Source organism: Nipponia nippon, unplaced genomic scaffold, assembly GCF_047370975.1.
Source record: "Nipponia nippon isolate SJK-2023a ecotype South Korea unplaced genomic scaffold, ASM4737097v1 scaffold_5, whole genome shotgun sequence".
NCBI lineage: Eukaryota > Metazoa > Chordata > Aves > Pelecaniformes > Threskiornithidae > Nipponia > Nipponia nippon.
The window spans coordinates 71,364,334-71,508,512 of NW_028262369.1; the positions used below are offsets into that span (position 1 = coordinate 71,364,334).

Sequence of the window (144,179 nt, forward strand, 5' to 3'; positions counted from 1 at the left end):
ACCAAAAGAATATATTGCAGTTCTCTTGTGAGACTGTTGGATTGAACATTATAATAAGAAATAGAATTGAAACGAGATTTGTTAAGTCACAGGAAATCTGCAGCATTTTCTTAATGTTTTGGCTCTTAAAGCGAACTCAGGAACTGGATTTCCACTGAACAAAGATGGAGTAAGCAGTGCAACTGGACTGCTGTTGTTACTAATATCCAACCTTTAAATTAAATCCAAAATTAGAAAAGTTTTAAATTCTGATTATCAGATGCAGCAATGGAATTTTCAGGTCGCTTCGCTTACATAAACTGAATTTCCTAAGTTTTAAGTCAAGATGAAAAGGAAGAGCCAGACTGTACAGCCCCCTACTTTAAGGGAGGCCCGAACTAGACCTCTGCAGGCCGTTCTCAAGCCAGACGCACCCAGGCCAGCCTGGTTCCCAGGGGAACGGTACTGCTGCCCAGCGCTCCTCTGCAAAAATCCGTCGTTGTAGACAAGGTGTATCTAAAAGTCATTGCAACACAAAACCCCCTGAAATTACAGGGGATTTTGCACACTTTGTGATGGTAACTAGCTATCAGTAGCCAAGGGTCAAAGTATTAATTTTGCATTATACGTTGAAGAGTGAGACCAATCAAAGAGATACAGGGAGCGAGTCAGAAATGTCAGTCACCTTTGCCAGCCGGTTTGGGTGGGTGGGCAGAAGGCAAGAGAAGGATCGCTCGTTCCAAGCTTTTAACCTTTTGTGAGTATTTTAAGGCTTATTTAAGTTTTTATTTCACAGGATCTAGACAGGAAATAAGTAGCTATAGTTTAAAAAAAAAAAAAAAAAAAAGCTTGGCACTTCTGTGATTAGTTTGAGTTATGGAAAATCTGTATAACAGCCAAAAAAAAAGTAATCCAGACTTATAGTCAATACATAGATATGCATTTATACATTTTAATTGTTTTTGGTTTCAAGCATACAAACTTCAGATCACATCTGTTCGGCGTCGGAACTCCCTGCATCTGCATGCTATTATCTGCCTTTTTTGAGCAAGCCCAGAACATCCGCTGTACAACATGCTACAGGAAAAAAGGGGAGCAAAAAAAACCCAAAACCAAACCCAACATCAAAAATAGATTTACATAAAGAATAGAACCATTTTATATGGAAATCCTTTTCTCTCATATATATATATATTTATATATAATCTGTGAAAATGATACATCAAAATCTTATTTCCATATTTACACTTTTTCCTTCTTGGAAGAATTACATCCGTCACTCGATAGCTTCCACACCCAACAGACTCCTGGCCCAGGAGACCAAAAGAAGGTGGACAGCGAGCTCACAGAGCAGGGAACTCTGAAGCCGAGCGGCAGAACACCCTGCATGGCTGGAACAGCTATCGGAGCCTGGCATCAGCTTCCCCGTGGTTTGTATCAATTGGGCTGCAGATTCTGCTTGGGGTGATCTTGCTAGCTTGGTTGGTTGTACGTGAGCCATGCAGGTTACCCTTTCAAAATTAGCTCCTCATGCCACTGGAGTTGGATAAGAAAAAGGAAGTCATGCGAACTCAAGTGAAGTTAGAGTGCCAGCAGGCTGGGAAAAAAATCTTCTGCTGTTTCGTTGTTTTGGAACAGTTCTCTTATTGCACTTGGTCTGTGTGTCTCCTCCTTTGTTTGAGGAAAGAAAAAAACCACCTGATTTTGAAACAGTTTGCTTGTAACACTTGTCAGTTAATTTTAACAAGAGAAAGGTGAACGGAGGAAGTATTTCGAACTTATCTCCAAAAAGGACAGTCTTCTACCACCTCAAATCCTAACATCCCAACATTGTCTTTATAGTTACTATTTCTCATGTTCTTCCTGACTGGTTTAGTTCCTGTGCAGCTACAGCAAAGACATCGTACCCCAAATCCAGTAGTGCAAGAAGAAGCTTTTTGAACTGCATTTCTTCAGATAGGGCCTTGTTGACTTGGATCGAACCTTCGTTTTTTGACATTTCTTCCAGGTTGCATCAAAAGGAGATGAAAAGAGAAAAATGCAAGACATTAGTTAGATATAACAGGAACAAAGCCCTTGCCAAGGTCATAGTGAAGTAAAAGGCTCACACTGAGACAGTTTAACAAGTAACTTTTCCAAGGGGTAACAATTTAAGGAATTTGGTTGCACGCTTCCTGTAGCATAGTATCAAGTGTTGCTTTCCTTATGCAGCTTAAAGATCATGCTGGCATACAGAATTCAATTATTTCTGTAGTACTTCAAGTGGTGCTCTAAATTTGTAGCAGCTTTCAGCCCACAGTAACCCTGTGTCCACTAGGCCAAGAAAGCATGCGTATACCTAAAGGCAATGAGTCAGAAGTGCCAGTACTGGAAATACGGAAGCACGCGGAGACTTGAGTTCTCGGAGCAAGTGCCCATCTCTGGCTGTACCAGCACACCAGAACTCGGTTTACGTATTCCAGTGTGACAAAAAAGTGAGTGCCTCTGTGAGCTCTTACCACACTAGTGACCACACGACTGCTGTGAATCTTAGTAAGGTGCAAGATATAGCAAAGACATTGCAATCGAAGGAGAGTGGACAGTTTTGTAAATTGTGTGATTAGAATTTAACGTTAAGAGCGGATAGCAAGCTGGTCAGTGGTATCCAGTCTCCTGCGATACTGATGTCCTATGTCAAACAGCAAGACATTAGGAAGCGACAACAGAAGTTGGGTGCAACCTCCCCAGTATCTGGCTTTATGTGGGGCATCAAGCAAGGGGCTCATGCATTTAGTTTTAACATTGGGCATATGCACCACTACCGCCACCAAACTGACATGCAAAAATACAGAACAGGAATTCATAAATTCCCTAAAGCTACATACCAGCCCCGGGATTTTCTGTTTTCTGCAGCCCTGCTAACTACTACCACTGATACAATATTTATAAATATACTATACACGAGGTTTGCCTGGTGGTTTAAGAGACTAATGGATATATGCAAAGGCAACTTCTTTTTGAACAGACTTCCAAAGACTGGTAATTCTTGGGCATCCTTGGTTTTGGTTTGTTTGTTTGGTTGGTTGGTTTTGGTTTTGGTTTTTTTTCCCTTGGGTACCAGTGCCTACGTTTTTGCAAGGTGAATGCTTGAGAACTGCTGGTTTCTGAATGATCGCTATATTCATCTTTCAATCATTTCCCCTCTAGGAGTACTGTGCTTCTGAATTAGGCTGGCATGACTTCAATCTCTCACTCCATCCTCCGCTGTACTACAGGTAAATTTGAGATGAGCAAATCATTTTTTCAGGCCAACTTGCAGAACTGCATGATAGGAAGTATGACTATAATATAACTGGGTTAAACGTGAGGTAAAATCTGCTTTGCGTCTGCTTGTCCTGCCAGTTTCAATGGGGAAAGGACTTGTCTGCTTCTCTTCCTCCTCTGCCCCCCCGCTTTAAATACGGTCTAGCATACTTGAATCCAAACACCTAATTAGTCAGTCCCCCTAAACCAAGTCATCAATGCATGTAAAAAATCCAGATGATGTAATTTGTCCCCCTACTCTAGGGAAAGTACCATACTCCAGTTTGCTTGAAGAGGACAAGTCATTAAAACACACACTGAATTACACTCTGCTACCTGAGCTTATTTTAATTAAAGAAATGGACTTTGTAAGTCTTAGAACAAGGTACAGAGGACAGATGCTACGCTAGCTTCCTAGCGCGGCTCTTGTAACAAAACTCTTTTGACTTTTATCCTATCAAATCTTTTCTAACCTGATCTCCACCAGTGGAGTATTCCAGTAAGGACCATTCGGTTGTACGACAGCTCAGCCAGCACCTGTGCCGCGGGGCAACAGGCAAAGTCGGCTGTGCCCTCGCCATGCATTCTGTGATCTGTCCAAACCACATATTTCCTCATTTCCTAGTTTTATCCAGCAGAAATACACACTGCAAGGAATAAGGTACTAACCAAACCACCGCCTTTCTTCGCTTAGGATATTCTGCTAACAGTGTTGCAGGAGAAGGAAACGTGAAGAACTAAAAGAACATTTAACATAAGAGCCTCTGAGTAGTCTCTGCAACACGGAACATCAGGTACAGTGTCAATAAGGGAACATAGTGCACACGTGCAAAGCGTTGACAAGAGCCTGCCGCCTCGCTCTGCTGCCATCGTAGCACGTCACAGAGGTGGGCAGGCAGGCAGGCAGGCGTTACCCTGCAGGAATCGGAATTCTATTCTGATTCCCCAACCTGCTTTAACAACTTCATCCCAAATTACCGACCATTTTGATACTAAAATGAAGACAGTAGTCTTACTTAAATCAGCAAATAGAACAAATCTCTCTCTTCCCCAAGAAAATTACAATAAAAAGAAAGGAAACGAGAGGAGTGTCACGTCCTGGGTATCTGCACCTCTTTATAGCTATGTATTATAGCAGTCCAAGGTTCCTCTCGGTATGCTTCAGTAAAATGACAGGGTGAGGGGCAGAGGAGTCCTCTAAGGAAGGACACATAGGAGAATGACGCTGTTTCCTAGGTCTGTGTTGTTTTGTGTGGAAGATCTTAGAGCACCAGCTTCTTTTTGCATTTAATGTTTTAATGCCTCTTTAAATAACGAGGGTCAGCCTTTCAGTCTGTAATCCAACCAGAAAGAGTGTCTCTAACAAAAACAAAATTATAGGTGATTCTGAATCAAAAAAGCGCACCACGCTAGAGCACATCACTGCCTCTGTAACACGGTCATTTTTACAAATGAAAAATACTTCAGAAAAGAAAACCTGGTTTCAGAAAAGGCTGGATGAATACAACAAATACCTTGCTGCAATCCTCTGCATTTTTTTTTTTTCAACTAATTAGGAATGCGGTTACACAGTGTATTTCTTGCAAATCTGTGCCTTTGTCTGTGAGCACATAAATACAAAGCTTTACTTAAGTATTTAAAGTTTTATCCAAAACTGGTATTTTAACCACTTCAAATAGCTGATGTTTTCATAAGCATTCCTAAAGCATGGTTCAAATGCTGAAGAACAGATTAAATAAATGATCTTTTGCTACAAAACTGATTCAAATTAACAAAATGAAGGACTAAAATTAGCAGCTTAAAATAAGACACTGACCTGCCACTTATTCTAGTAGAAAATCTCTCACGTTTGATTCTAATGCTGATGTCTGTGGGGCGATGACTGTATTTAGGGCCACAATCCATGCTCTACAGAAATGCTGGTAGGGGACTGAAACCTCCTTCCTCACAACGTCGCTGTCAGCATTCCACTGCCTTATCTTGCAGAAACTTTTGGGGTCTAAATGCATCTGCACAGACCAGTTAAAAACTTGGCATCTGTAAGGACCGGGTAAGTCTTTGCTCCACCCATTAATCTTCCATTAAAGGGACAGAAAGCCCTGCAGCTCTTCAGCTAAGAAACAATTGCTGGAAATAGAACTGTGCCTACAATCAACTCTTCTCCGTCAGCCACTTCTGCATTCTGATACAACGAGAAGCAGCTTTTCATATGCATTTCCACATCACTTTTGCTAGCACTGCCTCTTAGCACTGCTGCTTTATAACCAAAAAATTGCTTTAATGCTGCTAAAGTCAGCAACAAAAGCATTTAATTGGCCTATGTTACTGCAGTAGCTTTGCAAAAGTAAGTGAATACATGCTAGGAAAAAAAGCAAGCATAGGCCCCTGAGACTGCGATTGCAGCCGATGCGCAGCAGAACTACTCTAATAGTAAAGATGCCCGTCCTACCACGGTCCTGTATTCAGCACTGTATATCGAAATCTTGTGCAGACCTGCTACATCAAAATGAACTTCACATTTCATGAATGCCGTACCTCTCAACGTTACCCAGCGGAGTTCAGGTAGAAATATGTAGGGCTCCTTTACTGCAGTCTAAACACCAACTGCTTTAAAAGTACTACGCAAGGCTCAACTGAAGTAAAATCTGCTTCTTAACACGGTTTCCACCCACAGCCTCTACCTCTAAGCCACCTGAAATGTGTAATGAGGCTCTATACCCCCTAAAATTGTCAGTCAACTTTTTTCTTTCCTAGTCTATCCACACATTAACTTGATTAGAAAAATTAACCTTGGATTCATTCTTGAAACTGGAAGTTTTGGGTTGGTTTTTTTTTTTCCTTTGTTTCTCCAAACTTGCATCAAGCCTTCTTTTACACTCCCCCTCCAACCCCCACCCCCTCATTTCATGAACAAAGTTTGCTTAGTTGCAGCTTACGTTTGATATGGACTTGACACCACAGTACCGTATGTTCATATGAACATCTGATAACCTGTGAAACAGAAATCACATCTCCCAGTTTGTAAAGCATTAGCTACCTTCTCTCATATTTGCAGAGACTAAACATATCACTTGCTTAAAAAGGAAAAGTTAAAATCCTCTTTATTATCCTCATCTGTCCCTCCAGATACATCTGAAGCAAAGTATCAGAGGGTCTACGCGTGCTAGCCCTCTTCTGTATACAAAAGCTGAAAAGCCTTTTCAGTTCCCCTCTGACCCCCAGAAGAAACATGCACTTCAAGCTGTGAGCTAGGCCAGGCCAGTGTATTTGAGGTTCTGCTACAGAATAAACACTCGTATCTTGCTCTTTTGGGAGTAAGAGCTCCAAGAGACTTCTCCAATACAGATCCTCTATGGGGATAGCAAGCTTCTACGTTTGGGCAAACAAACGACACCAGGATGCAAAGCTGAACGCTTGGGAGATGTGGAACACAAAGAAGAAATAAACAATCAGTTCAATGCTGGATTGTTTCAGACAGGGAGGGATTCTTCTAAAGATCTGTGGTCATGCAAGCTCCCGAGCGTGGGCATCCCCAGCGGGCAGCCAGACCGCTCGCGCAGCTGCTAGCGGGTGCTGCAGCGCTGGCGTAAAGGAGCCACGGTGGTTATGGCACAAGACAGCTTAAAACGATTCCGAGGAAGGAACTGCCTGAAGTTTTTGTATTTTAATGACTCGTACTGTGTTTTCAACAAGTTACCTTCTGCAATACAAATGTAATATTTAGGGATGAGTGCTCTGTGTCTGGAAAGTACATGAGTTGCTACGTACCAGACGTGTGTCTCTGATAGCAGAAAACTGGTCCAAAAGTATAACCTGACATTTATTTTTTCCAACAAAATCTAGCTTGGTTAATTCCCATAGGAACTTACAATATCAGTGTTTCTAATATTATCGCTTTAAATGTGCATGCATTGTTGTTCTCAATAAATAAATAATTTTAACAGAAATGTTAACGCAAGCCTTGCAGAAAATTTGGCTGTATTTATTTAAAAAAGCTAATTGCAGTGAAGTGCAGGGGAAAAAACCCTCAGTTCTGCAACTAACTGAAACCTTCGTGTATTGTTTATATGCTTTGTTTAGGTTAAAAGACAGCGCTCTCCTATAATTCTGCATCTAGTAGGATATGGTAGAAAAAACGTAAATGTACTTCTATTACTTAATGCTACAGAATATCTCCAAGATTACAGAGAGTCTGTAAAAAAGCATTATTCCCAGAGCAGGCCTTTACACAGAAGAAATCTTTCAATCTATCAAATGAAAAGAATCCCAGTTCCTTCTTGTGTTAACACCAGATGCAAAGCCACGTCTGTCACTTCATATTCTAACATACGCGCCTCATTTGAATTTCTGCCTTTGAACGTAGATTCGATGAAACAACATAACAAATCAAAAATGCATAAATACTGAATTGTTTTACTGTTTATAAATATGGAAAATACAAGTCTCAGCCATATGAGAGACAATGCAAAAGACAGACAGAGGACTGAATTAAAACTACGTTGTTTAGAGCTGCCCTGTAGTAACTTAGAAATACTGGAGGCTGACTTAGGGGTATTTATTGTACAAATAAGTGGAGTGGATTTAATTTATTTAACTGAGAAGAAGCTGTAATAAAAAAAAAATACAGCAGCTCAAGGCAAGTCCATCAGCAGGAATTAGAACGGCTTATGAAGATCATACACCTGTGCTTAAAGACGGACGTTTTGACACATTTTGTACGTAATCTTTTCTTACCAAAGCCCCTGAGGAGCCCTGACTCCCACAGCTGATGCAGGCAGCTCTGCAGCTCCTGCCAGTGTCAGGGGGAAGCGCAGGGAGCGTTACTTCCCTCAGAACAAGCATTTAGAGAAAAATGAATGCGGCAGGTGCTGGCTCTTTCTGAAAACACCGACAGTGGCAGGCAGTGCAAGAGGAGGTAATCATTGCCTTGTCCAGAAGAAAGGGCAAAGTCTGTTTTCTCTTTTCAGCCCGGCTGAAAGAGACTTAGAAATATTTTGCTTCTATATGCATGTGTAATTAAGGCCACTGGACACTATGAAAATACAACAGTCTAAACCAGAAGTAAACAAACATGTTTAGGTGCCCTTTGAAAGTGAATTAACAGATAAACATGGCCTGATCACTACATTCTACTTTGATAGTCTTCTTTATCAATTAGGGAAAATTTTTTTTTCTTCTCAACTCAGACATGGAACATGAATATAGGCCATATAAAATATTCTTCGAATTGTTATAAAAACCTGATTGAGGAATTACGGCTTATTGTTGTATCATGGCTTAATCTTGATTCATGTCGTTGAAAAGAAATCACAACTTGAATACCGTGAAAAATTACTTTGTTCTTTTGCTTAAGACTTCCATGATTTGTAAGGTTATAAACACTGATTCTAAATTTAGATCCTTTTTATGACTTAGACTTGACACTACAAAAAAAGGCAAGAATTAATTACCTTTGTACAAGACTCCCTCTTTGCTTTAACGGTCACAGGCAGAATAACTAGTATTTTACTCTTCGTACTTATAAACCACAGTGAACTAGAATTGGGTGAGAAACGTTTTCATCTTTCAGGAGACAGTTCGAGATTTCAAAATGTTCTCTCTAAACCTGAATTTTTTTTAAAAAATTGTGAATTGATAATAAAAAAAAAAAAAATCAGTAACCACAAACAAAAGTTAGCTCTGGTACTTTGGACTCAACTGTGTCAACGCATTTGTTACTGAAAACTACTCGGCTACTGGCCACCACTTACCATGTACACATGAAGTCTTTAATTATAAAAACGCTTATCAGTTTGAAAGGACTACTGCATCCAAAATAAACACTCCTCAAGACACGTATCTTTTGAGGTTTTCAACCGCTGTAGTCAGCTTCTGAGAACAACGCCACTACTCGGAGGTGAAAAAAAGACCTTGTTCCCTAAGCGTTAGGGTGAACTCATGACAGTTAAATTCTTTCTTTTATTGTTCTTCAACTTTGCACCCTGATGACATCTGCTAGTTTCAAATCCACTTCCTCCTCTTGTTCAGTGCAGACGTAATTCTTTCTTTTTAAAGCAGTTTGTTATAGTTTGGGGGGGAGTTACCTTAGAAGTCTTGTAGCAGGAACTCAAAATTTAGTGATGTAAGCAAGAAATAGAAATGCCATAGCCACTGAAGAGAAGACATGCGGCATTGCTTACTTAAAGCCCCATCCTGTCCCCCCAAGGACAATAGCTGCTACCAGGATGGCACCAGCGATGGAGCCTATTATAAGATTGGTGGCACTAGGACCTGTGATAAAGGATTATGGTAAGACAGACATACGAACCAACCACTTTATTCACATTAAGTGAAGCAACTGAAGGGTAGTCAAACAATTCAAGGAATACAGACAGCACACACGGTGATGTCTCTAGACAGTTTCAGCAAGCCCAACTTACTTTGCTTTAACAGTAAGAATGAACAAAGCTGTTGCTCTCTGCATTGTGCTATGTTGACTTCTACCACAGACAAAAATCCAGTGTTAGACAGTAAATTCCATTGTGACTTACTCCATTACCTAGTGAATGAACTGGCAGCTGAGGACACTAAGATATTTGTGAATAATTCCTTAACTTAAAGGAAAAAGTATGAACATTGTATGACTATGGAAAACGAGAAGAAAAAAAAACCAACATGGAAAAGCCTAACTTTTTTCATGGAGGTCCTGAAAGGTGGCAGATATTTTAATTTGAGCTGCGAGCATCTAGCACCACTTGCTAATCAGAGTCAGACTCCCTACAGTTACGTCAATGCTAAATTTACAAACAATTGTTTGACAAAAGCAAAGGATTATATAATAAGGAACAAAAGTTGAAATAAAAGCTGTGTTCCCATTAAGCTTTCCAAACATCAAAGCATCTCTTCCACGTTCTCAAGAAGCTACTTAACAACAAAGTGGGGAAGGGTGGAGCAGGAAAAAAGAGCAACAGAAAGAAGCAGCACAAAATATATTTGTGCAATTTTCTGAAGAGGGCAAGAGAACACCTAAATAAGATACCCATAATTGACCCGTAAGTGTTCTGTGTACACCGGGTGGAGGAAAACTGACAACAGGCTTGAGTAACATTTTAATTGCTCTGTACAAAAACTTCCTATTGAGCAGTCTTTGATGTAAAGCTAATTGCATCTGAGCTCAAGGCAAAATGAAACCAACCCAACAGTTCTTTTGCAGCATATTGCACTTTTTGTTTAAACGTTTACATATCCAGCAATAGCCTTCAAAACCAGTTCTTATCTCCTATCCCAGTCTCCCCAACAAACCAAGCAATGGAAATTTTCCTATTTTAAATGTTCTGAAACTGAGTTTGGAAAACTGTCGGACAGCTAACATAAGGAAGAAAAAGGAGCAGCCAGAGATCAGCAAAGGAAAGAGCAAGGGCAGCTGCAACAACTGAAAGTTTTAAGCTGTTAGGTGGGTATCACAAAACCTTCTGCCCAGTCCCAGACACGACAGTAAGTACGGGCCCTCAGTTTTAAAATTCACTGCAGTGACCTAACTTCATTGCATCCATTACGCGTTTCCCAGATCAGTGCTTCTGGATCAGATTAGCTAAAAGTAAAGCAAGGTTTAAAGATTGCTTCCTGCAATTCCTACACAAAGAGTATTCAGGAATGTGAATAAAAGACTTGGACTGAAAAGAAATATAGTGAGCTTTACAGATACGAGCAGTGCACAAATTTGACAACCATAATTAATAGGTAATTTTTCACCATTTGGAAGAACGTATCTTACTTGGACTTACCTTTAAAGTCACACCTGGCTCAGATCAACAGGAGTGAGCATGGTGGAGCGTAAACAAATGCCATTCCACAGGCATTCTATCCCCAGCTGAGGCCTGCTTTCAACAGCAGCCTAATGAGCTGCTGTATCCGACTCAGATCTATGGCTCACTCTGGATTTTATCAAATGACTGCACACAACAAAAGACTGAAAACACAGCAGCTAATTTATCTGTAATAAATTTTAGAAGCCTTGAAAAATTCTGAAGCCGATTTCTTTCTAGCCATAGAATGCTATCTTCCCACAAAAGAGGTACAAAGATTAACTGAGTAACACAGTCGTAACTTAGATAAGGAAGTACCAAATGGCCACTTTTTTACATCCCTCTTCTTACTATGTTCCCTGGTTGTTAAATGTTCAGGGGCGGGGGGCAGAATCTATTTCATAGTGCACATCCATTCAACAAACAACAGTTTGTTCTTTCAATACAGAAAATCAGTATTGGTCTTATTTACTATAAATATGGAAGAGTTCAATCAAAATTTAAACAGACAAGGATAATATACAAAACAATCAGGTTCAGTTAATAGACAAGTTACTAAAGCATGTTAAATAATAAATGGGTCCTGACAAAAACACTTTTCGGATCTGACCCAATTTTATAAAGCGTCAGTGACTAAAGAAGTGATGTTCATTTTTAACACAAAAGAAACCCTGAAAATCCAATGCCTGTGAGAATTAGCCTTATCTGCTAGAGAGAGCTAAGAGCAGAGTAAATAGATGGCTGTGGATAAAGGCATGGCCGTTGCTCTGGAAAAACTTTAAAACTGTCTCACAGCATGCTGGGAGTGGCAGTTCCTATGAAGCCAGAAAACCAGCTATTTTTCCTAGTAAAGAACCCGAAAAGGCTACATTCAAAGTAAAATTTCACTGATAATCAACAAGTCTATCATCTCATTTCTGACTTGAAGTATAAAAACAAAGCAGGTGGAATACTTATGATTACTAAACAGCAACCACTTGTTTACCAGAAGAGAGTCCTCCAGTTAATAAATTCTAGTTTCAAAATAGAGAGATTTAAGAGGATTATTGGTAAGCCGTTTTAAGACCATAACAGACTGTGCACATAAAAGTACTTACAATAGAACTACCTGTACCTGTTATACCTTTACCTTAAGGATGTATGCCTTATGTTTTATTAAGCATTATCATGGAAATTGTGTTATTAATAAACGAGAATTTTGCTACCGGTATGAAGCCTACTTTGCATCAGGTCGTTGTAGTTAGTGACATTTATGAAGAAAAGTATAAATCAATATGTTTCAGCGAAAGAAGCCTCTCTAGTCACTGGACTCAGATACCTGACACGCAAACCAAAAGTAAGGGGCAGGTTTTCACAACCACCATACTGTGGGGTCATTTTCCATCCGGACTACCACAAGACGCAACACTTGGGGTGTACTTGTTCTTTCCGCCATACTGCTGCTATAACCCGCAGGCAGAGATTTATCAGGAGGAAGCTCCTGCAACCAACTGCACGGAAACCACCTGGCACACCACCCCTTCCTGCAAGGCGCGAGCTGCTTTGGCGTGGCTATTGCAGCATCTCTAGACATCTTTTAGGACGCTGATATAAATTCAACTGAAGGTGTTAAAACACCTGTAATTTCAGTGGACTTCAGACTGTTCCCTAAATCTTCATCACCATCAGATAGACTCCACAAGAATTAATATCCACTGCTTTGAAACCGTTGCTAGTTGTAGAAGAGGCAAGTTTACCGCAGATTGTCCTGCAGGTAACACCACACTGTGGCAGTTTGATGTTTTCTTTTCTTGCCTGTCGCTTTGCTAGCCAAATCCTCTGGTTTAAGTTATCAAAGTTAAGTATTCATTTTAGGATGAAATCTGGAAAAAAACTACTCTGCCATTTTGTCCCCCATGATTACTAAAATAAATTCGTAAAGCATTAAGAAACTAAAGTTATTTCAGCACTTTGAAGAAAAGTTTGCAATTTGCAAGTGAAGCGCCAAGGAAGGAGAAAGAAGGGCAGGACCTGGCATCAGGCTGTGATGAACACAACCTCCCCTGCAGCCACTGACCGTAACAGCCACCAGGGCCTGAAGGGCGTTAGGGACAGAGAGGGTATGTGTGTTCCCCACGTGCTTTCTTTAAACCAAGCAACAAGAAGTAACAGCGGCTTGCCTTGAATGTACATTTGTATCTGCAGGAACCAGAGGACAGAGAAAAGACTGCTGGGATCCAGGAAAGAAGAACGGATAGAAACAAAAAGAAGAATGAGTCAGGTAGCGAGTGACAGAGGAGAGGAAAGATGAAGAAAAGCTGAATTAGAGCAGAAGGATACAGGAGCAAGAACAAATGGTCAGGGTTGTTGGTCAGAGCTGAGTGGATTGAGACAGCAGGTAAGGGAAGATAAAAACGGAAGGGTACAAGGCAGAATGTAAGCAAAAGGCAAATGGTCCTCAACCTGAAGGTTAATTAATATTCTGCTCCAGAATCTGGGCCCCAAACCTCTACAATCTTCACAGTCTTCAGTTTTCAGCAAACAGCTGTAAAAGCCACCAGCAGAACAGACATGTGATCCTTCTCAAGCAGATGACCTATTACCTTCTTCCTTCTATTTGTTTTTCTATTAGTTGTCCTCTCTGAGTGCAAAGGTCTCTTCTGACAATCTAAGATGAGTTTCACGTAACAGTCCAGTTCAGCAAAAGCTAAAAAGGTTGTATCCAGGGCTGCAAACTCAGACATGCAAAACGCTGCCTACCAGAAGACTGCCTGTGCAGCCGTGATTAGACCTGTCCATCACTGCTTTGTCACACAGCCTGATTAGAAATCACAAACTGTCTTGTTATGATTCCCCCTTCGGAGAGATGGCGCTGTTGGAAATCTGGGAAGAGCAGAAGCACAGCAATTTATTCTGTAGTTGCACAGTGAATGCAGAATGAAGAGGGTTCTTACATGGGCATTTTTATATGTGTATACATACACATACACAGACACACGTCTACAATTCATAGCCACTGTTAAAATTGAGGTAGTGGCCTAACACTTAAGATTACAGTTTCCTGAAACTATGAAAAGACAATAAAAATTGCACATACATATTCTTTATATATGAATTCTATACTTCAGCATTCTGCTGCCTTGAGGTAACAGAGTCCTAGCAACGGAACATTCAGAAGCTTTACTGTAAAATTAGCTGTCTATACTATTATCATCAGCTTTCATCTTCCTAGCTAGATCGTGTGACCTATTATTAGACTGGAAGCCCCATAGACTGTAATAAACAATTTCTGCATTTTACGAAATAGTCCACGTTACTCAGCTATGTTGCAAAATAATCACAAACTTCCATTTTTTCCCCATTATTTTTATAATTTGGTGTAATGGAAACATTTAGACATTTAATTTTACCGTGACAATGTAAAAATTCACAAACTTATTGTTTTATGCCCCACATTATCCCAGACAGGAGAAGGTTCAACACTGCATGAGCAAACCACATGACACAGACACAGTCAAATCACATGACAAATACGGTCACCACATGACAAAGCTAATGGGGGAATACACAGAGGGCTCGGGTGCGTACGGTTACCTCACACACTAGGCACCAAACATAAAACTCAGACTAAGAAAAATGCTTACTCTATTCCCCACCCTGTGCCTCCAAAAATCACCCCCAAGGCCAGAATGGTCCCTGCCACTGCACCTATTAGCCTGTTAGTGGCCATGCTCACTGTGTGGAGGGAAAAGGGAAGATTTTTTAAGGAAATGATCACATGTATGTCTGAAATGAAAACATGAAATAATTCCTCAAAGGAATATTTTATGCTATAATCCATCGTCGGATAAACAATTCAAACCTCCTAACAAACCATTATTTACCAAATACTGTAGCTTTAAAAATTCTGAAATGAGCTAGATTTTGTTTTCTTTGAATGCGTGCAAATATTTCAATGAGAAGTTTTCCTGTAAATGTTTTCCTATTCCTTTTAGCTTGTGATTCTATTATTTAGTTAAAAAGGGAACATCCTCAACCTACTGCTTATGTAGCCAAATGTAAATAAATCACCAATAAGAAAACTTTCTTTTGATCACCAGAAACTTACTGTATCCATAATATAACTAAGCAAGTGAAACTGTTTGTTTAGAAACAGTTCCATCGCAGGAAAAGAAAAAAAAAAACAACTTTTAACTTCATTCCTTTACTAGTTAGTAATATTTTCCTTTGTTATTGCATTTATCAACAGGACTCTCTATTTATCTATATGACCTAAAGACAGATAACACCTTTTAAAGGGAAAAACCTACCCTAGAAATGTGCTTCAGGTAACACCCTGGAAGTGTCAATATGTTCATATAGTAGTCTCTCTTAAGACATTGAGGCCTTATTTTTCATTTTAAAGGGAAGTCTTTGGAGAAAAAACATCTATACATTTCCTGTGTTAAAGAGTAAAAGCTTGACAGATTCATTGAGTCATAACAGACCACAAAGAAGCAGCTGAATTCCCTGTCTAATGGGAATTTTTCCAAGGGACAAAAACCTTATAGTCTTCTCGCTGAATAAAGTCTGTTTTGAAATGGTTTCATAATTTTTTCCTGTTTCGCAAATATACACAAACACGCACACGAGACACAAGTTTTATATTAAAAAACCCAAACGCACACTATTCCACTAGTCAAACAAAGGCCTCATTCTGCAAATGAAATTGCAAAGGAAAAATCCTGTGTGCATATGGAGTCCTACTGATTTCAAAACTACTAGCCAACACTACTTAAAAGTTTCTGCAGTAGCCAGAAATTAACAGCAAGAACTCTTGGTCTTCCCCAAACTGCTAGCATGCTGTGTAGGTCTGCTAGTACAGGATACAGTAGGTTGCTGAGTTTAGAGTAATTCAAGACTCGTGTATTAATACCAACATAAAGACCACTAATTTTTTAAATCCCGAAATACAGTATGGAGCCAAAAGCAACTGATGGATGATGGAAAGATCTGAAAAATGCAGCAGGAGTAGCAGTCAGTTGACAATTATCGTAACAATATATAAATAAATAGCAATACTTCCTGGCTATACATGCTCTAATTGTAGTAAGAAAAATTCTTGGATTTATGGTATGAAAAATCTTAAATCTATTACGTGAATTTTCACATCATAGCGTTCTGTTTCTGACATGTAACAAAACTCAAATTTAGGGCAAAGGAAAAACACGTATTTTGATTTCTGTCTCAGACTTGTAAATTGGCATACGACATAGGAAGTACCGCTAGTAAGGGGAAAAAACTTAATGGAAACTCCTTTAGTACATTGGATCTTTACAATACAGCAAACCACCTGTATTCTTCTGACATCTTCTCACAAAGGAATTCCTCTATTAGCACACCAAAAGAGATTACGGTAGCTGTCAGTTTTCAGGCTCCTAAATTCATTTCTAGGTGCTTCAATATCAATAAATTACTATAACAACATAAGTAAAAATAATCCATCTTTTGAAATCATTGAGCCACCTTGTACAAAAAAATACTCTGCCTTTTTGCAGAGGACTCCATTGAAAAATGCAGGCTAAACTTTATGTCTGTACCTACTGGCAGAAATCCATGCAGATACTACTCATTTAAGACTTTTTCCCAGATATTTCAGCATTGATGTATTAATTTTCACAAAGGTATTTCCATTCTGAATTCGATGAGTTAATTTTAATTACAAAAATCTAACCAAGCTAAGCGTACCTTCTGTGTTGCCTTTCCTATAGACTTTTAGACAGAGGAGGGAATTATTTCTTACCTACAGGATTTGGAAGTAAGCAGTATAAAATCCATGCACTCTCAGTGTCACAACTGTAAACGCTGCTCCCCTCACCCACACACAAAGAGAAGGAACCAGCTCTATAGTGCTGTTCTCCCTATATTTTTTTAAGACTCCGTAAGCAGCGTTCCACAGTTAGGAAGGCTTTTACGGGAAATGGAACGACAAGCAGCTTTATAAGACAGGGTACAAACCAGGCAGCTCTACACTGAACAGCGGTGGGGTCAGGAGTCCAGGAAGCACCTGCACAGATTCCCTAATACAAATCTGGACTGTTCTAGAGAGCCTCCTTCACAGTGGTAACTTGTTTTAAGACGACCTCTTCAACAGTTCTTGGTAAAGGTCTACCAGAACCATTCTGCTAAGGGGCAAAAGAATAAGGCACACAAGACAGAAGTAGAGCCATTCTGGAGGGACGTACCAAAATCCTGTCCTGCCTTGAAACCTTGGATATTTTAAGGAGTTTAGAGTCTGAGCTCTAAGGACTACATTTTTAAACAAGTCTGTCTTCTTTCCATCAGCCTTGTATAAGGGACAGAAGAACCTGGAACTACTACACAGCAGAAAAATTTTGTTTGGGTTTCCCAGTTTATTGGGAACTTTATCTGTAAATGCATAACACTGGATAAATATAGTCTGATGTTGGACAATGTCCTGACAACAGGAAAGAAATTAAAAAATTGGACAGCACAATCCAAAGACATTCTTTGGCAGAGAAGTCAGAGAGAATCTCAAGTGCTTTTCTTCCTCTTTGAAAAACTTTTTTGATGCATTATTTCCTCACTAGCTCTTCTCAATAGCTCCTCTTTGTATTTATATTTCATATTCAGTTGAAATACCTACTAAATACATAAGAGTAAGCAATAATAGTCTTTAGAATAATGTAAGTCCTTAAAAATCTTAATTTATTTCTTTTTACTCCCATTGAAATCTGATGTCAAAGAATCAAAGCTTTTTCCCCAGGGACATTCCACTTTTCCCTTTTTTATGCCACAGCTCTCTGAATTAGATGAGAACAGCTAAGGGAACTGTAAATCTTTAGTAAAACAAAAATACTCAATTATCATACAAATAATAAGAGCTACACTTTGTCAGATTTCAATCACAAAGAAAATGATCATAAAAAATAGAGAACAAGGGACGAAGGGAAAAACAGAAAGTATGTATCATTACCTATTGAAATTTTCCCCAAATTTAGGTTAGAAAAATAAAAGTTTCATCAATTCTCAAAGCAGAAAGACCTACTTCATCTACACAAAGCAGAATTTTACTGTCTGGGTGTAAGCAGGACAGCACAATATTATTCTCTTTCTATATGCTACTTCCACTACCAGGTATCAACAGAAAAACATCATAAATACTTGAAAGAACATCAAAACTGAAATCACACAAACCCTTGGGTCCTTCATCCTTCTTGCCACCAGTATCCCTGATAGGATCATCAATACTGCAGTCTGTCCCAGCCCAGGAGAAATTACAAATGCAAGTAGCTTCATTACTACAAACCTGGAAAAGAAAATAAGTGACAGCAGTTGGTTTTTAACTACGTTTTAGTAAGTTTATTTAACATGTAATTAGGTATTTAATTCATAGTATGAAACTTATCCATTTATATATTGTAACAATACACTAAGTGTTCAGAATGAGTATAATACATCAATAACCTGAAAGTTTGCTTTAACCCTCTAAATACACTCAGAGGCTAGGAAAAGCAGAAGTGTTCCCTGTGGTTCCATCATCACTTGTACTACACACCTGCACAGGATGTAAAAAATAACAGAAACTCTCACCAAAAAAACCCCTATCTACACTAGTCAGATCTTCACTAACCAACTATTAGACTTTGAGCCTGGATGTCCAGAAAGAATACAAGCATTTGTGTTTAAAAGGTTCAAGGCATGGTCATGCTTTACGACCGCTCATTTACAGCTTGCTCCCATGTAGAAAATATAGTAAGATTTTCACTGGATTTGTCGTAATTTTTTTCTAAGCAGCAATGAGGAGGGCTTCCTTATCTTCTATAAAGAGAGGAAATCGTTCTTCCTAAGTCTACATTTAGTCAAATGGCCTCTAAAAAAGGACTTAGGACTCACTAAAATTGGCAGTACGTTTATCAGATACAGGAAAACCTATCCAACTGACAATACCTAAAATATCAGATCAATAGTGAGAGTTACTAGCTATAAACTTTCCATACGAAAAAGAACGGAACACATGGAATGTGTTGCCAGAAGAGGTTACTAACGAAAGAGCACGACATGAGAAATAGACACAAAACAAAGAATGAAGTTTTGGTTATGGGACTAGAAGTGAAGTCAACGTCTTTTGGACACTGGAACATAATGTCAAAAAAACCCCCAGAAAATAATCTACATGCTAATGATTACAGGTAAGTAGTACATGTGATTTTTTTTTAATTTAACTTTTATCTCACTCTGCTTCTTAAAAGTATTCACTGAAGAATCTTATCCATGAAGCTGAATATAAATACATCTTATGGCAGGTTTGATCAACCGAAGTATTCTTTTAAAATTATGAATCGGAATCATCCAAAGCAAAACAAAAAAGGTAACATAGTTCTCTCACCACTCATGCCACTCTCCAAAAGTACCAAGACAATTTCTAGATCTCCTAGATCCTTTACTTTCCAATTTTAAAATTTTTCTTCTTGATTTTGAACCTAATGCTCTTCTTTGAAGCACTCAAATTCATCTTCAATTACACATAACAAGAAAAAAAAATAAATACTTCTTGTATAAAGTCTAGCCCCTTAGGCAAGTGTCTGTCCACTGAATCCCACAGTGGAAAGGTTTTATCAATACGTTATCAGTATCAGTTAAGACATGTGTGGCAGGTGCACCCACCTTGATAAAGACTGGGGCTTTCCGACCGTTAAAACATAGCAAGCACCGCGCGCCTTTAATTTTCATGCCCTTACTGCCCTACTGTGGCTGTTGTCACATACACAGTCACCGGTAGATAGAGCCCGTGGCCAACAGGAACGGACATGACCATATACGACCACAGGTCAGATTCGACTAGGGTATAAACGGAGTCCCTCCGGAGGGCAAACTGAATAGGTCCTCCTTGGAGCAGCAGGTCTGCAGCTGGGGACTCTCCCCTTGGGTCGGGATGCCGCCAAGGTAACTCCTTGAGGTTGAGAGCCCTCGCCTTATTAGGTGAGTGATTGTGTATTTTTAGTCATCATTCTGAAGCTTAAGAATTCTTAAGTCAGCTGTGTAGTATTAATTCCCGTTGGCATCCTGAACCTGTGGTTTACTAATGTTCGTCAGAGTACCAAACACTTCTGATTAGAATAAATATTATTTTGGGTTACATCACCTGCCTAATTTGACTTTGTGCACCTCCGCAACAGCATGGAACAGTGAATCTGTTCATCAAAACATACCTAATGTCTTAGACAAGTGGACTTAGGGGTAGAATAACAGAATATAATGTGCCTGAATGTAAAATGATACACTTTGCATCTGTTCAAGAAGAATGTATCATCTCTGTTGAGGTCCAAAGTTTAGAATTTTAATTAAGTCATGAGGTATAAATCCATGAACACAGGACCAACTTTATAAAGGTGTTAGTATGCAGGAAAAAGTTTAACTGATGATGGCAAGTAGCTTGAAATATGGGTAGGACATTACAGAAGTCTTTACAATAACTTATGTCAAAGCTCATTCTTGCTAGTAATGAAAACAACACTTCAGATATAATTGCAGAATTAGTTTGACAACTTTGCTTCTAAAATTTTGTCTATGCTTCACAGAATGGCAGTCTTCCCCTGAATCTAACATTTGTGTTTTCAGATCAACGGGTCTTAGGAACGCTTTCAGGTAGAGAACTCCACAGGGTACATTAAGAGCAGATATCCCAGAGGTAGCTGGAGAAGCTTAGCTGCTGACTCCCAGTACAGACTCACCCCATGACCGGAACAGACTTTTCCATTAGAACCAATGGGACAGCTGCTTATGTTCAAGGACTGAATTGGCAGGCACTTTTTGTCCAGACACATCATGTGAGGTCCACATGGAGCTCCATCCTCCACATAACCTAAATCTGTATCATCATCTAAAAGAACATGAGCACCACTAGGAGAAATAAGTTTTAAGACACTATTAGTATCATGACTGGATTCTTTTGAAAATATTAAACATGTTAGTGTAGATACTGAAAGCCTCATATCTTTCTCTCATTCAAGCGTACAGACACATTGAACAAAATTATAAAGTTTTTCTGTCTGTCCACAGCATTGACAAGGTGTTCCAGTTGTCAGACTAAACAGAAGTCTACATAATGACTTCAATACTCAAAAAGAGCACCTTAGGCTTTGGGGTTTTTTAACAGTCTTTGATGGGCCATGCTTTTTTTTTTTTTTCTTTTTTTTTGTTCCAAAGGCTGTGAAATATTATTGCTAGAAAAATGTTAAAAAACTAACTTCCCACATGATGACATTTAAATAAAAATACTAGTGGAATAATAGAAGAGTTAAGAATCATTGTTCACTCAGGACCTAACTATGTAAGAGAACATTCTTAGCATGACAGCTGTGTTCCCAACATCTTTAAAATACAAATCCAGTATTGTGCACGGTAGACTAAAACCCATTTACCTGCCCTTTAACTGAACTGTAGCTTAACATCTTATCCTGCCACAACTCTTCAGTTTCCTCTCTGCCTTCACTTCCCTACAGCTATTTCTCTGAGGATATAACACTCAAAAACATTATGTTTAATACACGGGTCTTTGGCAATTACAGACTTCCCCCCACCACCACCAAAAAAAAATATAGCGCTGTGCATTAAACTCGGACTGTGAAGTTCTGCTACTGGAGAGACCAGATAGAGTAATCAGGAGGATAACCCACATTTTACCCTCTTTAAATGTGGAGTATTAGCCTTTTTTTTTTTTTTTTTTTTTAAATCAAAAGAAATACCACTCCACCAATTTTGCTGCAAGATGTTAATTACCTAAAAATCATACAATTTTACATTTGTTTATCTTAATTCAATTCGGTTTGATAAAGCAAAATAATGTTGGAACACTGCATTATCTTTTACCTGCAGTCCACTATTCGTCCTTGATGATAAAAAGAATTTGGGATAATTTCTCCCTGAACTTGACCAACTCGTGGAACTCTAGTAAGGTTAGTGCAGAGCAAAAAGCCACAGAAAACATCACTGTAAAATGAAAACATAAATCAAAAAGTTACTGGAATAATATGAAGGAAACTTACAAAAAAGACTGACAATGTTGCTGCTGATCACATTAAGTAATATATTACCATAAGCCACACGATAGACTTCCAGAGTACAAGTCTGGAAATAAAATATTATTTGATATAAATGACAAGAGGCAGAAACAAGTAATTGCTCATTCTAATGCACCAGTGAATGTTCACATCAACAAAAAATTTGTCTGTGCTCTAAGTACAATACAGTACAATTAAGAGGAGCCAAATTGTACAAAGCTTTGTCGTATCAGGCTAAATTACATTTCCCTCTCTCTAGCAGCTTGGATGCTGTACGTTAATATGAAGTTTGAATTTTTAATTGTATTTTATTTCTCTTGCAGGACAACAGAACCATAATAACAATCGTTAGCATGCAGTGTGTGCACCTGAATTTTGGTACAGAATCTACTTTGTTTGATGTTACATGTGCAATCTTCAACAGAAGGATATCAGCTTAAAACTTCCATCTCTTACTCTAATTGTCCTAAGTCATAAAAGCAGCTGGATGAATGCTGGAAATGGTATTTGTTGAAATTGCAAAAAATTCAGCTAGACCATTTTTCTACATCTCTCTACTGACCAAGAAAAGCTTTTATACAAATGAGGTTTTAATATACATATCAGAACAACACTATTCTCATCTAAATATAAAAAAATCCATAAACAACTACTTTGCTTATGATCCTACCTGAAAAGTGAATCATGTAATTATAAAAAAAATGCCACTTGACAAACATCAGGTAGTCAAAGAAGGAAAACACCATTCTGAGACTGAAATTTTTACATACATACTGAAAAATTACAAAACAGTAAGTAAATCAGGAGAAATTTAAGTCTATCCACTAATGATCATTAACTGGAAAAGTAAATTTAATCATATATTTGTCTAGTAATGATCACATGCAAATGAATCAGCCATTTTCTCTGTAGCATCCAAATGTCTAATGGTCCTCTCTGGTCAAAATAAAGGTTGGAACAAACTTGAAATAGCACAATCTGGTATCAATCCCAGGGCAAGTGAAAATAGCGTGTGTATTTGCAGCCTGATTTTTCCCTACCAAGTCTGAGGTGTTTGTATATTATGAACTTGTGACTTTTTGCTGCCCTGTACCCCAGCTCCTCAAAGTCACAGTACATTCTTCTGAAAATGTGGAATTCTTTACAAGTGTATTGCTGAGTCACCCATGGATTTGTCAGAATGAGCTTTGGAACTTTTTCCAAGATGCAAACCTTCTGAGGGAAAGAAGATTGAAAATAATGCAAAACAAATTGCCGAAACATTCATGAAAAAGTAGACAACATTAAACCAGTATTAATCTATTTAAAATACAGATAATCTCTACCAAGCTGAACTTACTGCTTGCTACACTGAATCCATCGGTCTCCATCCTTTCCACAGTTACCTTTTTTTGTGCCTTCTGTATTAAGCTTTTCATAACAAAATTTGTCAGATCCTGAAGACTCTGTTAATGAAGAAAGGAAAAAGGGATGTACTTTCCAGTAGCAACCTGAGAGCTTTGAAAACCTGCATAGTTTATTGTAGCAGTTCTCTGTATTTTTTAATGCAAAACAGAAATCTAACCACACGTCTGTGTACACAGATGGTGTTTTCCAGTGACTACAGTAGGAATCTAGCAAACAAACTGCAATACCTACAGATGACTTTTCTAAAATAATGCTGCATGTTCAAAATTTGCTCTGAACTTTTTAAAAAAAGTATCTCCACAGTGCCTTTATTGTCGTCTCCATTTGACTTTATCTGTGGTCTAATTTTGTTCACTTCATAACAGTTGCACATAGATTTAATCTAGTTGTTTGCACTGCAATTATTCCTGATCTGTATTTCAGGAGATCAAAGATTTTATACATGGCATATACCATAAGTATATGTTCTGACATCAGCTCAATGTTTATTTTATGTTTTAGGTCACAGAGAAAACAGGGTTGAACAGTCAGAGTGTAATTTCTACTGCTTTTTAGGAGTAGAAATCTGAACTAATAGGTTTAAAACCACAATTATTTACTAACAAGCCCATTTGTTTTTTCTAAAAATCAATTAAAAATTAAAAAAGAAAAGTACAACAATTATACAGAGGAAGATAAAATATTAGAGGTAAATAAGAGTAATTTCAGAAAAAAACACTTGTACAGAAGACGAACCAAGTATTTTAAAATATAAGTGTGTAAGATACAAAGAAATTAGTTAACAAAAACATCTACTGACTTTAATATTATCAATAAATGTGAGGTGGCAACATAAAACTCAAAAAGGCATCAGAAGACAAAGAAAATGCTATCTCCATCCAATTTTACACTTATATAGCATCTCTTGTATTGTACAAGACAAACAATAAATGATAAAATTATATCCCTCCTCTCCCATCTTCCCTAGAATGGAATGATTCTTCTGCCTCAAACGGGCAGTGTCAGCAGTGGCAGTTATGATTAGACAAAATGCACGAGAAAACATTATGTGCTAGAGTACAGGACATCCTGATAGTTCTGCTCTGCTGAACTGTCTCAAAGTCATTACATGGAACATTCATCCCCTCTCAGCTGCAAGCAAAATCCATTGCAACAGCAATTCTATTTTACACAACACTTCTGGGCTTGAATTCGTACTATGTATACTTAAATTCACACGAATGTACTAATTTTCCTGACTTGTAGGATAGTATAGCAAAGAGAGGTAAGGTGGAACAGCTTTAGCATGAACCACTGCTGGGATAATGGAATTGACAACTGTCATTAAAAAAACCCCAAAACATCTGGTTTCAACTATAAAAAACAAAACCAAAAAAAATCCTCAAACCCTTTTTTTTTTCCTTTCCCTGGTAACAGCAACTCAAAGTTGCCAATATTTTGTATGTTTTCTCACCTAATTCCACCAGAGTCCAGCATTTGCTGCCCTACCTATGTCTGCAACCACATCATGTCAGAACAATGTCACTGGCATCACTCCCAAACTCGAAATTTCATTTGGCAATCAAGCCACAGTTTCTCACTGCAGTCTACTCTACTGAGCAGAAAACTAACTTATAGTGGCAAGACCAAAAAATAAAAATACTAAAAATACAAAACAAAGGCAGGAATTAACCAGAAATAAAATACATTTAAGGTAAAGTCCACCTACTAGATCCCCAGATATATTTGCACTGATTATCTCTTGTCTTGCATTCACCATTATAGCAACGACCCTAAACAAAACACAACATGTTAGCAATGAGAACTGAACACTATTTCATTTCCTTCCCCTCCCCCAACAGATGTCTCATTTTGATTCTTCACCCACATATTGGGATATATTCATGAATTTGGGTAGATGGAGTACACATTTTGGCCCAGGTTCTCAAAGTCAGTTAGAGTCTAATATGTACTGACATTTCAACAGTTGCTTTATACTTCTCATTTACATAGTTGTAAAGAACTTATTAACATAGAGTGCGATAAAAGATATACATGTAATACGTAAAGATACCAAGCAGATTTTACTCAAAGTAGAAATTTTTACTATTCATAGAGTGCATAAAGCACAAGCAACATTGATGTCCAAAAGACAAAATTTATGAAGAAATATGGAAGACAGGATTAAAAAAAAAAACAAAAAAAAAAACCAAAAACTTGTATTTGGTTGACTTCTATTTGCTGATGTCAGGGATTTTAAAACATTGCATACCTGATTAGAATCACAGGCATAGCCATCTTGTTTATGAAGATTTGGTGGACACTGAAAAAAAAAGAAGAATGTTTTTTTATCGTGTGTACTGTAACAATACGTCAAAGGATCAAATACAGAATTTTCCCGGTTTTAAAAGACAATTGCACAACATATAAAGGGGGGGGGGGGGGGTAGATAACATACATAGTGCAGGAATCCTTATAGCTACAAATACAAATGAAAAAAATGAACATCTTGAACCATGAATACAAGGTTTGATTCTAACTTTCTGCATATTCCAAGTAGAAATTAAGGAGGTGAGGCAAAATTAAAACAAATGTGTTCAGTAACAGGATATTTGGTAGCTAATACTGGGGCCATGTTTGCAACACTGCCACTGCACTCATTTCAGTTCCACTAAGAAAGTAAGTGAGCACCTAGCTGTAGCCTACTAGTCTATTGCTTAAAGAGCTGTGGATTTTAATGATGTTAACTGTCATGTTCTCTTGGCATTGGGAACTTTTTTGGTATGAACAAGTCATTAGGTCCAGAAGCCTCACATTACTAAAGCTAGGAGCAGACCATTCTCAAAGCTTTTCCTCATCAGAAAGGGACCTGGGAAGATTTGGAAAGGGTATGCTGCTGCAATGTACCATATTAACCAATACTTTGAAGGCAGCCTTTCTAGCATAAGCAAGCCCTTCTTGCTCCCATTAAGAATGCTCCATCTGCAGAATTAAAGATTTAACATAAAATCTCAGCAACAGCTACTTATCTGTAAGTGTGGATGTCTCAGATGATAATATAAAAAGAGGTTACTGTTAATTTATTGGCATCTATAATTACAGCCAATGCCCAGAGAGAGACGTGAATCTATCCTGAATCTTACTTCTTCAAAGCTAAGAACCTGATGCAGTAGATGACTGCAGCAAAGTTATGAAGCTCTTATATAACCTTGAAGCTAAATACTCAGTATTGAAAAGGAGCATGCATCACCTAAAGCATCAATGTTGCTGTGAAAATGGAAGCTGTACAGAAAGTTGACTACTTAAAAGAACTCAAGTTAAACCAACCTTTTGGTTGCTGTTTATTCCTATAGTTTTGTGTATTAGCCAAATGTTTTCAAGATAAATGCATACGATCCACAACTTTTAAGATTACCATACATGAGCGCACACTCAAAAAAAAGTAACGCTTTATACAATTCTTATGAGGAGCGGCTGAGGGAACTCGGGTTGTTTAGCCTGGCAAAAAGAAGGCTATGGGGAGACCTTATCACTCTCTACAACTACCTGAAAGGAGGTTGTAGCGAGGTCGGGGTTGGTCTCTTCTCCCAAGTAGCAAGCGATAGGACGAGAGCAAATGGCCTCAAGTTGTGCCAGAGAAGGTTTAGATTGGATATTAGGAAAAATTTCTTCACCAAAAGGGTTGTCAAGCATTGGAACAGGCTGCCCAGGGAAGTGGTTGAGTCCCCATCGCTGGAGGTATTTAAAAGACCTGTAGACGTGGTGCTTAGTGGTAGACTTGGTAGTGTTACATTAATGGTTGAACTTGATGATCTTAAGGGTCTTTTCCAACCTCAATGATTCTATGATTCTATACTCAATTAGTTGTAATTTTCTACATTTATACTGTAAACTATTTTATTTCATAAAAATCTTACTGTTATTACCTTTGAATCCATTCACATTTGCAGTATATTCTTAGTACTTAAGCTATAGACCAGGCAAAGAGCAAAGGAGGGTATCTGACACCAATACCACACAGATACATGAAACCCCATGAATTTTAAAAAACAAATAAACCTACAGAAGTCATATTTTGAGTCCACTTAGATTAATTTTTTTTGAGCTTATGGTAGTTTATTCTTATGTTTAAAAATTTTGTTAGGATTAAAAAATACCCCCCGTCCCCAGTTACTTTGGGTGTATAAGTGTGCAGTTTTTTAATCTGGATTTTCCTCTTAAATTGATATAAAAATGAGTGCAAACAAGTATCAATAGTGTAAGCAGAGAAAGCTTCTGCATACATACCTGGCCAGAATCTCCAGTGCAGAACTCTGCAATATCACATTCATTCACTGCATATCGACAGTCATAGCCTCGTGGGACAAACTAGAAAATGAAGCATACAGTTCAGGACTAAGATTATGCCTCCATAAGCTGTTCCTTTTCATTCTACATAAAACACACTTTGAACTATAACAGGCTGCACATGACTTCCATGGACAACTGAAAAGAACAATAGATACACTGCAGCAACACTCACAAGACATGATGTATTACAGCAGGGTCCATCACTACAATGAGCTCCATTAGAAAGAGAGCACTTCTTACAACAGTCTGCATAGCATTCCTGAAGAAAATATTAAGCAAAATTTTTAGTTTTCCATTTTAAATAAGTTTTTTCTTCATAATCTTTCCCATAAACTATAATGTACCAGCAGACAGAAGATTCAGTTCAGCACTGATGACTTGCAATTATCAGCTGGAAGAATCCCTTCCAATGCTCAAACACTAAAGCAAAGGGAAAACAGTGACATGTATCCTATAGCAACAAGGGGGTTCCCACCTTCTGAAGCCTCTTCACAGCTGTGGAATAGCCTGTGCCAAATGCATGCTGCTTAGTCAAACTGCATTCAATGCAGAAAAAAGATTAAGAAAACTAATCATGAATGCAATTATATCTAAATACTAGAATTAGGACTCAAATCTACAGGGCAGATTTTTGCAAAAACATTATTGGAATATTTCTACTGAAATATTTCTTCTAATAGAGAAGAAAACGACAGTTTACTTATTCTGTCCCAACACAGGCACCTATCTCCAAAGCATAGATAAGGAGTCTACCACTCCAGGCACGCTATCCAGGAAAAGTAAAGGGGTAAGCGCTTCTACAGTGCAATTCAAAAACTGCTGGGAAACAGCTACACCTTGTCATTAGCATAACTGGAACTGTTCTGAGGACGCACTCTGTCTTCACACTCATTCTCACTTGACAAAATGTTTTAACACAGTCCTTTAATGAAGTTGTTCCCCAACAACAGGCAAAGCAAATTAGTTTCCATAAACTTTCCCCCTCCGTTAACAATCACATAATTTATCTTAATATATTTTGTAAGAAAGACTTGTGGAGTAATATATAACTCTACTTGCCATTCGGAAACCGCAATCACATTCTTCTCCTGCTTCTACATATCCGTTTCCACACTCAGTGTTTTCAAAGAGCTGAAAGCAAAAAAGGACCCCCCCAAAAGTAAGAATAAAACTAATATCAAATGACTTTCCTGTCATACTACAGAAACATGCTCTGAGAGAGAATATATATGCTGTGCTACTGCAATGGGGAAGGGAGCATGTTTTTCAATTGCTGCTAGTCAGAATTGTTCAGACAGGAAAGATGTACAACTAAATCACTTGAATGTTAGCCCTCTTTAGGAGAATACTGATCTCAGAAAATTATGATAAACAGAGAGACAATAAAATAATACTCAAGGGCATAACATTTGAACTTCATTCCTATTCTAAGGACTCCCATTTCCCTGACAATTCCTTCAAGAAACCCATCAGCAATATGATCTCTGGGATCTATTGAGGTACCCATACTTGCTCATGCAATTAGCTACTGTCTATTCCAGTGTAACATGTTTGTGCGTGAAAATAATAAACATTAAGAAACACTGCCAAAAGGAAGTTCTATGTGCCTGATTAGTAAGTTAGGATAACACAACCACATAGAGATAGTACTAAACAGTTAATCCTAGGACCGGATAGATACAATACAGATAAATTCTACAGTTCAGGATGATATAGATTCTATACTGGTTTCACATATCATAATTTTGATTAAAGCTGATTTAAGATATTTTTCAGTCTTGTCACACAAATAATTTTGCAAAAACCTTATCTGTTTTCAATATAATAATTCTGCTTTAAAATCCTATAAGAATATCACAAATCTCCAATTTAACTGGGATATTAGCAATAGAAACACATTCATCACTAGAATATGATTGAAATGAGAAGTCAAAAGTTAACAAGTTAAAATGAGACCAGATAAATCTACAGCTAGATAAGGGTGAAAGATGCGAGTAAACATGTTCTTTCTGCATGGGTTTAGTGGCAGTACAGCTGTTGAGGATCATCAAGATATGAAACATAACATATAATAAAATACAAATTATTTATAAACTTCGATGCAATTCCTCTTTAGTATCTCGGGAGGGCAGGGGGGGAAAGAAATCATAATGCCTAATCAAAAAGAAAGAAAACATTTTACTTTTGTTGCGTAAACCACATAGGCAATCAATAGCACCTACAATTTTGGGTGCCAGAAGCAAAACTACACTGAAGCAATACCCATATGTACTCGTCTTCACTAGCAATGTTGACACAATTCAGAAAACTGAAATTTCTTTTTTTTTTTTTCTCTATAAGCCACTGTTACTACTATGCTTCAGTAGAAACAGCAAGGCTTCTTATTCTGAACCTGAAATTCAGTTCTCTGTCAGACAGACTTGGCTATCGGACCTGTAGCCCATAAGAAAACAAAAAGGGGTCAACCAGAGAAATGCAAGAAAATAACAGAACACACACAAATTTCCTACAGCATTAATCAGGAACCATCAAATGTTCATATACATGTCAGAGCATAACTAAAAGTTTATAATAAAAAATGACATCATGGTGACTGCTTAACACAACTATGGTTTATTTACCTAAGGATTAAACACACCATTTTCTAGCTTACCTCCCAACCTCAAAATAATAGGATTCTAAACATTGCATAATTCCCCCCCGCCCCCAAAGTACTTTAACTTCAAAGCTGTGAAACACTGACATAAATAACACATAAAGATAATTCGACCATTCTCCTGGGAGCATTTTCACAGAAGTAAACCGGGATTTTATTCTGTATACAGACAATTTGTTCACATTACCTTGCTAGACAACCATCTTCAAAAAATGAAGCTGTGTTTTTCTTGCCCCCTATTTACTCTTTTCTGTAAGACTTCTTACATTCTTATTCTATAAGCAAAGATTGTCACCTTGGGAACAGTTTAAAAAACACTCTAACAAGCAAAATTTTTTTAGTTAATTGTGCAAGGTGGTGGTCTACCAAAGGGTACAGCACAGCAAACAGAACAGCCTTATAGTCTCATGTGGTATTAAATTCTACAGGGACAGCAAGTTTGACGCCATGATTAAATAGAATATTAGTACTTTGGATTGATCTTACTTTGCAAAAAGAGCCACATGGAATATTTTTATACTACTCAGCTTTAGAAGGATGTCATACTAATATTACCTTAGAAAAAATTATAACCTTGATAAGTTTTTAGGCGAAAAAAGCAACGGATGGTACAAGGAAACAGTTATAAATTAGAGAGTTTGCTAGATGTACATCTGAATGAAACTGAACTTAAGTTAACTTTAAGAACAACCACAAGCTGCTACCGTCTATACAAAGTAAGCTATTGATTTCTAATTCCTAGTCCGGTAACTGGCATTCTTTTTAACAACGTCAGGCAAAAAGTCCAAGAATTGAGCGTATGTAGAACATGCACTATGACCTCACTTCTGGATTTATTTTGCACTACTTCCAGCTTAATAAGTAGTGCATTTATGCTGAATAGGGATGTATCTAGCTGTGAGAAATAAACTGCAATATTTGTCATTATTTGAGCATGAAGAATTGTGGAAAACAAGTTGCATTCCTTTTAAGATTATTTTTAAATATGGGAATGAACAGTCAGCAAATTACAAGCAATTTCAAGAAAATACCCACATAGACATTTGAATAAATTTGAGAACAGATGGGTGTTAGTGAAATTATTACATTTTCATTACAATGTTTAGCAGAGGTGCTGGCTACCAACATATTAATTACCTTTGTTGGCCTGTTGAAAAGACAGGCACCTCCCCCACGAAGTAAAAATTCTTTGTATTCTGCAATGCTGCATTTGGAGAATTTCCTGGAATGGTATACCCTAAAATGGCAAAGAATTAGCTGAGTAAATGCCTTGAAACACCAACAGTTACTGGAAGGGGGCAGAGGGGTCACAACTTTTTTTTTAATACTGTAAATCCCAGTTTCTTACAACCACTGTGTGCAACAGTATGTCAGCTTAGTCTTATTCTCAAACAATACAATCAGAACAAAACAAATTTTTTAAACATTTTGCATTTTTATATTTCTATTGTATGGATCTACAGTATATGAAACTGCAGTCTTCTAATCTTCTTAATAAGGTGAAACCACATTATCGTAATAGCTGCCATGCACCCTCTCAATTGCATGCATAATCCAGTGTTCTCTTGGGTTTGTTTTCCCTGCAGCTTCAGCTTAAAAGATGGATTACATTCCAGATCCCTGATTTCATGCCAGGGTTTTAAAACTGTTCAATTAATTTGGTCCTGTTAATAAGGTTAATTTTTAAAGTAAAATTAATTGTAGCCATAAGAACAGCTGTATAGGGTCAGACTGAAAATTCACTTTACCCAAATCCCGTCTCTGATTTTGACCCTGAGAATATGCCCAGGGAAGAGTAGAGAACAGAGCACTGTACTACTACTTGCAGAATATTTTTCCAGCTTCCAATAATTTTCAGCTCAATTACTTTCTCGGTAAGCCTTATTTTGTCTTATTTAGTCTTATTTAATCATCTTCATTGTCTTTTCTCCCATGAATTTGCCCAAAATCTTTTAGCATCTACAAGATGCTATAGCAAGAAGTTTCACAGCTTAATTACAGACTGGTAGAAAAACAAATTAATCCTCTTTCTTCTGTCACATATTTGCTAGTCTCACTTCATGTCTCCCTAGTTCTTACACTGGAAGAAATGGTAATCATTTGCTATGTTATTTATGACGTTACAGACTTCTCTCATATTCCCTCATCTTCATCTTTTTCCCAGCCTGATGAAAACATACTTTGTTAGTTATTTCTCACACAGAAACTCTCTGATATTTTTCTTAGCCATGTTTTGAGATCTGGGAATGAGAACTATTCACGCTATTAAAGATGGGGGTAACCATGCCATAAGGAGGTTCTCCATTCCTTTCCTAGCAGTGAGCTGACATTTCCCCATTGAATTATTCTATATATAAAAAAATGTCTTCTGGCACTGATGGAGTTAAGTGAAAAGGCTTTACACTGCAGCTAATTATTCACTCATATCATTAGTCAGTCCTTTTTCAGCTTCTGGGTGACTATCATCTGCTCCTGACTTTTTTTTTTACTGTTACCTTATCTACACAAGAGGTTTGTTCCACAACCTCTTCTACTGATATTTCCATCCGAAACTGATACTTTGATGAATTCACCATAGGAAGGAAGCTAGATTCTATTCTGATCAATGCCTTACTTCAAATTCCAGAAGCAAACTTACTGAATAATTTTCTGTTGCATTCATATGGTGGCTGACAATTACAAGTCTACAGGAAAGCCACACAGTAATTCTACTGAAGAACCAATTTCCAAACACCATATGAAGAAACTAAGCTCTTTCTGTCTTATTTATAACTAATTTTCTCCATGATTTTTGCAACAAAGCTTCCACAGTGAACAAGAATTCTGACACAAAGTGATTTATAAGACTCAAAAACCTGTGTTTCAGAAGCTATCCTTTTCTAATCAATTGCTTACAGTACAGAGAAAAGAATCTCTGGCTGTGTGTGACAGTAGAGGGCAATGAAATCTGGTTTCCTCCCATATAGATGTGCTTCCTCCCCAGACTCGACTGACCGTTTAGCTAAGGATTGACAGCACTTGCTGAAAGCTTCAGGTTTCTACTTTTATTCACTGGAACAGAAGCAGAGAGATCTGTTCACTCAAAATTAGAATTTTGAAGGAATTGGGGAAAAAAATAATGAAAATTTAGGAGGAAAACAGAAATATCACTTATCAAAACTGTATTATAACACTTTTTCAGGTGCATGTAAAAAGTATAACTGATTTATTTAATGGAAAAAGTATACATACTTTACTTTTCAATCATTGTAAGTATAGCAAAGCATTAGTGAATACACTGCGTTGCACTTCAAAATGTAAGATTTATGAACAGCTTCCTAAAATGTGAATAGCAAAGGGAATGAATTGCTAAAAATTGAAATCATTGATCTGTATGCTTGGGTTATTCCAACTGCTTCTAGTTTTTCATTTATTAGTATTAAAAGACACAGACAAAACCCAATACATAAATATTTATGTCATAATGTAAACTATGAAGTCATTCCAGAGCCCTCAATTACTGATAGTTATGACATACCCCGTTTCCTCCATGATGCAACCACCCCAGGATTCAGTGCAGTCACACTCTTCTCAGACAAGACCAAAATACAACAGAAAAGGAAAGCAGTTATAAATACGCTTGCAATAAATATAAAGTACTCACTATAAAAATGGACCTTGACTAATGATACAAAGATTAGATGGTTGCTTGGCTGTACAGATTCTAGCCCTAAAAAGGAAACCAGCCCACTTGAAGAGATACTAATATACTTAATATAAATGCAGTACTTTCAAATTACCATATGTGCATGTTCTTAGACTCAACACAAAGTTTCAGGAAGTATAGAAAACTAAAAATAGCTGGCAACATTCTTCCCTACATGCTCTCAAAACAGGTAGCACAAGGGTATGTGCAGTATACATGATACTGATGATTACAAACATCACATTTCCTCCATCCTAAAATGTGTACAGAACACCCTGAAGGAGAATTGTTACTGGACAGGCCACTTTTTTTCCCTTTCGCATAGAATTATTAATAGTAATACATGAATCAGCCAATCAAACATTCATTAGAAAAAGTAGTTGAGTGAAAATGGATTTACAGTTTACTTACAGCCATAGCATGTAAGTCAAGAGTGACTAAATTCATAAAATAAAAACAAAAGATCAACATCTTGTGGTTGGTAAAACAGAAGTTACAAACTACCCATAAAAATTATCTACAAAGAAGTAACATTTTCAAGAAGAAAGGTTCTGCATTCTAGTTACTACTGCAAATCCATACTCTTTCTCCACAGAAAATATTCACAGATTATTTATATGGTTATTTCTGCTCTATCCAGGTCTTTCATTAATCTTTCTCTATAAAGGGTATCCAAATAAGGACACTAAGCTATCATTTTAAAAACCTCTATCTTACAGTTTAAAAAGATTCTGATTTCCAAATTATATGAACTCTGTTTTACCTGTAATCAAAAAACAATGACATAGAAAGTATTTTAGCAATTTGCATGTTTACACAACTCAAAAGCGATGCTTTATAAAACAACATTCCCTAAACTTTTCCACGTTGTTTCCTAATTTGCAGATTTCTGAAGTGATTCCAAAATAAAGTCAGCATTATCATTCACATTTTTAAAGAAGAAACAAAGAGAGAAAGTAGCCAAATTGCTTACACGATGTGAGTGGAAAAAACCAACAATTTTCTTTAGCCCCAAAAAGGGCTTTTGCAGCAGCTTTTGTACCTACGCTCTACATGCGTTAAGGCCACATCAGGCTAATCTTCTGGTTGTGAAGCAGCAAGGTAACAAGTTGAGCAAATGTCACCCTGGACTAGATTACAGCTTCTTACCATTTCTTCAATTATGAATCAGATATTTTTGTATTTTAAGAAGTCAGTGATAGTTCTATAGGAATTACAGATTTCATTATTATAGATAAGGAGTTATGAGTTAAATGAATGGTGTTTTTACCATTAAACCTTTGAATGTTGGTTATGACTCTAACCTCTTGACACAGGACATCACTGAGGTCATTGCAAAATGAGTGCTAAACTCGTGGCTCTTACTTTGGTTAAACTCAAATTTTGGTGCATATATTTCCAAAAGCAGCAATTCTGTTCTACAGTTACAGCAAGTTTGGTATTTGTTTCAAATATTACAAAGGAAGTGTTTATATATTTAGCTAAGGAGGACAAAAGAAAACTCCAAGTCCATGTACATACTCGGTTTCCTGGCAGCTGGCTCCCATTGTATTCCAAGGTTCTGGGCAAGACTTTGTGCTAGTTCCTGTGCCATGGCCAAAGGGAGGCCATACTGCATTTCAAGAGGAGTGCAATTAAAAAAAAAAAAAAAAAAAAAAAAGGAAAAAAAAAGAAAGAAAATGTACGTTATTGTAATGAACACTACACTGGCTCATTCTGGCTTACCACATACTTACTGCTTCAGTAATTCTGTACAGCCAATCACATTTCTGTGTGCATATAAGGAAAATAAAGACAATGAAGTACGTAACAGAAAAAATTTTCTTCTTTTAACCTGAGGTAATCCCTGTCTGCTGGTTAATGTACAGAAAGGAGTCTGTTTGATATATATGTAATAGGTTTGTATAGTATGATTAGCCCATGTTAAAACAGGAGATTTTCATTATCGATTTAACACTGCACTGAGGGAAAAAAAAATAATTAAAAAAAAATCAATACACAGGGACCAAATTTTTCTAGTTTTAATGTTAAAAAAAATCAGTAAGAATTACATGTCATCAGCACCTCAGAAGATCAAGCCTTATAGTAAGAAAACCCAAAAGAATGTTCAGTGCTATATTTCAAATACTATTGTCAAAGATTTTTGAGTCTAAATTTCTGTCAAATATACTAAAAGTCAATTTGAGATCTTATTAAGAGAATAATGCAGACAGGAGGAATGCTTTTTAAAAAGAAAAGCACAGTGAGCAGTAGTTTAATGATGATACAAGAAGGCTGGCTGTGGGAATCCTAACTTTTTAATATGTACGTTATCTTTAAAGCCCTGAATACTGCAACATATAAACTCTGAGGTTATAATGTACAGTTTCTATTTTATTTCACTTTAGTCGCGAAAAAGAAATTACCTCATTCACTCCCACTCCTCTGGTCACAGAGCAAACCCCTCCAAAGTAACTTAAGCTGCTCCTTTTGTAATGAAATGTCACATTCCTTACAAACAAAAATAAAGAAAATATAACACATTGACATCAGGCACCAAGAACTTATTGAAAGATCACACTTTCACACATACTAGGATACATTGCAAGCACATTAATCCTCATCTAGCATCAAAAGCAACTGCAAGTTTACAAACAGAACACCGACATCAAAAGAGTCGATAAGATACAATTTTTGACAAACTGTTTTTATCTTGTAGAGACAGAATCAGTCCCAACCCACAAACAAACCAAGCAGAGAAAGCTAGACTACCAGATTCCTAAGAAAATACAAGGATAACATTTCCTTTAAAAAGATAACAATATATTCCAATTTATAATCTGTCAGGAAGGAATTCTGCACTGAAATGTATCAGTGTTGAGAATTTTTTTAATTCTGCTCTTAATCCAAACCAATTCAAGTTATAGTTTCAACTCCAAATGTAAAGACTGAGAAGTATACCTAAAAGGAAAGTAATTTAATACTGCTCTTTAACCCTGCCTCCTTTCATTTATTGCTAATAAGCCCCAAATAATTTAGTTAAGTTAATGTAATCTGGAAGATATAAATTATTCTATAAAATGTCTATAAACGATTATGAATGATACCTATTTTAACTTCATAGACATAATAATAAATCTACACAGCCTTGGGCATGCATAGCAAATTACCCTGATCTTTGCAAATGAATTCCTTTTACAATAGCAGAATCAACATCCCTTTTGTTTTTTGAAATGTCAGATATGGATACTCCAGACAGGTATATATTTATTTTTTCAGAACATTCACTATACTAAATGCTTAAAGCTAGATGCTTTACAAGAGACAGAACCACAGTAAGGGCTGAGATTGACAGGCATTTCTGGAAATGGTCTAGTTCAACCCCCTCGCTCCAAGGAGGCTCAGCTGGAGCAGGCTGCTCAGGGCCATGTTCCATTGGCTTTTGAATATCTCCAAGCATGGGCACTCCACAGCCTCTCTGGGCAACCTGTTCCAGCATCTGACCACCTTCATAGTGAAAGGGTTTTTTTCCCTATGTTTAAATGGAATTTCCTGTATTTCAGTTTGTATTTGGTACCTTTCACCGTGCAACACTGAGAAGGGCCTGTTTGCCCACTGGCAAACTCATCAGCAAGTGACACAATACATGCATAAAAGTAATTAAGAGTGCACATCATCAGCACTTTGCAAATGTCATGAAAAACGCAATTAGCATTGTGTTGTGATGCCTGTATTAAGGCAGTACAGCTATGACAGAAGCTGGAGGAAATTCTTCATCCCCTATTTTTATCTTCCTCTGCAAAAGATGAATGATAGGAGAATCACATGGAAGACATTTGTCACTCCATCCTCGTAGCATGTCACGCTGCTGGGAGAAGGCTTAAGATCTTTATGCTGCAAAGGGGAACACACTCTTCCTCCTCTTTGCTTACAATGCAGTGAAGTAAAAAAAAATACTGTTGCTCAAGGTTGATGTTGTGCCTAATGATGCAAGTGGAATTTCCCCTCAAAATGCATTGTGTCTCAGAAAACAACTCATTACAGCTCTAAAGAAGGAAACCTTCCATTAACAAATCATCACTGCAGCTACATGTGTGAATAAATATAGTAACTGGAATGCTCTTGTGGCAACACATAATACTGTCAGCTCTGCCCTCTCGTGCTCTTTACTGGGAAAGCAGTACGTTGCACACCTGATTAGCAAAACTAGGTGTCCTTAAGGGCTCATCAGAAGACACTTCAAATATGTGACACTGTCTCCAGGTTGCAAAGACATTAAAATTTCATTATAGATATATATCAACATGACCATGGTATATACTACACCTATTAAAAATAGAGTAACGTGATAAAAAATAGATTAAGTTTCCTAAGGAAGGCAGAAGTTGATTGATGTAGTGACTACCAAGCAAAAAAGTAAGCAAGAATAGACAGGTAGACAAAAGCAGTAGACAGAAAAGTATATTAAACTGTAATAGTCTAAACCATTGTATAATGGTACATACGAGAGCAGGTGCACAGCATCAGCATGCTGTTTGATGTAGTGCTGTCGATATTTGGAGAAATCATGAAGCATCTGCAGAGGGTCAGGGTGAATATTAATACGGTCTTTCTCTGTCCAAGTTTCCACAGCCACAAGAACCACCCTTGTGTTCAGCTGTTCCTTGTATATCTGAGGGCAGAGACAGGACAGGCACAGGAGTAGAACACTGGGTCAAACATGCACAGTTAGCCAGTAAGAGTAAAGCGGAAGGACAAGAGGGATAAAGCAGAAGGGAAACATGGGGAAACAGTTAGCTGGTAATGCCTTGGATTTCCTAAAAGTCAATATTCTGATCAATCTAAATTTTATATTTTAGAGGACAAAAAAAACCCAAAACAAAACAACTTTTGCTGCTCTTTTTTTGAGCTACTCCCTTTTCTTTAAAATTCACATGCCAAATAATTTCACCACTGAGTTTTGCAGAAAACCTGTACAAAAATCAGCAAAGAAGAAATGTAAAGGTACACTGGGTGATCTCAAAGTAAAAGAAAAGAAAGATCTCAAAGACAAAGAATAGCCAAAGCCAATTGTTAAGTCAAGATTAAATAATTTCTCAGTTCTCCAATACATCCAAAATTTAATTCACACAATGCTTGATTTTCATTTATAGTATGATCACTTAATGCTACTCAAGTAATGTGAGAATTAAGTAAGAATATTAATTTTTCTATTAATTTTAATGTCACTGTAGCAATAGACAAGGAAACAACAAGCCGGCCCTAGTAACTACAAAACAGCTTTAAAATATCCATTTTAATTTTGTGCATGATACTTGATTCTGAAATAAAACTGCTGCTCTCTTTAAGTTCAGGTTATAAAATGCCAAATTTTATTAACTAAGGTTATTCAGAACTTGCAGATCTACAAAAGATGCACTCCTTATCTGCAATAGACAGTCTGCCCATCAAAAGTCTTACATGGGGCATGAAGAACACTTACTGATTGGACTTATTCATGATCTAAAGGCACTGGATAATTAATACATTGGCTGCCCAGTGCATAAAATACACAAAAAGCAAGTTATTTGGTCACTTCCATGAGGCACTATATTAAATATATGCTTTTATTATCTTTTTGCCAAATTATACCTACAATACACAACATGAATTGCAAATATCCTCCTCCAGTTATGATAGATATTTATACTGAATAAACTGGCACTGACTAGTGTGCCAGTCTTTTGTATCAAGGCAGCATTATCCTTATAAAAAAGTCAATGTATAATACTCGGCTTAGGAAAAAAGTCAACAAATGTAAGAGCAAGAGAGAGCAACCAGCTAAGCTCAATTTTGTTCAAGCACTTTGAAGGAAAAAAGAATATTAATATGCCTCAATCTGAGAGAGACAGGCTGAGGACATACACAGAAAATGGTTAACGACGTGAGAAAAATCAATAGAATTAAACCCCAGAAATTACATATGGGTGGATCAATAAAGACTTTACATGTGTTTGCTGAGAGGAAAACTATATTTCCTGAAGCAAATAGGAAGGAAAGAATGGAAGAGGGGGCAGAGAACCTGGAAGCCTCTGAAAGCAAATATTCTTTTCCCAATAATGTATCAGTAAGAAACACAGACCACTCCCTATGAACACAAGGGAATAACAAGGCAGAAATGTCTGCTTCTTTTCATGCTTTGTTTAAAGAAAAGGCCATTAAGATGTCATTTTGCAAGATCTCTATGAGGGGACTGAATTCTACACTGGAGAGAAGCCGAATGCTTCTGTATAAACACATGCAGCAAATAAAAATGGAAAAACAGAAGGAATAGTCAGAGAAAGGAGAGACAGATTAAATAACTTTTGTTAAAATGCAGAAGAAATACAAAGAAATAATAATCAGCTGAGAAAAAAAATTAAGATGTCACCCTTTCCTTGGGAATGTCCAATATAAATTGCAGAAATATTATTTCGATTATTTATATTTTTATCTGCTCTAGTAACTTTTCTTCAGACTACTGGCATTTTCAGACCATTACATGAAAATATTCCAAAACACCCAGTATTTCATGTACTAGAAGTATATTCACCTAAATTTTCAATATACATACAGAATACATAATAATTTATATGTAAGATACTAAGAACAAATACTGTATTGCTTCCTCTGAACTAAACAAACTGTTGACAATGTTTTGCACTGAATCATATCATGCAGTTCTATTGGTATCAATAATGTCACATGGAAAGGGGACTTAAGAGTCAGAATTTTGCTAGCCTTTGTATTCATCACATGAATCTATCCTGTTTTCACTACACAGCTCTGAAATGTGTGTGGTTGTTACATGTATATCAAAAAGAGAAAAAATGAAATGTTACCACAAATCTTACTTTTAGTTTATACGCTGTATGTGAAATTGTTCTAAATTTAGTCACAGATACAAGTATGGTACCTGTGTCAGTGCCACCCATTTATAATGTACTACGACAGGATTTTGTTTGGTTTTAAGCCATAAATACAGATTTATAATGGACAATTTTCATTCACACTCTCTTTTTCTCCCAATAGATATGTGTATCCTTTGTGAGCTATACTCCCAGCTTCAACCACTTGTGGTTAGATTTGTTTCACAAATCTAAACTCAAGTAAATCTCATTCTTAAGCAGTGACAGATACTGAAAGCTGCTTCAAGTCTGAAATCCCCCCTGCCAAGGGCAAACTCTGGCAGTTGTAAGCTTTGAGAAAAATGCCAAGGATAATTTGGTGGTTTTTTAAACATTCACCTCAGGCTATTCTTCTGCAGAGGAACTGGAAATAAGTTCCAAAATGTAATTTTTATAACTGTTCATGTTTTTTATCCTGGTATCTGCTAATGTTAACTTTTTAAATATAGCGATAAACTAACAAAGTCAGCGATGCAGTTTTCAGAAGAAATATTGATACTTACAGCATCTACAAGGTTTACCACAGACTTTGCAAAATTGTTTGCATATGCATTTGAAGAACGGTGCTTTTTGAACTAAAAAGAGAAGAAAAAGTAGAACACAGTGAGAACTTAAAGATTTATTACTAATCCTTTATTTTTACAGCAAGAAAGGAAAATTAATATTTTAAGAAAGTGTAAGGGAAAAACTCAAAAAGCTTTTCAGACCACAGCCTATATCTCACATTCAAGAATCCCTGGAAGATAGACAGCCTTTCACATCTATAAAAGGAGCATTTAGCCACAAGAAATATCCTATTTAGAATCATAGTTCAAATGTTCCAGACAAAATTACAGGTAAACATGAACATAAACATGAGCTCAAAATTGAGAGGATGATGTAGCCGTTAAAACTGTGCTTAACCTGATGAGTTAAATGTCAGACATTCCACGACTATAATTATAAGACATGAAGATGAAGCATTTACCACTTGTTCTGTGTACAGCTCTTTGCAAAGGCCTCCTTTCTCTACTGTAGCACAAGACTTCTATGACAAGTAGCATAAGTTATACCAAAAGGCAAAAAGGAAGAGGGAGTGCATCGTAAAAGTGGAAAAGAGTTAAGCTGAACATCTTAAGTTTTAAATTAGATTTTTTTTTCCATTTCTATAGACTTAGATGAGCTGTATTACAAGTTCTGCTTCCTGATTTCTATGCATGTCCTTACAATTGTTTCATGTCTTTCCTCATCCTGCCCCACAAGTGCCCTCTGTTCCAAGTCAAATTTTCCAAAGATGCTGCCATGGTATCTGAACATGAATCCATGACTTTCAAAAACCAGTAAAATTATAAACCAAAAGTGCATTACACAATATGATTTGCAGGCAGAAAAAATAAGTCTTCAAAATTTCACAGAAAAGGAACACAAAATTGCATAGAACAAAGAGGGTAAAAAGTTTTCATTAAAAAACTCCTATTAATTTCAGCTACTGGTTATAAGCAACAAACCTCATCACCTCATGAGCAAGCATTATCAAGTTCCATGAAAGTGTCAGCTATTCCTAGTATGAAACACAGTACTCAAAAAGAGGTCTTGCAACAAGAGGGTCTGACTCTTCTCTGAGCAACTGAGTAGCTACTCTCATCAAATAAGTTAGATGATTAACTACCTTCCCAAATCAGAATTACTAAACAAACAAATCCCATTTTCCAGAATTATGCTTGGTGTGAAGGTGAAAGTAAAACTGCAAGACATATATGCTTTTAAAATTAAATAATCTGTTTCTCAAACTGAAAGTCAGAAGAGTGACACACACAGAGTGTATTATTAGATAACAAATTTTCCATCCCTTTAAGTTCCAGTTATTTTTGCACAAGCAATCTAGTTTTATATGGAGTAAATGCCATAGAGATTAACAAAAAGTTCATCAACCTTAATGATGACACTCATTCATTTGACTGGAAGAAGATAAATTTTTTACATATGCAGTTATTCACTGTGAAGTTCCACAATGCTACAGCACATCCACAGTAGGTTTTAATACCCAAAGATCCTACAACATAGGTTTGCAGAGACCCCCTCCCCTATAACTGTTCTCAAAACAAAGCACTTTCTGCTACAGTGCCAGTAGGCCCTTAGGATGTACACCGCGAAGAGTATCTGTATCACAGGACTCTGTTTGCTCCCTAGGGAACCATGATGCTAGAACAAAATAACGGGGAGGGGGGGGGGCAGGGGGAGGAGGCAAGGGTGGCTTTGTTTTTTTTTGTTTTGAGCCAATCCCAAACTTTCCCATAAGTGGAAAGGTAAAATAATATGCTTTGGAAAATGTTCTTTGCTTTCATGAAAGTATTTAAATGCCAAAATCAATAGCAATATACAACATAACATGTTTAAACACAGCTCCTAAAACAGAAATTAAGCTAAGTCAGTAAAAAGTGCAACAACCTAATTAAATAGGTTTAGCTGTGTCTTTAGTGTTACAGGAAAGCAAAATTTTGTGAAAATACATAGTATTAACCACTGAACAACACAATGGCCAAAGAGGTTTAAGATACTTCTTCTGACACAGTACCTTGCTGCAGGAGAAATCTGCCCTCTACTGGTAAACAGAAAACCTTAAAAAGTACATTTAGTGAGCTCCTGGACTGGCAGGATTTAACTCGTAATTGTGAACACTTCCTTAAGTATATCCATTTTATTCCTTGAAAAGAATTATTATCTGCTTCTGAGTCACTGACAACTCTGAAGCAAAAAATCTTGAATGCTTGTGGTCTAAAGTTCTAATAAATAAAGCCTGAGAGGAGACAACAGTTAGTGTCTGTAACAAGTGCAGTGAACAGGATGGTCCTTTAAGCATGTCTGTAATACAAGAGGCCAGAAGAAACAGACATAGAAATATTATCTCTTCATAAGGAACACTAACCACAGACCTCAAACAAGACAACAAAATGTCACGTTACTCTGCCCTACCCTAAACAACTAACATGTGAGCACTCTTAGAATAGTTTCCTATGAGGTGGCTTTACAAGTGAAAACAGTTGAAGAAATTTCTGTCCTACTCTTTCCACCCATTCGAATTCCCCCCACATGGCTGAATTGACGCAGATTAAATATAGGTTATATTTGCCCAGACTATTTCTATGATTTATTAAACAAATGAGGGAAGGTTGTATTATCTGTCTATTCAGCACTGGAACAAGTACCAAATACTGCATCCTGTTCTGGTATCTGCTATTTCTGGCTCTATAAAACCATCCTTCAGTGCTGGCAAAAGAGCCCACAACAACATAAAGCATTGGGAAAACATGCAGTAGAGTGAGAGATGCAAGGAGCTCTTACAGAAACTTAAAAGTTTATATTACTTGCACATAAAAAAGCAGAAACTGTTTATCAACCGAATTTGATTTAAAAGAAAGGACTTGCTCATACAGAAGCAAAGTCATACTAAGAGTTGATGATCCTTATTTGCCTCTTAGTCAATGAACAGCTGAAAAAGCTAAGCAAGACAAGGGCTCAGAACAAGGCACAACCAAGTTGATTTTAGAGTTACTCACTGTTGGTTGTAGTATATTCTTTGTTACTAGAAAACTTTTAAACCTACACTGAGTATTTTTCCATAACAGATATGCTCTAATTAAAATGTAGCTTGCTTTTAGACTCAAATTTGTGATGCTTTTCAAAAAGGGTCTATAAAATAGGTGTTGAGGTTTACAAACTTATTACTCCCCAGGCCCCTCTCTCTTGATTTTTCATAGGGGTAACACATGGACACTTTGATAGCCTTACTTGGCATAATTAGTGAAAGCAGTAACATTTAAATAACAAATGTCACTTGGTCTGATTTTTTCCAGTCATCCCTCAAGACAAGAAGGAAAAAAACAGTGGGCTTCCCCCCTCCCCCCCTCTTTTTTTTTTTTTTTTTTAAATCAAATTACAAACACTTTCTGAATTGAACAAACAACTTATCTTGCGCTTCATTATGAATCCTGTTTATAGGTGTGGAACAGCCAGGAAGAACAATCAGATAGTTTTGTCTATATGCTTTGCTGCATTAAAATTTAAGTTAGTAAAACTCAACTCAAAGTAACAAGTTCTGACCTCTTTCTTTATTACTTAAAGGATAGGATGTAATTTTAGAATGTTTAGTGTGTTTGTTCTGGACATAAACGTTTTGTTGCTTTACTTTATTGGTTATAGGCATATTAAATTATTCGTATGATACCAAAGTGTTTCAGACATATTTTGAATATATAATTGCTGTAGAAAATCTTAGGTAACATTAAGCATTATTAGGTATTATGGCCTACACTGTGTCTTACAGTACAAATGTTAACAGCTGCTGATAAATGAAATATTTGACCCAAAAGTAGCTGATGTAGCACAGTGCTGTACATCAACCTACAAATTATAGTTAGAAGGAAGATTACCACTGAATTGATGTACTTGCCATTTTATGGTCATTGACTATCATGAGCTCCAGATACTTCATTTCTTCAAAGACACCACGAGATACCTGATGGATTAAAGAAATTCTTTGAGAAATCATGAAGATGCAGTGATTTTCAAAAATAACTGCAGCTGATTTAATAGGATTGCCCATAAATATTACTTAGGGTGTGCAAACCTGTAAAACTGGGTCAGACATTCAACTAGAGTAAATAATCATAGCTCCAGTAACTTAGTGAGTTATGATAGACACTGGCTGAGAATCTGAGTCAGATCATTGAGAATGTTTAGAGTCTATTCTTTTTGGTTCAGTGGAGAAGCCACCACTGCTTCCTTCCTCTTATTTTCACAAAGGAGAAAAATCTCAAGCACTAAAAACTCTTGGGCTACTGTACTATTCATCACAGATTTAATGAGGAAGGAAGTTAATAAAAATAGATGTGCCCTCAAAAAAATGCTGTGGATTGTGCAACTCAGTGAAGAAATACAGCTTAATCTTCTTTAACTCAATTATTCCCCTAACTGACACATATGCATGTACAGATCACAAGGACTGTCCACTTCTGCTCTCTCAATAACCCAGTTCTGGGTGTCCTCATTTGGATTTTTAATTTAATCATGCTACTTAACAAGCCAAATGAAAATAAAGTCAGATAACTACAAAGTAGCAAGACTTCATTCAAAATTATTCTTTATCCTCAAGCCGACTCAAAATTCTCAACTCATTTTCACTACTAAACTTCCATTCAATTGATGAATGGTGTTGCTGTCACTTTAGAAAGTTTATCCACTTTTCTCCAAATACTCTATTTTTCAAGAATAACCTTCTTGGTTTATCATTTGATAATTGTATTATGTGACAATATTAAGCTAACAAAAATATTTGTTTTCTAAAGCCTATGTTCTCTCAACATTAAAAAATCCAGAAATTAGTGGTTTTGGTTTTATAAATGGTCTTAACTCGAGGTCACACTTCTACTCACTGCTCTCTTTCTTCTCTTTCTCCTCAGCCACTGTAGTTCAGACAGAAAGGGCCATTCAGAACTAGATTCAGTCTCTGTACAAATTACAATTTAAGAATTTCATGGCATTATTTTAAACTACTTATGTACACTGTCCAAACCAAAAGTAGACTAAGATCATCAAAATTAGAAGAACCTTTGCTATTGAAAACTTCCTTTTTTAAAATACACAAAACATAAAATATCTCATTTCAAAACTCAAGTCATTTACAAATCTAAAGTTAGAATTAAAGCATGCAAGGGGAGGTAAAGAGATTGTAACCTGGGCTTAGAATATATGTTTTCTTCCATCTTGTGTCCTCAATAGCATTAATATCACTTATTACATTAAATGATTTGCAGAAGAAAGCTAAATACAGGTCTTCATGGATGGAAATCTTTCAGCTGCTTTTTGACAACTCTAAATTCCATTGCAATAATTGTGAAAAAAGTCAGGTTAGTATCTATTTTCCAAGTTTTTCTAAATAATCAGCAATTTTATAGAGACTGTTAGCCTAATATTCAAATTTTTCAAGTTACAAATTTTTCAAGTTATATACAATTATTTCCAATATTGAAAAACTCATAACAGAAGCAAAAACATACCAAGGTCCTGCAACTGCTTGGAGGCTTGTGTTCCGTAAGTTCTTTGGATGATATGTGGCCTACTTTTACTTTCCTGATAAGAAAAATACATGACATTTTCTTCTAATTAATGTCAAGTGAAAAGTGAGGTAGTTCCTTCAGTATTTATCATTTTTATCATTTTTCCATAAAATGCAAGCAACCATAGTACCAATTTGGCACAGTACTAATCTGAAGCAATCTATTTGCAATCCTGAGCAAATCATGGAGCCTCTCTGCTTCAGCACATTTACTGGCCTACAAAGCAGAAGTATCACAGATGTCTTTGAGATTACTTGAAAAAAAGTCCTTTAAAAGCCTTACTGTTAGAGAACACAGACTATTTATTCCAATAAATCAAATGAGAGAGTATATATCTAGTTGAAATCTTCCTCCCACAGATGAAAAGCAACTATTACTATTTATGACAAAAATGTATCGTTCTAATTGCAGCAAAATGCAAGAAACTAATCAACACGCTATCTTTAAGAGGATTTTTTCACCCTTTTTTATTGGTGTATACAACACTTAAACAGGAGAAGACTTCTAATGCGTATTTTCTTTAGAAGTCTGACATGCCCCAAATTATCACATTTTGGTATCTGCTCTAGAAAAGAACTATCTTTTCTTCCGTAACACCTCCTCTGCAGAGCCTGCCAAAAGAAGAAATTCTTTTCAAAGGGTAGGATGCTACTGTTCTGCAACTTTCATAAGAAATACATAACACATTGAAGGAAAATACTGCATATTTTTGCTGGGTTTTTTTGGGGGGTGGGAGGACACAACTTTTATATAGCATCTACTGTAGTTAAGATTAATCAAGCTGAATGAACTACATGCTGAAGGCTGTGTCCAAGGTATTTATCTCATGTAGTACAATCAAAAAATGAGCCTCTGAAAGCTCTCTGTAGCTGTATTATTTTCATCTTCAGTAGTTTTGAGAAAAATATTCACCTCATCTGTCTTATTTAGAATGCCACTTGAATCCTCAACAGAGTTGGCAGATTGTATCTCACTTTTATAACTAGAACTTTTGCTCTACTTCCAAGTTTTACTGAAATATCACACTGAGAGAGAGATCCTGGTTTTCTTTGTCCACCCAAGCAAGAAAACAGTTTAGACAAATTCTCTTCTGGCTACTATATGGATACCATTTTATAAATATAATCTCCATTAATTTACTGTATCTGTGCTGTCAGTTTTCAGCCTTACAACCTTTATGAATATGTGCTACACCAAAATGCATTACATAGCTTAACACATGGCATGTAATATTGGTCGTAAGGAGACTGAGAAATCTTTTTGGATGTAACATTTTCCTGTGTCTCTATAGTTTCATTTACAGCCCCATAATTGACCATCCTAATGATATTGATTCCTCTGAATGTTGATCCAGTTTCTCTGAAAGTGTCAGGAGTTGAAGATTTTGCAGATCTTTCTCTGGACTCTAAGTTCAGCTTTACAGTCACTAAAACATATCAGTTCTGCAGCATTACATTATTTGTCATACACTGGTAAGTATTAGATGGAGACAAGCTTGAGAGCTGTGATACAGCATCTGGAATATATCCTACAGACCAAGCAGGATACAAAGCTTAAGAATTCTCTGTCTCAATGTTGCAGAATCATTTCACTGAAAATCACTCAAATCCTTGCACCATTCAAGAGGTAGAAATCTACCTGGTTTTACCACTGTCTATGAAATTGAGTCAGTTCTATTAACAGCTAAAGTTATAGGAACAGCTGTATTATAATACTTAACATGAAGTACAAAAATAATAATAGTTAGCAAGATACTTGTGTAAATGCAGTCCTACATGCTGATCCAGCATAGTCATATATTTGAATATGCTGGATCAGAATCATTTAAGCTATACAGCGACCACTGACTTAACATACATAAAGTGAAAGATACCCAGATGTAATTAAGCTCTACTTCATTAAGCTTTTTGTGGAAACATGGTAGATCAAGAGCAATCTGATACAACTATTTAGAGAAGGATGAATAAATGACTTCCAGAGATCCCTTCTATGAATTTATAAACCCTTTAGTTCAAGTCCTAGAGCAAATTGATAAACACTTTTCGACAGTCCATAACCATTTGCTACGGGAACAGTCTTATTAGTCTACTCCCAGCATCTAAATGATCAACAATAACTAGGAAAAGAAAGATTAAAGAAAAGCAGAGAAAAATCTTAGGTAATTCATACTTACACACTTCTTGCCTTAAGTAAATTCCAATCAAGTGTTTTAAAATACTTTCATTTTTCATATGAATGCATAAGAGAGGTCATTCATTTATTGATTTATTCTAATACTTTTATTTGCTATTCCTTGAGCATTCTCTTTCCCAAACCAAATAAATTAGATAAAAATAAACTTACCGAGCTGTGGGTCAGATCCATCGGTTCTATCAAGTACAAATAAGTACTATCTTCAAACATGCCACTAGAACATGGAGAAAACGAAGTGATATTTAGGATTACATGGCAATTAATTTGACTCCAGGATATGATTTTTTGATGGGACAAAATCAAACTTAGGGATGAAAAACGGATCAATATTAAAATAAATTCCATATATGTTCATTACTACTGCATGTGGCTAAAGCTAAGAATTTTTTTTTAAGAGATCAGGCGCATTTGAATGAACTAACACTGAATGTAATGGCAATCTAATGATAAAGCACCAAAGAGAGTAAAGAATTGACCTTGGAAAGAGGAAGTCCTAAGGCACACATTAGCAGGCAGAATACAATCAACAGGTGAGTTGCACTTACTAGTAATTAATCCTAGTAAGGACTAATTTCTTACATTTTTTTCCTTGTACAATCTAACAAAGAGATCAATTTTTCTATTGGCTGACAGAATCACGCATGAATACTGAGCATGCAAACTGCTGAAGTACAATTCTCATTTATGCTTTACCTTAATAAGTTATCTGGTGAAATATTTATTTGCACTTACAATAATCAAAGGTTTCATGAGATAGCATCAAAAGACTTTAATCCCAACGATACTAAAAAAAAATGCTAGCAGTTTGGCATAGCTGGTACTGGCATTTCAGAACATCAAAAATCTTTGGGCCTGTAGAGTTTCAGTCCCTCACATATTAAAAAATAATATTCAAGAGTAATAATTAGTTAATAGCCTTGTTTGAAAAATGAGAACATGCACTTACTGAAGTCCATTGCAAGTTGAAAGAGCAACTTTGGAATCCTTGATACCTCTGATATTTCCATGGTAGTAACAATGCTCTCCACCCTAATAATGTTTAAAAACAAACAAAAAACCACACACACACACACACATACAATTACTCTGATTTAATGTCTGTTGCTTAAAACCAAGGCAAAAAAAGATCTAATACCTTGCATTAGGTAAAATTTCAGATAAAGCAGTGATTAGTAAAGTAAATACCAATGACTAGCCCTAATTGCTTATAAGAGAAGAACTGTGCCCAGTAAAGACTAATTTATATAAGTCTTCAATCTATAACATGGGTTATTCTTTTGTTGAAGTCACAGCATTCTTGATCTTTTTTTAAGTGCAATTCTTTGCTGTAAACTGATTCTGTAAAAATGTTAGGTAATGCAGGTTACATGAGCATTGAATTGTTTCTTGATGCCTTCCAGGTCTGTTAAAATTACAAGTGATACAGTGTTCAATCAATCACCTGGCATGTATTTGGCTTAGATCTGGATTCTACCGATTTTGTCTCCCTAAAAATTTATCAGTTATAATATTACATCATTACACTGTAGGTACCAATATCACTAATGATGAATGAGCCAGAAAGTGAATCCAGTTTAGCAACACTAAAGTGCACAGTTGCATTTTTACTGTACATATCAAAAGGGTACCAAAAGTCAACTCTTGATTTTAATTGCATAAAATTGGAAATATATGCAAAACCCAAATTATTCAAAAAAGGGCAGGATTTTTGTGTTTCTCTAAGGAAGTCAGCAATCATGTTTTAGACAAGGTCCTGCCTTTTATTTAAAAAATAATAACATTTAAATTACCTAGAAGTGTGTTTAAATGTTAGAGACTTTAAAAAACAAACAAACAAACACACACCAAAATTAGGCAAACTACATCCAAAACTGTGATCTAAAACCTCAGTTCTCAAAGGCCCTAATGATATGAAGAGTAAGGGAGACCCTGCTGAATGCTGCAATGCAAGATTTGAACAGTCATCTGATGCAGGGATTAGGCTGAATAGAATTAGTGCAAAATGTGCTACAAAATGGGAGTACAATGAAGCTCTGTGTAGTCTTCCACTTCTCCACAAGAGCATAAGGGAAGTTGCAATGCGTATGGCGGGGGGACACACACACAGACGGGACAGGACAAAGCAGGAGACCAAAATACCACAAAGGAGAATTGGTACATACTTAAAGTTCTGATCCAGAAAAGCCTAGCTTAGATGCCAATTAAACTCTAGTGAATGCTACATGCTTTCCTCTGAATAAAAAGTGCAGGTTCCCTGGGCCTGCCTGGTTTTCATCATAAAATGAGCTAAGTTGAGCTCTCCTCTCCTGAAGCAACTAGCTCCTAAGCTCTCCTTAAAGTGGACAGAGAACTTCAAGCATGTGCAGAACACACTTAAGACAGAGTGACAAGACAGACCCTCACAAAATGGAGTTGCAGTGCCTTTCTTTTCAAAATATTGACAATTACACGACAACGCCCCTCTCTGGCTAATAACTACAGCACTCATCCCAGGTTCCCCAACTGCTGAGCCGTTTCCCAGGTCACCTTGAGGAGCGTCAACTCACATCTCCCCACCTTCTAAAAGTGTGCTCTAATCTCCAAAGTTACTGGCTACTTTGCGTCAGAGCACCCCACATGAATCAAGCTAACGCAGTCTCATTTTGTAGAAAACACAAAGATCTATGAAGTCAGAAAGAGTGAGCATGATTCTGTACCCCAGAAACTAGGAAGCTTCTAGGAAGAGGCCTTAACGGCAGACTACAATAAATAAATTATTCAGATGAGAAATTCAGAAATAATTATTTTGTCAAAGCATCATCTACTCACATACAAGAATTACTAGTGTTAAAATAATTTCATTAAGATCTTTTTAAATCTCCAATTTTTTTACTTTCTGTAGTTTTACAATTTGTCATTTTTCTCTATATGTTCTAGCTTTCTTCTATGTACTAAATCTGTGTGATTTAATTTCTCCATGTAATGGAAGTAGAGGTCTACTGCACTATCAAGAGTTTTGTATTATTTGATTGTAAATAGCTAAATATGTATGAAAACCTAAAAGCTTTAGCATATTTTTAGGATTACATACTATAGGCAGCCACATGGCAAGTTATTAAATCCTTTATCTCTGTTCTGATACAGAAATTAATTCTATCCTTATTGCTGGACAGAAGAATTACTAATATGTAAAATTCCATAAATCGCTGAGGAATAAATCGATTGGACTGTTAAAGGCTTACAGAACTACTTATTGCGACTAAGGGTGAAATATACTGGCTTCATAGGAATGGTTCAACTGAGTAAACAAGAAGAGTATACTTTATTTCTGTTGACAGAAAATAAATATCAAGAGCAACATTAACAGACTGTTCAAGCTATGAATGTTTAGAAAGAATCCAAGAAACATTACTTTGACTGTTCTAAAGAAAAAGGACTGGTGAATTTAGAAGCTGTTAAATACCACAAATTCTGCTGCTATATGTCAGTGACGCTAAAATGAGGAAAACTGAATGATACTAATTTACCTCATTTAAGTAGTCTATCAACAATAACCCCAGCTAAACTAAAGATAAAAAGTATTCTCAAAAAGTTTTATTAAAAACCCCTAAGTGTGGTTGTCTCTCTCACATATTGTTTGAAAAACATAACATTCATCATCAAAATATTCTTAATTCTGGTGTTGCACGTCATCTGAATTCCAACAAGCATATTGGACCCATTCCTTCTGCAATTATTGTAACTCAAGGAAGTACCAAAAATGTAAATGCTCTTTGTTTAAGTATGCACAGCATTATTTCCATTTTGCATCTTATTAAATGAGTTATTCAGATTCTGAATGAAATTCCTAACAGACTATTGTGCATAATTAAAGTACTACACAGAAAGCAATCACTACATATTCACCTTTCCATCAGTGAGAATGCAAAAGCCATGCTTTGTAACAACTAAATCATGATTATCTTTCTCACACAAGTAGCTTTTCAAGATTTTTTTTTTTTAAAAGACAGTCCTCTGAGTAAAGAAATTGCTGTTTGTTCTTCAGTGGTGTTTTCGCTTTTGTGATAAACTACCCCTTTCTAGGAAATACAATAATTTTCAGCAAGATCTCATTTCTTTACACGCACATCAGGAAACAAAACAATCTTTTACTTACTCAGGTCTAAACGGGATTATAAGATACTGCAAAAGACCAGGATACAGTCCTTATTTGATCTCCTACACAAATTGTGTGTGTGTTTTCTGAACTTATAATGAAGCCTTTTACAGATTAATGTGACCTCAGGAGCTCTATTAGTGTTTCTAAATAAATCAATTCAGAAAACATCCCCTAGGAAGTTTGGATCAAGTTACTGCAGCATGCAAAGGTAGTCCATTTGCTGAGTCTAAAGTTCTAATATAATTTTCCAGTCAGATTCATGATTCAGCAACCGCAGTGCTCACTGCTAGTGCTGCAGCTGACAATTGCATGAGCTTGTCTAAATGCCAGAGGGAATTGTTTTCTTGCATCACTTACCATTTTTGCCTATTCTGCAGAGTACTGCGTCTTAATGAAACAACTTCCTTAACATGTTATGTGAAACTATTTTACTTCTTCAGTGGAAGAAAACAAAATAGTATATTGCAATGATTATATTGCAATGTGATTGTTTAATTTTGCCCTCATCTACCATACATTGTTTTATTTAAGATTCTCTATAACAAGAGCAAAATAACAAACTAGACATGTAATACCTGGACAAACAACAATCCTGACTTGCTGACGGCATAAATGCAACTTGAATGCTTGCTTTCCACCACTCTAAATAGAGATATATTTCACATGTAATAAGCTCACAACAAATATTCCAGCATTCATACCAAATATGAAAAAAGTAATTCCCTGAGAACGTAGTTTATAACCTTCCTAGGAACCTACCAGTCCTCATTTTGTTACTACAACAAACAAAAAGACTGATCTGGTTCCCTTAGTCAGGGCTGAACTATCTTGCATAACTTTAATCTCTTTGTCTTTGGATCAATAGCCTATGGCACTGAATTCAATTTGGGAGCTGGTTTGACAAATATAATTAATTGGATGTCAAGCAATATGCTGGTTTTGTAATAACTGAAATTTTAACCTCTAGAGTTAAGTCTTTCATTCTCTGTTTCACAACTGTGTAATTCTTGCAAAGAAAAGTCACTGCAAGTTTTTTTGGTTTGTTTGAATGTCTTACATTACCATTATGCCTTCCCCTTGCACTTTGTGCTAAGGACACGTCAATAATTAATGAAGACTATACCGATGGTGACTTCAACCCCTCCATCCCTTATGTTCTACAAGATGTAATTGTTCTGGCAGTATGTGGATCATCTTCACCACCACCACCTACCACTGCCTATCCCTCACCCCGACACACAGTTTTCCTTTTTTGTACAATTCTTCTTGTATTACTGAGGTATGCTTACAAGATGAGATCACAGTTACCCTGTATGTGTGGAAAAAGGCTTCTGGTGCTTTTAAGTCTTGCAAAACTTTTCTCTTTTTGCAACATTTTATTGGCATTGTTCCCTCAGATAGACCATTCTGACACATTTTAAGAGCACAATACCTTAGAAAACTTTGGTTTTCCATCTTCATAGTGAATCTCCACATAATTGGAAGATAACAAGTCACTGTCAAAGAAAGGAAAAATCAAGATGAGAAAAAATCTGAATATTCTTTCTACTGCTATGGGTGGGTTTGAGGTTTTTTTGTTAGAATTTTCATACCATTTTTTCTTTCCTTCTAGATTAGTTTAAAGAAAATCAAGCAGCTTGTGTCCAGTAAATGGTTTGCTGGTGCACTGGAAGTCAGAGTGTGTTACAGAAGGGGGAATTTCATTCTGCAAACTAATCCCCTGTATTTTAGCTTTACCATTAGATTATCAGCGTTTTAAATATGCAAAAAATATGGCTTTAGAACTTTCCTTACTGCCAGTACTTGGTACTGACAAAAATGTATGTTTAGTTCAATATTGTTTTCAAATAAGTTTTATATTTTACCTAAAAGTTAAACAGAGTATATGTAAGGCTGAATTGTTCTGAAGAGTGTATACTTTACCTGTACCTCACTTTCACAACTGCGAATACTCATTTTTTTCAAAAAACAGTAGTTCTTAAAAACAAAACAAAACACACACACAAAACCCCCATACTACCTCTTTTCTTCCTTTCACTTTTTCTTCTCAGATTCTTTTCTCACTCTTTATTTTTTTCTAACTCTAGCAAGACAAATTTCTGAAGCATAAAAATTTCCCATACTGTATAATTTACAGTTCAAATATCTTTTTTTAAATAAGATTAGCTAGCCTGTACATATCCTGGGATAACTTCAATGCCCTATTCACCTCTCATGCTGTCATAATTGGGGTTGCAGCATAACGGCCCAGGGAAAGCAGAGCAATTAAATATGTTAACTGGCCCCATCATATATACAAGATAAGCATTTTATTTAATGTGATCCAGAATTCTCAGCATTTTCCAAGCTTCTAAGAGCCTGTACCCTTCCACATTAAAAAAAAATCATTAAAGGGTCTGATAGTGGTACATATATCTAAACAAAAATATTGTTGCTATGAATAAAAAACATCATCATTATGGAAGCCTCATCTGACAAAATAGCTCTGATGGGAATTCATGACTAACAACAACTTATGATAATGGGTATCTCAAACTCAGATTAGGCTATTAGCAGTCCTGATAACACTTTCACTCCAGGACTACTGGCTCATAAAATCAATTCTTCATGCCACATTTATCAGGCACTACACTTCTCAGAGAAGATCCTGCAGAAGTCAGTTACCAGCCGTTCTCTCAAAAGTCCTTTTTCATGCAACTGAGAGACCACATTATGGGCACTCTGTGCCTGCAAAACCAACACTAAGAGCCATGAATAATTACTGAAGTCTCATCATATGTCTTAACCTTCATTTTGATAGCAATATTTAATAGATATATTTTTAAAGTGCAGATTTAAAAATAAATTCAGTTTCATAAAATCATTTTAACTTTCTCTATTGGTAACATAATAAGCTATAAATTTTCTGCAAGAAAATACAAGTGCTTTACAAATAGTGTAAGCACTTGACTACAATGCAAACATTCACTTCTTCAATGTGGCAAGGTCTGAAGCTTCTAAAGAGGATTACATATACAAAACAATTAAACTTTGGAGTGTTGATAATGCCCTTTTCTTCTTTGCATTTTTCATACTTGTTACGAAGCATAAGGACTGCCGTCCTCAGTACTTAATGGGATGGTATAGACAAGGCTAGAGGTAACTGACACAAGTAGGAAAATGGAAAATTCTGATTAGATGTAAGTTTAAAAAAATCACTGAGGATGGTTAAACACTGGTATTGTGCTCAACTTGGAAGGGTCTTGACCAGATTCCGATTTTTACAGACGCTTCTGCTTGAATTCATGGAGACTGTTTGGTTTCCTCAAACCAATTCAAGGATCAGCATTTATCTACCTGTTTCCAAATCAAGCTCACACTCTCACAACCCCTTTTTTGCCCTCTTCTAGTACCCTTACACAACTGATCTCAGAACTGCTTTCAGTGCTATCTAGTGCTTTCGGCATCTCATAAGACTTGTAGTAGGTGATTTCCCACTGTGTCTACTGACTCACAACTAACTGTAGTTTAATAACAGAATTTATCTCTTAGATTTATCCCATTTCATGTGACATAAGAGCTACTCAAAACTTCTTTGCAGAATCTTTCCAGAGTTCAGTGCTGTTTTCTTGGATCTTGGTTGAACTTCTGTTGTAACCCGATTGTTTCCTTCATCTGCCAACCTTTTCCATTTTTTAGCTTCTCATTACTTCCAACTGCAAAGGGATTCCTGATTCAGGTAGTAAATACAGTGTCCCACATGGCAGGATATCTAACATGACATGCTTATGATGGAATACTCCTATATATATTACAAATACAAAGCAAGGATGCAGCAGACAGCAGCTTTTCCAGTAGACTCTACACTTTTCTCATCGCTGACTTTCCAACGCCACTGTCCTGTGGGATCTGCTGGATACAAGGCACATCGATGAAATTCTCCATACTGAACAGATTCCCTCCAAAGAAAATTGAGGCCTGCTATTCATGATATACTTCCCAAATGCCATACTATAAACAAAATGCGCATTTTGCCAAATGTAACACAGTATCTACCACCTAGAAGCTGGAGTAGAAAATCTATTATAAGGCTATTGTCTTTCACAAACCCGTTCTCATGCTATGCTGTAACAGGGTATTTAACACTAGTTTCTGATCATTATTACATTCCTAAGCTTGTCACACATAACCACCAATGTACTGCAAGGGCATTTTTCTCTTAACATTTCCCAGAGGGCAGCAAGATTTTGAACTTTCCATTGAAAAAAAAAAATCAGTCAGCTTCTCCTTAAACTGTATGCCTCTGCCTGGGTACGTACCTGATTTTTGCCAGGTACTTTGTATCACTTATTCTTCTTTCAAGTATCTGTCTACACTAGCAAACATCCTAAAGAACACCTTACTTCCGATCATCCAGAAATCCCTCCATGTATACTGCTAACCTGAGACAACCACAGATTGCCTCAGGGCAAGAGGCAGGAACAGGAGGGGGACAGTATGTTTGCAGGTGTTTTCCAACATGGCTCTGCTAGTACACACAACCAGTTGCTTCTATAATAAAGCTAATCTCAGTCCTGTTCTCTATATTCATAGCAAAATCAGTATAAACACATCCATAACTATGCTTACAAATGGTTACTATTGAAACGTGACATTGCAGAGAGTAGCCTAGGACTGAAAAATTCAGCAAAAATGTTCCACTACTGCCACAAAGAAAAAGACAGAATTTGGGTAAGGGAGTTTGTTCTGTATTATGCTAAAGCTCCAGGAATAACAACAGCTGTAAAAATAAGCATAAAACTGCTACTGCAAATTTTCCCTACCAAAACTTTTACCTGTTATTAATGCTGACAAATCTGACAAAAGACAGGAGAAATTATTTAAGGAAAAGAAAAAAAAAAACACTTAAAAATAACTTTCAAACATTTTTTCCAACATGAAAGACACATACAGAAGAGCATTGTAATTTTACCAGTAGGTGTGATGGGATCATTTATGCAAGTGGCATCAAAAAGAAGGGCCTGGCATACACTGATTAAGAGCCCATGTAGATGTACAAGTGCCTGAGGAATGAGATACAGAACTCATGCATGAAGTAGGGGTCTCCACATCACAAAATAACTCTTCTTCTTTCATTATTGTTTACAGAAAGCCTAAATTTACCTCTGAAAGGCAGCCCTGAATTTCAGAAAATACATTTGTGCCTCATCTACACTGGGCTGTGTTTTGTCACCTTTCAGTTGATCCATTTACATTTTGATTAAACAGAAATGCAGTACAGCAAATTTGGTTTTCCATATTATGAGCACCAGAAACAGTGCAAGCTTTCATTGAAACAACTGTGTAAGTCATGATCACATCAGACAAAAGCATATTTAGGCTAGTGAAACATTAGTATGATGCCTTACAATGAACACATCAAATTGCAACACGTTGAATGAACTCATGAAAAAAAAAATTTAGTCTGCTGTGTCCTCTTCTATAGTTCCTCCCACCCTGCCATGTTTGTCTTAGGTAATTGTTTTTTATTAAGCTGTCCCGCATCACCAGCTCTTCTATCTGAGTTACACTGAGACATGCCAAATAAGCAACAAAGGGATGTGCCATTCCCAGTAGCTGCTGCCTTTGAAGACACGGGCCAGCTGTTAAAGCAAGCAGCAGATGCTTTCTGAAGAACTCACATCCACTTCCCCAGCACATATTTCACTGCTGCTGTTTTCATTAGCAGGAGAGCTGCAGTGTGAAAAGTGGCTTAGCTTAGCTGGCACTTAACTATCCCGATGAAAAGAATTGATTTGGATAGGTAAAGGCTATGAAATGACCAAAAGATATCTCATATGCAAGTAACCAAGTTAGCTTCCAGGAACCTAGTACGGAGCCTGCGGAAAATCGCGCTACAGCTGAATTATCTTTCTTGCATACTTTTAAAATTATCTTTATACTAACCTACTACCAACCAATAATTTATTTTTTTTAAGTATTCCGAAATTATTCAAGCTCAGTACCAGTGTCTGAGCAACCTAGTTTAGTTTAATTACTTAATAGAACACCCATCAGATGTTTTTCTCCATTTGACAGATATAGTTTAGTAGGACATAAAGATGTGAAAAACAAATTGAGACCTTGCTACAGCATTTTGTTAGATCATCAAGACACTGTCATCTAATGAAATAGCCATCTGTATAGCCTTGTTTCTCTTACAAATTTCAATTATACCCACAAGCTTCGTTAAATCAACTGTTCTTATGGGAATTCATTATTAGGTGTCTAGTATGTATTTACAGCAGTCTTTACTTGGCTGTTGTCTTTGAAGCTGCTCTGACAAGAGTGTCTCCAAGGAATAAATATACTGCAAGTATTCATTATTATTTTTTAAAATACAACAAGGTTTCACTACTTTTTCTTATATTATCTTGAAAGAGCTTAAAAATCAAAATGCGATACTGTGGATGAAGCATCTATGTTTAGAAGCAAATAAAAGAAACGACTGATGACACAGATGTATAGGTTAACTTTTTCGTAACTATGGAATCAAAGAAAGTCCCCACTCACTTCTGCTACTAATAATGATTCTGAAGCATGTTCTGAAGTCATATAGAATGGTGTAGAAAATGTTCCAGATTCTTTTCTGGATTAGTCTGCCTCCCTCAGTGCAAGAAGCCTTGAGTCAGTCCAAGGGAGTTCAGACAACAAATTCTTCATGATCCTTTCTCTAGTTATGTCCTGAAGCCCTCCATCTGAGAATAGAGCATGCTATATTTTAATGGATACTTCAACAAGCATTTTGAAAGTAGGAGCTTGAAGAGGTCTTCAGAATATTAAGAACAGTATGTTGCTCAATTTCCGCCATATTTTCCTTTACCATAGCACTGAAGATGATACCACTTTAAAAAGTGCTCTGTAAAAGGATATGAAGAAATGAATGGCTCGACAATATTACAGAAGATATGAGTACTGTGTCATGGAAAAAACTTCAATGTAATTTGCTATAACAGAAATTTCCTAGAAGAGCAATTGACAAAAAGATTTCATTTAAATAACTGTTCAAGTTCATTCAACACTGCATTTTAATTGATCCCTTTCTTCCATCACCAGCTTGGAAAACAGGTAGTTTTGAATTATCAGTAAGAACTTTATTAACCTGTAGTGTAAGGTTGAGGGCTAGCATCTGTCTTTGCCAGAACAGTCTCATTCAATGGTAACCATATTTGCCAAAGCTTCCTTCATTTAAAGCAAGCTCTTTTATATAAAAAAGAAATTGGGTTTCTTCTCCTGTTAAAGAATTCACTGAATGCTCCACATGTTCTGATACTTTGTGTCTAATGATAACAGTCCAATTTAAACCAACTCTTACTATGAAGGAAAAATCCAAGCAGATGTGGGTGTGGGGTTTCTTTTATTATTTTATTTCTAAAACTAGTGAAATAAGTTTATTTATACTTATAGAGAGATGACTTGACCACCTTCAGATTAGATTAACAACTATAGCAGAATCAGAGATACATTTTGGTATTCCAGCAAACTAAAAGTTTATTTTGGTTCCCTTAATCCATGCTTCCATGTTGAACTATATTGCACAACTTTAGCTCTGTCATTGAACCAAGTTAAACTCAGTGATACAGGCTCTCAGGAGTTAGTCTGATGAACTTATTAATCATATGTCAAGCACACAGGCTTTATACTAGCTCCGAATGCAAAGATTTCAGCCTGACTATAACAGAATCTGAGATCTTAGTAATTCACTTCAGCATAAAGATCTCACTATTAACAAGACTGGGCCATCTCAGAAACAGACTGAAAAATCTACTAGATTAGAAAGATAACAGTTCTTCACCACTGCCACATTACAGTGGTTATATGTGAGCAAGGAGTAAGAACATAACCTAAGAAAGGATGCATCAAGTCAGACGACTGCTTAGTATGTTGTTTGACAGCAAATACACACACAGAGCAATTTTTCAGGGAGTTTTCTCAGCACCCAGTGGTCTGTGACACCAGGATTTCATAAACCAGAGTTAGTATAATTGTTTTCAATGGCCCTCAGTAGATTCCTTTTCTGTAGGTTCTTCCAATCCTTCAACTCCTGTAGATAGTTTAATATGCACAATATCCTGTGACAAGTAAGAAGCACCTCCTTTCAAACCTCCTACTGTATTTGATACCTGTAGCTATTTTACAGGAGGAGGCAACAAACACCCTCATCCCGCCACACAGAATTTTATAGCATTGTCATATTGCCCCACATGCGTATTTGCCTTGCCCTGAGCTTGTTGACGCTAACAATCCACCAAACCAATGGCTGTGGTTGCATCTCAGCTGACGGGCAATCAAAACCCTGTTCAGAAGGGTGTGAGATCCACACTTAATCAAGTCCAGGATCAGGAGTACACAGAATAAAGTCTTTTCACTCCACAAGCAAGTGGTCTGACAAGAGGGCTAACATTCACAACACCTATGTCTTTGTTTTAAAAGACAAACAGCATGTCCTCTCAGGTTTTGGGGTTGGGTGTTTTTTTTGTTTTTGTTTGGTTGGTTGGTTGGTTTTTGGTTTTTTTGCTTGTTTGTTGTTTGCGTTTGGTTTTTTTTGTTTTGGGGTTCTTTTGTGGTGTTTTTTTTGGTTTGCTTTTTTTGTTTTTGCTTTGTTTTTACAAATTCTTTAAGATGTCTCTTTGCAGAGGCTCCCAGATCCCAAGAGCTCTTACATTAGCATAAAGAAAAAAAAAGTAAAATTTCAAACAAATTAGCCTACACTGAGTTTCTTACAGTTTTGTTGAAATAAGCTCTGCTGTCAATGATTTTATTGATAGCCATTCTACAGAGACAACTCTACTCATGCATTGCACAGCAGGCATAGGGACATACTTAAGTGCTACAGGGGAATCCAAAACTTGCGTGCTTAAAAGTCAGGGACTGCAGCATCAATTTCTATGGCTACAGTTATGAGTTCTCCCCTATAAAACATATATAGAAACAGACACGCATACAAACTTATTTAATAAATATTTTCTCAAGAGAAGGGAAGGAGATGAAGAAAAATGAGATCAAAAAAGAAGGAAAAAATGTTAAAAGGACTGATATGGAAAGTTCTATGAGGAATGAAAGAAGTCAATGACAACAAGCTGGAAATACTGCTGAGAAATATTTGAGACATGGAGCTAAGAGTGCAAGGCCTTGGTCAATGGCAGGATTGGTGCTGCCTCCTACTGTACTCCTGGAAGAGTGAATGAGTAAAACGCTAGACTGCACATTAGTGAACCTACAAATGCACATGCATACATAATATTATAAAATACACATTTTTATCATAACCTTAGCAACAGGATGGAAAAGAATACCTGATGAGGGTTGTGCTAAACACTTAAAATTACAGAAACAAAATACTAAGAGAAGACAGAATAACTGAAATATTGTTTATAATTAATGCTTCTAATTTACAGCTGAACACAATAATTGAGAAGGAAGCTTCTTCACACCATCAAGTTTTTATAATTTTTAAAATGACAAAAGAAAGCTTTTTTCACACATTAATGTCTTGAAAAATATGGAGAGGTTTTAGTAACTGTCTCTAAGTCTTTTTGCATATGAAATGCCTACTGAGGCAAATGATAACTTTTAATAGGTTGCCTCCAGTTCTGGGAGTGGCAAATGAGGCAGTAAAGCTCTGTTATCTACAGCTGAGACACTCAAGACTGCACTTACTTGCAGGAGTATACATGCATTGTTGTAAAATCCTAACACTTAGTTCTTTGCATCTCATCTGTAACAAATTTTAAAAAGCAGATGAGAGTCAAACTTGCCACATTATTATAAAATATTATAAAATATTTATAAAATTAATATAAAATATTATAAAATATTTATAAAATATTATGAAATAAATATTATCACATTCAATTTACACAGCTTGTGTATCTTACAGGATCCATTTAGTACCCTAAACATTTAAGCTTTTATTTAAGAAAATGTTACAAATATTTGAAGTTTCCCTCCAGAAAACTGTGACTAGTTTTCCCATTTCCATTAAAAAAGAATTTGGAGAAAAAACAAGAATCAAATAGATTCTCAAATAATCCAGTTACTGCCCTACTGTTTTTTAAATTATGCTAACAATGTAATCTCCTCTGGGACTATTCTCAAGTTAAATTCAGCCCTACAGAAACATACACCACAAAGACTACACAACAATTATAAGCTTTAAACTGATGGATAAAATTGGCTGTAATGCTGCACTTCACATCAGAGACTGCTCACAAGAGTCATCATATTTTAATGTCTCAAATATTTAAGCCATGTTACAGTCAAATGTGGCGAGCTTTTTTTTTTTTTTTCAGTTCATGCCGAAGATGCCAGATTTTTTTCATATTATCTCTTCATTGAAAAGGAAATCCATTTTCCTGGAAATGGATTTTCCTGAAAAGGTGGACTTCTACAGGGAAAAGAAAGAAAAGCTGAAAAATACAGGCTGGTTTTGGTGATTTTTTTCCCCCTCCCCGCAAAATCCTAAATTTTGAGGGAAGTTTTCAGTAGGAAGGGAGATACATTTTTGTCTTTGGTTTTTACCTCCTGTTTCTGTCCAGGTCAGGTACCTAATTCTCCTTTCCTTCTTTGTGCCTCAGCCACCACAGTCCCAGTGGGGGAAGGCTCTGGCATGGCCCCAGCCCCCAGTGCTGCAGGAGACTCTTATTTAGAGACTGGTGCTAGACCATTGGCTGAAAACTGCCAGACAATATAGCCAACTTCCCTCATCACTAAAAAAACAGGAAGTAAACATTTTTAATTCACTGCTTTTGGCAGTATTGCTCTCTAATGTGTTTTAGTACTACACCGGAACATAAAGACTGCTAGCTTTAAACAGGACATAAGAGTTACCTGCAGAAACACTTATATCCTTCAACAGAAGAACAGCAACTTAAAAGCCTTTTATATGTTGGTGGAAAAGAGATCATTAAAAAGCAGTTTGTTAGCACCTCACAGACATTTCTTAATGTATATAACATGTAAATGAAAAAACAAGAAATTGTTCAGATATACTAGGATCACTGATTACTCAAATACATTGTTACAAAAAATGAATTGACAGTATTGTTTGAGGACAAAAACATGAATTTACTGAAATTAATGAACAGTTTTAAAGGCTTTTTATATAGATTGTTTTTAAGACAATGCTACATGTTACTTGTTGCATAGTGAATTTATCGAGTTTGGGCAGACAATCATAACTGAATTATAAAGTCTAACTTTTCAAATGAGATTAATGGTTACTCCACTAGTACCCTATAATCTTTCATTTTTGTACTAAAAGCATTAACTAAAAACATTATTTAATCCATTACAGAATGGAAAAGATATTATTTTTTGCATCAGATCATTTCCATAATCCACATATCTTCAATTATTATGCATTGTCATAAATGACATCACACTGACAGCCTGAAATTGGTCAAACATTTAAGTGTAACGAGGGGCAAGACACCTGAAACTTCAGAGTAGGCCACCTTGTTAAAGAGTTCAAAACTAATCTTTTTTTTCCAGAAAAATCTGCCAACAATGACCTATGAGATAACAAATTATATTTCATCTGTTTTAACACCTGTAGGCCTTGTGCAACTGAAAAGTTAATTACCCATTCAAACTCCATACAAATCTTACATTTGAATTGTCTCTGCACACTGGATTCAAGAGGTTTGATAAGGCTATATTTCCTTCAAGCTGTTTGTGCTGTTGCACTATAACAAGATAGAAAACATGAAGTAAAAATTTATATTAATATGCTCCAGAAACTTTCAGACTGCCACCCATTCTTCTTACAAAATCTTGACAGTTATTAATACAAGTGAATATCCAATTTTCTTCACCTCCTGGTTATAATACTTGCTGTGAAAAAAAGAGCAGCTGGAACATAGAAGGTAGGCAACCACACAGATTACAACAAAGGTAAAGAAAACTTAAAACTAGAACCTGTTTGTAGGCAACAACCATCCTCTGATTTTAGCTTTATATACCTCAAAGAACTTTCCTAAAAAAGGCAGGGACAAAACCAGAACACACAGAATACACACAGAGAGTAGGTGACACTAACTCACCTTAGAGTAACTGATACAAATATATATTCAATGTATTCAAGGGTGTTCTGGATTTTGAATATGTATTCCACATGTGACTGGATTATTTTGGCCAATAGCACATAACAGCTCAAGTCTGTGGCCCTGCTGCTCTTCTGCCATTCCTTCTGACTAGTCATTAGTAATACCAGTATGCCAACTAAAATTCATTGTAATCCAACATAGTAGCAAAAGGCAGCATTTTGCTGAACACATAAATAACTGAGATATGAGAATGGGTCTTTTTCAAATTGTTGTCTATGGGCATTTAAAACTTGTAACATCATAAATTGTATGACTTAACAGTTTTAGTGTCTTAGGTCAAAAAGCAGGACCAGTTTTTGAAGTCATTTTCTGGAGCAGAACCAGATAGAAAGTCAAATGTTTATGAATCAAAAACCACTTAGGAAGCTAGGAGAAGACCTAATGTATAAAGAGGCAAACGGTTGGGATACCAGTAAGGCACCTGAACACCCTGCACCTTACATATAGCCAGTAAGAAAATTCTTGATACCCCAAGAGCAGAACTTTGCATAAGGTGCACAGCAAGTGATCTCCCTCTCTCTTTTTGAAAGACATTGCATTTCTTGATTGCTGATAAAGCAACCAAAGTTGGAAAAAATATGTACATTTACTTTCTTTATGGACCATTTGTTGTTATAAATAAGCAAAGACAAACAGCAGGGCTGGACAATGGGTAACATTGCAAGGACACGGGGACGTAAAACTATCGGGTTTGTGAACCTATTTGGTTAACAGCCATTCAGCATAAGAGACTAGGATAGGAAAAGCAACCAACACCCAGACACACAAACCCTAATGAACAGGAGATAAGAGTTCTGGTCTTTGCTATTATCTCTGTTAGGTCACTGACTGACGGGCCATGGAAGGAACCACTCAGGCATGGCCTTGAAGAGGTTCAACCAGATACGAAGTGGTAAACAATGTCATCATGGGTCTTCTGGGAAAGAACAAACTTAAAGGATGTCTGCAGGGGCTTGTGGAAATGTGCTAACATTTTTATGGGATGTTCAGGGGAAATGTCAAAGGTAGGGAAGGTGAATCAGGATGGAACAAGTGTGGGAAAACGGAGAGGAAGTGGCTTAAAGAGGAGTCATTAGTGTAAGCTGCAAGTCAGTAGGTTTGTTTGGCCCAGCCCTGCACCTGATCGCTGCAGTCTGTCCTATGTTTTTATTGAGTCCTACCTGTACTATTTTCTATGTGACTTTGCTCTCTATTCTGCATAGGTGTGATGTGCAAGCAAACTTCGGAGTCAGTCAACAACTACGACGAGACCTGTATCTGGAAAGATCTAAGGTCTAAGCCAGTGACCAAGTAAGAGATCTCAGGCCTAGATATGAATGTTTGATGAACTTAAAGCCTGTGTTAACATTTGAGTCTGTGCATGTGGGCATGCTTGCGAATCATCAGAGGGCTGGTGCGCATGTTTCACTAGCAAACTTCCAATTCCCATCAGCTGGAGAAGAACTTTATCAGGCTGTTTGTATTCTTGTTCACCTGAGTGCTGTTTGCATTTATACGTGGTGCCAGTAAAGGCAATGTTTTTTCTCTGTGATGGTCTGTGTGACCATACATATCCTATGAATAGTGCCATCTTGGGAACATGTGCTCAGTCTTGCTATTGGCTGGATGTACGAACAGGAACAGCGGCAAGCAGACCAAGAGGAGGAATCCCCTGTAGCTTAGAGGCTACTAGATATAGGTTCCCTTCATGAATATGTCGTGATTACCCCACTGGAATTACTCTGCATGGATCCAACTCTGACAAAACACCATAGTCTTGCACTACACTACAGTTGTTCCAGAGGCTAGAAAACATCCAGTTATCTTCAAGCTTCCTTTCTCCTTCCATTCTGTGTGCCATTCTCTGCCTTCATACTAACTCATCTTTTGCCAGCCACTCAAGACTGTGTGTCACCTTTTAAAAAGACGGAACTGCAAGAGCAACCTAACTTCAAAATCATGCATGGATGAAACAAAAATGTTTCTGGTTCACCTTTACAGCAAAACATATGGTAACTAGTAGCCAAGCAGCAAAACATGTGAATAAAACAGTTCAGCAAATTTTATAAAACCATACCTTGCTGCTTTGAAAAGCTATTTGATTTAATAAGCTTGCATTTTTCTCCCTAACAAAACTTTCATTACATGACACTTAAGACCAAAATAAGACTTCATACGGACCTCAAGACCAGAGGAACACGTTGGTTTGTTTTGTTTTTTTTTAAACCAGTATGCAATTGTTTCTGTAAATTTGTGTCTCCTTTAAAGCATGCTAAAAGGCTCAAAGGCAACAGAAGGGGCAAATGGAACTTTTAAGCAATACTGTAGGTAATTTTACCTGTCCAGTATTTAGTACTGATTTTATACTTCTACCTTATTCTTAAACTTTCTCAGGGTAAACTTTCAGTGACAAAAAAAACTTCATGACAATTTGTAGAAAAACATGTAGTTCCGTACCTTCAGGTGGGGATATAAATAGATATGATACAAACAACTAAACAACCATTGACCTGTATTACAAGTCAGATCTTCTAGACCTAACCATTACGTAAGATTGTCTGTCTTACTGGTAAACAGACTCTAGCCAAACCGTTAGGATTCCCACCTCATTAGGAACTTCATGACTATAGCGACAATAGCATGTTTTCCAGATCATTAAAGATAAGCCATTAATACAAGTATTTACAATTTTCCTACGCACCGACTTGAGCAACTAAAATAACACCTGCATGACAGTTCATCAATAAGTAAAATGCACAAGAAAATCCACCCCTTTCAAGCACTACTGGTACTGGAATCTCTCTATTTATCATCATTTATTTTATCATGAATGATAAAATTTTAAAGGTATGTAGGTTATGGGCTTCAGCAAGGGTAACAGTTACCTCGCTTAAAAAAGGCTAAGTGTTATTTTGTATTAATAAACTTGGATAACAGCATATTTTTCCACAGATCTTAGGATTTCACGTGCCCTGACCTTGTACAATAAGTTAAAGACAATAAGAGCAGAAAAGAAAGAAACCTCAAATTGTGCACTTACTTATTCAATGTGAGGTCAAGGATGAATTTGGAGCCAAAGGCCTCAATCTGGAAACTTGCCTGGGCCAGATGTACAGCCTGTAAACATGAACACACAGGAGTACGATACAGTTTTGCAGAACATTTAAAGTTGTCAAAAGAATCACTGAGCTTTATATGCAACAAATACGCAACAAACACCTGTGAAAAACAAAGTTATTGGAAACATGCTTATTTTCATTAATCTCATAGGCATATGGAAAGCTTTGCCCTTGTACTAAATTCTGATTCAAAAGGATTTGTCTTTTTAGATAGCAAAGGAAGAGAGAGAAGCAAACAGTACCTGAAAAGCACGCCTTCAAATACACACTCATTCCTCATAAAAACAAGAAGGAAAAAAAAAAAAAAAAAGATTCACATAAATATCTATATTTTGCCATAACCAGATGGCTACGTAACAAAAGTGTAAGTAATGTAGTATACTGTTCTTTTAATTATGTTACTGCATTCATTCACTTTAAAAGGCCTAAAATAATTAAAGCATTTGTAATACACGCCTTCGAATAAGAAAATCATGGCACGGCCTGTATACATGTTATGAAAGACTCCTTCAAAGTAATCCCTTCACAATTAAAGGCTTTGTACTTAGCATTGTAGCCAAACCAGTGTACAGAAGACTGATGCTGCTCAACACAACAGAAAAACAACATTAGCTTGTCTCGCATAGGGAGGTAACTTTAACCTTCAAGATATTCAATTTTTATCAGATATATAAAGAGCATTCTTTATTCTTTTCTATACTGTTGTAACTGAAGCCAAAGACGTTTAAAATATACTGATCTGTTTTCTAGAAAAATAAGAAGATAAGAGATGATCCAAGAATTTCTTTTTGTGAAGACACTGTTCTAAGCAGGGTGGAAGAGACTAGATCTGAATTTCATGGAACCTCTTCCCTGATAATGTTCTAATCAAATCATGCTTACTTATACACTAATTTGATACAGCATTAACAATTACATAAAGTTGGAATATTATGACTAAGCCCTTTAATCAAAAGACAAAAAAATACTATTTTGCATTAAACACCACAATGAATCTTCAGGTATGTCACAAAAACTATATCATGTTCTAGCTAGTTTATGGCATAACTTAAATAATATGAAGGTTAGCTTTTATGGCCCACAAGGCCTACAATTTTATTCTCCTTTGGAAATTTTTCCACAAAGGATAAATCTTTATGTTCTTCTTCCATTCTTGCACTACACAAAGCAGCACTGATTTTCATCTTATTTTGCAGCAAAGGTATCCATCATCTTTCATAAAACCCTTCAGTATAATTTTAAAAAAATATTTCTAAAAGTTGCTATAGTGACTAAAATCAGCTGTGATGTTTCCTGTGTCAGTTTATCATTTTTGCCCCCAGAATTATCATCAAGAGGGTCACAGAGGTTTGTTGTCAAGCTGCTTTAAAAAAAATTGTGCAGTTACAAAATATTTGAAAGATCTTTAATATCATTAAACAATCTCCTACCTAAAGCCTGTTTTTTGTTTATTCAAAAAATACAATAACTTTAAACAAGAATTTTAAAAATAATATTCCTGGTGATATTTAAAATAATATGGAAGCAAACCAGTATCAAGCTTTCTCTCTGTTACATTTTTTTAGTGAATTAATATTAACAGCTGTCTCCCCAGTTCACCAATTTGCTGACATAACACTGGCCTGGCAAACTGAGCTTACAGCTGCTCTGAATCACCAGAGTGAAAAAGTTTCTGTATGAGGACAAACACGTGACTTGATGGAGAGAATCTGAGAGAATCTGCAAGGATGAAAGCTAGCATGTATATTTAAAAAAAAAAAAAAAAAAAAAAAAAAGCATAGCATCTCAGTTTAAATGCATGCCTAGCAGGAAAGGTTTTTTAGCCCTTGTCCCACTTTTTTTTCACAGTGAAACCAAGAAACAATTGTCACAAGGAGCTTTTCAAGCACCTGTTTGTGACAAAAACCTCATTATGTTTTCAACATGCACATGTATTAATTAAAAAAAAAAAAAGCATGCACATTTGTTGCAGGAAAAGGGTTGCAATTAGTTTTATCCCATAAAGATTCCACTTAGAGTTACAGGAGCTACTGCTTTGAGTCTCCTTCACATGTAACATTTACCTAAAATTATGTGTCTTCATATATATACGCCACAAACAAGACTTCAATATTAACTATCTGGAAAGTTTACAAGAGCGTGTACCATTCCATTAAGATAATTCTCATTTGTCATGTTTCAGAACTACAGAATTTCTTAAAGTACCTAGTTTTTATTACTTTTTTTATATATATGTATATATATCAGTTTGAAAGTTTTTCAAAACATCTCCTGCTTGAAACTAAACGTGGTAATTTTGAGTATATTGCATTTTTACATACAAACCATTAAGACTCAGTCTTGCCTTTAAGATAAGATTATTGTTTACAGATCTATGTCATAACATTCTTAACACACCTAACATGGCAAAAAGTGACTGCCCAATCAGGGTTTACTCAGTGCAGTGTATCATTAATGATGTTTACAAGTCCTTTTAGAAACAATACTAACTACCAGTGATCCCAAATGCTATACTTAGCCAAGTTGAGCAAAAAAACTAATATCAAAAGTGACTATATACTTTTTCCAGGGCCAGTTTATAAAAGCACACTCTTTTCAGTTTGATCAAAGTGCAGCATTTCTTTCACTTCTCCTAACAGACTAGGCATTACTTAAAACATGTATTCTTTGAAACACTTTTTAGAACAAGGGCAGCATCAAGGCTAAATAATCACCTGCAAGAGAGAGATACCCAAGTATTTTGTTTCCCACTTTAAATTTTTTTTTTGTTTTGTCACTGTTGTTCTGACTGCCAATTCCAAACCAAAAAAAGCCAAACTCTTTAATATCTTTCCTTTCAAGCAGATTCAAGCTACTTAACTGATTAAGAAAATGCTTAAGTGTGGAGGATGACATACAACTTGAATAATAAAATGCACTTCAAAAGCAATCATGGTGGACTGAAATATGCCAAAATCCTAAAACTTCATCACAGAGACTAAAAATGTACATGTATATAAAAAAAAAAAAAACAAACAGATAACCTCAAGATCGGGAACTCCCATCAAGGGCTATTAAATCCAAAATACAAGTTCTGGTTCCCAGAAGATCCTGTGCCACAAATTGCTGGAGTCTTGGAGATAAGTCTAGGAAGTAGCACCCCATGACTGTTACGCTCCTGTATACCTCCCTGGGCATCTGCTACTGATTGCTCTCAGAGACAGCTAGATGGGCGCCTCCTCTGATCTGCTACAGCTTTTCTTTTGTCCAGCCAAGCCCATTAAGTTTCTAAGCCATCAACCATGTATTCTTTATCTTTTTGCAATTTAAAGTAACTTGTATTCTCAGTCTACAATATCATAAGAAAAAGTTCATCTTGTAGGATTAGATGGAATATCATTGCTATTTCTGAAAACAATTACTTCTGTGTACAAAAACACCACTTGCTATCTATTACTGTGCCTCACTTAACAGGTGTAGCCTGTACACATAAGCAAGCAGCTGACACTAGTTGCTACCCTGCAGTAGGGCATGTTCTCCACCAAACTCAGCTCAAACCACTGGTTACAAAAAGAACACTGGATTTTAAATTCCTGCAGTTTAGCAAAAACAGTTTTGAATTCAGGCGAATGTGATACACCACTGCTGCAGCAAGATACAGATTTAGTTAAACCAGATTAATAATAGACACCACCTGTGAAAGCCATAAGCCAGAAATCAGGTGAAGGTAATGAGACCAAAGTATTTGATCCTGAAACTGACTTTTTTTTCTGTAACAAGTTAGCACAGAAAGCTACCAGTGAGTTCTCACCAGGTGTTTCAGCTGTTACAACCACCATGTACCACCATGATGGGAGGAAGTATTTCAGGAAAGTATTTGTGGAATTCTGTTATACAGCTTATTGCTTCACAGTATTCTCTTATCAGCTACTAGGTAATACAATGTCTGAAGTATGATCTGAAATACAGTGTTCTTCTGATAGGCACAGAAATACAAATTCAAACAAGAATATAATGTAGATTAGCATATATTCTGAAGAATGTATATGGACTAGATATCTTGCCATGTCTTTTCACAGGAAAAATATTACACATCGCCTTCTTGTACCGCTTGCATACATGTATATGTTCACATCTGCGTGAGTATTCTTTACTTACATAAACAGGAGACCAAGTTCCTTTTTTACATGTTTGCTTATAATTTAAACACCTCTGCAGAGGTTCCTGCTTTGACAGCTGTAAGCTACTCCAATGGCAAAGCTGCAAAATTACATAAAGTTTTTCTGCAGCAAAGACTGATGATGCATAGAGGAGCGGGTTGAAGGAGGGTCTGGGTCTTTAAAATTTTTCCTGCCCCCAAACCCAAATTTTAGAGAGAGAGAAAAAAAAAAAAAAAAAAGTCTTTTTTCACTGTTCTGGAAGCTCAGATTACTAGCGTAGTCACTGTAACGAGATTCTTCGTACTAGGGACATTCTAAGAGGGCTGTAGCTGCTTGTGCAAAGCAGTAGCTCTCAGGTTTTTTCCAAGCTAAAAATCCGTATACATAAAGAATTGCAGTTTCTTTCAAATCAGTCATTAGCTTACTGTAAGTTTCAAGATAAAAAATGGACTAGAAGGCTGTAACTGGAATCTCAGTTCTACTGATTCATGTCAAAACTTGAATGGTTTCATTGTTTTTCATTATTGCACTTGGGCATCATTTGTCCATAATTCACTTTTTCCAGACTTTTGTGAATTTTACAACCATCATCACCAAAAGTAAAGTACTATATTGGTTTTACTTTCTTCACAGTAAAACTATGCCAAATGCAATATGTTACCCCTTCAAAAATACTAAGTTCTGTCACAAGTCTTTAAACAAAAGTAACAGCATTATTTAACTGACTGACAGTACCTATGGGTTTTTTGTTATATTCATACAGATATGATCTCCAAATGACAAGCTCACTGCTTCTAGAAATTTATTTTTGCATATAGTTCTGCTCACTAAAACAATAGCCAAAAACTGCCTCTCTCATTTCAGTAGCTGAGCAAGGGGTTTCATCACTCCCATTTTGGAATTAGAAACCTAAGTCGGATTCAGATGGATTTTACACCATTAAAACATTTTTTGATCTAGACCTTCATTCTGATAATAGTACAAGTTTTGTCACAAATCAGTGTGACTTACTATATATTAGTTCCTTACTCTTCTTTTAGCTTGTTTGCCTATCCTCAGACTTCATACAGAAGCCATACTTCTTCAATGTTTGGAAAACATCTACTATATGGCACATATGCAGAGATAACCTTCCACTATTCATTGGAAATAAAGCATATCATACTGAAACAGCATACATAAATGTCACAGTAGGATGTAAAAACTCATGCTTAAAACTTGAACCACAAGCCTTGAAGACTGTTCGTTGAAAGAATGGTTGTCGGCATGTGAACAAAGGCTCAGGCCTACCTCTGAAAGCAATCCTACTGTTGCTCCTTTAACTCCCGTTGCCAGAACCCACCCTTCTCTCCCAATATGACAATACTTAGATACTCATCTGTAGTGACACTGGCCTCTAAAATCATATCCTTTTCAGGGTTTTGTTCATCAGACTTTACAAAATAGTGCATCCATATCTTGGACCACTTTCCTGCAGTACCCAGCTTCCCACAAATGCTAGAAAACCTATAAACTTCATTTTTTTTATTTCAGAACAAGGCCTAACAAGTGCAAGTGTTGCATTACCCAACACTTAAGAACTGAAACCTTTCATGTTATTGCTTGAAGCTCATGAGAGGACCCAGAAATAAATTAAAAAAAAAAAACAAACACCACACACAAAAAAAAAAAGATTGAAAAAGTTTTAGAAATATCATGACTCACATTTCAGCTAGGGAACAAAGATGTAGATCTACTTGATGAGAAGCTGGCATAAGGAAGATGGCCTTCTACTCCCAGAAACCAAAGATAAGAAGACCAATTTCAACCCTCCTTTTAGTCAGTAACTGCTGAAGATGCAGAGTCCAGATAAGCCAGATAAGCATTAATATAAAGTCAATATAGAATAGAAAGAAAGACAAAGTACACAAAATCATCTATTTGCAAGTAGTGTAAATTGAAGCCGCACCACAGAAAATTCAGGAAAAAAAAATGCAAAGCCAGCTGACATACTACAAAGATTCTCCAACAGCCTTAAATTCATACACATAAGCCACATGAAGTTCATTCATTATTTTGAGCAGTTTTCATTACATGGGGATTAGAAGTGAAGACCTGGCCTAAGATAGGTAAGGGAAAGGAAGACAATAATTAACGCAAAGGATTTTTATCTGGATTTTAGTAAGAATTCATGTGATGCCACCTCTTGAGAGATTATTAACCATGATCTTTCATCTTTTACAAAACAGACCTGCTTTTTCTTCAATACAACCTCCTTTGCAATGGCTGTGATATAGTTGTTTTCCCCTCATCTTAAGGATCCTTTCCTTCTCAACTTTCGTACACTACATACCAAAGTTGCATAAAGGACTGAAACAGCACTGTATCTCAACCTTTAAAGCAGGGCAATATAGCAGAAAACGTAATATCCAGCCTGGCAGGAATATTTTCTTTACTTAAATGACAAATAGCTGAGCTGAACAGAAGCACCTGGAGTTCTCACCCCAATAAAAATAGCCCAAAATGAGTATAATTTTTTTGGAGGGTAGAACTGTCTTCACAGTCAAAACTACTATCACATATTATTTTTTCCAGTCATTAGGGTCTGCAAAACAGTTTTCTTAACACCTCCCTCCTTCCCAAAATTGCACTAATAGCTTAGAATTATGCATGAAGACATTGCTTCTTTACAACTTTTGAAAACTTACGGTTCAGTAATCTAAAAACAGTTAGAAACTGTCCAGCAGATACAGTCTTCCTTCATATGCACCTAGTTTAAGCTATTTTCCACACAAAATTTGGTAAGGTTGCCCTGAACTGTGTTCCTCTGGCAATCCTGTTATTTTGAGATGACATCTTGTGTTATGAGATTTTTCCCTCTGCTGGCCACCATAAGGACTTGCTCCTAGCCTCTTGTGACAAGTTTTGTCCCATGCAGTCTTCCCGCTAGGTCCTAACAATCTTGTATATGCAGTCTGCAAAAATGAATCAAAGCAGTCATCTGGTTCAATGAAGAGATTACCAGTTCATTCAAAACGCCACTTCCATCTGCAGAAGTTTAGAAAGACAGAGCTGCAGAACACAGATGACTCAGACCTCTTCAGCAAGTTTAAGGATTCTTGTAAGCTTCTTCAGTGTGTTTTTATAAACAGATGCTTGTTTTTGAGCATTTCACCCTAAAAATAACTTCAGAAGAACTCAAAACCAGCTAGCTTTCATTTGGCTATGAGGAAACAGGTATAAAGATTTTAGAGTCTTCAAACACCAAATATTTAAAATATGCTTTTCTTAGAGCACAAAGAAAAAATAGATTATACACTAGTACTCTGTCCACCTTGGAGATAGACCACTTGTCAACACTATGGTGAACATTCCTTTTTCTCAACAGTGAAAAAAAGCTTCTTAGAAGAATAAGAAGGAATGAGAGAGGTTCTACCAACAGTTTAGATCACATACGCCCTCTCATTATGATGGCATTTCACCAAGTTCAAAAGGGGATAAGGAGGATCAGTGCTAAGAAAGCAATTTATTAGATAAATTAGATGTTAGATTATTATTTAAATTTTTGATTCTCTGGTACACTGTTTTCTGCTCCAGCCCTTCATTTCTTCTTCATTTCATGAAGAAAGTTGTAGACCCTTACCTTTTAGGAAGAGACTTTAAAAAATAAAATATTTTAAATAATTTTACATAATTACATTTCTCTAGCTTTGCCTCTTTCTTCCCACGTGCACACAGTTTCCTCTACTCTTCCCCTCTCCTTATAGTGACTCAGCATTTCTGAGGTATTCAGGCCTAACCCCACAAACTATCCATATGGCTTATATTCTTCTGGCCACTATAATGAAGTTCCACAGAAAGGGGTCTACTGAATAATATCCATAGTTAGGGAGTATATCCCCATCATATGCCTATAAATGGTATATTAAGGCTGACAAGAAAATACAGGTTAAAGGATGTATGGTTCCAAGAACAGTAAAAAAAAAAAAAAAATGGTATTTTTCTTCCTCAACTGTCCACTGTGTATGTATATAAGGTCATCATATTTGTCTTTTTTCACATGCTAAGAATCAATCCTAAATATAGATTTCTTTCTTTCTTTACCTAACTATAGAGGTATTTTTGTCATTTCTTTTTATTACCAATGTGGAAGACAGCAAAATCTTGCAAGAAGGATTTATTACAATATAGCATTTATTTTAATTCAGGGAAAGGACAAAAGCAAGTACTAAAAAATCCCTGCACCCCACCCGTCCATCGTCCCCATCCCCCCCCCCCCCCCCAGTCAAAACCCTCGCGTATCTTGCACAAATTGCATTCCATTTTCTTTATGGGTTGTTTTCCTTTTACATCCTAGGCAGACTTCCCCCCCTCCCCCCCAATTATTGCTCTACAGAGATTATTATAGTGAAAGTTAAAAGAACGAAATAACTAAAATATTTGTTATTATATTATTAGTAAACTAGATAGAAGGGCAAAGAAATTACTTCATGCAAGGAAAGAGACAAGATGCAAGTTGGGGGCAGGGGGAGACCTCTATGGTGCTCTGGAAGCAAAACATGCAAAAATCAATCCAGACAAGGAACATAATCAACCCTTTCCTTCAATTAAATGGATCAAAGCAACAGAAGTTTCATGCCAGAAGAATGAAGTCAACATAATGTCACTCTCCATGAAGCCCCAAGCTTAAAGAACCTTCTGTGGGAAAAACTGCAGCATTAGCATTCCCTACACTTAAAAGGGACACAGTGAGTAGAAAGGAGATCCACTTTACACAACACTCAGCAGCAAGCATACCCAAGGAAATCAATACCAATTCTGTCAGCACCAATTTCTGCACAGCTTTACTGCAACAGGTAGATATAAGGTAGGGCATAGGAAGGATAGGCAGCAGCAGCAATATTCTTGTGGGCAAGGCTGGGTAAGTAAAGAGATTGGCGGACATACTCTGTGGATTCCCAGGAAAAAACTCATGTAGAAACATGGAGGAAGCGCTATTCCCAAAGGCAGTTCTGCAAGGACTTGTAAATTCCTTTCTTCTCCCACCCCTCTCCAAAGAGGGGAACGGAAAGTCCCTAGCGTTTATTTAAAAGAGTGGTCTCACTTTAAAGGGGTATTAGTTCTGAATGTAGCTTAATGTACTTCTCTTAAGTAGCTCCAGTTTCCAACAATCGAACAGTTTTTCTGTGCCATCCATAACATACCGGTGTATTTAGATGCATCCAAAGGCACATACTGGTATCCAGGTTCAATAAGCTAGGAAGCAACCTTTCCTCCCATTAAAACATCAAAACTATACAACTATCCCATCTTTTTTTCAAAGATTATACAGTGCCTCCATATTAATGTCACATCTGAAATGGCACATGATCAATATCAACAAAAGCAGATATAATGCATAATAAATTCACTTTCTAAAATTTCAAAAGAAGTGCAATTCAATAGGTAGGAATTCCATTATAGTTAAGTCCTTCAGTAATATCATACACACTGATCTGCTTTGCTGTCTCTCTTCTCTATCACTGCAATCTCTTCCTATACAAACCATCTCTACCTTCATTTTACCTTTTTAACCTGTGGGAAGAAATTAATTTTTTAACTAAAAATTTATAAAAATAGGATGGAATCATTGTAAAGGGTGCCTCCTAAGCGATATAGTTTAGAATAGGTTTACTTCTTTAGCAAGTTATTTCATAAAACCAAAGTTTGTTCAATCCCATGCAATTTCAGAAAAAAAATTTACTATCTGCATCTATACAAAATGAAATATTAGATCTTGTCATTAAAAATGGAAAATGCTGGTATTATTTGACAAAAACTGGTAACGATTTACAGTGGTCTTCACTGGTCATATACTGGCAGGAAACCAATACTGCATTTATTAGGTAGTGCATGATACACTCAAAGCCAAGTAACTCATGCTGTAAGTTCAGGATTCTAAAGAAACTCCCTGTGCAGACATTTCTGCAGTGTAGAGCTATTCTGGAAGAAGCATTTTGTTGATGATGGTATACCATAAGTCAAGACACCAGAATCTACGCTGATCAGGCAAGTCAACTTTGCATAATTCCCATTCATTTTATCTACAGTTCAGCTTCTGAACCATCCTGAAATTCAAAATAATTATTTTTAAATTAACACAAGGGAAATTACATTCTTCTTTAATTACATGTCCTCCTCTAATTCCTAAAAACAGTGGTAAGGACCACCATCAAGTCTCAAAGATCTACAGAATAAAACCTTCAAACACAGTTCCACGTCACGTATTACCGCTTTGAAAATTCTGCAGATGAGCCTCTTTTTACCCTACCTTGTCATGTTTCTGCTGGTGCCTTGCCCTAGTATCCAGGATATGGTAAGGGGTTTCAGAGTCTCTGTTGATGTAATAGATTAGTCTTGAAGGCAGTGTGATTTCTTTCTGGATTGCATTGCTGTTATTTTTACTGTTACTGCTTTTATTCTGTTGAAATGTATTCTCTTCATCTGCCAGTACTCCCTCTATACCGCCTGCCGTTTCATTCCAATGCAGGTCTGAGGAAGAAAGATATGCAAGCCATAAATTAGATGGCAGAAGGTGTTTATTTCCATAAAAAGCTACATATTTAGCTTGCAGTATTCTAATATTTTATTAATCACTCGAGCAAACAAAAAGCTTACTCATTGAGCTAGATCTGACTCATTTTTCACACATAAAATGGTTTCAGAAATAGCATTATTTATATGCATATACATTTTCATATGCAGTCATAGATTATAAATATTTTAATGCCTCTCAACCTCCGAGAGGAAAAAAAAAAAACAAACCCTGAATGGATATGTAGCTACCCCCTACACCCTCTTTGATAGCTAAGTTCTCTCTCAAAGACACACACACAAAAAACCAAATATACATCTACAAAAGGCTAAGAATACTCCCCATGTTCCTAAGACAAACTGAATTTGGAGTCCATGCGCACTGAATGCTAATCAATCCCCTTTACATAATAGGAAGTTTTCTACCTCTCTCTTTCAACTTTGACAAGAGCCCTTTTCTTCGGTGGCAGCTTTTCAGAAGAACTCCTGTATCCTTCCTCATTAAAATTTCAAGATACAGTCAATCAACGAGCAATGTAACAATAACAGTAATAACATGATGCACAAACCAACGATATTCAGCATTCCATGTCACCTATATGCAATCAAAAGCAAATAAACAAAAAGCACACACAAAAATCCAACCTCAAACAAACAAATTAGCTTCTCAGTCAGATCCCCATACACATGCATCCTAACACACGCAAAAAACACCTAAGCCTTTTTTTGTCGCATACCTCACCAGCATATTTCTACGCACACCATCCTCTATCTAGAACACTGCAGCACTGGCTTCAGAAGAGCAGAGGGGGAAACCTCACATTTCTCTCTTTTTTGGAAGCAAGCAAGCCAAGGAAACATTTTCTGAGCCCCGATTTTCTACACGCCGAAACAGACACGTACACAGAGCTGGAAGGGACGGAGGAAGAAATCCGTGCAGGGGAAATGGATGTTACCGGGGTTTATCGCCCAGGGCGGAGGCAGGGGGGCCAGGGGAGGGGGAGGACGGGGACCGAGGAGCCGCAGACGCCTCACGCACACGAACACACACACCCCGTCATACCCACCGGCGGCCGCTGCAGCCGCGCGGGCCCGGGGGCAGGAGGAGCCATGGAGGAGCAGGAGCAGCGAGACGAGGCGGCCGAGGAGCGGCAGGAGCGCGGGGCGGCGGGCGGCGGGGAGGCGGCGGCCGCAGCGAGGCTGCCGCAGGGAGATGCTGCCGGGCGGCTTCATGGCTCATAGCGCCCCGGGGCGGCGCGGGGGGCGGCCGGCCGGGGGGCAGCGCGGCGCCCTCACCCCCGACGGGCTGCACCCGTTGGGCCGGGGGCGGGCGGAGGCGGAGCGAGGCGGGCGGCTCCCCACGGCGGCGCCCGCCCGTCTGCCTCCTCTCTCCACCGTTACGGGGGACCGCTACCTCAGCGCCAGCGGCTACCGGCGCGCGCGCACCTTCCCGTCACCCCCTCCGCCTCCAACCGTCAACCCCGCGGCAGGCGCACGCGCGCCGACCTCGTCCCGCGGCGGGCGCGCGGGATGGGGCGGGGCGGCGCGGCGCGGCCGCTGTCCGTTGTGCTGTCGGCGGGCGGGCGCGCGCCGCCGGGAGGGGGGACGGGGCACGGACACACGGACACACGGACACGGCACCCCCGACCCCCCCGCACCCCTCCGGCGCGCACCGGGGCCGGGCGCGTCCCGCTCGTGTCACGCGCGGGGGCGCGCGCTGAGCAGCGCGGGGGCCGGGCACAGCGCGCAGGCAGCAGCCGCAGCAGGGGCACGGCCTCCGCGCCGCCCGCGGGGGTGAGCACAGGGACGGGCGACGCCTCCAACCGCCCTGACGAGCGGTAACGAGCCCCGGCCGGCACCTGGGGCCGGCAGAGAGCGGGCGCACGGTTTCCCCCTTGGGGTAACCCAGAGAAACCCACTCTTGCACTGTGCACCATTGCAAGCAGCTGAGTTTGGAAACATTCACATTATTTTTAAGAACTTGAGGTAGAGTGAAATTACTTTGAAAACTGGCAGCCCTGAGCAAAGCGTGGAAGAGACTTTGGAGAGATGAAGCAGCAGCCGTGGGTTAGTTTCTTACACTGGGAGCTGAGGCAGGCGGCTCTCCTCTCCCGGGGAAGCTCTGCACCTGCACGGATAAGGCAAGTGAGCCATTTCACAACCTGCAGTCCTCGTATGCTGCAGAGGGCTGCGAGGGGCCCTTCCCATGAACCCTCCTCTCCTCCAAGTGTTTTGTGGAGCTTCAGGCTCCCTTCTGCTCCCTCCCAATGCCTCCAGCCAACAGATCTGTTCCTCGCATCTCCCCTCTTGCTCTTGTCTTTAGTCCCTGTGACCCACCCATCCTTACTGACGGCAGCCAACCCGCAATGAAGTGGTTGCGGAGGTAAGAACCAAATGTTACCAAGAGAGTGTGCGTATATTGACAAAGAAAATGGACATGCGTACAATAAACAAAGAGGAACACTGCAGGAAGGTGCACAATCAGACCTTGACCTGGTGTAAATCCCCCTGGCGTGCTGTGTTCAGCAGCAGACAGTCCGGAGCACAAACAGAAAGAAGTATTAGTGCATTTTTGTACAGTGAGTATTATCTCTCATACTTCAGTCCAGCATGCCTGGGGTGAACCACCAATACAAAGAATATTTGCAAAGATAAAAATAACTTCAAAGAGATACAAGAAGATGAATCTGCTGCTTTGTATTCATTCCATGGCTTCAGGAGTCGGAAAACCTGGAAGCTGAGTTCAGAGACAAGTTTAGATATTGAATTCTTAGTGCACATTTTGCCCAGCAGACTTCTAATACCCAAGAATAGATATGTTTTATTTTGATGCAGGTCTCACTGCTGAGAAAATAGAGATGTTTCTCCTTTTTGTCTGGATATTGCTTTTTATTTGTCAGCTTATTCCTTCCACTCTGAGTCTGCGTACCACATGGATTTCCAGAAAGATTGGAATTTTCTCTGCTTCACAGAATTTTCTTTAGATTCCAGTCTGAATTTATTATCATTGTTAATTTAGAAAGTATAAGCAGTTTTACAAATCACTACCATGCAGACTACTTCATAGCAGTAGTGTTATTACTTTAAAAAAAAATTAATTCTGAATTCTCATGCTGGTCAAATAGGTGCTACTTGTGGAAGCTCAAAATCTAAGCATGTAACAGCAGACAAACACATAGAAGACATAGACCCACAGGATAGCCAGGTGTGAAAAATAACAGAAAATGTGCCTTAGGATTTCTCCATTGTCGGGGTCTAGGGAGAAAGCTGTACCAGTTTTCTATATAAAATAGTCTTCCTTGGTGCTCACATTCCCAGACACTTTCTGTGCAGCCCACCTAGCCCTGCTGTTCCTCATCATTAGATATCACTAGAACATTTCAACCAACAGCAGCTCCTGTTTCTCCCCATAAGCATACAAACAGATCAAAGGACCAGTTATGTCAGTGCATCTAGATCTAAAATAAATACAATTTTTAAAAGTATTTTAGGAGCAAAGAACAAAAGAGTAGAATGACCATACAATTAAAAAAAAATAAAATCCAGAAACTAACTTTCACCACACAACGAAAAACCAAGTCTAGCAACAATGAATGCTGGAAACACCTGCTCTCTGAAATCATCAGTTCTTATTTTTGCTGTCCACGTTTTGAGGGGAGAAAATAATGATTGCCTCTTTCCACAAAGGTTGTCTAGGGCCAAGATTTTCAAAAGTTCTTTTAACTCATGTACAAGACTGCAGCAGAAATAATCACCTGAATAACCATCTGAAGCGGACATGCCTAGTCTCCCAGTCCCTGATGGACACGTAACTCAAGCTGTGTTTCATAAACCTGCTGCAAACCTTCAGGTGGTCATGTGCAATTCACAGAGCATAATCAGCTCAAGATGAAGTACCCCACTAGGAATGACAGCTGCTGTTTTTTTAAACCTGCTTTCATCTTTGAAAGACACTATGAAATAATCCCAGATAGATTGCACTGCAGATTTCTGAAAACAAAATACCAGAAGTGTGGATTATTGTAGCAGCATCTGTACCGAATGAAAGAAATTGAAACATCTAAGTCAGAGGCACGCAGGAAACTGCCGATAGCCGGTGCTTCAAGACTGGCTAGGAAGCAAAGGCATGCTATGCAAGGTATATACGTGTTTTCAATCTCGGTGATAAATAAACTTTACATCACCTCTCCAGAGGATTGCCCAGAGCTTTTAAATTCCTTCCCCCTTTATCAGGATAGGGATCAGTGACCACATGGGATGAAATTTTGTAATGCTACAATTCAAATCAAAAAGGCTTTAGATGCAAAACTGCCGATAGTACTCTTGGCTGTTCACATTGACAGCCAGTCAAGCTCTGTTAACCTAGTGCTAAAGATACCACCTTCCAGCACAGTCAAATGCCTTTTCTGATATCACCTGAAAAAAGAAAATAATCAGCCTGTCACTTGACTTGGGAAAGTCTCTATGTAGAATACATTTTTAAAGAACTTTCTCCTTACCAAGGCATAAAAAATATTGATCTTGCTGAGTGAGCACAATAAGTCTGTGTCTTACTAGGAAATAAAGAAGATTTCTGGATTTCAACAGTAGTCTCTTATCTAACACTGATTTCAAGAATCCAGTTAGGTCCTGTAACACACAAGAAGGTGGGGTATTCCTGGATATTCCTGACAAACTGTTTACCATTTTAATAGAAAGAGGAATATTTCTGTTGCAGATGGAACATGAAGGAGACAAGTTCAGGAGATACAAACATGGATGACTAATTTATCAAAAAGTCTTTGCAAGGATGCTATAAGAACACTGGCTATCAAGTTTACAATAGCGATGATAATTACAGAAGAGGAAACCGCAACATCAAATATTCAGTTTAACAGGAGGTTAAGCATAGGAAGACTAGCATAGTTACTTTGGTAATAACAGGCAATACCAGTTGGGCAGCTGAAGACTGGCCTTGGGTGATGAAGGGCATAACACCACAGGGAACAGGCAGCACAAACAGCAGAGTAGAAGCAGCCATTGCGGAACTCTGCTATCAGGTGAGCGCAGTAGTCAAGTATGATTATGATTTATTCATACTACTAGCAGGCTCAGCCGTAGGCCAAGGCCCCACTGTGCTCTGTGCTGTACAGACACAGGACAAAATGACACATCTGTTAGAGAAATTTCCTTTTGATTTGCGATAGCAAATAAGTCAGCCAGTGCTGTAAATAACAGAAGAAATATAACAGCTCTAGGAGGGGTCCCAAGCACACTGCAGGTCTAAAAAAGCAGCAATTACACAGGGGACATTGAACAATAGAACCTCATTAGTTGGCACATAACTAATCCACACAACCTGTAATTTGCATGCAAAAGAAGGTGGTAGCCATTCTCTGTTTCTCAACATGGGGTTAACAGCTAAGACAAAGCTGTACTGAGACTTCATGCCACTCATGTTTCCTTACTTTATATCATATGCAGTGTAAGTATGGATAATTTATACTTAGAAGAAACGTGGGAATTGCAATGAATAATACATTGCATTAGTATAACTTTTTTTTTAATCACACATGTTTGAATACTCACTGATTCTCCATGTTCAGCTATTCTCAAAGAGCTCCTCAGTCATTATTGTGAAAGAGAATATTTGTATATAGAGGGCTGTTAAAAATTTTTTTATAATGTGACCATCTCTTGCTACACATCCCACCACCTAGCAACCCAGCATTTGGTCAGAAAAATAAGTACTTTTCATTTATTCTGTTTCTTTTAGCTGCTTTAAATACTTTTTAGCAACTGGGGGAAAAAAAGTGTAAATGCGACAATAACACAACAAACATATAAGACTGATTCAGGAAACAGAGCTGTGGCTCTAGATTCTTCTGAAGCAAGCATCACTTTCCAAACTGTAGATCGAACAGAACAGGTTTTCCATTGCTCTTCACTTTTCCATCTTCTTTATTTCAACCTCATAGTCTTCAGAGGAAGAGCTTTCTCCTGCTACTTAGTCCATAGTTCAACAGAGCCCTAAAGCCAGCTTTTCCCTCCATGTACAATAGTGGAACAATGTACAATATTGGGTACAACACTATTTTAAACACAGTACTATTATAAAATAGAATACAGTAAAAATGCCCCTTTTCCATCAGAACTGTCACTCATTTACCAAGTTCTGTGTGCACATCATGATTAGCTACTCCTCTCATCAGTAGTACTACACAGGTGAACTCTTTTGTGAGTACCGTATGTTCCAGCACTACAAGTTAGAATATACACAATAATCAGGATATACTTGCCAGCCCTCTCCCCTCAACATTGTGAAATATTAACAGTAAAGCCAAGTGAAGAAAGTAAGATGATAAAAAGAATATCTTATCAACATTCCGCAGGGAAGGGAACACAGCTGTGCTGCTAATAGCAAACAAGTCAGAGGTTTTAGTAATTGCAGTTCAATTTGTGTCCAGGTGAAACTTAGCATCAGTAATCTACTTTTGATTGCAGGAAAAAATTATTTTGAATAAACCACACTGGACCATCATTTCAGAATTAACTCACTGTGTACTCCGTGTAATTAATGAAGCATTCATAGCCAAAGGATTTTACAAGTTGTTTAGTAGGATTCCTCAGCAACATTTAAACAACTGCATGTAAGTCATTGTGTACAAGACACTGCAGTGAGGTATTTTTGCCATCAATGGAAATATTATGATACCAAAGGCTCCAATTATTCACCATATTGTCCAATTTATTAATAAGAGACAGAGAAGCAGCAGGAACATGCTGGCCAGTGATGCTATCTAGAACACTTTTGTCAGCTGTTCTGATATGGATATACTTAGCAAGTAAAACATATGCCACCAGCAGGAGGAAAAAAATGCTGCTTTTCTAATAAGCAAGAACTTAACTGTGGCTGTGACATCAGCCTGCTCCTTGCTAGCTCATTTCACTCTTACAAGTTAAAATGTACAAACAGTGTCAAGAAAGCAGGATGGGGTGGCAGGGGAAATCTTACTTAAATATGTACTTTGATTTATATTTCCTTCAAACTGAACACATGCTCACAGCCCAAGGACTTGCCACAGCTGATCAAATACTTCCAAGTGGTAGGTTCTAAAAGAGCCAGATTGCAGTTATTCCAGCGCAACTTTGCAAAGGGCGGGGAAGATATCATCACTCTTTCCCTGACCCACTTGCACATGCACAGGGCAGAAGAGGGCTGCAAGGGATCTCCTGAGTCATCAAGTTCAGCCCCCAGCTACCACTATCTATTCCATAACACATTTCCTTTCATACATTGCATTTTAAAGTAATTGGGGTTTTTGCCCTTCTACTACCACTGGAAGGCTGTTCCAGAAGCTCATTGTTAGAATCACTAAGTAAATCCTCCTACTTCCCAGCCTAAATTTATTCATGCCTAACAGAAACCCATTTGTTCTTGTGCCAACACTAGCATTAATAGCTCATTCCCCCTGCTGGTAGAAATGACCAGACTCTCGATGCTTACAGCGTCTAAGCCCAAATGATGGGTGAAAATTTCATGAGACTGTAGTTGAAAACATTAAGGATGTTATCTTCAGCACAGAGATGCCCAGAATAGCAAGGACTGCATTAGCTTGAGAAGCAGAAGGAATATGGCCATGCCAATACAATGCATGCTTGAGCTGCTAAACCTCACTGAGAAAAGGAAACCTGGCTATAGCTACTACTACTTGGAAGCTGGTTCACTGGGCATGGACATGCAGCATTTAAAGGTGTTATAGTTGTTTTTCTTATGTTCACCAAAAAATACAAATAAAAAAATTCTTCCTCCAATAATTTGCAGGTGCTGAGGCTGCTGCTCAGGTAAGAGACTTCTACACAGTCTTGCCTTCTACACAGTCTTGCATTCAGCAGAGAGACCTGTGCTGATGCTGCTGTCATCACTGCTGTCATCCTATGCTATAAAAGGTAGGTAAAAATGCTGAGAAGCAGCAATGTTAGTCAGATGGGGAAAATCCTGGCATTTCCATAAAATGCGGCTTTATGAAATAAGAAAAAAAAAATAGAAACTGCTATATCCAGTTAGACATCCTGCCTTTTCTCCATAGACAAACTTGGACCAGTTTCCCCGCTCCTTCCCTAATTAGGCATAGGGATGAATCAGACATGAAACACACTATCCTGAAAGATTCCTATTTGAGGGTGTATCTAGAATTTGGCACTGATTCCTCTAGAGAGCCTAAAACATTTAACCATCATTTCTCTAGCGAGATGATCTGAATTTTTAAGAAAAATCAGTGCAAAGTATTATCACAGTGTTGCACTGAAGTCCTAGGGTGTCCCTGACACATTTGAGTTACTAAGATATATTTTTTGGCACATAAATAACTTTCCGTGTTGGATGTGGATCACAGATTGGTGTGTTATCATCCCCCCCAGCAAAGTCCTTCTAAACTGATTTCCTTACAAGTTTGATATACAACCAAAGAAAGTCTTCTTTCAGCTTCTCCCCACCAATCAGTCTGGACCTATGGATTCCCAAATTTTAAAGAGGTCAGCCACAGATCTGGTGATTCTCATGACCCATCTGCCAAAGACAGCATCTGGTAATGTCAACATAGTTGTTTTGTAACATTGCATCAAAATTATGCACAGATCCTGGTGAATACTTTGCATAATTTCTGCTGTTAATTCCTTGAGCAGATTCTTGCTTCCTAAGGAAGATCCAGTAAATTTTCAGTTTCACAAAGCACAGAAAGAATCACAGCCCAATAATATTTTACTAGCTTACTAGACTCAAACTGCCAGTGCCATAATGCAGCAAATACTTCAAGGGATTACTTCTGCTTTGTCAGCTTGGTACAAAGGCAAGTAAGACCCAAACAGTCTTTCCCAATGTAGTATGCACCCCTCCGTCTTCTTGCTAATTTTCTGGACAAAAGTCTCAACCACAAATCTCTAGAGCACAAAAAACCCCCAAGTCCTCACAGCCAGGGAAGCGAATACTCCTCTCTCACACCCACAGGAGCTACACACAGGCTGACCATGTGGATTGTCCTGTCGAGAACCCACGCTTGGGGCATGTGAAATTATGCCCTTTACCCCGCTGCTTCCATTCTTCTTCTCACCCACATGAACTCACACTTAGTCACCCTTCAACGATCTTATTATTATTTCTCTATATGCATATGTTCCCGATGATTTTCTGGAGTTGCTTATCCCACTAGTTAACTATAAGTTTAAACACACATTATTATTTGTTGTTACTGTGGAAATGTAGCATTTTTAAAACTTCCTTGGAAATTAAAGCAGCACTATTTTATCCTGCACGGAGTATCTTTGTAGCATACATGATTGAAAAAGTGCTAGTTTTCCTATACTACCCCCCCCCCCGAACATGTTTATTATTCAAAGCGATATTTCAAAAATAAGTTTTTCTATTATTACTTACAAAACTGCTTCTTACAGGGAATTAATTAATTTGCTTTTCTCCCTTAAATTCCATCCATATCTTATGGCTAAGAAATGCTCCAACTTTAACCATCTTTCAGTTTCTCATCCTCTTCATCCTGCTTTTTACATATGGGCACCAGAAGCACCATAAATAAAGAAGGAGGTCACTTCCTTTCTCAAGACTGTTGCCTCGAGAAACCAAAGGCTTCAATGCATGATGATGCCAGAACAATTTATTGCTGCAGACGACCTAAAGTGGCATGGCAACATTGTCTGTATGCATACATGTGCCAGCTACCACTTGAAGTCAGACATCACCAAAAGCAGTTCACACCTCCAATTAAGGTTTAACTGCACCAACTACACTATCACAACTAAATAATTTCACATAAGCATTAAGAAAACCATAGGAATGCGTTAACTTGCAGCAGAAAATATTTGCTTATTGTAAGCAACTCCAGAAAATTAGCTGCTCCTACTTGTAGCTGAAAGGGACCAGTCTGCTGATAATCACAGCATTGCAAGCGTAAAGTGCCTGAGCGAGAACCAAAATCAAAAGAAATCTCACCTCTGATTAAATTGGGTTTCAGACCAAATCCTCTTCCTATAACAAACGCATACACAAAACTTGGATCATGGAGCTGCAAAATAAAGAATTTAGTCACAGAAACTTGAATAATTTTTCATTTTTATTACTGTTCTCATGTGTTGATACTGCATGTGGAGCTTGGAGTGCAAAAGATTTTCTTAAATAAATAAACAAATACACTTCAACTGGTAGAGCTTGGTGAACTGAAACATTAAACAGCAGGGGAACATGCCCAAAGGTACAAAGCAGATTAACTGCACAGTCCAAAGGACAATCTGACCTCTGCAGGCCAAAGGCAGTTCAAGGCCCTTCCCACTGGACAGTGTTTTCGTGCCTTTATTTTTTTATATTATTTTAGCCCCACTCCAAAATTTATGTTGCTCTCCAACACAATAATCAATTATTATTACATAATACATAATCAATGAAACTTCCATTTACCAAAGAAATCCTGCTAAGCACAAAATGTCTCTTTTTCCTCATTCTGCCTATAGATAAATTGACTTTTCTTGTAGAAAAGAAAACTGTTTCTAAACAGCCACAACCATCCATTGATTCGGCAACTGTTTAAGCAATACAACAGTCTTTCACAACATTATACAACCTACAATCTTTAGGGGGGAAATAACAATAGCTGAATGGATACGGACAAGGAGCATCACTAAAAAAAAGTATATCATTCTTAGAATGAAAGCAATGCAATCTGAGTTATATCATCTCTTTTGCATTATTTTACATTCTTATAACCACAAGAAACCCATGCAATTCTATTTCTGCTTCAGGAAGGTTGGCTGCTCAACAGTGCAGTTCAGAATGTCAGTCTGTTTTATGATAGCTAAAGAATCACCCTATTTTCTTGACCCCAGTTGTTTTAAACATGACTTTCCCACTCTGTACTGCAGTGCAGTACCCAGACCAGTGTAAAATAGCACTGGTTACCACTCAGGACGTACCACACATGAAACCTCTCCCTAGTTTCCAAGTGTGGACACCAACTAAGACTTTCAGACTTTTCACGTGACCTTGGATTCTGTGGTCCTATCTTCAGCAGTACAGCAACCCTAAATCTGCCTTCATAGCTTTTTTAAGAGTTGCTTTTAGAGAGGCAAATTGCTGGGCAGAGCTCACATGGTACCTCCTCTTTGCTGCTGGGCTACAGGGAAAGATACCCTGCATTTAGTAATTCCTAGTGCCAGCGCAGCCCTTACAGATGTGGCTGTATGGTAACAGTCCTCAGTCTAGGCTTAGAAAAGTACATTAATAGGTTTAAAGCGACATTTAAATGCTGGTTTCTGGAATCCTTTTTGGTCCCAGACATATGTGTAAAGGCAACGAGTTGCAGAGCCAAAACTAGAATCTGTACTGGAAGCACTAATGTGCTTATCCAGTTAGGGTATAAAATGCTATTTGGCTTATATGAGCTGTCATGCAGCTGAACTGCAGAGCTCAAATTTAAAATATTCATGATCATCCTAGCAATCTTTCCCCTCCCCTCTCCAAGACAGCAGTGAAGAAACAGTCTTACATTTTCAGATGTAACTGTTTTACAGAGGGAACATCTTTTGTTGGGCTGCCAAGCCTGAGTCATCCCTACAGACTCATTTCTAGAAGAAGCGTGCACATAGGACTGACAGCTGATCACAAGCTATCTCCTAACTTCCATAAAGATCTTATAGGTTTTAAAGCAACCTAGTAAAATCAAGACACAGTAACCTTTTCTTTATAGTGGCAAACATTAATAAAATTCTCTGTTGATGTAGTTATGAAGAGGGAAGACTTTTTTATTCATAAAACTAGGTCACTGAGGGAATAACATGCTCATACAGGAGGAGAATGCTCTCTGAGCGTGCAGATAGCATATTTCTCAGCTTGCTACCGTGACTTGGACTGCCCCATTTGCCTCTCAGCTGCTTTCACCGTGGTTCTGGCGCTGGACCTGACAGGGCCCCCAGCATCAGCGACGCATGTCAGGAGCGATGGACCCCGCGAGCTTCTCCACCAGTATTGCCGTGAGCGAAAATGGTACCTTCAAGTGGCAAGAGAAAAGAGTCAGCCCAGAAGCTTTAGCAGCTGGTATGTTGGAGTATTAAGATGGCAAATAGCAGGTGGTAACAACTTTAACTTCTAAAAAGCACAGATATTGTGTAAATAATGATCTTCCCTTTGGGATTTTTTTTTGTCTGATGCCACCATATCAGCCAGAACAGGTCAGTATTGCCCACATGACCTGCAGGCAGGGAGATCCTCCCAGCTGGCTTACTGCCGCAGAGGAGATTGGAAGAGTATATGACTGCTGTGTCTCGAGGCTGGGTCGCCATGTGGCAGCCACCTCCTGGGGACAGGCTTGGGCAGGGATGGGGGGGCTTGTTTCATGAGGGTCATCTTGGCAGAGTAAATCCCTGGGTAAAAAGCTCCAAGACTGTGCAGGGAAAAGGGCTAGGCATCATGCCCAAGACCTGCAGTGTTTGGGCTTGATGGCCTTTGCTGCAAATACAAAGCCAAGGAGGCCCTTGGGTGACTGGCTCACTCCCAACAGCCCAGGAGGCTCCCCACCTGTATTGGGTTTGTGTGGCAAGGTTTTGGTAGCAGGGAGGCTACAGGGGTGGCTTCTGTGAGAAGATGCTAGAAGCTTCCCCTATGTCTTATAGAACCAATGCCAGCCAGCTCCAAGATGGACCCACCGCTGGCCAAGGCTGAGCCCGTCAGCAACAGCGGTAGTGCCTCTGTGATAACATATTTAAGAAGGGAGTAAAAAAAAAAACCTGTGCAACTGCAGGCAGAGAAGAGAGGAGTGAGAATATGAGAGAGGTACAACCCTGCAGACAGCAAGGTCAGTGAAGGAGGGCAAGGGGTGCTCCAGGCGCCGGAGCAGAGATTCCCCTGCAGCTCCTGGTGAAGACCATGGTGAGGCAGGCTGTCCTCCTGCAGCCCATGGAGGTTCACGGTGGAGCAGATATCCACCCACAGCCCGTGGAGGACCCCACACCAGAGCAGGTGGATGCCCAAAAGAGGCTGTTACCCCATGGGAAGCCTGCGCTGGAGCAGGCTCCTGGCAGGACCTGTGGATCCATGCAGAAAGGAGCCCACACTGGAGCAGGTTTGCTGGCAGGACTTGTGACCCTGCAAGGGACCCACACTGGATCAGTCTGCTCCTGAAGGACTGCACCCCGTGGAAGGGACCCACGCTGGAGCAGTTCATGAAGAACTGTAGCCCATGGGAAGGACTCATGATGGAGAAGTTCATGGAGGACTGTCTCCTGTGGGAGGGACCCTGCGCTGGAGCAGGGGAAGAGCATGAGGAGTCCTCCCCCTGAGGAGGAAGGAGCAGCAGAAACAACGTGCAATGAACTGACCACAACCCCCATTCCCCGTCCCCCTGCGCCACTTGGGGAGGGGAGGAGGTAGAGAAATTGGGAGTAAAGTTAAGCCCGGGAAGAAGGGAGGAGTGGGGGGAAGGTGTTTTAAGATTTGGTTTTTATTTTCTCATTACCTTACTCTGATTTGATTGTTAATAAATTAAAATAATTTCCCCAAGTGGAGTCTGTTTTGCCTGTGACGGTAATTGGTGAATGATCTCTCCCTGTCCTTATCTCAACCCATGAGCCTTTCATTATATTTTCTCTCCCCGTCCAGCTGAGGAGGGGGAGTGATAGAGCGGCTTTGGTGGGCACCTGGTGTCCAGCCAGGGTCAACCCACCACACCCTCACAGGCAGGTATGTGGGTCAGGCACCAAGCTCCTGCTCTGTCCCCACAGCCATCTCCTGGTTCTTCTTTGGAGGAAACTTCACTGCCAGGTGAAAACACTGGTCAGCATCTCTCCAAATTCCCCAGCTCCCTGCTGCCAGCCTGATCAGGCACCAGCAGACTTGCTGTTGCAGCCAGGTCACCTTTCACACTCACTGCCGTGCTGAGTGGCGGGGCAGGGGCAGAGAAGGGCTCGGTGACCATAGCAATTGGGTAAGGGCAGCCAGGTCTCTGTGGGTACCAGGGCAAGCGCCGTATCCTGTTGTCTTTCCTATCCCTTGGCTTCTGGTCATGTCGCTGTTGGAATTGAGGCACCTGCGAACAAAGACTTTGGATCAGCATTAGGGGTGCCTCCCCTCTTTGAAAAGCTCTGGAAGTACAGGAGCTCTCTGGGTTGATTTCGTGGTGGAGTGTCTTGGGTTTCACAGAGAATTTTCCTGTGTCAGACAAGCAGCATTTTTCCTGGCCTCTTTCTGGCTCCTCTGCTGCGATGCTACATTGTCACTTCAGTGGAACTGCAAATAATGAGACAAGAAGTGCCAAATGCTCATCCAGTGACCCTCATACCGTGTCTTTCACAGGTCTCAGATGGCTGTGTCAGGAGGAGACACAGAGAGAGCCTTTGCTGCCTCCCCTGAAAATTGATTCTGTTTTGATAGAAGCAGATATAATCTCTTCCCACTTACCCTGCCAAACCCAACCTCCACCCAGCACAAATCCCTGGTGGGATCTGAATTAGGCTGACAGCAAGACCTGTTTCTTTTCCAGTTGACCTTCAGAAATACCAGAGATTTCTTACATTTTTTTTCTTTTTTACAGTAAAGATGTCCTCAAGGAATTTACATGGAAATCTTTCCATTACCTTCCCCAGCAGATATTTCTGCCCCAATATGAAAGGCTGCTGAAAATCTAAAAGGCTCTTTGCTCAAGGCACATAGTAATTAGCATACCTTGTGCCAGGAGGGAGAGGATTAGACTCTCCCCAGCCATCTGCTGAATATGCCTTGCCAATGTCAGAAGAGCATTTTGCTATATAAAGTACACAAAGCATATATCCGTATACAATTTTGAAATTTAGTAATTTTCCATTGAAAATAAAATCTGTTTTGCGTAGTGCAAAAAGGAGAAGTGGAAATTAATTAAAGCATAACAAGACACAGAGAGTGATGTTGTTGAATCTTAAATTTTAACTTCGGGCACACTGACACTAGTAGGAAAAAATGGCCGTGTAATGCAAGTTCTCAGAGATTTCACAAATGACCTTCATGACATCCATACTTGCTCAGCAAATACTTACATGATTAACCAGCTGAATAGGAAAATTGGAGATTTAAATGTGAGATTTAAAACAGAGACTTTGAAATTTGTTTGGAGAAAGTAATGCTGCAGGCCTTAGGAGAAAGAGACACCCATGTTCTCTCAACTCTCATTTGTTACACCATCCTTCACCAAAGTATTTTCAGTTACCATAAAAGATAAGTTGTACTCTGCAGAAAGATAATTCAATTTTCTGGTGGATTTTGATAAATTCTTGTATTATGTTTCATTGCAGTCTGGAGCAAAACAGACCAAGGAGGATGGAGCCCCAGCTCTGGAAGAGCCTATGTCTCTCCTCTCCAGAAGCTGAGCTGCTCAGAAGCTGGCAGACATCATTACAGAGACGTCTCCATGCCTGACCCTGTTCGACTTGCCCAGGATTTGGAATTGCTGGGGAGCAGGTACCTCGATATCCTCCAGGCAAATCATGGAGAGCTTGGGAGTAAGGACTTCCAAATATTTAATCCACAGCAATCCACCAGCTATACCCCTATAGGTGGACCTTCCTCCTGTCAGGCCTTCAAGCAAAACAGGGCCTCAGTGCTTCTCTACCTGCAGCCCCTAATGCAAATAATAGAAGAAGCAGGAGAAGAGAGAGAAGATGACATACAGCCTACTGCCAACCCATGTCTTATGTCAAGGCAGAAAATGCTTGCCAGTTAATTAAGCTTTAAATACCAGCTTTCCCCTTGCTTCAATATTCATAGCCTACAAGCTGGATCCTGAAATATGATAAAAACTTCCCAAGAGTTGCTGAGCAGCCTCAGCATCCACTGGTTTCAGAGCAGAACATAAAATATACTGTGAGGACTGAACCTCGATGGAGCTTTACGCCTAAAAAGAATTTTTTCTATCTCTAATTTTTGTAATTCCTTTAAAATCCATACAACAGCTCTGTTGTGCTTCATGAGCCTTGTCACAAGTACAAGCCTTCACGTTGGCACATTTTAAAAATAACCAGTGAGTAAGATCCTGTTCTCATTTCTATAAAAACTCCCCTACTGATGATAAAAACTGGTTAATAATTTAACAAAGTAATCTGAGTGTTCTAAAAGGGCACAGAGCCATTTATATTTAAGGAAAGTGCTTAGTTATAGAAGATTAATCTGTGAGAGAGGACTATTACTTAATAAAGAAAACACTTCCAAAATCATTTGCATAGACTCCTAACATCACCTGCCTATGGGTAACTATAGGCTATTCGTTCCTTGTGCTGTCTGCTCTCGTGTTTAGGGAATGGCTCCAGTGAGAAAAGACTGGCTACTTACAGATTAAAATATTACTGCACAGGAGGTTAATGCAGTTTGGCCCATATAATCACGATCTAAACTCCACCACTTCACCCAGGCCCCAGCAAAGTCAGAAGAAAAGTTGGGCCCCTGCAATACAGTTTATTGATCTGAAAATCAGAAAGAATTGGAGGGTTTGTGTTTCTTTTGTGGATTCTGGAAGGCTGCTTATCCTCGCATTATCAATGATCTCCATTTATGTTGAATGCCATTTTTATTGATATTCATTTCAGGTTACCTAGGGCTTGATCCTCATAAATATCTAACAAAGACTTGGACCAGTATTCAGGCCATTCAAACCTCTAAAAGTTAGTGAGGGTGCATCTTGATTTGAAACTGAAGAAGGTCAAAACTCGTGAACATGGTTAGAATGTTTCTCTTAAGCATCTTACCTCACTTTTCCAACCTTTAAAAAAAGCATAATACCAGTTTATCATTAAGAAATATTTTTAAGGATAACTACTAATTGGAAATTATGGAAAATGGAAAAAATAAATATGCGTTTTCTTTATTTGGTTAGTTAGCGCATCCTCACATCCTTCACATTTCATCTTGCAGGTAAAGGTATAAAAATATTTAAAAATGTTTTATGACCGATATCTATATTCCAAAATTTTAATAATTTAACAGGGTTCTTTTTGTTTTAATATATTATTTTTATTCTTCAGGCAAGTTGGATTTTATAACCAAATCTATGAATATGGAATACTGAGCTTCTGGATAGCTGAAAGTGAAGGCTGAAAGAAAAATTACAGTTCCAAGGCATTTTCTAATTTGGTTTATAAATAGATGGCTTTGACATACCACTCACAAAAACAAAGCTATAGTTAGCTTGCCTGAGGCAGCTGTGCAGCTGGGAGAAGAACGTACACTGCAGCCTATCTGTGCAGTCGCCTGCGTTGTGATACTTGCTATCAAAACACAGGAAGAATTAGCATTTTGGCTCGAGGCAGAGTGATAGGAAGCGGTCTTTGATTTTATACTATCCAACATGTAAGCCATTGAAGAAAATCAAGCTAAATAGATCCTTAATTGGAAGCAGCAGGTAAGAAACTCTAATGCAACTGACCTTGGGTGTTTTGGTACAAGGCAGGTAGACTCATGTGAAAGTTATTGTTTCCTGTAGTTATAAAGCTTTTTCACTATTGATAACTGTATAGCAAAATAATTTGTATATTTAAGTTAAACGAGCAGCACAAATACATTCGCAGAGTATGACTAGTGGAACGAATACCCCACAGAATGGCACGTCATGTTGGGGCCTGACCCAGGCTCATGTCTGTCACTGGAGGTTTTTGCATTGACACCAGCTGATTTCGGCCCAACCACGCAGATGAAGATTCTGTTATACCGGCAGCATTCTGGCTCTGAAACAGCACAAAACCTTAAATATTTCAGCTGAATCTCAGAAGTAGGTCCCCTTGAGCTGACGGAAGCTTGCTGGTTTTCTCTTAGATGATTTGGGCTCTAACTTACTGGATTGATGCCCTATTGCCCTCCCTTGAGTGGAGCAGATATAGCAATTCTAAAGTTTATTTTGTGTTCATTCAATTAATGTATTCAAACTGCAAAATTAGGATCCACATCCAACCTTTGCAAAATCTGTTACTTCAACATAATAATTTGTTTCAGACTCATCTTTCAATGAAACTTTCTAGCTGACAAATAATCCCAGTGCACACAGAAATATGAGTGGATAAAACATTGATATCACACAGTGAATGTCATAAAGGCCTTTTATGCTATATGTGACTTTTTTTTTTTTAATCAAGAACGGTTTTTCCTGCCCCTTTACTTAATACTTCTTCCAATATTAATTTTCAGCTTAGTAGACACACGTATTTTGCAATCACAAGAGAAAAATTCTGTGTGCATTAAGGCTGAAAAAGAGCAGGTATCCTCCTACACACTGCTCTAGACTTCTGAGATGCTACAGGACCTTTGCTTACATCAAGAGCATTAAGTTTAAACATATACTTTAAATAAAAATAAAACTCACTACAACCCTTCCCGGCAGAAGCATCCACACTTAGCATGCAAATTCCATCAGAATTCATCATTTAGAAACAAAATGTTCCTTCCTTGAAAGTACAAACCTGAGACTGATATAAGTGGTAGTCCTCTTCACTTCTAAGTGTTAGAAACATGAAAATGAAAATTAAAAACAAGAGTTGACTTGTGCTTGAATTTCACCATTCAGTCCTTTCAAATCCACTTACAGCCTGAGCATTTTGACTGTCATGACATTGATAAAAATGCAATGTAGCTCTTTAAAATAGTGCTGAAGAAAAAGAAAGGTGAAAAAAAAAAAGCCACCACAACTTAAATACTTTACATAAAATTTCCAGAGGAGTCTGAGCGACTTGCAAGCTCATGTCTTTCCCCCCTCTTCATATGTAACTCAAGAATTTAGTAGGGTTCATACAAACTGATGACAATGGAGTTCAGATTCATTCAGAGAGAACATACAAAAGAAACAAGCAAAAACAACAATAAAAAACTCACAGGCCAAACAAGCCCAAAAGAAAAAAGCCACAGCAAGTTACTCTGAATATTACATCTGTAAAATATTTATTAAATCAAATTAATACTAAGCCAGTTAGAACAAAATATTGGACACAAAGCAAAGTAAACCAATCCAGAAAACTCAAGTAACAACAAATGGAGCTAAAAGCAAAGAGGAAAAAACTACATGAAAAGAACATGTGAAAGAACTGTACAGACATGTAACAAATTTACAATTGTAGCAAACAACTATGAAGTTTTAGATTCACAGTCAGCAAACCCATATAACTTGAAATATTCAAAAAAGAACTAAGGAAAAATCTTGCATTGGAATAAACCCCTTATCTCCTGTAGGATAAAAGAAGGGAGGGTTAAGCCTTAGGAAGTTGGTTTAGAGGACTCATTTTGCCACAGAAGCCAGGTAAACCACGAAAAAACCAAAGTCCGCACAGGTCCTCATTGGCACAGCTGTTTGTTTGTCACAGCCACGTTCTCCATTATGGGCTGGGCTCCCTGCTGGAAGGAAATCTCCCCGGCACAGCTGGGCAAGGGTTTCAGTGCCAGCTATTGCCCTTGGCCACCGCAGACCATGCCAGCGTGCCAGGGGACATACAGCAGAAGCAGCGGCCCAGCTGCCGGCGGGCAAACAGACTCTCCTCAGCAGTGCACGGTGAAAGGACAAGAGGCACCAAGCACAAACTGAAACACAGGAAATTCCACTCAAGCACAGAGATACAAACCTTTTTAACCGTGAGAGTGGTCAGATGCTGGAACAGGTTGCCCAGAGAGCAAGTGAAGTGTGCACGTTTGGAGATACTCAAAATGCCATGGGTTGTGGCCCCGGGCAGCCTGCTCCAGCTGAGCCTGCTCTGAGCAGGGGGTTAGACTAGACAGTCTCCAGAGGTGCCTGCCAACCTCAGCCCTTACTGCGGTTCTGTGAGCTTAGACAAGACGGTGGGAACACAAGGCTTGCCAAAATACAACTGTCAGATGTTTGGTGTTTCCCCACACGTGCACTAGAATGTGAGTCTCTTACAGGAAAAGTTGGTCAAAAATGGACTTTCAACCCATTTTTTTCTGTGAATTAAAAGTTTTTGTTTTCCAACATACTCTAGAGTTAAATGAAAGAAAGGGAAATAGAAGAGTTAACCCACTGGCTGCACTAGGGAGCTTGAAAAGGATCTGGTAAGCAATAATACAAGACCCAAGGACTTGAGACAGACAGGTGTGGATGCTTGGCTCCCCTTTACAGCTTCCATGAAAAGACAGAGATGTCTATGAAGGCATAGGCAATAACTACGTAATTGCATAAAACTATATTCATGATACAGCCAGATGACACTCATCACACCCTACTCTGAGAAAATAAAGATGGAGAACTCTGCATTGCAGATGAATTCTTATTTTAAAATGGAGGAATGTGAGGGAGAAAAAGGAATTTGCTAAGCACAGAAAAAGTGAACAGTCTCTGTAAAGTCGGAAATAAAAATATGTAAAATACAATTTCATTAGTGTGTTCTCTTTTAAGCTCTAAAAAGAAAAAATATTGTGCTTACCAATGCATTTCACAAAAACCATTGAACACTAAGGTCTAAAATAAGAAGACTATAGAAGATAATTCTTGATAATATTGAACACTTAAGAGTTCTTTACATCCACAAAAAGTGCTGTATGAACATTAACTAATTGTGGTAGGTGAAAATATGCTGACTTTGACTCCAACATTATCCTGACCCCAGATTCAATCAAAACTACAGTGTGTTGGCAATAACTCAGGAAATGACAATTTGCTGGAACAGGCTGGAAAATCAAAGCGGTAGACACATTTGGAAATCCATAAAATATCTGTTACCAAGAAGTCAGTATGTTTATTTTTAATTGTATGCAGATTGAGTCTAATGCCATTAAAACAAAAAGGACAAGTATTTCCGTCATCATTTGGGCAGTTGACTGATTAGTCATCATTAGATCAGAATTTTAACAGAGCTCCTTTCGGCCTATGGAGAAATCTGCTGGTAGCCGCACACTGCCTTACAACTTTTCTCTTTAGCCTTCAAAAAAGAAGCACGTGCACAATGCTTGTTATAATCATTTTTCCCCTCTAAGCAGTAGCTGAAAGGATCAAACTGAGCAGCAGTAAAGAGAAATATTATCCATGTATTAAGCAAATAGAAGTGACATACCAGAAGAACGAATGATGGAATCTGAGCTGAACCAGCACAGGAAGTAGATGGATTTTGACAACTGTTTGCAAAGGTTCAGGCAAAACAGAGATAAGTACTAAAAAAAGAACTAAGACTGAATATTCATTGGTCTAGTTCCAATGTATACTACATCTTTAAGTCTTACTCCTCACTTCTACCTCCCTCCTCGTCTTAAACCTTTAGTGTAATAAAAGGCAAGTCATGCACACGCATTGCAGCCACAAGGGATGCAACACGTATGCTGAGAACTACGCCTACCCCCTTCCCTGTTAATTCTGACAGCACAATCTCCAGGCCAGCAGACAGTGTCTAAGCCCTCTGCATGAGCTAGCAAGGGTATATTTTGATTCTGCAACTTGCTTGTATGATATTAATAATGACTAAGTAAGCTATAACCAACATTTTCAGTTGCACCAGTACCAACATTAATGCAATATGACACAGCAAATATGAAAAGCTGATCAGCTTTAGTACGCTAAAGTACATTTTTATTTGAGGATGTGAAGATTTAAAAACCTGTTTACAAATGCCAATATTTGGAAAGAACTGTTTTCAGTTTTCCTTAAGGAAGGAACATTGACAAAGAAACAGCCTGGGTTGAGAATCACTGACACTGTTAAATCACATAAGCTGTAATAATGATCTGTGTTTATACATTTCATCAAAAACAACGCTTCTGCACTTCAAGAAAATCATTATGACTTCCAGGACCACAGAAACACAATACTATTGTGCATCAAACCACTAATGACTCCAATGAATCCAAAGCCAACTAAAACCACGTTATTAACTTCATCATAACTCTCAGATATTCCAACTTGAACTGGACCTCCATTGTACTTGACACTCTATAAGCATCTCAATTACTTATATTTCCCATGAAAGATGCAATCACCAGACTTAAAATTTGATTACAGCACCATGTTTGTAACTAAATATTTAAATGGTTGAACAATATGTAATGTCTTTAATGAATTATTATTTGACAGCACAGTAGTAACCTCATTCAGCCAACTACATAATACATAGCTATCTTCCAGTACGGGTTGAAAACTGCCAAGCATGTCCTGACATTTTGTGACATATTGAGGCCTCAAGAAACAATATAACTGTGCCTTTCAGCCATTTATTGATCCAAACTGACATATCTGTGTGCATCGCTCCTGCAAAAGATCACGCTCGTTTAAAGCAGGCACTGTTACAACCAGCAAATGACTTCTAAGTTTAAAGAACAAGGTACTCTACATGGGATTCTATTGTTCAAGGTATTCTAGTATTCTATTTACCAGAAGATCTCTTAAAACTATTTCCACAGACAGCTTTGAGGACAGTTCTGTACGCATTGCAAGATCATAAATCAGGATTGATTTGGCCTATGATTACAGAGAAGCCAACCCATTTTGCATAAAGTAGGCAACTACTTAACTTGATGATACTTCCAGCCCCTGACCTCATTTAAGTGTGCATTCTGAAAAAAACTGTTCATGACTAAGTTCTGCAGTGATCTGGCCTGCCATGTGGTTGGTGTTTCTTGGTTTCCCGCTGCGAAAATGCAATTAGACATCTCAAATACATCCGACGCTTTTTCAATGCCGTCCTAGGATGCCATGGCCTCAGATGCCACAGGATGGGATGAATCTTGGCTTCACTGGGTCAAGATATCATACAGTTGTGAACAGTGGCGTAAATTATGATTGGCCTTATTCAAAGTAGTAGCTTATTCCATAGCATTCTGTGGTGTCCTTTCCACAACAAATTATAGCGAATAGTTTCAAGTTAAATTCCACTTCAAGAATAAAGAAACTACAAAAACGCAAATTCAGTCTTTATTTTATTAAAACAAGATTTGTTCTGCTGAAGGAATGAATAAATTCGTAGCTGCAAAACATAAGCAAACAAGGAACAAAACCTTTGCTTCTGGGCACACTCAGACCTATGCTAATACAAAGTTTTCTGAAAAAGACTATCAGGAATGCTGTAATTCATAGCAGATAAATCATTAAAGACAAAAATTCTGGGATTTTAATTGCATTAGCAAGTGGGATACATTTTACTTTTCTCATCTGTCCCCAAAACATCACCAGCTGAAACACTGTTCTATTTCAAAATAAGTATGAATTCAGATTACTCCATTCTCAGGCAGAGTTACCCTAGGGGAAAGAGAAAGGAAGACAGCTAAAGAAATCAAGAATCATCATCCCACTCCTGTTTTGCACTACTCGGTGAAGTAAGCAGACTCCCAAGCACAGGAGCACATATAGCAGCTTGTCCTCTGCACTTCAGATCCACTTGTTACCTGTTTTTGATTTACTTCCAAACAGAATACCCTGTCCTGTAATTTAGCTCTTCACAACATAAAACAAATCCAAATGCGTGACTGAGGAAAAACATGACAACAACAAATCTGAAATTAAATGAGCTGAAGATACAAAGAAAGAACAACCTGCAATAGCACTGGACAGGTTTGTAATATCACTGTATTCTTACAAACTCATTGTGTCAAATGACCACAGACAGTAATGACAGAAAAGGAGATAAAAAATTACAGCATCAAGCAAGAGTATTGCAAAATACATTACCAATTATAAGAACATGAAAACTACAAAAACACGTATTCTCATTTGGGCACAAAACTGGCATGAAACTTAAACACAACTTCAGATTAAGTCATAGCCTCATTATAAATACAACTAAATACCTCATTTTATCGGAGTCCCAGAGAGGAGCACTTTCATACTACAATTAGAAGAATGCTGGATGCAAACTTGTCAGAAAGAACTAGAAAACAAAAAATCCTATCAGAAAAGGAACTGAAGAACTGCTAGGTGCAAGCGTCAGACGCCTGAAGTTCTGGGGACCTGCGAGTCTATGCTTGGTTAGCACCTGGCACAGTATGAGTCTGGGTCACACTCAAGGTTCACAACACAAGTAAATAATAAAAGTCAAGCTGCTTAGAATGAGATTGTTTTAAAAGGTTGAATGAGTACCTTGTGGGGGGAGAGACTTTTTTAAATTATGGACTGTATAAAAACCTAAGTATGAACTTGCAGAAGGTCAAAAGTACATATGCATCGAAGAAGAAACGATAACATTTTTGTCAACTGTTATAAAATATCCTGCATCTAACTGCTGCCAATTAGATTAAAAAAGCGTGACTTTATCCCTCTTTAATCCAGTTATCTTTTGTTGCTTCTCTAGATTGACATGCAAGCATACTGGCAAACATCTTTGTCCACTAATGTTAAAAAAACAAAAAAAAAATTTAAAAAGTACACACACACACCCCCAACCAACCCACCCTCCCATGAATTTCAGTGAGAAAGTATTTCAGCTCTGAAGTTTTCCATTGGTGTAGACTTCACAATCATGTTTCGAAGTTTCAGCCATGCTGCTAATGAAACAACACGCTATTCAATAATGGCAGCAGAATCGGTATCATTTATCTAAAAGGGAAGCGTTTGACTAATTCCTCAAGACCCCAGAAAACGTCTCTTTTCTCCTTCATGCACACGGTATTTTGAGCGTCTCTGCGATTTTTTGTTCTGCACACATCTTCATCAATTCTCTTTCCAAAGCAGTTTCTACATTCACTTCTCATATCACGGTCTCCCCCCCTTTTTCCTAGTAGTCATTGAGCATGCACAGAAGAGGTTTCTGAACAGTCAGAAGTAGGGCATAGAATAACATCCAAGCTTACAGTAAATCTTATTTTGACACTGTCAACCACAGAAATGTTTCCAGAGTTGTACCCCAAGTCTTATTTTGTTAAAAAATTGTGACATTTCATACTTGTTCCTTTTTTTTTTTAAGGAAAATATATAGCTACTTACACTTTTATTTAAATATAATACATTTTTCTTTTTAAAAAACTCACCCTGACAAGGGGGTCTATTATTTACAAAAAAAAAAACATTACAGGTTAAAAATATTAGTCATTCTGTAGTCCTCAAGATATTTTTATTACTCAAGGTTTCAAGGAAAAGTTGTGTGCTGGAGAAACACAAGCTTGCAATGAATGAGTATGGAGAACAGTATTTTTGCCATAAACAAATATGCACTAGTGATCTTAAAGTACAATGTGCATTAAACCTTATTCACACACAAAACATGTGAACAGTATTGTGAAAAATAAGATGGAAGAAGTTAGATAGGAAAACATTCTTGTATAATAAAAATATGTTAGAATGGGACTTATCTATAGATTTAATTTAAAGCTTTGCTTTAAAACAAACTTTATCTAAAAATCTTCTTTTGCTTTATCTAAAAATTAGCCTTTCTATAAAAACCATTCCTTTAAAACTTTGCATTAAAAAAATCAGGTTTATATTAGACAAAATATTAAATTATACAGGCACAATTAGTTAAGAGGGCTATAAGAACTCATATTATAACCCTTCATTTTCCAGTGACTTGCAATATGGTCATGAGATTCTGTGTCTACAGACAACCATATGAAAATTCAACTTTTATTTAAAAAATAAAATAAATTAAAAAAAAAAAAATCTGTCAGACCATATTTGACTTGTAAAAGAACTTAGTTTCCAGCTGGCTTAAGTACATGCCCATCTTTTATTTATCCTAGGAAATATGCACATACATTAAAAAAAAAAAACAAAATATTTTTTTAAAAAGTGGTTTATGATGACAGCTTTTATATTTCCTTCAGATACTATGTATTAAAAGAAAACATTTCAAAGTCCACCTTTATCTCAATCCAAACCAGTGACCTTTGACACTTCAGAAAATGAATCAAGAATGGTTTTGTTTTTTGAGGGGAAAATGCACAGATATTATGTTAAATGGCAGAGAGAGCAGGGTCTGGTCTTTTCTATGTTTTTCTTGTGTTCTGAAAGAACCATAGAATTTACAAAGACCTTGGAAGTAAGACAGATTATATAGTATACCAAATTGTAGATTTACAAACCGGAGCCCTGACTGTGATGATGTTTAACTATATGATTAACTTAATACAAATGAACAATTAATCTTGGATTTTAAAGCACAGAAACATCTGCAAGACTGGGGTTTATGTCTCCTAAACACATTAAATAAGCTGTCATCATAATAACTATTTAAAACAAACAAACAAACAAAAAACTCCAAAACTAAACCAAAACACTATGGTCTTTTTTGCCATAAAATTACAGTAGTTAGAGCATCAGTGGCCAAACATAAATCACTATGGAATATAATTTTAATTCAACTAAATATTTTTAAACAAATATTTAAATACCTGTTTAAACAGATGTTTGAACTCTAATACATTTAGATGGATGCTGCTTTAGGTTTATTTAAATATTTTACTGAAAGTTTAAAAAGAAAGTTTCAACTATAGTACATAAAAATGTAACCAACAGTACACCCAATGAAAATCAAAAAAGCACAGAAACTCAAATTTAAGGTTGAAATGCTAGAACAACTCACTGCTATTTTTTGTATTATAACTTTTCCATCCTCCCACTAAGGAATGTGAAACTTGCCTATAAACTTAATCAATAAGCTATTTAAAAAGAAAAAAAAACCAACCAAACAAAAAAACCCAACCCAAACCCTAAGCCTATATTTCTTTTCGAAGCTGAGGTTTCACTTTAGCCACCACCATTTGAACAGTGCCCTAGAGAGACATATTTCCTTACCAGCATGGTCCATTATTGCTTGATGAGAGCCCACAGTGACTTTCTGTCCAAAATAACTGCTTTGGACATGGTTTAAAAAAAAAAAGTCAATATAAAAACAGGTACAATTATATTTCATTTCAAGAAAGCACTGAATTGATCTGAATTGTATCATACTGTATTAATTTTAATGCCACTCCATAGACAAGTATATATTATGTGTTGAAGGAGGTGTGCATATACACAAACACAAAATACATACACAGAATTCAGCCCAGATTAATGTATCTTCATTTAATTTCTAGCATAACAACCAAGTGATTTTTTGCACTTTAGAATTATGTGGAAAAATGAGAATAGGCACAATTAATTAATACAGCTTCTAATTTACCTTATTATAGTGCACTATTACGCACCAATAATACCATAAAAACAATATGATACTATTCAAGCTCATTTTTCTGATGTACAGGTGAAGCCTAGTAAATAGGATTCTAAGTGCTTTTTAACTCAAATACACAACTTTTGCAGCTTTACACAGTAGAACAGTGCAATACATTATGTCCCCATATTCCAGGAACTAGGGCCGAGTTTACAGTTGTACTTGTTTCACATAAGACTGGCTTTGCACTTTCTGCAGCTCTAGCACTTCAACTGCTTCATCTATGACCTCCTTTTGTTCCCCTTTGTTTTCCTCAATCTTCTTCCAGGTGCTGGCTATAAAAAAAGTTCTTTTGGTAGCTAGCTCTCACCTGGTAGAAGACGACAGTTTCGAAGTAAAGGTACAGCAGAAGTTCTTCTAGAGGGTTGGTTCACAGTGCTAGGGTGACCCCGATCTCCACTTACTTCCCAGTTCCTGACTTTGGAAGAAGCTCGCTCTGGCTTCTTGGGAAGAGATTCCGATGTGACTTTCTGCCTCTTTTCAGGAACCCCTGTGACAACTGTTGAGTTCAGAAAGGTCCTTTTTGGTTTCCTCCTCACCTTTAATTTTTTAGCATCAGGCTTTTCTTTCTTAAGGTGCTTTCCTGCTGTAGTTTTCCTTGTCTGGCACCTATGGATGGAGAAAGCAGAAGATTTCTGGGCACGAGGACGAAGTTTCCTTCTCATCCCCTCTTTTTGCTGTTTTTTAGTTCTGGAAGTTTGTTTGCCTGCAGTTACTCTGTTTCCTCTCCTCCCAACAGTACATCTGACAGACATAGGTCCTGTAGCCTTTCTGGAAAAAACTGGTTCTTTATTAGTGCCTTCTTTTCTCTTCCATATTGCCTTTGGATTCTCCCTTTCTAACCGCTCACTCCTGATAGAGGTCAGAGAAGTTTTGGTAACTCTACTGTTAAATGGAGTTAATCTAACATCTCCTTCTACCACAGACTGGCGAGAGTTCAAAGGTGAAATGATCATGTGTTTAAAAGAGTTCTCAGAGTGACCAGATACCAGACAATCTGTTCTTTCTGTGGAAACAGAAGATCCATCTGCCTTTTGACTTGAGGCTGCATCATTCCCTTTCAGGAAAGATGCTGAAGATGAACTATAGAAGTCTGACCAATTGAGTGATTTTGATGGCGTGCCTTCTCTCTGTGCATCAGCTAGTCTCCTCATGTTTGCATCAAAGCTGAGACTTCTGAAAAGCTGTCGAACATGAGAGGGCTTTTTGGCCTTTTCTCCAACTGTACTCTTTGGAGGCATTTTCAGAATTCGATTTGTCAGTGGATCATAATACTTAAAAGAACACTGTTTGTATTTATACCTCACAGAGTCCTTGCTATCTGTGGAGTTACGATTTTTCCTCATTTTGGGAATATCTATAGATTTACCTTTACACTGTTTTATCTCTGGGCATGAAAGTACATACACCACTGTCTTGGGCTGTACAGGACTCATAATCTTGCTATAGGACTCAGGAAGTTTAAGGGCACATAGTCTAGTTTTCATGTTTGGAGTTTTTTCATTCTCCGGCCATGCGATGCTTGCTTTCTGATCAGCTGGATCAGATTCCCTTCTAGACATTTTTCTTTTTGCTACAGGGTAGTTCAATAGACTTGTTTGGGTGCCATGGCTGACTTTCACCACCTGGCATCTTGAAGCCAGGCGCCATGTCCTTTTCCTAGGCATTTTAAGAATTTGTGGGTTGCATAGTGTATCTGAGGCTAAAGATGGGTTATCAAAATCAGAGCCACCACTTAAAGCATCATTAAATTCTGGCAATGCTTTAACTGATGCACTTTCTGTTCTATTACCCTCAACAATATTGTTCTTTTTTTCATCCTTCTGCTGTTTTTTCTTCATTCTCTTCCCTGTACAGTTGGCTGAGGATTCACTGTCAAAGTAGCAGCGAAAACGACCTTCCCTGAAATCACGCACAAGTTCTTCAATTTTTATATCATCTTCGTACATTATTTGAGACCAAGTCTTTCCCACAAAAGAAGGAGGCACATGAGGCAGAGCTGGAAGAACTGGTTCTTCGGTATGAACGGCGACATGCTGTTTCACTGCTTTTATTTTCTCTACTGACTCACTTTTTAAAACAGAAGAGAGCTGTGTTCCATAGTCTTTATCTTGCAAACTTATTTGGACCTCTTTTAGGAATTCTATATCTTTTATAGCTGCCTTGGGTAAGTCTGTTCCTGCCTGAATAGGTGCATCACAGTCAAAACTCATTTCAGAACCCTCTAAATGAGTATGGTCCAGAAGTGATGAAAAAGTTAAACAGGGATTATTCTCTTCTTTGAAATAAATTTCTTCACATGTAGTTCCATGGCAGTATTTCAAAATAACATCTTCAATAGTTTCATCCACTGAACTTTCATCACCTCTGCTCATCTTCACGTTTTTGCATTTTGCTAATTGTGGGGATGTCCCAAGATCTAGGGAGCTGCTGATACCCACAGTATCCCTGAGATGGAAATCAGACACCAAAGTTTCATCCTGAGTTCGTAAACCATCTCGTTTTGAGAGAGATTGACCTGAGGTAATACATAAAGAATTGCTGTGGCTGCACATAGGATTCTCATGAGAAACTGAAAGGCGTTTTGGGTGAACTGGTGCCGGAGCAGGATTCAAGCCTGGGTTCAATAACACATCACTATGGCGTACCTCCACTCCTGTTCTATCACATCCACTATGCAGAATCAGATTTGATGCTGCCAAATTCCTAACATTTTTTCCTGTTTTAGGATTAACAGAAGAACTATGGATTAAAGGACTGACAGAAAAACGCTGAGGTACAGGGCTCACAGCTGTAAACTGGCCTTCATGGCTATGATTTGCAATTTGAGCATCTTTCGGGATATCCCACTTCTCATTGCTACAAATGCCCATAGACTGCTGGGATATTCTTGCAACATGTTCCTGCCCTCTTTCTAGTTTTTGAATAAATGCTTGTGTTACAGAGGTTTCCTTTGTGCCCTCATGAGACAGGCATGGAGGAGAAGAGCACGTTTCACCAACGGACTCCCGGTCTTTGCTGGAAATCTCTTGTCTATCTCTGTTCCTCTTTTTCTCCATCTCTTCTGGGGACAGGCAAGCAATCCTAGCAGCCTCTGGAGTGACAGGGAGTGGCATGTCATCATAGGTTGGTCTAAAGGGGAGGGAAAAAAAACACCTTTTATAAATACTGTAAACATGCTTCAGATTTTTCAAACAATAGTGGGGTTTTGTAAAATAAGAAATAAAAAAAAAATTAAAAAAAGAGTAATTACCTAGAGCGCATCACACCTAATGAACAAACTCAAGTTACCAGCTCTGCTACTTAAGCAGAGATATTCCATTTTGAAAAAGGGTGGAGGAAGAAGGGGGAACGTTCCACAAAGCTAAAGATAACAATTTGGGCATTAGTGGGTTACCCTTTTCATGCAACCAGCCATTGAATGGCCAAACATACATTACGATCGTTTTATAAATACAGCAAAGCAAGAAAAAGTGAAGATATTTCTTTTGCTTGAAGTTGTGAGCTTATAAAGAGGTTATTTCGCTGGTAAAACTATCATTAATTAATATTGAGCTTTTGTAGAGAAATGGAATGTTATAATACGGCACAGTATAAAAATACTATTGAGTATAAATGTCCCTTTCCCTACAAAATGTGGCTGCCTGATAGGAACTCTGCACACATTGCCAAGGAATTCCATGCTTACTGTTTCTCACAGACATACCACAGCTTCTGACTCACTTCTATAAGAAGCCAAGTTATGATTGTTCAGCCTCACTGTGACAACAGCAGATTTTTATATATTCTGTAACTGGCAGTTCTGTCTTTAGGACTGCCCCAAATACAAGTGTTTATGTCTTGCAGAATCAACAGAATAGACAGGTATGGATTATTTCTCTTATGCAACACAGGAACCCACAAGGCTTTAATGTGTAACAGCTGGGCAAATCCAATGAAAATAATTTTTTAAAAAGTAAATATAACTGAAGAGAGAATAATACGTTTCATTTTAAAGTTATAACCAGACCTTGTGAGACCCAAATGGATGCTTACTTTAACACATGGCAGACAGCCATGCACATCTTATGGTGCATTCATCTGCTAACAGAAGTATTGTGAATAAATTTTATTGTACAGTAATTTCCTTGGTTATAAACATTCAGCTTCCACATTTATTGAAAGTTAAAAATCAATCAGGAGCCAATAGAATTAGCAACACTTAACAGTCAAAAGGTGCACAAGTCCTTGAAGGACTCAGACATTAGTTATTAGTAAAGCCAGCTGATACCAAGCAAACTTGTAGCAAGTATTTCTAACTAGCTACTTCACACTGAAAAACAATCACAAGAGAACTTATCTGAATATAGCTATGTCTCAGCCTTTGACTGAGAGATGACAGCTAAAAGAATTCTCAGCTTGGAAGAACTGTTTTATAGTTGAAAAAAAAGATAGGTTTGGCCAATGTTTAAAAAAAAAAGTTATTTAAAACTGACATTTGGACTCTACAGAGTTAACAAGATTTAGTCCAGAAAAGCATACTTCATAGGATCACCACCAAACCAAACAAACAAAATTCCCCAACCCCTGCTACCAATAACTCACACTTGAAAGCACCTACTTCAAACCTCAGGACAGGGCTCATGATCCACCATTAAATTTTGCGCTCTCTCTCTCTGAGCCACTAACAATTAAGAAAACAGTTTTCCAGCCAGCTACATATTCATTTCATCACCATTTAATCTCCAACCACATTCGCCTTAGCATGCTTATAAACCTCATACAAGAACATGCCAAGAACTGGGCTTTTGAGAGATAGCATGATAGATGTGACATGACAGATGGCACCACGATGGATGATTCTCCTCTATTCACAAGGTCTGTTATCCTGTCAAAGAAGGAAATTAGGATGGGCTGATGTGATTTTGCTTGACTAAATCAGCAGTAACCATTACTTATCACTTCATTGTCTTCTAGATTCTTATGAACAGTTTGGTTATTCAGTTCTAGGGAAATTTAAGCAAATTTAAGCAAAGTCGTCTGTAAGCAGATCCTCTCTCTGGCCCTACTGATAATTGACAATCGCTACATTTGTTTTTTCCCAGTCCTTCTGAAACATCACACATTCTCCATGACCTCTCAAAAGTAATTACTAACAGCTCCCAGACTGTTTCACAAAGTACTAAGTATCATGAGTGCTGAAAACCCTATTTACTGAGGTCATGTGAGGAGAACTACAGAGCCACTAACAGTAATAAACAAAACAACTTTTGCATGCAAAATAGCATAGAAATGAAAGTTATCAGAAGACCAAGACCTACAAGGTATTTCACAGTGCAGGGACTGAAGCACCGTCCATCAAACAAAAAAAAGCCTTCCAAGGAAACACAAATGAACATCCTGTAGATCAAAGTCCCCTCCAATCATTGCAACTCATAACAAAAATCACACTGGCTACATAAAAAGCGATAAAGCACTGCATGCTATACATAAATGAAGTAACTTATATTTTACTTTGGCTATTAGCATATTATTCTTCATTCACTAAAGTGATGTACATATCAAATACTGACTGACAATACTTGAACTAATGATTAACACACCCACCCAAAAAAGATGTTTGTTATTACAGTCTCACTACCTATGGCTCCATAGGTAAAGTTGAGTCCAAGTTTTTCTTGAGTCCAAACACTAAATGCCAAAAAATTCATGTTGCAAAATTTTACCTTTGTTTACTTTCCAGAAGTTAGAAGATAAAGGCCACCATGCCTATCTAACTTGTTATAATTTTATATAGTGTTCAAAAGCATGTACAAGACATGCACATGTTCCCGTATCTGTAAAAATGGTGTGTGGGGACAGTGTGTTCGTAGGAGTGAAGTATGTGTGAATGCATATACCCTTACATATTGTAATAATACACAATTTAAGTGAAAGTAAGGAAACTAAAGTAGTAGCTGTCATGGCTTAAGCATACCAGAAGCAGGAAACTTGCAGAAGACATGGCTGTCCTGGTCAAAGGAAACAGCAAAACAAAAACTGACATAACTGAAATGCCAAATTATATTTTTCCTCCTTAATGTAAAGAATATTTAATTGATACCTGCCACAGATCTTGGTTTTATTCCTGGTAATTCATGTGGAATACAACCATAGGCTGAAAGTCTGAAGAAAAAAATGCCACAACAAAACTTTTGTATTATAAATAATTACAGTTACAAAAGACTGGAAGATGGTAAATACATTGCTGATGTCTAAAAACATAATGAAGTTATAGGCAGCAATGCAAAAAGTTTCATAGCAACTAAAAGTTTTAGAGCTGCACCTGGCAAGTTAGCTTACATAACAACAGTTAAAATAGAATAAAATAGCTGGAAGACTATAAGATCTACCCACCATCAAGGTTTCTCAAAAGGAAAAGTTGCATTTCACTAATCTCTGGACCATGTGTTAGGCAGAGATAAAGGAGTAGATAAAGAAGAAAAGATTTACTACTTTGATATGCAAAAGGCTTTCATTAAGGTCCCTGGGAGTCTATTAAAAAGCTAAATAATCACTGGGGGAGGAAAACAGCCCCAATCAAACACCAAGAACTGGTTCCTAATATCAGATGGGAGGGTTGAACAATCACTCATCTTTACAACAAAAGATCGGAAGCAGAACACCCTCCAGTTCAGGCTAAGTTTTATGACTTACTTGCCCCTTTTGAAATTTTTGAAGAGTAAAGTATTAAAATCTTCAGATGAGAAGGAAATGCTAAAAGGATCCTCTGAATAATTTAAATAAAGGAACACAATAGGGATGTTCAGTCAAATTTTGATAAACAAGGGATAAAACTTACAACACACTTTGCATGACCCTAACAAGCCACATTGATTCACCACCAACAGTATATGACTCCTCCCTGCTCAAGATGTGTTATTTTAAAAGAAAATTAATAAAATTTTATGACACAACCTGCAATATTCTTTGTCTACTCCAAAAATATAACATTTTCCTCGAAGGTGTATAATTTTTTAGAATACAGTGGAATTCTGGTTATCCAAGAAGGGGACAGAATTCATCAGAGTACAGATAAGGGCTATAGGACTGACTAAGCAAAAGGAGAAACCTCATATAATGAAACATTAAAAAAAAGAGGATTATTTCTATTACCATATGAATGCAATGTAATCAAATACATCAGATGATCCAACAATGCCTGTCAGCTGAACTGCTGTGCCCTACTGCTGCATGCATTCTTGGCCACCTAAGCTCTGAGATAAAGCACCTTTGTTCGAACTTCAAAATCTTACAGATCAGAACTAGACCTAAAGGGAAGGCCAAAGGCAGTAGATACAATCTTTTTAACTTTCCCACTTCAGAGTTCTTCCACCTTTGTGTGAAACACCTGGCATCTGGATACTGCTGGAAGACTAAATATAGGACTAAATGGATTTCGGTATGGATAAACTAGAGCAAATTCCTAGGCTTCTAGCTCACTTAACAGCCTATATCCAATTGTCAAAATTTACTTATAAGCAAATGTCTCTGGGGTGGATGGAATATACCTACAGTTCTATACAGTTAGGAACTTTTGACAGTTTTGCTACACATTACCCCCAAAAGAGAGTGAAGATTTACTCTCTTAAATGCTCGATATTATTTCTTTACATAAAAAAACCTTCTACACCAAGACTCTGGAAGAAGGAATGATTTGTTGGTTTGTGGTTTTTTTTTTACTGGGGGGAGGGGCAGAACATCAATATCCTTTGAAATTCAGTATAAGGCAAAAAGCTCTGATGAAATTTTTCCTTTTTCCACATCACTACTAGGTATACTGGTTCTGCAAAACAAATCAAGTCTCACAAATATTTCTATAATCCTTTTAAATGACACTCTTAAGATCCCTTGTATGAATTCAGCTAAATAGTAAAAACAGGTATTTAAGAACTGAGTGAAACCGTGTATCAATCCAAGTGTTTTTACATAAGAAAGAAGAGAATCTAACTCTTACCTCAAATGTCAGTTAAGAATGTGACGGGTTTTTTCAGTCATTTTTCAGAGCAGGATCGCAACATAAATCTATTCACACTTTCTTTTCCATCTTTGGAAATCTTTTCCATCTTTCCTTCTTCCTCCAAACTCTGTCTAGATTTGGGATTACTCCTCCCCCTTCTCCCTCCAACTTCATCTAGATTTTGCACATTGTTTTTTCTCATTCCATTCCTTCTTCCAACAACTTAGAGGAACATGGGTAGCTTGTTTTTCCTACTTAGTAGGTTTCATTCACCAAAGGAACAACCTTGTATTAGTGACAGCTCAAGAGAGGGCTTTTTTCATTTGGGTGTTGCCCTAAAGTGAATCATATGTTCTCCATGGCAAAAAATTGTGGATGTTCTTAAGCTAGAAGGATTAAATCTATTTATTTAAGATGGAAGGATTATTTATTTGTAGTGATGTGTACATGTCCTGGGCTAATTTGTCATAGACATGCCTATTAACTTGTTCTGTCACATTCCTAATAATACCAATATGACTGCCTTCAGACAAAATACCCTTCTACTTCTGTGTCAGATCTACAGCAGAGTTGTATGTCAAGATACACTGTACTGGGTTCAGACTGGGATTTTTGTCTGCCTTGCAGAACACAACAAACGAAGAATGAGATTTAATTTATTTCACCTTCATCTACAGAGAAAAACTTACACACTGACCCTCTTATCACTCTTAAACATGCACATGATAAATAAAGAGAACACCTTTCAAAATCTGAGCATTAATGAATTGGCCAATTAATGTAACTCAGGTAAGTATTAACTGAATGTGTGAACTGCAAGGATATTGAAAAAATAAACATATAAATATTCACCAGACATTATCCACAAACAACAAACCAAAATTATGAACTCTTTCAAAACATACCATAAAATATGCTAAATATATATATAAAGCCCAGAATTATAAGAATTATAATAATATATATATAAAGCCCAGATTATAAGAATTTGTAAATGCATGTCAGACTGTACAGTCTGCCACTATACCCACCGACCCATATATTCCTTCTTTTTTCAGGTCTTCACATTTAATTGCTATCAATAGTGCTGTATCAAATCCTTAAGTAGTGAAACAAAGTTTAAAAATGCAGAGACAACACAAAAGCAATATACTTGGACAATGTTTATATAAATACGCTCCTTTCTTCAGTGTGAAAGTTTCACCTCAAATGGGCAAAATTTACTGCTCAGCAGTGGAACAGAAATAAGAACTCGTAATACATGCATTCTACCAACACATATTAAAAAAAAAAAAAGCCAGCTGTATTATACCTGTTGTCATGGTATCTGTGGGGATGATGCTGTAAAACATCTTGCAGAAAACGCTCCATCAAGCTACTGGTACCCATACGATTTCTACAGTAAGTGGTAAAATGTCTATGCTGGGAGCTGAAAACATGCTGGTAAAAGATAAAACAGATGACTAGTTTAATACTACTGTTAACACACTGGCCTGTTCCTAAAAATTACTTCCCAGATTAAACATTACCCTGTTGCCCAGGTTAAATATTACACCGTTGCTATGAAAATATTTAAATAAAAAGAAAAATATTCAGCCTTTTCTACTTTAAGGCCTTGATTCAATGAGATTTTTAAGCATGCTTAGGGAGTCTCAAATAATACTAAGATGTATTGAAACATCTTTCCGAGCTGCAACCTAAATTAGCAGCTCTGACAGCTGCTCACAAATCTCTTGTAACTAGTACAAATACTCTCACAAATCTCACAGCTGCTCACAAGTCTCTTGTAACGAGTACAAGTACTCTACATGTATCTATAAATGACTATTAAAATATTCTTGAACTTCACATGAGTAAGCATCCTATAATTCACTCAAATTAAAAAGAATTTTCATAAGCATAGAAGATTAAATAGGCTTCTACTTTCTAATTAAAAAAGTCTAAAAGACAGGAGACTGACAGAGTTAAAGAATGGAAAAGAAAATAGTTGATCAAATGTCTTCAGCCTTGATATCTAACATATTAACCCTAACACTTTACAATATATACAGATCTCAAGATTAAAGCCACAGCAGTAAAGCTAGCGGATGCAATGCACAGCAGCATGCCACTTCAGAAAAGCAGACTGCGGTAGCCATGCCACTCCACCAGCATCTTTTTAACAGGTTACAGATAAGAAGGGTATCTTCTTCTCAGTGCATACATTGTGCAATTCACAGATTGATTATTTTTCATTCAGTAATGGTTGTTCAGTGTAGAGGCTGATATTTTATAAGCTGATAAAGCCTTTTGGTACTCCTTGCTATCTGTTGCTGAGTTATGCAGAAGCCTTCTCACCTGTTCCAGATTACTGTAGTGTACATGGCAACAGTTGCAGTACCCTTGTCTGTTTTGCACAGTGGATACTCCAGGCTGAGGATGTTCTTGCCCTCTTGTGTGTAAACTGAAAGAAGCAGGTAATATTACCAAGACACGTTGGGTTGTTTAATTTATATTCTTATCATGGAAATTCTAAATATCTGTCTTACTACAGAGCTGGAACAAACCTTCAAGATAAATGTTTCTATTTCAGAATTGTAATGGCAAGTAGGACTACATATTTGAAGGTATTCCCAAGCAAATTTCACTAGGTATGGCCAAGCAAATTTCACTAAAGAAAATTTTTCTTAAATGTAGAACAAAGGATAACAGGTTGAAGGCACAGCTAACACAAATGCTAATTTCAGTTGGCTGAAATCTGAAAAGAACTGTCTCTCCAGACAAAGGCAGTCATCTTTCTCTTCTTCTGGTTTTTTAGTATTTTGAAATTAAAAAAAAAATAGACCAAAGACAAAGAAATCTTGACACCCACACATTAGTTTTGGGCACTACAATGTGCCTTCCCCACAGTTTTTAATAGTATGTGGGTACAAGATAAAACGGACCTCCGTCATACACTTTATCTACATTGCATCACTATCAGCCATTACACAAGATAACAGATAAGGTTGAAAAACAGATTCTTCCTGGTTTACTTTGTGTAAGCAGTAATCTAGATGACAGTTAGATCATCACCTAACTTACCTGCTACTGCTGTCCTGTCGTAGAGAGCCTTCAACACCATGTCTTTCGATTCCTATAGAAAAAAAACCCACAAAACCACAAAACAGAATATCAGAGATGGAATAGAGTTTTACCTGCAATTAGTTACTTCTCTTACATTGCATGTCAAAACTACTATTTTAATGGAAGTTTAGTAAGTTCAAGAAAGCATGTAGAGAGAGACCCTTTTGTCCTCAAAGTTCCTCTAAGAGCTTCATAAAACGAGCTTTACTCTTTCATGGTTGAGGTGAGTGGGAATTTTTCTACTGATTTGTCTGGGATCAAGACTAAGCAATCTACATTTACACTGCTACATCTGTGATCGCTGAGATAAAATGTGGCATGACTTAAACAGCTTATTACAGGACAAGAAAACTACATCTACTTGGAAACTCTGTGGATGATTCAGAAGTCACTTCTTCCATCTAAGTTCTGTAATGAAATTTAAGAAATCAAAGTATGCAATTGAAACTACAAGGTGAACTAATGCTTCTACTGTTAATTATTACATTAAAAAAAGAATAACTGTAACAAAAACATCTACTTTAAACTTCTCACCTTGTGCTGAAGAAGCAGAAGCTTCATCAGATGGTTTGATTCTGTCAAACATCTGTAAGTAAAAAATAACTGAGAATAAAATAAAAAAAAAAACACAGTAAAGCCCATCCTCAAGTTCATCCTTCAGTCCAAGCTCCAAGCTGTTCAGACGCACTATGTTGTTTCAGCTATAGACCAAGACTTGACTTAACAAAGCTGTATTACAAAAATAAATTTCTGCTTTACTAGGTTACCCTAATATTATATTTAACAATGCATAGTAGCTTTGATAGAAGGGGCTAATTTCTGATCTAATTAACAAAGTCAAATACTATACTTACAAATACAGCTTAGACTTTGTTAGGTTATTAAGCAATAACCTTGTCAAATTCATTTAATTACTTAATTTCCTAAGTTGCCTTTACAATGAAGATGAAAGATATATGCTAATAAAAGCCATACAAGACCTAGACCACGTGAAATAATTATCCAGGCTGGAAAAGCAATCCTTATTGCTCAAAAGACCCGCAAACCAATACTGAATCCCACAATTTTTAATTAAAATATGACTGCAGCAACATGCAGTTACATGCTTTAGGGTGCCCAAACACAAAGGGCTTCCGAGTTTCACACAGTCCTTTTACATTATGGAATGCAAACATAAAATCAGCTTTCTAGTACAAACCTTAGAGTCATCAACTTTCTTCATCCACCAAAGCTGACTCCAGACTAGCAAACAATAAATGCCGAACAGGAGGCCATTTGCAGTGCAGGACACTTATCTTTTCTCATCCCATCTGGCAACAATGAAGTTAAAGAGCCTTTTAAAAGAGAGTTAATAATGCATGTTTTCCATGCCCTAAGGCATGTAAATTTTTCTGTACCACTTTGCAAACACATCAGTCAATAAAATGAATAAATCTCTTTTTGAAGTCTGCAGTACATCCTTCTTTTTTATTATGGAAGTTGTTTTGACAGTCTTTCCTACATAAATGTTAACCATTCCTTCTGGAATAACTTTGTTCCTTCTTTCTTCCTCATAGTCCCTATGCATTAAATTTTGTTGTCATTTTGGATGCTAGCACTCATGAAATTAAGTATACTTCTACAATAACAGAAAACAAATTCCTCAATATTAACCATATTGAAATGAATCTATTTTGAGCATCGTTCATGAACCTGATCAGAAAACCAATGTTTTATTTTGCTTATGTTACCTAAACTAGTTAGATATTGCCATAACACATTAACTGGAAATTTCACAGTAGGTTGCATGTTCAAAGTATTTTATAAGTTAATCATTATATACTCAATGAAGTATTATCATTAGCATTACAGATAGGAAAACAGAAAGGCCACAATAATTTGCACAATCACTCTCACCAGCGTCACAGTGAAAGTATCACATCCTGTCTCAAAACTCAGGACTTAGCAGTTCTTAGATCTGCTCTTGGCTTACCATTTATGTAATTGTGGGATGACAAACTTAAAGTTTCAAAACAACCACTTTTACTGTTTATCTTTTATAAACTGTTTTTACAAGAATTATTCCTTCCCTTCTCCTTTCCTGTTCTCATATATGTAGAAAAGATGCTCCTATATGAGGCTACATACCATCAGGCTTGACAGATGTGTGATTTGTTGTTTGTTTTCTTTAAACTTGTTTTGCTCTTTCCCCGACTATGTACTGCTCATTATAAAATAGCAGGGCTGTTATAGCAGTTATGGTCAGAAGGAATATCTTGATATCTCAACTCAAAAAAACCAAACCAAAACAAAAAACGAAAACAACAAAAAAACCCAACCCACAAACCAAAACCAGACCACCAACAAACAACCCAACCAAAACACCAGACTTGTTCTTCTTCCCATAGTGGATAAATTCCTGTAATAATATTAAAAAAAAAAAAAAACAAACCAAAAAACAAAACCCAAGAAAACAACCCAGCTGTTCTTATAAACCTTCTCATCAGGTGACTGAGAAAAGCTTTCTTGATAGATTAACTTATCTCAGTTGCCCTGTTCAGAGTCCTATACACAGCTGGGATCCAAAAGAAGTGAAGGAAAAACCCACAAGACTGTCTTTCATGAATTATGCTTTATGGAAAGTAACTTGTTCCACATGCTCGAAGTCAACTTACCAATTTTTAAGATCTTACTATATATATCTCTATATATAGATATTCTTAAGGTAAAGCTACAAATGTGGAGCGCAACAAGAGCGTAGCAGCCACAGAGGAGGCTACCCCACTGACAGTCAGCAGGGGACACCACAACAACTCATCCCCATCCGCTGCCCCAAAACTGGATTAAAGCACCTCAATATACAAATACCTAGTTTCATCTCAGAGACGCCAGGCAGTGGCAACCGCAGTATGTTGGAGGATAACTACTTACAAGGGTTCATTACTTCCTTATTTCAAGCAATAATTTCAATGGTGGTGTGCTACTGAGAGTTCGCTCATCTGCAAGTACAATTCTGCAAGTTACACCCCCAGGTCAAGACACAGACTCACGCACATTTAAACCGAGCTAGGAGCGCAGTAACAGCACAAGACTATGAAAATAACTCCACTGAATGCCAGTCTGGTCTACAGTTTGAGAGGATTCGATGGACCAGATAGCCTCACTGGAGGAAGGGCGTATTAGGCAAAACTTGTAAAAGCCTGGCTATTAGTAACAGACAGAAAAACATCAGAGGAAGACCTTTCAGACATACTTAGGTACAAAGCTGACAACAGAGGAAAACCCATTCTCTTTATCTCAGTGTTTTATGAGAACACTAGTGTACAGGACAAAGAAAAAAATCTGACCTCAAACTACATACAGCTTGCTTACCACATGAAGTCAAGATCAAATCACAGGCTAGTAACGTAAAGGAAATCTACTACGCAGATGCTTTATTTATGTTGCCAAAATCTGGAGAGCCTAACTGCAATCCTTACTTTACCAAAACAGGGACTACAGCTGAGAGGGGCAAGGGCCCGCTCTATTTTGAGGGAGCTCCGCCACGGACAGCCGAGGCGCCCGCCCCTGCTGACAGGGATCCCCGCCGCCGAGGGCGCTGAGGGGACGCTGGCGGCACCCGCACGCGTTAACGCCCGCGCGCGCGCAGGGGGCTCGCTGAGCAGCGCGCGGACACCGCCCCAACGGCCCTAACAGCCCCTCCCGTTCCCAGCCAGCCCCCTTCCCCCGGCTCGGCCCGGCGGCGCGCACTGCCGCGCATTCCCGCTGCTGCCGGCACCGCCTCACCTCCATCGCTTCCCCGTCAGCTCTTCCGTGCCACGCTGGGGTCAAGGGACGCCATCCTTTGCTTCCTGCTCCGGGTCGGCGCGGTGCGGGCGGAGCAGAGGGCTGGGCTGCGGGAGGGGAAGGGCGGGATCTGCTGTTCCCGCCCAGGCCTGCGCGGCTGCGCTGGCATTCTCTGCCCGCCTGCGGGCCCCTCCTGCCGTCTATGGTCGCTCTCCGCCCGCCAGGGCTCCTGCGCGCCTCTCTCCCGGGCCGGCCACGTCTGCGCTGCCGGGCGAGGCGTACCGCCGCCCCCGCGGGAGCTTCCCGCCCCTGCGCCGCCGTTTCCCTGCTGCCGGCGCCCTCGGCCCTGTGAAGGGTGGCAGCGGTCACTCGTAGGGGCTGCCTGAGTTAAGCGGGGAGCCGCCCGGCGCAGCCTGCCGCCCTTTCGGCTCGGGCGATTTTCTTCCCCTGTGGCTGTGCTAACGCAGCTTGAACGGAGCCCGAAAAGCCTTGGGTTTCTCCAGCCAAGGTGCTGGAAACCTGCTCCAACAAATCAGGGGTTTGCGTCTTTTTGTCAGCTCCAGTCGGGATTTTTCTGGTTTGGGAGGTAGCGTCTTTGATAAATTTTATTTCAACAACTCTGAGAGTTGTTTTCTCCTTCAAAAGACATTATTTCATATGCTTGAGAGTGGACTATAGGTTTTATACTTTTTTTTTTCATTTTCTGTCATTAAAAATAGCTTGCTTTTCATGGTGTACCTTGTTTAGATTTTATCAGAAAGTGAAAGGTCTTAGTTTGACTTTTTGATGGAGTTAATGCTAGATCTGGGTTTTGGTTTGTTTTGTTGTCTTTTTTTTTGTTTTGTTTTGTTTTTGTTTGTTTTTCCCTCAGAGATGTATTTAATAATATGACCTTAGTTCAGGTTCTCTTGTTTTCAATGGTAGGTTTTTAATGTTTATCTGATCTCCCGTGGGAAACCAGCTATTGCGTATTTTGCTCATTGTGCTGAAGCAGCAGGATTTTTTAAGCAATCTGGGCAGGCACAAAGATAATCAACGCCCTCATGTGTGAAGACAGGTGCAGATACAGACTTGGCTTGTGCATCAGGGGAAAAAAATCCTGAATGCACCATAACACGGAACATTTAAACAGAGGCTGCTGCAAAAAGATGCTGTTGTGTGATTATGAAACCATAGCTTAGAAATGTCCACCCACGCTGAACAAATAATTGAACACAAATTTCAAATGGAAGAACAGCACGAGAAGGCTTTAATTGCTGTTGAATTCTTTTGGTATGTGCATAGATATGAATATGTTTTTATTGCTGAAAAATAAGTACTTAATACAGAACTCAAGTTTCCTGGTGATATTTTGTTGCCTAGTATAATACAGAACTTGGCAAAACTGGAGCTGATTTAAAAAAAAAAAAAAAGGTGGGGGGAAAGAATACAACTTTTTAGTTGTTTAGTTATGTATAGCGTAATGTTTCTGTCTTTTAAGGCTGACAGGATCCCCTAATCATTTTACACTCATTTTAGCTACATTTATTTTGTTGGAGATAACAGAATAAGATGATGGCTTAGTTGAGGCATCTTGGTAGACATAAGATTTCAATACAAGCGTAACTGGGAGAATCAGTCACTTTGGTAGCATGGAAAGGATTTTTTAATTCAGTGATGGACAAATGAAGACTTAGGTTTAGATGGAATTTTATGGGTAGGAGTGGGGATTTCTAAGAACCAGTCATAAAATTTTGCAGATGCAGTATTTCTGCAGAGAAGATTTACATGCATGAAAGTTCAGGCACATGCCCAAATTATTGCATGTCAGCAAAGCTGCATCGTTTAAATGTGTGTACTCCATCTGTGCCAAACACACTTTGAAACATGTTACCTTAGGCCAAAATAGTTTACCTTTATGACAGTTTATAGCAGGCTTAGTGAGTTACTGCAGCTCAGCTGACGCTTCATAACTTGTTGAAACAAAGTAAGCTCAATTACATAGCTGAGATACTGACATTTCTTTTCCAGAATGGCTCATGTAAGACAGAAGTCATCCTTAGCAAAGAGAAGGCTATAGAGTCTGTCTTATAATGCCATATAGCTTGTCCTTGGAATGTTCCTGAATATTTTTGCAAGGATAGAATGTAATATTCTATGTTTTGGAATATCATTCAAAGATAGCAGAATTTAGGCTTGTGTTGCAAAGTATTTCTTGACTTTCAACTCTTTCTGTATTTATGAACTTGAGGTTGCGCCTTGATTCAAGCTCACGTGAGGTATTGAGAGATAGCCCTCTCCCTCAGTCTCCTTTTCCTCCCTAGGAACCTACTCCTCACACATGTGCATGAACACTGAGCGGGGCTGACAAACTTCCTTTCCCCTTTTAAAAAGTTCTCTCTTTCCTGGTCTAAGCATCTGACTTTTTTATCTTTGCTCATATCTGTAGTCATCTATTCAATTTCCATAAACTGTCCCATACAGCTTTCACTGCTTTGATTTCTACTTTTGCTTTGATTTGCTATGTTTTCCCACTCCCATTAGTAAAATGTATGTCAAGGTTATACCTATGAAAAGCATTAAGAAAAATTGACAAAGGTGAACAATAGCTATTTTCCTAAAAAGAGTCTCAAATTTCTTCCAGCATTTGGGTTCAGACTCTAAAGAGAGAAAATCAAGATTGGTAAAACTAGCTGGCAGGAAACTCTTGCCTAGATTTTTAGTTTGTTACATATGTGCTTTGTACATTCTAATTTTAAAAGCCTAATTTATCCTTAAATCGTTGTTTTGGTAAAATTCTTCAAAGGATCTGAGCTCAACATATGAAAAACATAAAATGAAAAATATATGTTTTTTAAAAATAATAATTGTCTTTTATTTACTTTGGTATGGCACTGGAATTAAATGTAAGCCAGAAAGAAAAACAAATTTTTATACATTTTCTTTTTTTATTATTATGTGCGTTCTGCTCACTTTCTCATTATCTAAAACTGGGCTTTCTTTTTTTGTGTTGTACTCAAGGTTTTGTAAATTTTAAAATAAGAGCTTTGCCTGAGTTAACAATAAAACCATCCCCAATATATGGGATATCAGCTTAACCCCCAAACTTAAGGGATAGTCCAATTTAAAGGTGGTTCTTTCTATTTTTCATTCTCTTGCCAGAACTACCTTCTTAAGATTAAAAAATTGCAACTTAAATTATCATTTCAATTGCGTAATCATTAAAACAACCAAAAATCTTAGCAGTAGTGTTATAATTGAATTATTATTGGATAGGGACCAAGGAAGAAGTTTAAAATACCTTTTAAAGATGAGAGAGTTATAAAAAACCTTTTTAAAATGTATGGACCAATAATTTTCTCCAAAAAATATTATTTTACTTCCATGTAATCTGTTTTTTTTATTTTTAAAAGGTTACTTGAAGTACTTTGCAGTTTGAATCTTTTTGCATATCTTACTGGAAGCAAATCCTCCCTAAGTCTTTTTTGTGACTATTATTTGAAGGCCATGCTGCTCCTTTCACAGGCTTAGTTTTTCAGAGTTGTATGGTTTTTACATGTCTCTTTTTGCACTAAAATTGCTCTCAAGAATATATTTCTGTATACACGCACTTCGGAGAATACAGAGATTTTTATTATAATAGTGCTGAGCAAAATGCCGAGATATTCACGCTGATCCCAGGGCGAATTATTATTGCTGTTACAGCTGCTGTTGCTGCTCGTTTGCTGACAGGACATTCAGAAGGAACAGCTGATGAGACAACTCTAAATGTGTCACTTTAAACAGTATGGCTACAAAATTTATACAAATTCAGTGTTTTCAGAAAGTTTCTGCATGATAGGCTGCTAACGTTCTTGCATTACATTTCAAATCCATACCCTAACACTGCTGCAATTGTTTTGAATGTGCCCGTTAGCTTGAATTAACATGATTTTAGGACTTTCTGTTCTAAAAGAAAATACAAAGAAATTAAATCAGCAGTTGAGAGGTTTGTATGCCATGGCTCTAACACTGCATGAAATTTTTCTTTACTGGACCAAAACTAACCATGCTGTGCCTAAGACAACGTGGAGAAAATGTGATCTTGGGGTCCAGACAGTCCTCTTGTGGAGTACACTAAAATTCGCTTGAGTTAAAGGAAGGGGAAACTTGTCTCCGGATCCTCTTCCGGTTTGTAACCTGAAAGAGCATTCTGCTTTCAGAGAGCACGTCTTTCATCATAAAATGCTGAATAGTTTACTGTTGCATTCACAGTCATTTCTGTTTTCTGTTAATGATTGTTCAGTCAGTTCATGTCTCTGAAATAACCATGCCTGTTTTTTTAGGGAAGTGACACAAAGTAAAGGACTAGGTCAGGAAGTAGGCTGGGGGTTGCCTGTAGGTGACTGCTCATGAATTGCAGGATATTCTTTGACCTTCATGTTGTGCATGGAATTTTTCTTAGCTTCGAAAATAACAGTCCCTTAGAATTTCTCAGTTCTATTTGCCATTGTTTCATATTTATTTTCAAAGATAATACCCATTTTAAAATTGTCTGATTGATATAGTCAGATTGACCCTTGAGAACTGGCAAAGTTTTAAAGTATAATTGTTCGTTATCAAATTACTTGGAAATATGCAATAATTTCTGACATGTACATGCTGGAAAATGCAGTGGAAAGTTGTAAAGTGACTCCATTTCCCCATGCTGAAGGGAGCTCTACAACCCGAGAGCCTTCAACTACGAAGGGAACAGAAAGATCAATAGGTTCTTTTATTAACCACAGTCAGATAACATGACTGAAATAGACTTATACTCAGAACAGAATTATTCTCATCTGCATTGCAAAATGTTTTGATTAGCATGTTTTAAACCATCCTTTTTATTATTATAGATAAGGTACAAAATTAACGTGGATTTTTTAATCAGGTACTAATGTAAGAGTCTTGAAATAATTTAAGTATAGTAGATGACTATTACTCCCTTCTAGCCTACCTCACGTTCTATCATAGTAGGAATTCCAAGGCATTTTTGCAAAAGTAAATATTAATTCCCATTGCTCAAGCAGGGAATAACGTATTTCTGATACAAAGAGATAATTTTCTCAAAGCTTCTTGGAGGGTTATTAATACTGGTTTTCAAGAATTTTCAAGCTCCCAGAAGTTGAGAACCTGCCTTGACCCCTCGGAATTAAATATTTATATCTATCAATTTATATTGAACTGTTCTGGTTTTAAATAGGTGCAGAGATGATCCTGAATGTAAGCTTCCTTGTCTGTAGTGTAATTTATAGGCGTCACGGAGTTCCAAATATATATATACTATTATTTTGAGTCACTGGATGTTCTGCAGTCAATTTAAGGTGGGGTCAAAATGTATTCCCAGGGTAGTTAAGTAAACGTTATTTTCCTCTGCTCTGGCTGTTCTAAATCATGTTAATTTTTTTTAATGTTCCCACAATAAACCACATAAGATATTTTCTTACATCTGAGAGCAAGCAGACTCCCTACCTTGCTTTACCCTGGGAATAATTTAAACAAAGATTTCTTTATCCTATTCAGGAAAAAAGCAGAACGTTGAACAAGAGAAGTTCTGTTTTTTTTCCAAGGACAAAACTTAATTTTAGGCTAGGAATGCTGATAAGCAAAAACATCAGCTATTGAAAGAAACCTCTTTCTCTTATAGTTCGAAAATACAGACTTTTCATGGAAAAATTTGAAAAGAGAGAAAGAGAGGAGAACTTTTGAACAAGAAGTCTTTTATTTGATTTGTATTTCTTCAGCATTTCACATACTATTACTGGAACTGCAGTAGTTCTTTGGATCATAGTTTAGTCTCTCTCTTTTCTGGACCTTCAGGAAAACCAGAAGTCTCTTCTATGTTGTTGGATGGTCTATGTTTCTAATACTGAAGTAATCAGGGTTCAGCTTCCGGTTTGTACCCAAGCTACATACAATTAGTGTAATTCCCCTTTGTCTAGTTTCTCATCTTGAAATGGAGAAGTGGATGTTCCCTTCTCCAGAAGCTCCCTTCTTCTCTTGAAAAGAAGGAAGCCTGCTTGTCTTGAAAAGACAAGTAGCTACTTAACTAGCCTTTACAGAAAATGCTGCAATTCTAGTCTTTACATTCATCGAAATTCCATATTCAAGTTCATGCTAAGTGCTGAATTTGGGGCACGTAGTCTTCCTAAAAAAAAAAAATAATCGCAAAGTAAGAAGGATTTAAAATTAACCTTTGTGTCTTGATACAGCTTAAGGAGTAGAACTAGAATGGGCAAATAAATATTGGGGGTTTTAGCTGCCTCTTTGCTTAGACTGATTTCCTGTGCTTCCTTCCCTGAGCCCACTGTCAATTTATTAGAGATAGTGATAATTTTGCTTTCCTTGAAGGCAATGGAAGAGTTAATATTGACTTTATAGACTGAGCCGTTACCTAGCAAAGCATTTTTCAGACCTGCTAATAATTTGCTTTGCCTGTATCACAGGGAGCAGGTTTATTGGGATTTATCAGCTCCCATCTCATTAGAGAGGCTGAAGGCTGGGTAGGGTTTAGAAGCAAAACTATGTCCTCTCCCCTGAGAGTGATCAGAGGAGAGGGAAAATGCAGAGCAGCAGGCAGAAACTTGCATTGGTTCTCCCTGTCTCACATTCATTTCTATGGATAAATAACTTAAATCCCTGTGGAGTCCAGGTCGCCTGGCACCTTCCACAAAATGTGTTTACATCCACTATGCAGAAAAACAATCTCACAAATGTAGCTGACTATAAAAAGCAACTTTAAAAATACAAATGAGTATGTGCTGAAACCACTGACCACAGCTTCTCGGAACATCCGTAGTTTATTGAGTTTGATTTGGATTTGATTTGCACCAGCTTTGCACTGATGTTCAGGAACCGTTCTCCATTGCAAGGAGCTACTGTCCAATTTAAAACCTTTGCATCTCCATAAATCCTAAGGACTGTCAATGGCTGCTCAGCGTTATAAAGAGTAACCAGAAGGCTCCGCGATTCCACATGTGCATAGGTGTTTCTCTTAGTTAAGATTTTGAGTAGTAATGCTGCAAAGCAACAACCTTGCTTGATCACCCGTGAGTTCTGTACAGTCACTCTGCCTATTAGCATGTATTTTCAGGGAGCCGGCCCTAATCTTGTATCGACCCTCAGCTTTGCTGTGTCTTTTGCAGGGGATTAGAACTCCTTTTAAAATTCCTTGTTTGCAGTTTGTTAGTGTTTAAGACCAGCTCTGTCACAGTGAGCACAATAGCCGAGAGCAGTAGTCTAGCTGCAGAATAGTGAGGGACTGAAACTTGTAATCGTCTCCTCCCTGCGGATCTGCTTGTTTTGTGCATTGTTATTCATCATGACAGGTTTCAACAACTTAGCTGTGAATTGTTAATAGATGAACGCAGAACATGAAACTTAAATACCTCTTGGGTCACTGAGTCATGTCTGTTGTATGTAATACTGTAATATAATCATATTTGAACTGTGGATTTGGAGTTTTAATCAAAAGACCTATTACATAAAAGATGGATGACTGAATCTCCAGAGTTTATACTTTAGATGGAAAATAAGATCTCAATTCTCTGAAAGAATAGGTGTAGGCAACTATGCTGGTGACTTGGATCCCGAGTGGATGGAGGCAGCTAAAATCCTGAAGAGGCGTGGCTCAGGTTCATCTCTGTGCTTTGGGTTTCTTTGAACCTAGGCTGGTTAGGCTTTGGGCAGTTTTTGAGACATCTGACTCAATCCGTATGTTGTAAGTTAGATGCGTTACAATAAATTCTGGCTTCCCTTTTGAGGGCTTCTCTCCTAAGACTCCTCTAAGTGACTCTAGTTCCTGGTAATTTGTGTGAGGTGAAAAAGTGAAAGTTGGTTAATCCCTGTAGCAGTACTAAAGATTGTGAAATACATAGTGAAACAACTATAGTTTGTGCAGCCTTATTTTTGTTTCTGTAATCTCTGTAGTTCTCTCTGAAATTATTTGTCCAAACACTGGCATTCCTTTGTATGGGAGGAGACAGCACTTTGGCCAAAATGGAAAAATACTGTTGTCAAGTTGGCTATTTAGCTGTGCAATGACTATAATCTTTGGCACACAATGACATATCAGAAGGTTCGTTGTTAAGACACCCTCTGAAAATTCCATGGATTTCAAGTGTTATCTGAGTGGCAGGTATAATCTCTTATTTTATTGTCATATGAATACAAAATTTGAATAGCTGTGGTCTGAAAGTTATGTAGAAAATAATTCCTACTTATTTGTGAAAAATGAGAAAAAATGCAGGTATAAAAGCAAAATCTATGGGGGAAAAAAAAAGCTATTTCTAGTAGTATTTTTCCAGGTATCATTCTTCATAATAAAAAATGTATCTTTTTCTTTCCCTTACTTGTAAATTATTCTCCGATATTCATGATTTCATAGAATGTAACACCCTGCTGGCTTTGTTTGCAGGAGTTACATCAAGTGCTGCTTTTAAAGATCCTGCTAGAATTTGGATGTATATATACACATATAGCAATTCATTTATATGCTTGTGTGTTTTGATCTGACTAAAGTAATAGTTAGATGAAGGATTTTGCCTTCTGCAGAATTACTGAATTTCTTCAACACACATTATACATGAAAATCTTCAGGCTTCTAATATCAGTGTAGAAAGAGGATGTGGATCTGCCTAAATGAGCCAAACCTCCCTTCATCAGGTGGTTTGGTTTAAATGTGTCGCTGGAGAATTTTGTCATAGTTGCTGACTATGGTATATAGTGGGCAGTTAAGCCACAAGTAAACATCACAGCTTTACCAAAAGGATAGGCATGAATAATCATTAGTTTCACAGGAAGGGAGGAAATTACTCTTTTCCTGGTTGTCAGGTAGTTAAACTCTGTCTTTCCAGAGTGGATTTGAAGCGATGAGGTGTTAATTCAAACAGTGAGGACAAAGGAACAGTGAAGATTTTTTTTTTTTTTTTAAAGAATAGAACTGTAAACAGCTGAATCCTCAAAAGGTAAGTAATTTCTTTCTTGTGCTGTTCATCTTAAATTAACCCTGAGAAAAACTAAATATCTTTTGTTTGACCTAATTTGCAAATTCATGGTTGGTACAGCTTAATTGAATTAGTGCACACTGAATTCAGTCTGGGGTGTTCCTTAGTGCTGAGATTATTTGCACTTACTAATAGTCAGCTTGATGAGACCCGGTGGTCCCAGCAATGGGAAATAATTATCAGAACTATCAGGCAATTGTTGGTAATCCAGGTAAATTAAAGATACTTTGTTTTTGTTTATTGCTTTGTAATTTGTGCTTTGGTTAATACTGGTAAAGTATTCCTGAAGGTTTTTCCCCTATATCTTTCTTTTCCATACATCTTTTGCCTTTGTTTTGTTTTATAGGGTTAAAAAACCCAGAAAGAATCAGAAGTGCTTTTAAAATTAATTTGCTTTTCAATAGACCTAGTTTATTCACTGCTGGACAACCCAATATCTGTTTTTTGTATGAAAATGCTCTCCTTTGTTCTTTTTCCATCAGGTATAAAGTAGTATTTCTCTGCTCTGCAAGTCCCACATGCATTGTATCTTCATGAACGCATGTCCCTCTTTAGTATAGCTCTGGCATATTGCCATACTTAATGTAGGGTAAAACCTCCAAGACTTCATTAACTTACCATGTTGAAAAAGCACAAATGACATGGCAAAATAAAATACAACTTCCAAGTAGAAAAAGGAGAAGACATGAAAGCAAACAAGGTACTTTTTTTTTTTTCATTAATTTTCTTCCAAGCATATAACTTTCACAATATTATCTGAAAAGATCCCACTCATAAAATTATGTCAATGGTTAACAGGTTGCATGGAAGTGTGTATTAAAAAGCCATGTAATTTGGGACTCACCATTCCAGTTTTACTGTGTCTGAGCATAGAAGGAACTAAAACAAGGAAAGGTTTAGGGCCCCAGCTTATATTCTTCACGGACTTAAGATTCCCACTGTGGTTAATCAAAACTGTAGAAGAATAAAATGCTGCATGTAGCTCTAAAGAGAAAACAAGCAGAACAAAATCCTTTCAGATTAAATGCAATTTTGTCTGTAAAAATCTGTTCTCTTTTTTTCTTCCTAGATGCATTACATATGCTGGTTATACTGTGCAAATTGGGTAATTGCTCATCACAGCATAAGTCCCTTTCAATTGAAAAGGAGCAAATGTAGGTAGGACAGATTGGTAGAAAAAAATCTTTTAAATGCAGTAATCTGCTGTTCTTGAAAAAAAACCCTAATTTTCTGTGAAAACTTGTCTCTGCAAAGTGTCTTCTGGGTCCTTAGCAGTTGTGATTTCACATTTGGTACAGTGGTAGGAAGGGCGAGGAAAACTGCTCTGTGATATTTAATCTTCCCTTGGTTCCAAAGGATGAAGGAGCTGAACTATTATGCCCAGTACATGTTAGAGTAGCCCCAAGCCTGCTTTAGTTTATGGTGAAGGAAGCAGCCCCTTAAGGACAGTTCCTCCCTACCCCAAAACTGCTACAGTCCATTGCACTCTCCAGAATGCTCCCTTCACGAGGAAGGTGAAGAGCATTTGGCAAATGTGTGACTACTTTGCTTGCTGAGGTTTTTTTCTTTTATGGTAGATCACGTGTGAGGGTTATCTACCCAGTAATTTCCTCTTCTGTCCTACTGGAATAGTACTGAGCAAGCCCTTGAATTAACTGCCTTACAATAACTGGATTTGGCAAAGTACCTAGAGACACACAGACTCATGTGCCATTACAAGCAAAAAAACCTTGGCAGATCTGCTGTTAAATGGTGCCTGTATTTACCCTATCCCAATATTTACAAAAGACGACAACTACTATTAAAAGAGCTTTTATCAGTGAAGGTTCACCAATCAGTTACCTAGAGAAAACAGGAAATCTTTAAAATGCAAGAAATAAACAAGTGAGGTGCCAAATCATGAGGTCCTTGAGTCTTTCCATACTTTTTCCTCAGGCAACCCCCCTGTTTGTCTCCTATGTCATATATTCACAGGAGTCATGCCTGCCCTGTCCTTTCCTCATGGTCTAAGGACTCTGTGTCTCACCATAGCATAATCTCCATCCTCCTTTCATTCATAGCTTTTCCCCCCTCACATACAAGCTATCAGCATTTTAAGTTATATTGGCAGAATAGGAAGAGCTGTCATGGAGGAAAGACAAAGCAGGATAGTTTTGCTGGAAGGAGTTTTTGCTTTCTGTTAAGAGAATCTGTGGACCATAAGAAGAGGTGCTTAAAACTGATAACCTTGCTAATCAGATGCTGAAATTTCAGTTTTCCTGCTTCTCACTAAGCACTTCCCTCTTCTGTGGTTGGTTGGTTTGGTTTTTTTTCTTTCTAATTTTCACTGTAATCAATAAAGTTGATATCTGGAAAATTTGGCATTAACTAGATAGCATCAGTGTTGAACATTTTACATGTTTCGCATTAATGATAGAGGAGTACCACTGTTAGACTATTGGTTCCACTAGAAGATTTGATTTTTGGTAAGGGTAAACTGACAGATGCCCAGCTGATTTAAAATGGTATGATGAGTGCAGTACCATCAGAGTCAGGTGAAGCTATGGTATGTAGATACTGGTGGAATAATAGTTCCGTTTTACTGGCTGAGAAACTAAGCAACATGGAGATCATGAGGCCTGGCCACAAAAACTTAGCAGGCTCTTTACAGAACTGGGAATCAAGCCAAGTCCCCTAAAACCCAGCTCAAATTTCTGACCAGTGTTGCACTGACTGAGGCGCTAATTAGTGATGTTTTGAGGAGCTCACTTCTCTCTTACACACAAAAGGAGATTAATCTACTAATCATAAATACAAAATTAATGTATCTCACCGTACAGTTACAAAATGATGCTTTCAGTGTGACTTTTTATGTGTGACTTTTAAATGTGACTTTTTAAGCATCTTTCTGCTCATTCAACATTATTTTCTATAAACCAGAGTGCTTACAAAGAAATACTGTTCAACCTCTTCTCTGCATAACAAAAAGCAGCCTACAACTGTAAGGTCTCTTTCCATTCATCAGCCACCACATCTGTTGCTTGCTTGGACACTGACCAAAATGATTCATTCACATGTCTAACATTTATTTTAGGTGAAATACTGGGATTATACAGAAAGGCAATATTTCAAAACTGGGTCTAGAAAACCAAGGGAAGTTGGAAACAACTTCCTCAGCTGAAAACAAACACGGTGTTATATCGTTCTGCAGCTTTATTAGAAGGAAGGCAGTAGCCAAGTGAAGCAGCTGGAATCACACTGAAGTCACGCTGAACTCTGCAGATCACTTCATTCTTCCTTCTGCTACAGAGCTCACATCCCTGATTTACAGTGCGTTTCATTCCAAAGAACTAAACGAGGTAGGTCAATCTCTCTGTTACACTTTAAATCTTTCTCTTCCTCCCTTCTAAATAATGTGTTTCTACAGTTACAACAACATTTGCAGGCAAATCCTGTAAGGTACTGTAGCATATACTGGCTAAAAGAGCTTCTTGGAAGAAAGAATGTGATACTCATTTATTTCAAAGATTATTTTGAACCACCCCTGCAGCAAGAAAAGATATGAAAGTATGTGTGAGTTTAATTTTTAATGGCTTTTGAATGTGTTACACAAACTTCAAGGAGTCTTTATCCTGTCAGAGAATGGTGAGTGACTTTAACTTAAATCTCTCTCCCTCCCCCCATCCCCCTCGGCTCCCATTGTGTGTTGGTTTTAATCTTTTTATTTGCTTAGGGATAGTTTGTCTCATATAGCTATAGCGATTCCCAGTGTTATTAGAAATAAGTACATCAAGTCCAATCTGAACAAATTCTAGAACAGAAACTGGAAATCATTTCAACTTAAGTAGCAGATTAACAAAATAATTCTGAAGAATTAGTCATGAAGAATTAGAAGAGGCTTCTATGATCTGAGCTGGAAGGTGTATATGTTTTCCCTAACCATCGTGGAATAAGGTCGGATATGGATCTAGCTGTCATTAAGTACCTGGGAGCGTGTTTCCTAGGAAGTGACAAGAAAATTTGAAGCCTTATATACTATCACACGATGAGACAGGGCTAGATTCCACCTCTTATTCAGACTTGGTGATAACCATGTCATTGTCACCTGTAGCCTTTCAAAATGTGGTCTGGCGAAGCCAAACAATATCCCAGACCTGTTTTTGTAGATTTACAGAAGATGTATAGATTGGCTATGAATTAAAAGACACTTGCTTTCTAGCTGAATAAAATTGTATTACTGAATAATTTTAAATGTTTATTAATTCATAGTCAAGAGAGTGAGTGAGGGTAAGTCAGGGTAAAGGAATTTGTCAGACCAGGTTTGTAGAAAATTATTCAGGGTTAACTTGCTTAACAGCTTACTTTCACTAGTATCATATTATTGTTTTGCCTCAGCTGAACTAGGAAATGCAAATATTTTGATAACCCAATTTACTTTTGGTTAATGCCACTGCAGCTTCTGCCGGAATATTTAAAACATTATCAGCCAGTTATGCCAGGCAGACAGGATTGAGGTCCTACCAAGTTTACTTTAATCCTAGGGATTTTATATATGCTGTGAGTGATATTAGAGTCCCCTTTTATTGCACTTAGAATCTCATTGAGTGTGGCGTAGTGGAAGTTATGTGACTCTGGAGAATGAATTTATGGTTTGGATTCTCCAATTGCCTTTGTGGAAAGGGATCACGAGTCAGGTGAAGTCTATATGAGGATTCCTAGGCAGGATCCGACTACAGATTTTTACTGCACCAGTGGGGGCAGAGGAAAACTGTTGATGGCAATAATGCAATTGGTTTGTACCATACATTATAAATTCTTCCTTTTCATTTTAAGAATTTCTTTCTCTGCTTACAACCTAATGAGCAACTTCCGAAACGCTGTTAGATTTGTGTTTATTTCTGATAGATTGATTCAAGAGGAAAATTTATACTTCTGTTTCCTAATAAAGCCAGTTGCCTTAAAGAATTTTCTTTTCCTTATGTTTCTTAAAAGCCACGTGAAGCTTGTGATCTGTTCTTAGATATTAATTTTTTATTAATAACTGCTATTCCAAGCACTAAGCAGCTAGTTTTGCAGAGGATTGTAGTCTGTTGAATGGTCTTGTTATTTGCTTATTTATTCATTTTTGTCTTATGGAATTTGCCAACAGTTCAGCTGTCTCTTACTGTAGTGGCTGGTTGTCTGGCTGATTTTCACTCATTATTTCTGATAATGGTTTGATTTGTGTTCATTCAGTCTGAAGCTAGCAATTTCACAACAGTGCAGGGCTCTGTTGTTGCTGGCTTTGCAAGAGAACTGAGTGGGAGGAATAGTTTCTCATGGCCTGCTACCAGAAGGGATTGCTGTGACTGGGGTGGGTGGTGTCCAAGAGACATTTGGTTTTAGAAGGGAAGAAGCCGTCATGCACAGATCAACTCTCCCACACTTGCTATTGCTTTTACAATGTGCTTGATGCTCCTGAGACAAAAAGAAAAATTATGTGTCCTCAAAAGAAGCATGTAGTATTTCCAGGGGAGCTCAGCTAATTCTGTGCTCTTTGTATCTTCAATACATTCCAGAGTTTGAGGGCCTGGAGACAGGAGCAAAAAGCCCTGTATCAGCCCATGGCTGCTCTTTTCCAGAGAGAATTCTGGCTGGCTTGTTGCAGCTCTCTTATACCTGGCCCACCATTTTACTGCATTACAATTCTTTAGATGAACTGAACAGACCTGCTGCAGATACAATACTTTTTCATTAGTGGGCTCAAAGAGAAACTAACAAAACCCATTGCTACAAGTCAGGTTTGTTTGCAAGGGTTATCTGTGAAGGCCAGTACTCTAGAAGTCTCCAGTCCTTGCCAGGGACATTAGCTAGCAAAGAGTTTGCAGCCTTCTACTTCTCTTCCACAGTCCAGGCTCTCTTGTCCCTTTTTGATACTTCTTGAAGGATGTATATCAAGAATCACAAAGCATGAGTATGAAGAACCAGCACCTTTTCCCTCTATCCACAAAAGGTATTTGCCTTTTCATTCTTTTGGCAAGGTCTGAATTCTGCCTTCAGCCCTACCTTTGAGTCTACTGTTTGGCTTTGGGCAAGATACGTCTGTTGTTTTGCCTACTCTTCTTGTGTCTGTTTATTGTGTTTAATTAAAAACAAGGCAGGAATTGTCTCTCATTATGTGCTTATACTGCCTAGATCCAGTGAGGCTTTGATCTTAGAGGCCAAGGCTTTTAGGTACTTTCCCAACATAAAATACTTGCTTCTTTCAGCAAGTGTGAGCCTGGCACAGAAGTTTTATTCTCTTCTGAAGCCTTCTAGATGAGAGAGAGAGAGATGAGTTGTAAGTCCTGTGCCGTCAATGTAATATCGCTGTCTACACTCCCATTTCGTCTTTCTAGTCATCCTCTTTTAAAGAGCTCAGCCCCACATCATTTTAGTGAGATGTTTCAGAAATGTTAGGAACCATTGTCTCCTTTAAGAAACCTGAGTAACACGTTGTTGAGGTCCTAAACTCTTAACTGAGAGTGTTGCACAGTATCTGGTGGAGTCAAGTGAGAAGTGATTTGCAAAGGTAATATGGGAAGCCTGTAAAACCTGTATTTCCAAGCTCCTAATTTAACACCTTAATCATAGGTGCCATCTATTCTTATCAGTGCTAGGGAGTGTTCCCAATGCTGTATTAGGGAGATGGATAAATCTCCAGCCCTCCTGAAATTGTGTTAACAATACGAATTTTTCAGTTTTGCAGGAATATAGGCAGGGCTTATTTTAGACTTGATCTTAAAGTAAATAAAAGAGTTAGCTTTGTGTAAGTAGGAGTATTAGACTAACACTGATACAGAAGTAGACACCCTTAATCTACTGTATACAGTGATCCTAGTATATTAACTGTGAGGACGAAATAAAGTATGTTATCAGCTGGAATGTTTTGGTTATATACTAGCCATATTTTGGAATTGGATGTTCTGATATACCCATGCAAGAGTATGTGTCAAAAGTAATATAACCGTAGCAATATTACAATCATGCTAGAAGAAACTGCTGATGTAGATAGATTTAATGAGCAGTAGAATAAACCTAGAAGAACAGAGATCAATTTAGAGGGCAGTACATAACCAAGCATACTGTTAGAAGTGACTGGGAAAACAATATATGAAATAGAATATAAATAGAATATAAAAAGGCATATTCAAGGAATGAGTTGTGTTGCTAATTTTCTCTGGGGTTAGCTCTTAACTCTTCTTGTTAAAAGGACTGTAAGTATAACAAATTGTAAGCTATTTTTTATCTGTTTTTGTATCTTGCTGGAGAGGATTATTTTGGTTTTTTCCATAATGACCTGTTGTTACCCTGCAGTAACTTTAGAATGGCTGTTGTCTAACGTTTGTTTAATTGGCCTTAATCCGTGTGCTGAGACAACAGTTGATAGTCTGAAAGAAATCTCTGCATTCACTCTTTTTTCTCTGCTCTCACTTTGCTACTTCCTGTTAGGAGGGAGTTATGGTTAAAGCATGTGTTTGCTGAAGGAGTACAACCATTTAAAAAACATGCTTAGAGCTGCATTATCATGTAATGATCATATGAATGCTAGTCAAAATCTTCTTTCATCACAAATATACGAAACAGTTGCAAAGTAAAAATTCCAAATAGTTTTTGCATGAAAAAATTAAAAAGCCATGCTTGATAAGATAATAAATGCTCGTATTTCTAATCAACCCTGTCACTGTGAAGCTGAGGCACATAAAAATTTTAAATCTGGTATGTCCATTACTCTAAGTATGTAGTTATTATGGTGGCTTATAGCCAAAGAAAGTACTGCTGGCATTTGTGGACGAATAGAAAACACATGAAACTTCCCTGGAATAATACTTCATTAGTGTGCATATCTTGCATGCTGAGGACACAGCCAACATGATGTATGGTGTACCTGCTGGGCTTTGTCATCTGAGTGATGTGCTTAATGGCTCTGAGGTATGTCCTGGGCCTGCAGAGACAGATTAATGTATATGACAAGCAAATGGTGGAGATCCAGGTTCCTCTTCTCTTTGGTGTAGAGAAAACAGACCGGAATCTGCAAGGGCTGCCCAGGTCGGTGCTGGCTCCCTCCATCACAGTGGGTATGACGGCACAGGGGAGAGCCTCCCTTCAGGAAGGGGAAGGTCTCCTAGAGGTGAAGCTGTGGTTTCTCTGCTCCACTGTGAGTGAGGAGACAGTGTAATGTTTAAGAAAGGAGGACAGGACTGTGGTTGAACCGCTAGGCAGGGACTCTAGGTTTAGCACCTGGTTTGATCAGAGACTTCCTGTAGGTCATTCTCAGCCTTCTCGCCTGTAAACCAGACTGATGATACTTCTCACTTGAGCCACTTTCACTAAGGGTTATGAATACTGAGGTGTTACCGCTGGTTATGTAAATACTTCAGCAATGCTGAGACATACAATATAAGACCGTATTTTAAATCTCAAGTGGCATTGTTTACCCAAACTTCTATTTTTACCTACTTGCAAGAATGCTTAGATTCCCCCCCCCCCCCCCCCGAATGCGGCCACTTTAAGTGTTTCACGGATATCACCTGTCATTTTCTTGACTCTGATGTAATGTGTTTGTGGTCACATGACAGACTTGCAGTGGTTACGGCAACTCCTTACGTTCAAAAGGAATATTAAAAAAGATATTTCTACTTTTAGCTGTATTAACAGAAGGGAAGAAGAGCAGGAGCAAGTGCTAACTACGTAGTTACCAAGTGTGCCATCCTGTCCCCCCCCAAGTGCATATCCAGAGGACATGTGAGTTTCTTAGTTGTCTTTGGGGATAGAAGTCTTGGTGCTTGGGATCAGCATGAAAATAAATCACTTCTGATGATATGCGGTTGCTGGTTGCGCACATTTATGAGTTAGCTGGTTGTGGAAATGGTACACTGCTCAATTGTAGCAGTTGTCTGGATGATTTGTTATATTCAGGCCAGACCTGCTGTGTATACTTTTCCTATTACAGCATTTAGATATAAAGCCGGGTTTTCCATTTGTTGGTTACCATTTCTGTGGCGGCAAAAGTGCTGGTCTGAAATCATTGCGTTACCAGTATTAACTTAGTCTGCTCTATAAGGGTTTGTTAATCCCGCTGTAACACTCACTTTGTGTAAAATATTAGGAGGCTATTATCTGGTCAAATGACTTCAATACCACAGATGAAGTGGTGTGTTATGACTAACAGGGTCATGTTTGGCCTTGCTCAAAGAAAGTTGTTCTTGGCATATATTTTAGGAGATGTCTAGCTAGTACATTGCGTATACATTTCTAACGCTGCTTTACTGAGAGACTTAACGGAGAATGACGGTTATTTGTGTTCTTGTCTTATCTGCTAGAACAAATACATCTATATCGTGGCTTGAAAAGCTTTCCAGTCACATATCATATCTATTATGACCCATTCTCATTGTTGAATTCAGGATGGCTTACAAAGTCATTTTGTTACCATATGTCTAATGACCATTAAAGTGATAGTCAAGAGATAGGCGTGTGTGTCTGTGAAAGAGAAAACATACACACAAGACTTGATTCTGCTTTTGTGTACACTAGCTTAAAATGCTCGTTTCCTAGTGGCTTTTTCTGCAGGGCCAGCTTTAGGCTTAAATTATAGCATAGCTACAATTTAATTTTGTAGTATGGGTGTATCATCATGCTATAGGAATGTTTCTACATGGAGGCAAGTGGTCATCTTGGCTTTGTTCTTTTGAGGGAGAAATATGAGTCTATGACAGTTAGTAATCTCATCAGTATTCCTTGTGAGTTTTAGGATCTTTTCTTATGTCTTTGTAAAATACTTGCCAGAAATATGTATGCACCTCTAACAAACTTGCTCAGGCCTTTGTGTTTTGAACTTTACAGATAAATTACTGGGTGAATTTCATGTTTATGTTTTTGAAGCTAGATAAATTCAAAACTGAATTTGAAGCTAGATAAATTCAGAGGCTCTGAGCACTGTTTATCACACTGAACAAATAGGTTTTGGGACTACCACTCAAATATTTGTGTTAGTTAAAAGTTAACATAGACAATGAATAAGCTCTTCCCTTGGACCTCTCTGTAAATTTCAAAAGTAATGAGGACCAAATGTGAGAGAGAGGTTGTGTGGGCTGTAGCCCAAACATGTGGCTACCAGTGTAATTAAGTTGGACCCTAACTTGTGTGGTGCCCAGAGAGAACTTTGAACCCCCAGGAAGACTTTGCGTCAAGTGAAGTGAGTGGAAATTACAACCGTTTTGTTTGTTTTCTCCTATTTTAGACTGAAAACCCAATGTAATTTAATTCCAAACCCATTCCACTGACCTCAGGGCTGAGGCGTGGAGAGGTCAAATGACTTCCCCTGGTCAAACAGGATCCATGTGGCATATCCATGAATAGAGTCCAAAGTACTGGTCTCATGTCATAACCGTAAGGCCATTCTTAGCGTGACAAAAGCTGTTCTATTTTAAGCAGTTCCAATCATTTGTCAAAGTTGTCATTATGGCTCCGCTTTATGAAATACTGTAATGGTGGCAGAAAGAATGAACTCTAGGTACTTGTAGTAAAAAGCTATGAATATGTCAATTGAGATCCAATTCTGTAATTCCCTGCTGAAATTCAGAGAAAAACAGTTCATGTAGCACATGGTGAAGTCTCTTCCCAGCAGCAATGTGGCTTTGTATTTTAGAAATATTTCCTAATGATCTGTATTTCTTGGTAATTCTGTTTTCTGTCCCAGGATCTAAAAGGTACTAGCACCAAGTGCCAGCCTGTGATATTCCTATGAAGTCGTTTAGTAATTAACTTCTGTTTTACAGAAGGAGACAGGAAATGAAACCTCCTGGTCAAACGTTCTGAAACCTATTTGCTTAAAATTAAGCAACTATATTCATAATTAAGCAACTGAATCAAGGAGGCTCAGTTTTCAGAGCTGCTTGTGACCTCAGCAAACAGGAACAGACTCCAGTCAAACAACTGCTGAGTGTACACTTTACACAGGCTGTTTACTATTTAAAAAAAAACAAACAAAAAACAAAAAAAAAAACAAACAAAAAAAACCAAAAAACAAAACAGACAGGATGAAGTCTAAACTTGGTTATATTCATCCATATGCAATACAACACTGTTCTGTAACCTGTGGCTGCCCCCAAGTCCTATTGCCAGGCCTCTAACCACACTTTCCTGTTTATTGAAAAATATTGTCCTTGCTCTGGCTCCTTTTTGCAACCGTGGACCAGCAGGGACTAAGCCAGTGAACTGCACCAAAACTCCCTTACCTTTTCTAGCAGTTGGCCTGAAAGCCAAGTGGAAACTGCTGGCAAAAAGTCTTGTTTTCTCTGCTGGGCCTCTGCAGAGAGGTTCATGAGAGTCTTTCCAGCCTGGAAATTAGGCCGTTTGTTAGAGATCATACAGGAAATCAGTGACAGAATAAAGAATAGAATTAGATTTCTTCACTTTCAAGACCTAGACTTGAACTGCAAGCCAGTTTTCACTCTGAAAGTTTATTAATATATAAAAACCAAACTCACGTATCTGAGACTATGTGTGTTTCAAGAACACAAAGAAACATCCCTGCTGAATGATGGTTAATGGTTATCCCAGAAGAAAAAATCTGGGTCCTTATTGATGTAAACCAGCATAGCTCCACTGACAATCCCTTACTGCTTATCTTTCTCAGGGCAGGGCTTAACACCATGAGTCCTGTTATAGAAGTTCTTCATATATGTGGATGTCAGAAGTAAAAGTTTCTGGGCTTTGCAAATGTAATTGTCAGTCTTTGCTGAGCCCTAGCCATAGAGTCTAGTTTCAGCATCTGTGCAGTGGGAGCAATGGGAAGCAATGTTCCTCCTGCTTTTTTGCCCCCACTGCTAAAGAGTTAGTGCATTAGAAGACTAGGAGTTAGAGATAAGGAAAAATACAAGCTTGGAAAAATAATTGCATTCTAAAGGTGTGCTCTTTCAATGGAGGAGTTTTAAACTACAGGAGGCTTGGTAAATATTTGGTATTTATTTAGGTATGTTTTCTTTCTCCTGCTATACATCATCTTTGAAATTCTAAATATAAAATTAACACTGTTGGGCAGTAGGCAAATGTTTGTTATTGTCATTATGTTTTTTAGCACCATTAGGAAAAAAAAAGGCTTGGGAAGAAATGTTTGAATCCAAGTATTGTGTTGTGGTAGCTCTTGAGAAACTTAAAACCAAAATTGATTAGTGAGTGGAATATAGGATGTTAATCAGCAAGAGTCTGAAAAATTGGATTTTTTTTTTTGTTTAATTGCATAAATCCAGTTTGAAGGTATAGTTCTGTATATAGGCAAAGACACACAAAAATCCAATTATTAACCTGACCGTCCTCTGAAACTGTCCAAATGTAATGTTGTTCCAGATGTTAGTGGTACTGCTCCTTGTTTATGCTATTTCTCAGCAGCTGTTAAGCTATTTGAAAAAATGACTCAGATGGGTGGTACTGGTATTTGATGCAGAATCTACCCCCAAGGGGCATGTAATTACATAAATGCAGCCCAATAAGTATCATTTTATCAGGACAGCGAACCAAATAACATTCTTTCAGCCTGATGTAAATTACAAAGGGCAAATGTTATCATAGCCTCTTGACAGAACAGGCTGTTTTGACTCTTATTACATATTTTTTTAATCAAGAGATATAAAATTACACAACTTCCCCCCCTTGTCTATCCATCTACGAATGAGAAATCTAATTCTGCTAATGTGTGTGCACATGCGTAGCTTCACTTGTGCGAGTAATCCTTTCAAAATAAGCGAACTACTTGTTTGGAGGAAAGGTATGTACATGAATACAAGCTTGCAGATGTTGTTCTGCAGGCAGTGTGCTCTGGAGACCCTGCTCCTGTTGTCCTTAGCATGCTAAAATTTCATGGAATTACAGGAATGCAGGGCTAAGTTCCAAAAGTGCGGGCTGAATTCCAGTTTCTGAATGGAGCTAGCACTCAGAAGTGTACCGGTGAGCTCATCCATAGTACAGCTAATGGGCTGGTTGTATTCTGCTTTCAGGGACAGGTTTTTAGTGCAGCCGAGTCCAGCCAGACAATATAGCTTTAAATGATAACAGAATTTAGCAGAGTATTTGTTTTGACCCTAGCAGATACTTTTGTCAGGCTGTGGCTGTGTGTGCTGTGCTGCAGCTTTGTCTGTACTGTGGAATGGACATGTAACTCCTGAGTGCTTTTTCCTGTTCAACCTGTTTGCTATCTGTTTTCCTGTTCATTTATTTTTTTCCTGGCTTTTTCTTTTGGTTTATATCTTCCTTCCCCCCCCCTTCTCTCCCTCCCACACTCTTCCTTTGGAGTTTTAGAAGAAAATTCCTGTGTGAAAAATCATGTTGTACTTGGAAGTTCCAGAAGCTTTTGCAGCAGAAGAAAACCGAGACCGTCGTTCTGTCTTAAAAAAAGAAAAAAAGGAGACACACATATTTTCATCTCTAGCTCTTACAGCGTGTCCTGTTCTCCTGGGAAGCTTTACTTTCTTTCAGCTGTTACCTGTTTCTCAGCTCGCTAGTGGAAGAATACCATAATTGTATACATTGTCTCTGAAATATGTTCTGTAGATTGCTTTCTCTACATCCTTTGCTGCGTTAAAGAAATCTAATACATTGAATGTGTATGAAAATCAGCATTCCTTGATACAAAGATAGGTAGATGATAGAGAGGAACGAACTTTCTCCATGAACTTTCAGTTGCTGGAGAAATCACTGTCTGTGATTTTAAGTATAATTTGAGGGGTGTGTGTGTGGGTGGTAATTTTGTAAAAAAAGGCTTCCTGGCATTTTAACTGCCCTTTTTTGCCTACATAGATGCCT

At 37.8% G+C, this 144,179-nt stretch overlaps 3 protein-coding genes and 1 long non-coding RNA gene across 19 annotated transcripts in view; 2 read left to right on the top strand and 2 right to left on the bottom strand.

Annotated features, from left to right (window-relative positions):
* Positions 1-909: 909 nt before the first annotated feature.
* On the bottom strand, positions 910-80,828 carry ADAM23 (ADAM metallopeptidase domain 23). Of its 6 annotated transcripts, XM_087731734.1 has the most exons (27): positions 80,477-80,827; positions 79,147-79,367; positions 68,640-68,716; positions 54,928-54,991; positions 50,304-50,386; positions 49,508-49,571; positions 47,105-47,177; positions 46,481-46,554; positions 45,499-45,564; positions 41,573-41,644; positions 38,649-38,815; positions 36,570-36,654; positions 35,686-35,776; positions 33,997-34,045; positions 31,617-31,716; positions 28,883-28,954; positions 27,996-28,082; positions 27,761-27,841; positions 25,746-25,796; positions 25,203-25,266; positions 23,427-23,532; positions 21,897-22,016; positions 20,759-20,927; positions 18,222-18,333; positions 9,441-9,531; positions 6,198-6,252; positions 910-1,980 (listed from the first exon to the last, which is right to left on the bottom strand). In XM_087731734.1, exons 1-27 carry the CDS (start codon positions 80,640-80,642, stop codon positions 1,867-1,869), a joined length of 2,574 nt encoding a protein of 857 aa, XP_087587860.1. In that variant the 5' UTR covers positions 80,643-80,827; the 3' UTR covers positions 910-1,866. The 6 variants fall into 6 exon arrangements, with proteins under 6 accessions (XP_087587860.1, XP_087587862.1, XP_087587861.1 ...); XM_087731736.1 differs by lacking the exon at positions 6,198-6,252 and having other exon boundaries at positions 80,477-80,820; XM_087731739.1 differs by lacking the exon at positions 9,441-9,531 and having other exon boundaries at positions 1,849-1,980; positions 80,477-80,825.
* Positions 1,999-9,411, top strand: LOC148052321 (uncharacterized). 2 transcript variants are annotated; one of them, XR_015698782.1, is made up of 3 exons: positions 1,999-4,055; positions 5,248-5,311; positions 6,388-9,411. It is a non-coding gene; the product is annotated as an uncharacterized LOC148052321 (long non-coding RNA). The 2 variants fall into 2 exon arrangements; XR_015698781.1 differs by lacking the exon at positions 6,388-9,411 and having other exon boundaries at positions 1,999-3,233; positions 3,956-4,055; positions 5,248-6,191.
* A 21,462-nt stretch (positions 80,829-102,290) lies between the features above and the next one.
* Positions 102,291-121,476, bottom strand: ZDBF2 (zinc finger DBF-type containing 2). Of its 7 annotated transcripts, none has more exons than XM_087732252.1 (9): positions 121,378-121,476; positions 118,811-118,922; positions 118,147-118,198; positions 117,571-117,622; positions 116,845-116,950; positions 115,820-115,947; positions 106,840-109,661; positions 106,109-106,167; positions 102,291-103,250 (listed from the first exon to the last, which is right to left on the bottom strand). In XM_087732252.1, the coding sequence occupies exons 2-8, from the start codon at positions 118,832-118,834 to the stop codon at positions 106,121-106,123; spliced, it is 3,231 nt and encodes a 1,076-aa protein (XP_087588378.1). In that variant the 5' UTR covers positions 118,835-118,922; positions 121,378-121,476; the 3' UTR covers positions 102,291-103,250; positions 106,109-106,120. The 7 variants fall into 7 exon arrangements, 6 of the variants coding, with proteins under 6 accessions (XP_087588378.1, XP_087588377.1, XP_087588375.1 ...); XM_087732251.1 differs by adding an exon at positions 120,523-120,590 and having other exon boundaries at positions 102,291-106,167; positions 121,378-121,423; XR_015698836.1 differs by having other exon boundaries at positions 106,109-109,661.
* An 883-nt stretch (positions 121,477-122,359) lies between these two features.
* The window catches only part of CMKLR2 (chemerin chemokine-like receptor 2), a 25,052-nt gene continuing 3,232 nt past the window's right edge, over positions 122,360-144,179 (top strand). Inside the window, exons 1-4 of one of the 4 annotated variants that reach the window (XM_087732264.1) lie at positions 122,360-122,649; positions 130,230-130,340; positions 130,862-131,079; positions 133,570-133,717. The gene's annotated coding sequence lies outside the window, so the exon portion shown is untranslated. Of the gene's footprint in view, positions 122,650-130,229; positions 130,341-130,861; positions 131,080-133,454; positions 133,718-139,022; positions 139,122-143,063; positions 143,146-144,179 lie in introns of those variants that run through there. The other 3 variants (XM_087732263.1, XM_087732265.1, XM_087732266.1) reach the window with 3 other exon arrangements.

Excerpts from the sequence above, each read along its gene's own strand:
- ADAM23 (XM_087731734.1), bottom strand. The coding sequence starts at position 80,642 with ATGAAGCCGCCCGGCAGCATCTCCCTGCGGCAGCCTCGCTGCGGCCGC. Across the intron at positions 47,178-49,507 it reads TGGATCTGACCCACAGCTCG|GAAAGTAAAAGTAGGCCACA; the intron begins GTAAGTTTATTT and ends TTTTCTTATCAG. Across the intron at positions 28,955-31,616 it reads TTTTCAACAGGCCAACAAAG|CTCTTTGAAAACACTGAGTG; the intron begins GTAATTAATATG and ends TTTTGCTTTCAG.
- ZDBF2 (XM_087732252.1), bottom strand. The coding sequence starts at position 118,834 with ATGAAGAAAGTTGATGACTCTAAG. Across the intron at positions 117,623-118,146 it reads TTCTGCTTCTTCAGCACAAG|GAATCGAAAGACATGGTGTT; the intron begins GTGAGAAGTTTA and ends TTTTTTCTATAG. Across the intron at positions 115,948-116,844 it reads ACTACAGTAATCTGGAACAG|CATGTTTTCAGCTCCCAGCA; the intron begins GTGAGAAGGCTT and ends ATCTTTTACCAG.